The 128,770-nt window shown below is 39.8% G+C and overlaps 1 protein-coding gene and 4 pseudogenes across 5 annotated transcripts; 2 read left to right on the top strand and 3 right to left on the bottom strand.

Moving 5' to 3' along the window:
• Window positions 1-21,683: 21,683 nt before the first annotated feature.
• LOC309867436 (UMP-CMP kinase 2, mitochondrial pseudogene) lies at window positions 21,684-23,910 on the bottom strand (annotated as a pseudogene). The gene has a single exon. The product of its transcript is annotated as a UMP-CMP kinase 2, mitochondrial pseudogene (transcript).
• A 17,004-nt stretch (window positions 23,911-40,914) lies between these two features.
• On the bottom strand, window positions 40,915-41,083 carry LOC309866435 (large ribosomal subunit protein eL39 pseudogene; annotated as a pseudogene). Its single transcript has one exon. The product of its transcript is annotated as a large ribosomal subunit protein eL39 pseudogene (transcript).
• Window positions 41,084-57,813: 16,730 nt separating this feature from the next.
• LOC309867565 (exportin-1 pseudogene) lies at window positions 57,814-61,691 on the bottom strand (annotated as a pseudogene). Its single transcript has one exon. The product of its transcript is annotated as an exportin-1 pseudogene (transcript).
• Window positions 61,692-78,209: 16,518 nt separating this feature from the next.
• Window positions 78,210-95,230, top strand: LOC309867424 (multiple C2 and transmembrane domain-containing protein 2-like). Its single transcript, XM_082736235.1, has 4 exons — window positions 78,210-78,741; window positions 93,383-93,445; window positions 94,598-94,706; window positions 95,049-95,230. Exons 1-4 carry the CDS (start codon window positions 78,706-78,708, stop codon window positions 95,075-95,077), a joined length of 237 nt encoding a protein of 78 aa, XP_082592361.1. The 5' UTR covers window positions 78,210-78,705; the 3' UTR covers window positions 95,078-95,230.
• Window positions 95,231-107,224: 11,994 nt separating this feature from the next.
• On the top strand, window positions 107,225-120,653 carry LOC309866665 (lysM and putative peptidoglycan-binding domain-containing protein 4 pseudogene; annotated as a pseudogene). The gene is made up of 2 exons: window positions 107,225-107,257; window positions 119,773-120,653. The product of its transcript is annotated as a lysM and putative peptidoglycan-binding domain-containing protein 4 pseudogene (transcript).
• The last annotated feature ends 8,117 nt before the right edge of the window (window positions 120,654-128,770 follow it).

Consider the following 128,770-nt stretch of genomic DNA (forward strand, 5'->3'; position numbering starts at 1 on the left):
AAATCTGTTTTGGGGGTTCAACTCTGTCATCAAGACAGTTTCTCTTTTGGAGTGTCAGCTGTAAATCTTCCCTCAGAGCAGCAAAATGGCTTCAGTAATTCCAGACTTCACAAACGCACAATTCTTTAGAAGAAAGGATATGGCTGTGGACTAGTAGTTTTCTCAGAATTGTGAGAAACGTTCTAGAGATAAAACCTCCAGGAAACATTTTTCTCAGAACAAACTGTCACAGATTGGGTTCAGTGTCCATTACCAGACATATACCTGTGACCAATAACTCCAACAGATGACATAGGAAGGTTCTAATTAGTCTAAAACAACCACAGCCCTCTTGTAGAGCAGAGCACTACACATCCCAAAAGCAGGGTAGGAGGTGTTGGGGAAGCATAGTCAACAGCTGCTATGGAAGTTTTGAATAAATATGTGCATGGTGAAAGAAACATGCAACTATTTAAAAAAAAAAAAAAAAAAAAAAGCAGGGGCACCTGGGTGGCTCAGTTGGTTGAGTGTCTGCCTGCTGCTCAGGGCTCAGGTCATGATCTCCATGGTCCTGGGATCAGTCCCATGCTGGGCTCCCCACTCAGTGGGGAGCCTGCTTCTTCTGCTGCTTCCTTTGCCCCACCCCCTCTCCTCCCACCTTGTGCTCTTTCTCTCAAATAAATAAATAAGGTCTTTAAAGAAAAAAGCCTAGAAAAAAGAGAAAATATATAATTATTGCAGGTAAAGGACCATTCCAGAAGAACATGTGTTATAAAAAAGAAGAACATTTTCTACAGGAAATGCTGGGAACTGTCAGATTTAAGGTGATTAAATACACAAAGGAAAAGAATAAAAAGATAGTGTAAATTAAAAGAGGATATTGCTAAGCCAATTTAAAAAAAGACCTTTAGTAAAAATAGCTACATTACGGGATTAATTTATAAATTAGAAATAGAGCAGTAGAGAATCAACATGGGTACCAATCAAATCAGTAACATGGGGAGATTCTTAGGAAAATGAGCAAAATAGAGCAGAGAAGATGAAGAAATGATGTCAAAAGAGGCTGTGATATATATGAAGCCAGAAATTGGAGATAATTGTGTCAATAATTGGTGTTTCCTGAAGTAGAGAATAATATAGGAAGAAAATGGTCTATTTTCAAAGATGTAATAGAAGACTCCCCTGAAATGAAAGAAAATATGACCCTATACATCAAAAATGTGTCCCTCTGAACCAGGAAAAACTGTTATCAAAAAACACATAAACACACATCCTGGGAAAGATAATTGGATATCAAACCCCTTCCCCTACCAAAAAAAAAAAAAAAAAAAAAAAAAAAGCCTTTGTTTTAAATTCAGAAAATGGAAATCTCCCTCAAGGATAAATAATCAACCTGACCCATAGATTTAAGGTTATTCTACCAAAAGTCTGAAGATTGCCTGAATGGGTTTGTGCACACGTATGTGTGTACACGCTGATTTTTACATGGAACTTGACAAGGAATTTAAAATTTATACCAAAGCACAAAGGGTAAATAATAACCAAACCCTCCTGAAGAAGAACAAGATGGAAGAGACTTGACTTCCAGAACCTCAATTATCTAGAATAATTGTGACCATATGACACTGGCACAGGAGGAAGAGATATAGAAGTATAACATAGTAGATGATCCCTAAACATAGCAACTTATATAATGAAACTTGATTTATGACAGAGTTGGCCTGCAGGTCAGTGATGAGGAATGGACTTTTCAGTCTATGCTAGGATGGACTTCTGAACTGTGCTAGGATGATTGGTTAGACATGGGTTCCCTCTCTCGCTGTCTCTCTCTCTTTCTCTGCCCAATAAAATCTTAAAAAGAAAAAAGAAATAAGAAAAATTACAATATCTTAGGTAAAGAAGGAGTTCTTAAGACATAAAAAGAGGGTACAACATACAGGGAAAAACTTGGATAAATTTGACTCATGTAAAACCAGGGACTGCTGTTTTTCAAAAGACGCCTTAAAGATGGTGTTGGCAAAGGTTTACAGTAATCAGAACTCTTTGGCATTGCTGGTGGAAATATAAATTTGTACAGCCATCTTGGAAAACAGTTTGTATTATCTCATAAATAATCCCAGCTACCCTGCTTCCTTGATACGCCCTAGAGAAAATGATGTACCTCAGCCCCAGGACATGATATAAGAATGTTTGCAGCAACACATTTTCTAGAAGTTAAAGCAAATGGACACACAGACACTGGAAATACCAAATACCGCTCAGGTAGATAATGGATGAATTCTTTGTGGATGCACTCCATGAATGCTAGAAACCTGTGTAAAGGAAGAAACTGCCTCTACTATAAGAACATGGAAAAAAAAAATCTCAGGAACATAATTTTGAGGGGAACAAAGCAAATCATGGCAGGATACATAGGATATGATTCTATTTGTATGCAAAGCAAAGGTTGAATCAATTTCTCCGAAATTACTGAGCTGGAAAAAATAGTGGCAGAATCAATGAATAAATATAGGAGTTGCATCTTTGAAAAATCAAAACCAAACCATAAACTAGATAAAGCTGTCTAAAGTAATCAAAAAACAAAACAGAAGAAACACAAATATATATACAATTAAAAATATATCCGTTTTTGGTTGCCGCTTTTCCAAATTACCACAGGTTTTTTTGTTTGTTTTCTCTCTCTCTCTCTCTCTCTTTTTAAAGATTTATTTCTTTATTTAACAGAAGCAGCAGAGGGAGAGGGAAAAGCAGACTCCCCACTGAGCAAGGAGTCTGTTGCAGGACTGGATCCCAGGACCTTGGGATCATCACCTGAGTTGAAGGCAGCTGTTTAATCAGCTGAGCCACCCCGGTGTCCCAAATTACCACAAAGTGGCTTAAAACAACACAAACTTATTATCTCACAATTCTGTAGGTCAGAAGTGTAGGTGGGCTTAGATGATCATCAGGTTCCTCTGGCCCAGAGCTGAAAGGGATGAAATGAAGGTGTCAACCTGAGCTCTCATTCTGAGGTGCTGGGGAAGAGTCTGCTTTCATAGTTCATTTAAGTGCTGGCAAAGTTCACTTCCTTGTGGTTGTAGGGCTGAGGTTACTGCTTCCTTGCTGGCTTCCAGTGAGGAGCCTCTCTCAGCTCCTTCAAACCAGCAGCTGTGTGTCAGATCCTTCTCATACTTCTAATCTTGCCCATGTTCTTCATGCCACATTCATTCTACCATATTTTCTGACTCCAGTCGAAGAAAGTCCTGTGCTTTTAAGGGTTTCCGTGCTCTGATTGCGTCCCCCAGGATAATCCAAGAAATTCTTCCCTTCTCAAGGTCTATAGCCTTATCCTATCTGCAAGTACCATAACATATTAAAAAATTCGGGGGGTTAGGGCATGGGCACTGGGCAAGGGGGCAGAGAGACTGAGCATTCATTTGCGTACTATAAAAAAAATAAGGAAAGAGAAATAACCCCTGATGCAGAAAAACACAACATATATTTAAAGCACGGATCTATGCAAATAAGTGTGAAAACCTACCAAAATGGACAATTTTGTAAGAAAACATAATTTACTAAATTTATCATGAAAAGAGGCAGGCAAAAATCTCTCCATGGGAGGGAACTAAGACTATCAAATTTCCTACAAAAGCACCAGTCCAAATGTTTCACAGTTGATTTTTTCGAAACGTCACGAAATAGATGATATCCAATGTCATCTACATGGTCTGAGAAAATTGAGAAAAGGGTATGCCAGCTATTATTTGTTGGTATCCAGCCTCTTATCTGACCATCTGTATTCTCTTCTGTATTTCGAGGATGTGGTCGCAGGGCTCTTGCTAGCAGGGTTCTGGTTAATTCTGCCAGCTGGAGGCACTAATGTAAGATTAGGAAGGGGGAAGAATGGAGAAGCCAAGTTCTCCTTCTGGCAGTGGTGGCCTGTCCAGGGCTGGTGTGAGCAGGCTCCTGAGTAGCTGTGAAGGGGGTGGTAGTTGTCCAAAGGCAGCAGTGGCCACAACGACTACGTGGTTACTTCTTCCAACCTGCAGCTGCTTCTTGTAGGTCCTGATCTCAGGGTGAGATTTTGCTCTTCCAGCCCTACCAAACATCTTGAGACTGGACTTCTATTTCAACTCCCTCTCTGCTGGAAATATCCTGAATGCTTCCCCTGCTTCTAACTGGAATCTGACGGATACAGAAGGTAAGCATTTGAGTTGTTTTTATAAAGCTGCTCAAATTGATCCCATAATCTGACAAACACAGCATAAAAAGGAAATGTCAAACTGATCTTATTAATGAATGTCAGTGCAAACCTTCTAAATAAAATGTTATATAAAATATTAAAAACAGAGTTTAATGAATACTTCTATAAGTAATAAATCATGAATAACTGGGGCTCATCTCAAAGTCATTTGTCATATCAATATGTCGAAAGAGGACAAGGAAATGAAATAACAGGTGTAAATTTTCCAAAGATGGAGACAAATTTGTTTTTCTTGGTAATGTACTTATATAGCCCCAAAGAATCAGCTGAAAACCTATTAGACACAATATGAATATTTAATAAAGTGCCTGGTTACAAAATTAATCTATAAAATAATTAGCTTTTGGTTTTAAAAACAATAACTGATACGAAAGAAAATATCTTCGTTACAAAAGCAAGGAAAAAAATAAAGCCAGAGAAAAGCTTTTGAAAATGCGCAAACCTGCATGAAGAGAACTTTAGAATGCTGACCAGGGCGTAGACAGAGGACTGAAGGGGCGTCTGGGTGGCTCAGTCATTAAGCATCTGCCTTCCACTCCCTTGGGTCATGATTCCAGGGTTCCTGGGATGGAGCCCTGCCTCGGGGTGGGGGCGGGGGGGGTGGGTACCTGTTCAGTGGGGAGCCTGCTTCTCCCTCTCCCTCTGCTGCCCTCTCTACTTGTGTTCCCTCTCTGACTCTCTCTCTCTCTCAAATAAAGAAAACAAAACAAAACAAAAAAGCAGACTGAAGACATGAAAAGAGGCATCTTATATTTTGGTTAGCAAGCTTCACGTTGCAGAGATAGCAATCCTTTGTAAAATAATCTGCTAAAACCATATATACATTCTCATCAAAATACTGGAATGTTTAATTTTAATTTTTTAACTTTTTGATTTTGACAAAATAATTCTAAAATACAAATTTGGGTGAATATAAATTTGGGTGAATACTGAGAACAAAAAAAGAAATGTGGGGGTCTAATGGTATCTAAGAATAAAATGTACCATGAATGCAACAGTAATTAAAACAGTATGGCATTGATGCAGGAATAAAGCTGATGACCATGAACCAGAGCAGGAAGTTCAAAATAAACTCATGTACCTAGGAGAGTCAGCCTATGATACAGATGACTTTTCAAATCTTTGAAAGTATGCACTTCTTAATATATACTAATAGGATAATTAGCTCACTTGAATGACACAAATTTAAATGAGTCCTGATCCCCTCTTCTCTTATTATATCAAAATAAATTCCAAACTAGTTAAAAAAAAAGTAATGTGTAAGTGAAAATTACAAATATTAGAAGGGCATATGAGTAAGTTTGTTTTTATACTTTGAATGAAGAGAAAGCTCTTTTAAGAATAAACCCAGCAACTATAAAGGAAAATAACTGATATATTTTGAGCATAAGTATTAAAAAATTTTTCTGTTAAGTAAGATTAATGGATGGATGGATGGATGAATAGAGTCAAATGACAAATTTATTTCACAGATTAAAAAATAGTTATAGTTAAAGTAACTATATATAATAACTAAATAATATATATAACTTATATATATTATATTTAATATAATAACTAAATATTATATGTAACGAAAATAACTAAATATAAATAACTATTAAAAATAGTTATAAAATGTATCAAGCAGAAGGATTGAATCTTTCAACAGACAGAAAAGCTCATTAAAATCAATGTGAAAAAGATTAACTGACAATCTAACAGAAGAATGGTCAAAGGATATGAATAGTCAAAGGGAAAAATATAAATGGTTAATAACTTTAGGAATAGTACTAAAGTTAAAATAGTCCTAAAGTTAATTAATTATTCAAAATTAATGAAATGCAGGGGCGCCTGGGTGACTCAGTGGGTTAAAGTCTCTGCCTTCGGCTCAGGGTCCTGGGATCGAGCCCCGCATCGGGCTCTCTGCTCAGCGGGGAGCCTGCTTCCTCCTCTCTCTCTGCCTGCCTCTCTGCCTACTTGTGATCTCTAACTGTCAAATAAATAAATAAATAAATAATCTAAAAAAAAAATAATGAAATGCAATTGGAAACAATGAAACACACTTAATCATTAATCACATTAGGGAAAATGAAACAAGTCTATAATCCCATTGTTTGTAAATAGAACACAGTGACTAATACACTTGGTGTAAGTATAAAATGGTCCAATGTTTTTGGAGGTAAATAGGCAGTTTTGATGCACACCTTAAATTCATATATCCCATAAAGGAACAATGGAGATTTCCCTGTGTATTTCATTTATATATTAAACACATAATCTATTGAACACTTACTATGTGCTGTTCTCTGTGTTCACTACCAGGGATACAGCAGTGATCAAGAAAGTCTTTGTCCATAAGGTATCTGCTAGCCAAAATGTAACATTGCTTGTAGTGATTTCAAACAAACAAACAAACAAACAAACAAACAAACTTGATGTTAGGAGAATTTTTGTGTGTTGGTAATCCATACAACATGATACCATGAAATTATTAAAGAGAATGAGATAAACATGAATGTACTTTTGGGAAAGTTCATGAACAATCGTGAAGCGGAAAAACAAGTCACATTAATTATGCATAATATAGTGTTACCCCAAAGTTTGTCAAGATACACACACACACACACACACACACACTCGTGCCTATAAAATAAAACATCTAGAAGAATACATAATTCACTCAAGAGATCATCACTGGGAAGCTGCATGGGAAAAAAAGGAAATGTCAGACTATTTCTCTTAATTTCATAGAATTCTAAATGGCTTATTTCTTTTCATAATCATATATTAATTTTTAATAATTAAAAACTCCATCTCAGATGTTTTTAGAAAGAAGTCTCTCAAAAGTTCATTTACATTGATTCCCAGAGCATATTGGGATCTGTTGGCGAACTTCACGTTTCCACTTCCTCCCATGGGAATGGGTTCCTGCTTAATTAAGTGACCCAGCCTGCAGGGAAGGTATTGGCAACACCATTTGGAACACCTAGATGTATCCCAGGAGTTCCATTCCTTAACTGGGAGGTCGTCCATCAAAGAGAGAATTGACTTCATTTTTGAAGTGCAACCCCTTTTCCTTCTAGCATTGTTGACTAAGTTTCCCCTCACCATTGTGGAGTCCTCACACTAGAAGTCATCACTGCTGTTGGTTGGTGTTTGAAGATACCAAGGGGAAGAGCTATCGTTTATTTCATAATCCGAAAGTGATCATAAGGTGTTCATTTTAATAGTCTTCCCTTTATATTTATTGCCTAGGCCAAACAGGAAACAATCTGTAGGCCTGACACTTGGTTTTGCAAATACACCTTTCCTGGCAATGATGATGGTCCCAAGGCAGCAGTGGCATGGGCATCTTAAAATAAAACATCTTTCTTACATAGAAGAGGTTTACAATTCTCTAAAGGTTTTGTCAGGGCATTTAAGTAGGCTGATATTCTACAGAGTAGTCATACCTGCACATTTGATGGATTATATTTTAGGAACAGTGATTGTTTTCAGTGTGGGGAAAAGCCTCCACAGACGGATTGATACTGGGCTCCGTGCTGGGTCTTATGCATTAATCATGAAGTATCATGTTTATGCAAATGTGTAGACTCCCAATTAGGCAGAGAGCACAGAGCCCTGGGAATAATGTTATGGGCTATTGGGCCTTTGAAATACACTCCTTGGCCAAATTTTCAAAAGCAAAGCAGATTTGAGATGCCTTTTTACTCTTGAAAACAGGTGTACAATTGTCTTCTTAGTGCTTATTTCATGCCTTCGACCTTAAAATAAAGCTTTCTCCCAGTTGGCATGATTTTCCCTCATTGCTCAACAGAAGCAGTGGAAATTCTGAATCACTGACAAGAAAATAAAATGTTCATTCAAAATCTATACGTGCTAAGAATATTGAGGATACATCAATATTTGGGGTTTTGGGTCACCCATTTTGAATGTTTCATGTGTTCAGTTTTCCTCTGGCAAGCTCTGCCATCTCTTATATTTTCTGTGATTAATCAAAACATTCAGGTTTCTATGTTGTAAATCCTCTGCACATGATGCAAATGTCATGAAGAGAAAACACAAATGCTGGAAGACAGACTTTTGCTTTTATGTATTACTTCTCATTTTCAAAACTTTACTTTGTTAACTTGAAACTGCTGATGTCTTACCCTGGCTCCTATTATCATAAGACACTTGTTGGATCCACTCCAGTATCTGGCGAGGATGTAGTGGTGGGTGGGAATGAGGGAGAATAAGAAGAAAGTTTGGAGAAGTTTTTGCTCTCCTTCATTTAAATCTGTCTTTCTAAGGTGGTCATTTTGAGTTTGGTTATGTCTACTTGCTATTATTCAGATGAGGCATATAGACTGGCAAATCGAATGTTGCTACATAAGGAAATTTCATAGGTTAGGAGAAAGGATGAAAAGATGTTTTTGTAGTTGTATATACAGTAATCCTTGCCTCTAACTATCTAGTTTAACAAAAGCTTCAGACACATGTTTGAACATTTGTTATTCAACTGGGAATCAATTGAATAAGAAATCAGTTGAAGGAAATCCCTGCTGCTTTCATCAACAATATCTAGGACACAGCTGATTGATAAGTCACTTACTATATAAGTCTTGCTTCCCATACAGCACTCACTCATGGCTTGAGTGGGGTGGAGGACTGGCAGGGATGGAGAGAAAGAAGGAGAGGGGAAGAAGAGAGGGAGGGAGGAAGACTATAGGCTTAAGGGAGAAAGAGAGAGCTGGAGACCTTCTTTAGAATACTTGAAAGTTGAAGATAATGTCTGGAAAACCCTCCTTCGAGGGAAGAAAGGACTTCCTGACTTTTAAAAATGGTGTTAATCTACTGCGTTGTTTTTTCAGAATGCTCCTGGCTATGTGAGTAGCACTTCGAATTAGATCTCGTTGAAAAGTTTGTACAGAAGTCTGTAGCCCTCCAAATGCAATTTATTACACTAGGCGATTCAACAAAAGATTGGCTTTTCTTAGCCCAAGCCATAAATGGCATTGGCAAGTTAGTCCAGTCAATCTTTTTCAACATAGCTTCTTAATCCTGGCAACAAAATCATCCTTCTTTCTTCTCTTTCTCATTGTCTCTTTCTTTTTCACACACCACACACATATGCATACAGGATTTTAATGATTAAACATTTTAAGTAACTACTGCTCCTCACTTTATGAGGACTGTAGGGAAAAAATGCCTCTGTGTAATCCTGTCAGTGGAGAAACTCATTTCTAAATACATTATTAAAAAACCAGGCCCACCGAGGGACTTTGTAGGGCATGTCGTATGTTTCCTGTGACTTTTGAGTAGCTGTGGAAAGGGAGGTGTGCCCATTTGACCCAGGCAGGACCTGCTCTACAATTGAGGCCCTCCCTTCATCTCCATATTTGGAAAATTTCACTCTCCCCACTGGTGTTGTCCTCTGTGAAATCAGAAGCCTACAAAGAGAAAGATCAAAGGGTGAGAAAAAGGCTATGGTACATCGTTGCAGGAAAACATCTGATTTCTGTTGCACTTAGGTTTATTTAGGTGTTCTCTGTTTCCATAGTGAAAAAGAAAGCAGCAACTGGAGAAATAAGGCAATAGAAAATTATGATGTCAAGCTGGAATTTGTTGAATGGAAATTAATGAAACTTAATGATGCTCCCGAGTTTTCTCTTCTACAAGAAGGTTATAAAAGGGCTTTTTGTGTCAGTGTATTGCCTTGCTTGCTTCACTTTGTGTTCTTACTTTGGTTTTTGTGTTTACTGTGCAAGAGAAGTATTTTTTCCCACCATGGTCTGGAACAAAGGGCAGAGTAGTGCTTGGTGATGACAAGTATCATCATATCCTTAAGGAAAAAAAAAAAAAAGGAACATCATATCCTTAAGAAAATAATCTAGTACTATAATCTGGTAAAATGGAACTCTTTCAGACAGGATAGCCTCGGTCAGTAGAAGGTGGTGATCTTTCCTCACAGAAATGCAGAGAAACAAGAAAGGACAGACTTCAACTTCCTAGGGCGTCCCACCACCCCATACCAGCCATCCCTTACATTGAATAGGTCTTCCAACCCTGTTTATAACTGAGCCCAAGAAAAATATCTCAGCATGACTCTGCCAGTCAATCGCCACCAAATTTGTTCCATCCTTAATATAATTTTGTCATCTCTCAGCTACAGTAAGCTGTTCTGTAATGATAGTTTGCACTACTCTCCCCCATTCTATTTAGACTTTACTTCTAGTTAGAACAAATAGCAGTTTTCAAAGTGTTATGTGGGGGCTCTTGGAAGAGCCCCAAGACCCTGTCAGGAGGTCCTCATGGTCAGACCTATGATTTTGTAATGTTATTTGTCTTTTCTACTCTTATCCTCTTATATATGTGCAGTAGAGTTTTCCAAAAGCAATATGAAGTGTTCCATAGATTTTTAAAATTGATTTTAATGAGTTCATTGATAATTTTAATTAATTTATTCATTTAAAAGATTAGAAGCAGATATTAGATTCCAGCTATCTTTTATTAACAGACATTAAAGAGACTAAGAAATTTGCAAAAATGTAAAACAGTGCCTATCTTCTTATTAATTTTTAAGTAATATTTTGGAAAATATAGTGATATTTCATAAAATATGTTTGTATTAACATGTGGTAGGTTTATTATTATTTTAGGCTATTTGTAAATACATGCTTTTAGAGTTTTTGAGTTTTAAGAAAAGGTCTTTAGGATCCTCCATAATTTTTAAGAATTTTAGGGAATCCTGAGACCCAAACATTTGGGAATCCTTACCTTACAAAGTGAGCAGAGCAGAGTCAAAGTAGGAAGTGATGCCTTTATCTTTAGCATCTCAAAGTCCTTATAAATTAAGTACAGCTGGGCCTTGCTTTATAATAATCAAATGTATTACTATTAATATTCACAATGAAGATAAATTGTGGTAAAATTCAAATTTAAAGCAGCTTTGATGAGTTTTTTAAGTGCACTGTGACTAGTTTTCAAAACTATAAGTGCATTTTCAACTTTTTAAAAAAGATTTTACTTATTTGAAAGAGACAAAGACAGAGTGCATGTGAGAGAGAAGAGGAGTAGGGGAAGGAGAAACAGACCTCTGGCTGAACAGAGAGCCTGATGCATGACTTGATCCCAGGACCCCAGAATCATGACCTGAGCCAAAGGCAGACATTTAAGTGACTGAGCCACCTGGGCACCCTCAATTTTCAGCTTCTAAGAACATATGTAGTGCAGCCTGATGAACACATTGGCCCTTATTCTAGATGAATTGAAGTAACACTCTTTGGGTATGAGAAAAATAGCAGTGATTTAATTGGGCTTTAAAGACAATGAAGGTGAAAAATCTGTATTTGGTCTTTTTTTACAAAAACTATAAAACCAAAGTAAGATATAGGGAAAATGAAAATGTGACTGGCTCTAGAAGAAAGAGATCAATATCCTTTTCAGAACCAATTTATTTTCACGTGAGTTTTGTTTTGTTTTGTTTTAAGGTAGAAATAAGAAGAGCAAAGAATCATCCAAGGACAAACTAGATTACTCTGCCAGATTTGCCACAGAGTGTTGCTATTTGAGATACTATTTAAAAAAATTAGAGCAGGGAAACTTGATTAAAATTGGTTTGGGGAGAATCAAGGGAATCAAGAATTGAGAGAGAGAAAAGCAGAGTTGACTTTGGGGACCCACAAGAGAGAGCTGTTTCGCTTGAAATTAACAAATGGCTTTGGGGTTTAGCAAGGAAAGTCTGAACTTGAAGTATACAAAAGCTGAAAACACTAACTGTCCTCAGATAAAAATAAGAAAAACAGTCCAGGACAAGTTAACAAATTGCATCTAGTTAGTAACAAGAGCATATGTTGACTGGGGGCGAGTGTGTATGTGTGTGTGTGTGTGTGTGTGTGTGTGTGTTTGGTACTGGTGTCAGGTTTCAGAGCTTGCTGCACACACTTTTGATGACAGGGAGCCTGTCCGCCCTGTTTATGGGCCCTGAAAATGGTCCATTCTAAGGAGGAAACCAAAAAGCCCAGAGGTATGTGGTTTTTGAGCAAGTCTGTCCTTTGCAGAAGGAGAAACATATATCTACTTCTCTGATTTCTGGAGTGTGCTTTCCTGTACCCAGAAGTCCACAGTCACTGCTAAGAGTCCTGTTCCTGACAGCTCGTTAAAGTGCCATGTTTTCAGTAATGGCTACCAATTCTGACATTTGATTTTTAGCAGTTTGGATCAGTTGACATTTGACTGGCTCTTGAGTTTACTATCAGAAGATGGGCTTTTGCTTCTCTTCAGTTGTAAGATTTGCTGAATTAATTTTTATCAAAATTTTCATCAAATTTTTCAGAAACAATACATCAGGCCCCTCTCCCTGGAAGACAAGCTGGAAGAACAAGAGACAACAACCCAAGGGTCATCATAAAACTGTACAGCCCCAACACCAGGGGAAAATAGTATATTAAGTTCCTGGTATTGCCTCATGGCCTGTTTATTTCTTAGATTTGACTTTTCTTTTCTTTTTTTAAAATTCTTTCTCAACATTTTTTTTTCTTTTTACACACTGACCATTTCAACTAGATTCTTAGTACAACATATTCCATAGTAACTTTTTAACTTGAAATTTTTCACACATAAACTTTTTTCTTTTTCCTTTTTCTTTATATCTATATCTGTATAAAGATATATAGAGATGTAAGCTTTAATATAGTCCTTTTCTCCTTATTCATATATATATATATATATAAGTTTTAATTTCCCTGTATCTCTGGGAAGTAGTGTTCTCTAACAAAGAGAACAAAATACACCCAGGAAGAACTCAAAATGTCATCATCCTTAGCCAAGAAAAGGACAAGGAAGATCTTTCTTCAATTTAGAGCTCTTTATAGAGTTTGTCATTAACTGAACACAAAAGGTTAGAATGAAAAACTTTAGGCATCTTCATCATAGATGTGGACAAAGTCTCTACTTAAATTTTCCATTTAAAATATGTCATATCTGTGCATGCCTAAATTGGAGCTACTTAAAATCAAAGTACCTAATAGTACTGAAACTTTTTATATGATTAAACCACATGATGGAAAAGATAAAGCAGCCGTCTTCCTGCTCACACTGTAGGGGGCCAAGAAATGATTTTCCAAGTTGTAGCATCTAAACTATGTATAATTCCTAGGTTACTCAGAGATCTTAGTCCCTTAAAGCTCAAACATATAAATGTACACATGTAAACATACAACCTGCTGAATGCTGCTCAAAAAATATGGGAGGGGCGCCTGGATGGCTCAGTGGGTCAAACCTCTGCCTGTGGCTCAGGTCATGATCTCAGGGTCCTGGAATCGAGCCCTGCATTGGGCTCTCTGCTTGGTGGGGACCCTGCTTCCTCCTCTCTCTCTCTGACTGCCTCTCTGCCTACTCGTGATTTCTCTGTCAAATAAACAAATAAAATCTTTAAAAAAAATTGGGAAAGAGTTAAATGTAGAAAATACACATTACAAGTAGAAGTTAAACTGAAGAGATTGAACTAATAGACCCCTTAAGGAAGCAGGCTGCAAAAAACATACCACCAGAATTAAAAAGGAGGACAGGGATGAGAGAAGTAAGCTGTGGGAAAACAAGCTAGGACTGAAAACGGTTAACACAACACACACACACACACACACACACACACACACAGAAAACAGGCCCTGGTTTTAGTAGCTTTACAAAAATTTCTGAAGGAAATTTAAGGTTTCTTTGAATATTGATGGGCCATAGGAAGTTCATATCTGGTAAGGAATGCTAACAAGTGTTCTCTGTAGCTACAGTGAGTGGTCAGACACCCCTTATAGAAATTTTTCTCTCTTTCTCTCTCTCTCTCTCTCTCTCTCACACACACACACACACACACACACAGTAAATCTGGTGATTGGCCCCCTGCAAAAGATATACAAAATCACCTTAATTTTCTTTCCAACTTTGAAGCTATGAGCATTAGGGACCTTTGGGTAGTTTCCTTGCTTGGGATTGTATGTCTACTTTCCTTTTATTTAAGTAGTTGCATTGGATTCAAGGTTTGTTCTGGGTTCTTTCGTATGTTCTGAGATTAGGGTCTTAACTATATTAAGAATGAATAATACTCTGGAAAACTTTCAGAATGAGAAATTATTTTAAGGATATTTAAGAATGTAGAACAGAGAAAGAATGTCTTAGGGAAGTGGTGAAATAGGTTGAGATTGTTTGAATTAAAATGTAGGACTCATATCCTAATAAAACAAAGGTCTTCCTTCATAGCTGAGGTGGTGAACATTATTGTTTGAACATTAGCTTTCTGTAGGGTCCAATGTAGAAACTGACTCCAGATCTTCTAAATCAGAGGATCTTAAAATGTTTTGTGCTGTCAATCTCTTGGGCCATCTGGTGAAGCCTGTGGACTATTCCTCTGAATAATGTTTTTACAAAGGCAGCCAACTATATTAAAATAGAAATCCAGGTTCAGAATATATCTACATTATATTCATGCATATCCATTCATGGATATAACACATTTATATCCACAATATATCAATATTATATCCACATTATGGGTATATTCTAAAGATGGAGCCAACAGACTCTCTTGATGAACTGGATCTAGCCTGAGAGAAAAAGTTAAAAAATGACTCTATGCTGTTGGCAGAACAAGTGAGAGTGTGGAATGTCCATACTTAAACTGTCTTCAGTCTAGTAAAACTAAAACCTCTCGACACTTAAATGCAGGGGAAGGAACAGAGGCCAACTGCTTCGGATAATTTTTTCTCATTATTCGACATCCACTAAATTGGAATTGGTGATGGTCACTGAGGCGTCTTCTTTTTTTTTTTTTTTTCCCTCCCTCCAGATTAAATTTGTGAAAGAAAACCAATGAGAAATGATTGTTTAAAAGTGCATCTTTCGATGCAATATGATTTATTTGTTCTATGTTTTCCTTAATTGGACATTAACTAGTTATTAAATATTTTTCATGCTAAAATAATGTCAGTTTCTTATATGGTTGCCACTCAGTTCCATGTAAAGGTCTACTCATAGCTAGCACTGCCTGGATGCTTGATAAAGTGTAAATAATGCAAAGAAGACAATGGAGAAAGTATCACACGCACTCACTGTGAGCTCAGCAAGTTCAGGGTATTGTTGACATTAACAGTCCAACATTATTTAGAACTTGGGGGCTCAGGGGTGGCTCAGTGGGTTAAGCCTCTGCCTTTGGCTGGGGTCGTGATCCCAGAGTCCTGGGATTGGGCCCACATTGGGCTCTCTGCTCAGCGGGGAGCCTGCTTCCCCCTCTCTCTCTGCCTGCTGCTCTGCCTACTTGTGATCTCTGTCTGCCAAATAAATAAATAAAATCTTGAAAAAAGAACTCATATTTGGCTTCTATTCTGAGTATATCTGATCATTGTTTCATGTGTTATTCTTTGGAGTAGTTAATGAAATGTATGAGGTGAACTTTCATCAGGGAACAAGGAACTGCGAAGTGTCAGCCTCACAAGCCCTCCCCATAGGGGTCAGCGGAAGGCGAGTTAATTAGTGGCCCTGCTCAGTACACAATAATTGAACCTTGGGTTGAGCATGTGGCTGGGGCTTAGATTCCTGGGTCTAATTGTCTTAAATGACTGAAAAATAGGAAACAGGGAGCTTACTATGTTTGCTTTGAAATGTTCCTTCCTTTACCTTTGAAACTGCTGGTTTTATGGTCCAAATCATTCTAAAAACCCTGCTCTCTGTGACTATTTATGGCTGTCAATAAGGAGAGAAAGGAGTAGGAACATAAAGGATGAAGTTTAAACTAGAGTGATACCAATTTATACTGTTCTGGGTCCTTTTTTTTTTTTTTCTTTTTTTTTTTTTTTAAAGATTTTATTTATTTATTTGACAGAGAGAGATCACAAGTAGACAGAGAGGCAGGCAGAGAGAGAGAGGGAAGCAGGCTCCCCGCTGAGCAGAGAGCCCGATGCGGGACTCGATCCCAGGACCCCGAGATCATGACCTGAGCCGAAGGTAGCGGCTTAACCCACTGAGCCACCCAGGCGCTCTTTTTTTTTCTTTTTAAAGTATGTTTCTTTTTCTTCAGTGTGGGGTCTTGAAGTTCAGGTTTTAGAGTTGGTAAATTCTATTTTTCTGACAATAAATGTGAATCTCCTAGATTAACATGTGTCAGAGAAAACAAAGTTATAAAAAGCATGTGTGTTTGGTAAGGGAATTGTGGACTTGGAAGTGGAGACGACAGGAAATCTTTGGGATGGAGGAAATGGATGAAGAGAGAAATAAATGGGGAAAGCATCAAGCTGCCTTTGTTTTACCTGTACAATTTTCAAAACCTTGGAACTAAAGTGAAGAAAACCACAGAGAACAATTAATTCCATCTTCACTGTGTATAATGTGTAATTTGCTCTTTCAGTTAAGGATATGTAACACCAATGACCAACTGTAGGCAAAAGTATAAAGTAAGTGAGATTATTTTTAAAAACTTATCATTCCTTTTTCATTGGTCTTTAGTCTCCGTTTGGGTCAGTCCTATTAGTGCACCTAGTAGGTACAGGTACACTCATTCAAGACTCCTAGGAATTTTCCATGTGGGCATGTTGTGTCTTCTCTGACCTCCCTTAAAATACACTTGTTCAGTGTCCCAGACTTTCAGAGCCAAAAATGTCATGAGAGTTAATTAAATATTGTAAAAAAAAATCTCTAAATCATAATAAGTCTTTAATTAACAAAATAATAGATAGTTTCTGGGTAATACCTGAGCTTTTAATTCATTCTAGATAGTAATTTCATTTTAACAAGATACTCTTACACCTTACCTAAAATAAATAGAATGGCTATTTTAGACTATAAGAGAATAGTGAGAAGGAGATCTATGTTTATGATGGTTCTTTCAGTTCCTTTTAAACTTGACCTTTAGGTGACCACCTGTTCAGACCAGGAAAACATGTAGGTCAACAGCAGAAAGACTATAGGCTATAATCATACAGATACAGACTACAATGTATCTCCAGAACTTCTATCATCAAAATGATAAAATAATTAGTAAATACCAATCATTGGTAAATATCATTGGTGAAGGAAGTAAAAGGAGTTTGGTATTATTTATGCTGGGAGAAATTTGGTTAATATTTTTAGGAACTGAATCTGAAATTGTAGATTCCCTAGGCATTCCATTTCATAAGATTCAAAGAAATAGGCTGTACCTGTAGTAGAAGAAACTTAATTTAAGACCCAAGGAAAACATTATGCCATCTCTAGAACCTACATTTAAAGGATTTTTAACTTCTCTCTCTGCTGAACTTTATGACCACATTAGATACTTCTCTTGATTGGCTAAGTTTGCTTATCAACCCAATGACATGTTTGTTTCCTAATACTAAGACTTGGAATCTGTGAAGCTTCCCAGCATTGTCCCTCTCCTCACACAACCTGAGGCAGCAAAACAGGGTGGTTCTTTCTTGGTTGTGAGCTCCCTCAAGGAATATCAAGAATTTACTGAAATCTCTGCCTAATTGCAGAGAATAAATTATCATGCTGCTCTTTTGCAAATATTTCAAATTATTTGTCTAACAGTAAATTAGATCTGACATGTTAATTGGTTTAGGGAGCCATGCATGATGTTTGCTCATTTGCGACTAATTTCTAATACATCAGTATTTTTGAAAAAAAGTAGATCAACTTGGAGAGAACTGGGTCTAGAGTTCAATCACCCTGCAACTTCTATTATCAGAGAGATCACACACACTAAAATTAATGTGAAAGGTGTGTAAGTGGCTCATTCCAGGCCTAGCTGATGACTCATATGACTGTAAACACATAATTCCACTTCATCTTTCCTGGGGCTTTTCCTTCAGTAAAATAGATCTAATAATACCACATACCAGCCTCATAAGGAAATTGGCAGAATTAATGAGATAATAAAAATCATGGGAAATCGTTGTTGAAAGGACCTCAGGGCCTTGTCTTTACACTCCCTCCTGCTGAGTGGGAACATCTGACCTATCCAAATCCCCAAATCCATTCTTTCAATGTTCTTGAGCAGACTTAATCACTTAGGCTGGAGAAACTGCTTCGGTTCCCCCCTCAAGTCCTCCTCAGATTTATCAACTTGGTGACTGAATCATTTATCACAAAGTTGAACCTAAATGTCGTTTTTGGTGGCAGATGATGGATAATTCTGTGACTTTTTCAGAGAACATGGCAAATGGCAGCATGATCCAGAAACTCCATGGACTCATTTGGAAATAGTACATCTTGCAGTTGTGTGTTCTTGTTTTTTTGTTTGTTTTTTTTCCTCAGAATCCTTTTCCTTAAGGTTGGTTTCTGGTGAATGATAGAGAAGCTGGATACATCAAAAGACAGTCTTACAATGAATACAACTTATTCTTCATACAAGTCACTATCAGTGATAAACAGAGACATTTGGTAGCTTCATGAGATTTTTTTTAGCCAGTTATGTATTTTTAAAAATATATTTTTAGCATAGAACTATAAATAAACCAGAACGTCATGTAGCTAGGCAAACTTTTGGCATTTGGGAACCACTTTAAGAGGTTCACAAATGGGTGCCTGGGTGGCTCAGTGGGTTAAGCCTCTGCCTTCGGCTCAGGTCATGATCTCAGGGTCCTGGAATCGAGTTCCGCATTGGGCTCTCTGCTTGGCAGGGAGCCTGCTTCCTTCTCTCTCTCTCTGCCTGCCTCTCTAACTACTTGTGGTCGCTCTCTGTCAAATAAATAAAATTAAAAATCTTAAAAAAAAAAAAAGAGGTTCACAAACTCAGGCCATTAAAAAATATGTGGACATTGTATTTATAAAATATACATAAATTATATATATATAATGTATATAAATAAATATAATAAGACATATATAGAACATATATAAAACATTCTATATATCATATATAATGATTATGTAATGCTTTTATATAAAATGATTTTTTAAAAATTTTATTTATCAATTTGATAGAGAATAAGCAGGAGGAGCCGCAGAAGGAGACAGAGAAGCAGACTTTTCACTGATAGAGAGCCCAACCTCAGGACTATGGGATCATGACCCGAGCTGAAGGCAGACATTTAACCAATTGAGCCACCTAGGCACTCCCATATATAATCAGCAAAAGAGCAAAGGCAAATTGTGTATTAACCTTATCTTTATAATTCCATACTGTGGGTTCAATGAGGGAGCTAGGGAGAAAGGATTTCTTAAGATTTCTAAATTATAGCTGGGGAAATTGAAGTATAGACCAGAGCCACAAAAAATGGGCTATAGAACTTGTACAATGAAAGACATTAGTTGCTTTTGCTGGTTGGATATATGTATTGTATACACAATTTTAGGATAACAAGTAAGAGATATTTAAAATTTCATCTTTAGTTGATTTGAATTGTTCTTGGTCATTGGTGTTCTATTTTGTGTTGTCTAATTAATTCTTACTGCTTGAGTCTGCACCCTGGGGTGATTTTAAATAAGCAAATACGCAAAGAGTTTTCATTTGCACGGTGATGTTGACTCATTGAGTGATTTTGTAGTCTAACTTCCTTATTTTCAGCCAGGATTAATTCCTTCTCTTTCTTTACAAACACCACACACACACACACACACACACACACACACACAATTATACACTTATCTTACCAAAATTTTTTAAATGCATTTCTGCCAAAAGTGTTATATTCTATGAAAGATTATGATATTTTTAGGAAACTTCAATTTTAAACTATAAATACTAATTATATTAATTATAAATATTAAATTTTAAATTATATAAATAAATAATCATAGGAATATAGGTTTTTTTTCCCTGCTCTTTAGCATTTAGGAAATATAGCCTTGAAAATTCTAATAGCCATTTGATTTTAGGTTGCAATTTTACAAATTCTGCTTCCCTCCAAAATAGTATTTTTAGAAAATAACTATCAACCCCAACCCCATGTCTAAATAGATAATTTTAAATATCCACATGTGTCAACTACATGGTAAACTTCTGTATCTCTATCTTCATACACTTTCCTTCAAAAAGCTCTCTCTCCTCTTATTGTAGACTGAGAACTCAAGCAGGCAAATCTCTTTTGGGTTTATCCTGACATGGTGATTTGGCCCTAGAAGCAGGGAAACAAGAACTGATACAATCTGTTTTTGCCTCTTTACCTAAACAATAGGTAATAATAGGTTTTATATCCTCAAATTTCCAGGAAAAGAAAAGAAAGAATAGCACTTAAAAAAAAAAAAAAAAGGTAAGACAGGAAAGCATGAGCAATGAGTGACGGAAGTTTGAAGTAATGAAATTGGAGTCTTCCAAGTGTCAAGTATATTTGAATGTTATTCTGTTTTATTCCAACATCTATTTAATATCAAATAATCATAATTTCCAGGGAGAAAATGAAGAGATGGAAGCGATGCCGCCTTCTAACAAGTAAGGCAGGGAGAGTTGAAACTGCAGGAGAGGATAGGGTTGGATTATGAAGTTGGAAGGTTGGATGGGTCATGCTGCAGACGCCCAAGAATCTGCAGCAGTCAAGGATGGAAAAAAGCCAAGTCAGCCTGAGGGAGTTGACCAAAACCCATCGAACTGTTCACTCTCAGGGGTGAGCACAAGGCAAGTATGGAATTTAATGAACAATAGACCTGAGCCATCCTGCCAGAGGCCTGATGATGCTATCCATGTACTTTTGGGACCTGTGTGATACTAGAGTTTCCCTCCACCTTTGTCTCATGTCAGTAAGATACCAGCTGACACCAGATATGTTCTGCTATCATCTTGGGAAAGGAAGTAGGGAATGAGGAGGTCACCTGTGACATTAAGCTTTTTTCTTTTTTTTTTAAATTAGAAAATCACAGCAACTTTATTCCTTTGCAAGGTGCAAAAAGAAAGCATAAAGTGTTTGTTTTCCCAGGCTGCCAACAGAGACTTTTCAAACTGTTAAAAGTAAGTAACACCAAGGACGTAGTTAGATATCCCATCTTTCATGATGCTATTCATTAGCTTTAAGAAACATTTTCAACTGAAACCAATTACATATTTATATATGTAAATATATTATGTAAAAAATTACCTCTAATTCTCTTGAAAAACAGTATGATACAGTTATTAATACTAAACTTGATTACAATCTAAAATTCTATATGATAAACCTGATAAGGCCTTAAATGTAATTATTTGGGGGGAATGTTCAGTTCACAAACTTCACCTGTCTTAGAACTGGAAGGAATTTTAGGTCATCACCTGGTTCAGCAAACTCCTTAGGACAAATAAAGAATTATTATCACTTTTTAGATCAAGTTACATGGACTATTGATGTCAAGTGACTCTCCCAGGCCACAGAGTTATTGAATTTCCTCTTTCCTCAGCTTTTCTTTTTCCCTAGGCAAACAGACCTCAAAGCTGATTTCATGCGTAAGCGTAAGACATTCAAGTGCAAGATAATTTACTAAGAAACCTCATTCCAGGATCCACTGTGCTTATTTAGTGAGATCAATTAAATCTGTGTAATGAAAATACACAACAAACATTGCATTTAGCTTCTTGGCTTCAATTTTAATTAGTAAGCAGAGCCCTTACGCTGAGGAGAAACATGATGTAAATATCAATACAAATATATTGCTCGATTGGCTAAGTTTAAGGCATCCAACTCAGTCCAAAACACTCATTATATCCAAAACCATGTTTTCAGGGGGAAGGAAAGAAATATAAATAAAGAGAACATAATTCAAAGAAGCCTGGTGTGTTTGTACTTAGAGCCATCTTGGGTTGGCCGTCTCTCTATCTATCTTACAGATGCTAACCAAGAGGATGATCTCAGGGCCAGTAGGGCACAAGTCCCAGGTCTTCTTTGTAAGTGTCCCCTACCCAAAGATGGCTCTGTGGGAGTGTCCACAGACAGTCAGGACACATGGACCCTTTCTTCAGGGGCACTTGGCTCAAGGATCAGGCTGGAGTCCCCATTGATGGAGTGTGGCCATATGGGGAAAAAGGCAAGTCTACTACATCAAGATCCCATCAGTGGCCCAGGTGTAGGCATGGGAGAGGCTGAAGGGGCTTCTGTTGATTTGGGAGATCATCCTGGTTGCCTCTGTGTCCCTCATGCTTTCTGGATAAGACAAAACTTGGAAGTATTTGGTAGGAATGTAGTTAAAATATATATATATATATTTAAAAAGTTTGTTATACTTGAAAAAGCAACCACTGATCTCTGGCTGGAACATGACAGTCTCAGCCTTGATGGGTCCATTGGTCAGAAGGAAGGATAATGGTTTAAGTAAAACCAAAATGTCTGGTCTCCATTTTTCTAGGACACGCTCTGTTTATGCAACAGAAATCTGGGAAAAACAAGCAACCAGTCATAGGCCTAGATGCATCAAACAACACCAAATCTAGCAAAATGGGTAATTACATTTTGGAGTCATTACAATTAATTACAATTATTTTGGATTATTCTTAAAACCGTCTGGAGGACTTTTTCTCTTGAGGGGCTGGCATCAACCACATGGCAGCCGGGGTTCTCCATCCGCTATAGGACACTTCTACCTTTTGACGGAATATGCTGTTGGCCTCCAGCTCAGCTTCCTCTCTGGTCCTCTCCATGCCCCGGCCCTCCATCCGATGCATCCTCTCCTCGGGACTCACTGTGAGCAGCAGGACCAGGTCGGGCTTGAGCAGGTCTCTGGGCCACTGGTAGATGGGATGATGGGCCGGGGGCAGGTGCTGGAGCCCCCCGGTCACCTCGGTGGCTATGGCGTAGGTGGCCGTGCTGTGCCAGTACCTGTCTACAATCACAGGAGATCTGGCAGATTCTTTAGCTATCTCAGAAGCCACAATGTAATTGCCCAAAGAGTAAAAAGCTCTTCTAATGATAGTCGGTTCATCATCAAAGATTTTCCTTCACTGGCTGATGCAAGCAGGTGGCGACTTTAAGAGCACAGCCTTGAGTGAGTCTGAAACTGACTGGGTCACAGTGGTTTTGTCTGTAGCATCCAGGCCTTCGATGGCAATGACCGAGAACTTCCCTTTCTGGACCGGCTCCAGGCACTGGTCAACCAGGTCAAGCACGGCTCGGGCTTCAGGAATGAAGGGTATACAGGCCTCCAAAACGGCGCGGGCAGCCTCCCGGTGCGGGAAGACCCCGGAGCTGGGCAGGTCGGGCACCACCGGGTGCAGGGCGGGCTCCGGGGCGGCCACGACGCGCTCGCGAGCTGCTCCCAGCCCGCGCCGTCCCGCAGCTCCCACAGGTGCTGCCACACCTGCTGCTGCGCGTCGCCCACGAACTCGCCCAGACGCGGGCCCTCCGGGGACTCGCCGAGCAGGGAGAAGAGCGCGCGCCGGGTGTCCGGGCTGTCGCCGGGGTCGTGGAGCAGGAAGCCGTGCTCCACGCCGCCCGCCCCGCCGCCGGGGCCGTAGCACAGCAGCCGGCGCAGCTGGCACCACCGGAGGGGGTCGCGGCGCAGCTGGTGCAGCAGGCGCTGGTGCAGCCGCGCCGCCCGTGTGAGGGCGGCGCAGTCCCCGCCGGGCGCCAGCGGCTCGCACAGCGAGTAGCTGCTGCCGGGCGGGCCCAGCAGCGCGGCCACGCGGGGGTCGGGGAGCGCGTCGGGGGCGTCGCCGCCGACGGCCAAGTGAGCCAGCGCGCAGCCCGGCAGCTCCAGCGCCAAGCAGCGCGGCGGCGCCGTGGCCCGAGCGCAGGCCCTGCGACGCGGCCCCGGGAGGCGCCGAGCGAAAGTGGGGAGCGCCGGCGGAGGGCCGAGGCCATGGGCTTGTCCGGTCCCGCCCCCGCCCCCGCCCCCGGGAAAACGAAAGCTAAGTGACCGGCGGGCGGGGCCCGGCGGGGCCGGGCCGGGGTGGGGCGCCCTCCGCGGCCTCCTCCGCCCGCTCCCGGGGCGCGCCCCGAACGGCGGCGCGGGCGGGGAGGGGGACGGGCGCAGGCGGGGCGCGCGGTCCCGGCGGCCACCCCGAGGGTGCGCTCGGCCGGGCGCCCTGTGCGGCCGCGGGGCGCGGGGCGGGTAGCCCCAAGCCCCGCGCGGAGCCCTCCGCTGAGCTTTGCGTCTTTCTTTTGTTTTTGTTCAAGAAAGACAATACTATCTGACAGGACTTCTTTGATTACTGAATCAAACTAAGCCTAAACTTCTACTAAATACATAGTTTTGCCTATTAACCAGAGGATGTTGTCTTGAAGGGAGCTATAAACACAATCAAGGCAATTTATCTTCTGTGCATATCTAACACAGTATAATAAATTTTACAGCACTGCTATATGCAGTGGAGATTAAATGAAAAGGAGAAATTCTCTTATTCTTTACCAGAATATGACTGCAATCATTTTCTTTCCATGCATTTTGGAAAGCTAGTCCTTCATTGAGAGGGATGTTATTCTATGTGGTGGGATGGTGGGAACCTGCATACATTCTATTCTGAATGACGAAAGTTTGAAATTCTTCTCCACTATCTGCAATCTGTTTGGTTCTTCATACATAAGAGTTGTCAAAACACACCCCTCTCCAAGTCTGAACGCTTTGAGTTACAGGGTCCCTAGGCCATAGTAATGTTTAGGCAGTGTTGAAAAACTCTGGTCGGGTCCCCTAGGAAGGATGCTATGAGCCACCTGCGCAGCACTGTTCTGAATCTGGGAGAGTTGCACGACCATTAGCACGCTGAATGGCTGCCAACTTTGTTCTGCACACTTCAGAAAGGTAGACTTTCAAAAGAGTAAACGTTTTTCCATCCTTTAACATCTATTTAAAGTTTTCTTTGCTGTGCTAATGATTTGGAGTCTGATAGAAAGCACTGGAGTTCTTTACCATGTTCTTGCCCGTATCTATTAATTCCTACCTCCTGCTCAAAAGGCAAGTGCAATTTAGGTGAATGAAGATGACTTGGGGAAATGTTTATCTCTGACCCATAGTTCTTCCAAGCAGTACAGACAACATCTTCTTGGGTCCACTAGATAAAGGAAAGCTGATGGTTTCTGGTATTAATTGTATGTGTCTGGTAATTGGTATTTATTTTTATACATGGTGGGCCACTTATAAAATGATGAACCCAGTGTTCAGACAGTAAGAGGAAAAATTAGGATCCTAACCTGGGATTCAGAAGGATTTATCTAGGCTCTGAAGCTACCCTCCACTCAAGGAAACTTTTCTTCAAATTCAGGGGCACTACAATTTATTAATTTGAATTTAACACTATGTTACAAGTGTTAAGTTCCTTTTTTGGATGGTGAACTTTGAACTTCCTCTTAAAGTACTGGTTTTGTAATGGAGATTTTGTCACTGATCTAACTCTGTGACTTTGGATTTGTTTAACTTTGACATAGCAGTAAGAACACTCTAGCAACCCCTTGTGCATTCAAATAGCCTTGCCTAAAAAGCTGAACCAACAAATCTTTAACAGTTACAAGAGTAATGTGTATTGAGAGGCAGTTACTGGATAAAAATTGGGTTCAAGATGATTTTCAATCGAGCTGATTCAAACAAAACCAGAGAAGTGTCATAAAAATATAATTTCGCACACAAGGAGCACATTCAGAGGCTGATGCTGCAATATTAATGGACACTCTCCCCCTCCTATTTCCATCAAAATTCTTAGCCATAGAGACTAAAATGAGAGATTGCTATTGTATTTTGAAGCCTGGATGAGGATTTTAGAAAATCCTTAGAAAAGACAACAGCTTCACGTAGTCAAAATATTAAACCTTGTCTCCTGTCATTGGGCTTCAGAATTATAAATGACTAAACGTCTAGGAAATCTAGTGAAATATATATGAAAACACTCAGAAGAAAAATTTTTTGAAACAATCTTAATATCAGAGAAAGATCTCAGAGTTGTATATATTTAGCAAAAAAATAAAAAGTCAACCCTAGAAACTTTTCCATATATATTGGATTTATTATATTTTTCCAAAGCAATTTGAAAAGCACTGAATTATGTTCCCTTTCAGCTTCCAAAAAAATAAAAACACCATAAGTAATAAAAGCAGAAAAGTTGACTCTGAAATTCATTTTCGTATAGATTTAGAGGAAATCTGCTTTGATGTCTTTTCCATTCCCCTGCCAGTTTAAAAGAAAGAAAGAAAGAAAGAAAGAAAGAAAGAAAGAAAGAAAGAAAGAAAGAAAGAAAGAAAAAGGGGACGTCTATTAAGTTTAACATAAAAAAACCCAGTCTTCAAACCTCATTTATCTTTGATGAGCCCTGGGCAGAGTGCCATAATAACACTATGCACATTATAAGAATTCTATAATCGTTCAGTCTTTTCCCTTTCTTTTATAATCAGCTGAGTGTTGTTATTGGCCCTCCCTCTAACTGAGTTAGCGAGACTGGGCTGACATTTGATGCAGTGCAGGTTGCTGTACACAAAAGTTGAAAGGGGATTTCAGCAGTCTCCAGGAGGAAGTCCTCATTTCACTTTCAACACATACGAATTCAGGATACTTTCTTCGGTATGTTAGGACCTAATGTTTTAATTAAGTGGGACTTCTCAGGGGTCTGGGGGTCCTACCGGTGCTAAGCAGAATCTGCCAATGCCCCTGGCATTGATGGGGAAACAGATCCCCCGGCCTTTTCTGAATGCTTGGTGTACGTGAATTGGTTAGACCCCACAGATGTAAGTCCTGGCTGAATCCTGGCTCTGCTTGCTTCCTCCAGGCATAGGAAAGCACATACAGGGAGGGTTTGAGTTAATAAGTTGGAGTGTATTCATGTTTCAAACCAAGTAGGACACTCAAAGCGAATGGAGCCGGCACATCCAAACTTGTGTTCTCTCTCTCTTTTATCACTCTTTCTAGCCATTAGAATGAGAATATTTTCATTAACTGAAAATTCTGGTTTTCAGGGAGCTAGTCAAAGTATTTCTGGTTCTACATTTAAAAATGTAAAATAAAAATGAAATAATCTATTTTCTGAGGAGCAAAATGTCAGATATGTTTCGTGAAGTTAGAGTTGATCGAGTCTGAAGTCTAATTTTTTATTTAGCAATTGTGTTTACTGGAGGAGGTTCGGGTTAAGATAACATAGTTTTTTAACTTATTTTTAAAAAATGAACATATAATGTATTATTTGCCCCAGGGGTACAGGTCTGTGAATCGTCAGACTTACACTTCACAGCACTCACCATCACACATACCTCCCCAATGTCCATAACTCAACCATCCTCTACCCCCCACCCCGCTACCCCCAGTTTGTTTTCTAAGGTTAAGAGACTCTTATGGTTTGTCTCCCTCCTGATCGATTTTCTTTCATTGTTTCCTTCCCTATCCCTCAGGACCCCACATTGCCTCTCAAATTCCTCATATCAGGGAGATCATAGATAATTGCCTTTCTCTGATTGACTTATTTTGCCCAGCATAAGACCCTCTACTTCCATCCCTGTCATTGCAATGGCAAGATTTCATTTCTTTTGATGGCTGCATAGTATTCCATTGTGTGTGTGTGTGTGTGTGTGTGTGTGTGTGTGTATACCACTTCTTCATCCATTTATTTCTTGATGGCCACTTAGGTTCCATTCATAGTTTGGCTATTGTGGACATTGCTGCTATAAACATTCGGATGCATGTGCCCCTTCAGATCACTACATTTGCATCTTTAGGGTAAATACCCAGTAATGTGATTGCTGGGTCATTGGGTGTCTCTATTTTAAACTTTTTGAGGAACCTCCATGCTGTTTTCCAGAGTGGCTACACCAGCTTGCATCCCCACCAACAGTATAGGAGGGTTCCCCTTTCTCCGCATCCTCATCAGCATCTGTGGTTCCAGACTTGTTAATTTTAGCCATTCTGATTGGTGTGAGGTGGTATCTCATTGTGGTTTTGATTCGTATTTCCCTGATGCTGAGTGATGTGGAGCACTTTTTCAAGTGTCTATTAGCCATCTGGATGTCTTTTTTGCAGAAATGTCTGTTCGTGTCCTTTGCCCATTTCTTGATTGGATTCTTTGTTCTTTGGGTGCTGAGTTTGAGAAGTTTTTTTATAGATTTTGGATATTAGCCCTTTATCTGATGTGTCATTTGCAAATATCTTCTCCCATTCTATCAGTTGTCTTTTGTTTTTGTTGACTGTTTCCTTTGCTGTGCAAAAGCTTTTGATCTTGATGAAGTCCCAATAGTTCATTTTTGCCCTTGCTTCCCTTGTCTTTGGTGATGTTTCTAGAAAGGAGTGGCTGTGGCTGTGGTCGAAGAGGTTGCTGCCTGTTTTCTCCTCAAGGATTTTGATGGATTTCTTTCTCAGGTTGAGGTCCTTCATCCATTTTGAGTCTATTTTTGTGTGTGGTGTAAGGAAATGGTCCAGTTTCATTGCTCTGCATGTGGCTGTCTAATTTTCCCAGCACCATTTGTTGAAGAGACTGTCTTTTTTCCATTGGACATTCTTTCCTGCTTTGTCAAAGATTAGTTGACCATAGAGGTGAGGGTCTATTTCTGGACTCTCTAGTCTGTTCCACTGATCTATATGTCTGTTTCTGTGCAGTACCACATTGTCTTGATGATGACAGCTTTGTAATAGAACTTGAAGTCTGGAATTGTGAGGTCACCAACTTTGGCTTTCTTTTTCAACATTCCTCTGGCTATTTGAGGTCTTTTCTGGTTCCACATAAATTTTAGGATTACTGGTTCCATTTCTTTGAAAAAAAATGGATGGCATTTTGATAGGGATTGCACTAAATGTGTTGATTGCTTTAGGTAGCATAGACATTTTCACAATATTTGTTCTTCCAATCCATGAGCATGGAACATTTTTCCATTTTATTGTGTTTTTCTCAATTTCTTTCATGAGTACTTTATAGTTTTCTGAGTATAGATTCTTTGCCTCTTTGGTTAGGCTTATTCCTAGGTATCTTATGGTTTTGGTGCAGCTGTAAATGGGATCGACTCCTTAATTTCTCTTTCTTCTGTCTTGCTGTTGGTGTAAAGAAATGCAACTGATTTCTGTGCATTGACTTTATATCCTGACACTTTACTGAATTCCTATACAAGTTCTAGCAGATTTGGAGTGGAGTCTTTTGGGTTTTCCACATAAAGTATCATATCATCTGCAAAGCGTAAGAGTTTGACTTCTTCTTTGCCAATTTGGATGCCTTTAATTTCTTTTTGTTTGATTTCTGAGTCTAGGACTTCTAGTACTATGTCGAATAGCAGTGAAGACAATGGACAGCCCTGCCATGTTCCTGACCTTAGTGGAAAAGCTCTCTCAGTTTTTTTCCATTGAGAGTGATATTTGCTGTGGGTTTTTCATAGATGGCTTTGATGATATTGAGGTATGTGCTCTCTATCCCTACATTTTGAAGAGTTTTGATCAAGAAAGGATGCTGAACTTTATGAAATGCTTTTTTAGCATGTATTAAGAGTATCATATGGTTCTTGTTCTTTCTTTTATGAATGCATTGTATCACATTGATTGATTTGCAGATGTTGAACCAAACTTGCAGCCCTGGAATAAATCGCACTTGGTTGTTGTGAATAATCCTTTTAATGTACTGTTGGATCCTATTGGCTAGTATTATGGTGTGAATTTTCACATCTGTGTTCATGAGGGATATTGGTCTGTAATTCTCTTTTTTGATGGGGTCTTTGGCTGGTTTTGGGATCCAGGTAATGCTGGCCTCATAAAATGAGTGTGGAAGTTTTCCTTCCATTTCTATTTTTTGAAGCAGTTTCAGGAGAATAGGTATTAATTCTTCTTTAAATGATTGGTACCATTTCCCTGGAAAACCATCTGGCCCTGGGCTCTTGTTTGTTGGGAGATTTTTGATGACTGTTTCAATCTCCTTACTGGTTATGGGTCTGTTCGGGCTTTCTATTTCTTCCTGGTTCAGTTGTGGTAGTTTATATGTCTCCAGGAATGCATCTATTTCTTTTAGATTGTCAAATTTGCTGGCATTTGGTTGCTCCTAATATGTTCTTGTTATTGTTTGTATTTCTTTGGTGTTGGTTTTGATCTCTTCTCTTTTATTCATTTTTATTTATTTGCGCCTTTTCTCTTTTCTTTTTCATAAGTCTGGCCATGGGTTTATCAATCTTATTAATTCTTTCAAAGAACAAGTTTCCAGTTTTGTGATTTGTTCTACTGTTTTTTGTTTGTTTCTATTTCATTGATTTCTACTCTGACATTTATGATTTCTCTCCTCCTGCTGGATTTAGGCTTTCTTTGTTGTTCTTTCTCCAGCTCCTTTAGGTGTAGGGTTAGGTCATGGTATTTGAGACCTTTCTTATTTTTTGAGAAAGTTTTGTATCGCTATATATTTTCCTTTCAGAACTGCCTTTGCTGTGTTCCACAGATTTTGAACAGTTGTGTTTTCATTATCATTTGTTTCCATGAATTTTTTTCAATTTTTCTTTAATTTCCTGTTTGACTCATTCATTCTTTCGTAGGATGCTCTTTAGCCTCCATGTATTTCGGTTCCTTCCAACTTTCCTCTTGTGATTGAATTCTAGCTTCAGAGCATTGTTGGTCTGAAAATATGCAGGGAATGATCTTAAACTTTTGGTACCAGTTGAGACCTGATTTAAGACTCATGATGTGATCTATTCTGGAGAATGTTCCATGTGTGTTACAGAAGAATGTGCATTCTGTTGCATTGGGATGGAATTTTGTGACTCTATCTATGATGTCCATCTGGTCCATTGTGTCATTTAAGGCCTTTATATCCTTGTTGATCTTTTGTTTGGATGATTTGTCCATTTCAGTGAGGGAGGTGTTAAAGTCTCCTACTATTATTCTATTATTGTTGATGTGTTTCTTTGATTTTGTTTTTAATTGGTTTGTATAGTTAGCTGCTCCCATGTTAGTGGCATAGATACTTAAAATTGTTAGATCTTCTTGTTGGAGAGACCCTTTGAGTATGATATAGTGTCCTTTCTTATGTCTTATTGTAGTCTTTGGCTTAAAATCTAATTTATCTGATATAAGGATTGCCACTTCAGTTTTCTTTTGATGTCCATTAGCATGGTAAATTGTTTTCCACCCCCTCATTCAATCTGGAGGTGTCTTTGGGACTAAAATGAGTTTCTTGTAGACAGCATATTGATTTTTTTTTTTAATCCATTCTGATACCCTGCGTTTTTTTGATTGGGGCATTTAGCCCATTTACATTTAGGGTAACTATTGAAAGATATGAATTTAGTACCATTATATTGCCTGTAAGGTGACTCTTACTGTATATTGTCTCTGTTCCTTTCTCATCTACTACTTTTAGGCTCTTTCTTTGCTTAGAGGACCCCTTTCAATATTTCCTGTAGTCCTGGTTTGTATGTTACAGACTTCTTGTCCTTAGCTGCTTTCAGGATTTTCTCTTTGTCACTAAAGACAAAGTGAAACTTTGTCTTACTATTAGATGACAAGATGTGGACCTATTTTTATTGATTTTGAGGTGCGTTCTCTGTGCTTCCTGGATTTTAATGCTTGTTCCCTTTGCCATATTTGGGGAATTCTTTACCATAATTCACTCCAATATACCTTCTGCTCCCCTCTCTCTTCCTTCTTCTTCTGGAATCCCAATTATTCTAATATTGTTTCATCTTAAGGTATCACTTATCTCTCAAATTCTCCCCCTGTGGTCGAGTAATCATTTGTTTCTCTTCTTTTTAGCTTCTTTATTCTGCATTATTTGGTCTTCTATATCACTAATTCTCTCTTCTGCCTCATTTATTTTAGCAGTAAGAGCCTCCACTTTTAATTGCACCTCTTTAGTAACTTTTTTAAATTTCAGCTTAGTTAGATTTTAGTTTTTTTATATCTCAGAAAGGGCTTTTATTTCTCCAAACAGGGTTTCTCTAATATCTTCCATAGATCAAAATACACCCTAAATGTAGCACGGGGCTTTGTTCTAGTGTCCAGCCAGAGCAAATTCTCTCCATGGTCTTTTTCTTTCATTTTCCAACTAACTTATCTTATCAATTCCTTTTCAAGAAATGTTTTTTTTAATTTTCAAATTTACAGTCATATTCCATCCCTTTACTGTGTTTACCTTATTTTTGTGTATATATAAAAGTTTTTCTTCCTTTCTTTCTTTGTGTATATATAAAAGTTTTTCTGCCTTTAAAGTTTTGGGAGGTAGTTTCTTCTAAGAGACCAAAATATACCCCAAATCAGGTGGGTGGCTCTGTTCTATTCACTAGTCTAATATATATATATATATATATAGAGAGAGAGCAATGTTCCTCAGTGGAACAGACTTCTGAAAGATTGGATTTTGTGCTCCGTTGCCTCCACTGCTTGCCAGGAGCTGGACCCTCCCCCCACGTTCTATCTTCCCCTTGTTTCGGATTCACTTCTCCACATGTTCTACCTTTCAGAAAGTGGTTGATTTTCTATTTCTAGAATTGCTGCTCTTCTCTTCGATCTCCTTTTGGGTTTGTCAGTGTTTGGAATGTTTTCCTAACTAACTGAACTCCTTCGACCTGAGGTCATCTCGGTCTGTTACTCCTCCACTATCTTGACTGTCCTCCCTCTAATAGGTTTTTATCTCTATTTAGCTTTTTTGAGGTTTTTAGAAAAAAATTATGAACTTGTAAATCTGGCTTATAGACTTGCTGATAATACTAGGGAAAAAATTGGAAGATGAGAATTGCAAAATACGAGTTCTACTGGGAAAGGAAGACGGTCTCCCAGGATGGGCTACTTAGCTGGTCAGGTTCTGGTCAGTCTCGCTGAGATTGAATTTTGCAAATGGTCTCCAGTTGTTTGTTCTTTCACCATATACAGTGGCCAGAAGTCACTTCTCAGTACAAATCTCATATTACCCATGACTATTTATGCCATTTCTTGCCCAATTATATCATGCCTATAGTATTGACTATGCAGACTCATTTTCAATTCATGAGGACAGTGTGATGTATTAGCACTACTGGAACTTAGAGCTTAGCTCTATATGGAACTATTCCAGTGTATTTTGGGGTTTTTTTGTTTGTTTGTTTGTTTGTTTGTTTCCTGGACCTTAGGATTCCATTGGTTTTCCATTCTCTCTTTACATCAGTTTTATCTGGTATATTGGCACATTCTTTGAGGTTTTACTTTGAAAAAAGTTCTGCTGAGTTTTTTATATTTTAATTTACAGATGCTAAATAAAGTTCTAGAATAGGGAAATGACTTCACCAAGGGCACACACTAGTTTCTGTTCATTTTTCATCCTAGCTTTTTTTAAATAATTTATTTTATTTTTTTATAAACATATAATATATTTTTATCCCCAGGGGTACAGGTCTGTGAATTGCCAGGTTTACACACTTCACAGCACTCACCATAACACATACCCTCCCCAATGTCCATAACCCCACCCCCCTTCTCCCAACCCCCCTCCCCCCAGCAACCCTTAGTTTGTTTTGTGAGATTAAGAGTCACTTATGGTTTGTCTCATTCTAGCTCTTGATTCTTCTTTTCAATTAGTATATTTAGCTTTCAAGTTAAATTCCTTTAATTTGAAGAACCACCAATCACTTTTAGTTCCATGATGACTGGTAAAGTCGCACAGATCATTGCCATCTTTCATTGTATATCTATGGGAAAGGTGCCACGTCGAGATATATGAAATATCTACTTTGTTACATTTCATGTACACAGACTTGCCCTTTACACATGCTTCAGAGCGCTGCTTCCGTCCCGAATTTCCTTGTAAAACTGCCTCTGAGAAATCTGTTGCATGACTTTTCAGGCTTTCTGCCAGTAAATCTGACCTAGATTGCCCAATCTCAGCCTGCTGTATTTCTTGCAATGGACAGAAACATCAGCATGTGAGTTGCACTACAAGTTAAGAGGGTTGTGAAAACTTTGACAATTTCCTAAATTGAAGCCAAGATGATCTAATTATTTGCCATAACATGTGTGTTGTGTGACTTATGCTATCAAAATGTCTATTGTAATTCTCTCTGCATGGTTCTGGGGATTACTAATATTGTTAGCACTTACTTATGAAAGTGATTGATCTTGGTATTCTTCTCTGGACACATTTTTCCACTCTAGGTCTTTTATAGTTAATGGGTTTCTAAAAGATAAGTTTATTAGTCTAAAACAATCTAGCATAAGAAAGATGGTGTCTTTCATGAAAAGAACCCTAGAAAAGAACCCTAGCCAAAATATATTGGCTCAAGAGTGGGATCTACCATTTAATAAAACTCATTTGGGGCAAATTGTTTCTATGTTTCTGATTTTTAGTTTCTTTAATTTTTGAAAGGAAATAATAGTCCTCGTCCTTTCTCAGGTGACTTTGTGAAAACAAAATAATATGTGTGATTTTTTTATATAATTGGAATGTGGTCACCATATATATTTAGGATTCAATGTCAATTAGTCTCCTAAACAATAACACTAGGACATGACAATCAAAGATGGACAAGACAAGACCAAGCATGGATATAAGAAAGGTTGGTATAAAAAAATATGGTTAATATAAGTTTAATTAATACTATATAATACCAAGAAGGTATTAGTCCCAGTGGATTCTGCAATAGATACAGCTGATACATTGGATTTAGTTCTTGGCATCATGTTTTTAAGACAGGCATTTTCAAATTACCATATGCCCAAAGGAAAACACCCATATGGTAAGGTTCTATAAAAATGGAACTTGCATAAAGACTGGCTAAAGAAACTAGAGCATAGATTTCTCAGAAAAGAAAAGATTTGGAGACATAGTATAGTTGATGAGCTCTCAAGCAGAAAGGCTTTAGACCTAATCTCAGAATTTAATTGAGACCAAACTATGATAGTAGTTTCTCAGGAAATATTAGGGGACTTTAACTATTATCTTTTATCATCCCTTTGACTAATAGGGTATAGTAATTTGATCTGTGTGCAGGGTAGGTGTCCTCTTCCTTCTTTTTTATATAAAATTTATTGCCTGGTTGAAAATGAAAATTTTCCTGGAAATAATTGATTTCAGCAGAAACATGCTCTCCTTGCTTAACATTCTTCATGATATTTTTATATACATTTACATACAAACAAAAGAATATTTGAGATTGGTTATTGCGGGAGGAAGTTAAAGGTAATGAGAAGGGAGAGGCTTTTGGTTTGTGATAATAAAGTGCTATTTCTTAATCTGGGTGGTAGTTACATGGATGCGACCAATTTGTGATAAATGTGATAAATGACCTATATACTTAATGATTTATGCATATTTCTGTGCATATATTATAATTCAAAAATATATTTGATTTTAAGAAGAATATAAGTAATATATATTTAGGATATAAAGCATACAAAAAAACCTTTAGGGATTTCTTTAAATACTTAGAAGTACCAGGAAGCATTATCCAAATAAAGAACTTAAAAATGATCAATACCATTGAATTTATTATCTATATGCTTCCACTTTTATCCATTTCTATCTCCTCATCTTAGAGGTAACTGATATATTGATTTGCATTTTTTATTTATTTTCCTTTTCTTGAAAAAAAAAAAAGTTGCATCCCAAACCTATGTAACCCTAAACAGGATTTGTTTTCTTTTGCTTGTTTTAGAGCTTTACCAAAAATGCTTATACACTGTGTGTAGTCTTCTGTGATTTGTTTTTTCCATGTTGTTACATGGATTTTTCTTTCTATCAATTTAATGGAAAAACACCCTTATTGGCTAAATGCGTTGTAGTATCTTCTCCTGTTTTGTGGCTTATTGTTTTACTCTTTGAATGATGTCATCTGATGAATGGGGGTTTTGAAATTATAATGTGGTTATATTTATTATCTTTTCTTTTCCAGTTAATAGTTTTGGTGTCTTATTTAGGACATCATTCCTTATTCTAAAGTCATATAGATAATCTTCTATATTATCTTTTGAGTTTTGAAAGAGGTGTGCATTCACATGTAAATCTTAATCTCTCTGGAATTGAAGTAGGAGTATAATAGACATGTTTTCCATATGGGCAATTAATTATATGAGCACCATTCATTAAACAGTTCCTCATTTTCTCACAGCTTTGCAATGCAACCTCTGTCATATAACAAATTTACATACATAGGCATGTTTCCAGGCTCTCTGTTGGATATTTGTCTATCCCTATGCCAATATCATACTGTACTGTTACTGTAAATTCCTAATGTCTTGATAATTTGTAGGGCGAGGCTCTTCCACTTTTTCTTCTTCTTTAGAACTCCATATGCATTTTAGTATTAATTTATTGATCTCCTTATAAGATCCAGCCATGCCTATGATTTTAAAATTATTAAATCTTTGGCTCAATGTGGGCAGGTTTGACCTCTTTATATTGAGTAGTCTTAACCATTAAGATTAGATGACTCTCTTTTACTTAGGTCTCTTTACTGTTGTTCTATAGAGTTTTATAATTTTCTCCATATAGGTCTTTGCCTTCTTTACATTTTTAAAGACTTGTTTGTAGGTACCTTACATATTTTGTTGCCATTGTAAATTTTTTGAATTGCATTTTTGTACTGTTTGTTTTTCTGGCACAGACATGAAATTGAATATTTATTTGTATTTTCTCTAGCTCCCTTTAAACTTTTATTAATTTTAATAATTTATAAGCAAATTATCTTGTGTTTTCTATGTAAAAAGTCATACATTTGTGAGTAATGACCATTTATTTTTTCCTTTTCAATCTTTGTGACATTTTTTTCTTATTCCTTACTGTGTATCGGGATCTGCAGTAAAACTTTAAATAGCAGTGGTTATAGATTGTTACTGATTTTAATTTAAATACTTGGAGGGCTTTCTTTTATAAATGTGGTTTCATAAGACACCATCTCTCTTTGGAAATTGCTCAAAATTAACAGCAATTTTTTTAAATGGAAAAAAAAGACCCACATTCTCTATCTTCATTAAAATTAGGGGACACATATAATTCATAAACATGAAAATACACATAAAATCTTCTCAAAATTACTGAGCAAAGAGGACCAAAGACATTCTAGAAGGCAAGAAATAGATATCTAAATGATGCATAGCTGCAGTATCTGAAAAATAAAGTCAAAACAAAGGAACAGAAATTAAGTTCAAGATATTATTCAAAAAAGCTTTCTTGAGATTTAAAAAACAAAATGAAACAACACTGGAATCTGTACATTGCAAAGGCACATTTTATGGGGAAAAAAAACCCTGGCCAGAAAACTCAATATTAGGACATGGCTAAGTAAATTACTTGGACTCTAAAGATAAGGAAGGAATCTTTTGGGTAGTGGTATAAAAAGAACAAGAGACTTGTAAGGGAGGAAAGAATCTAGCCATCCATAGATTTCTCCACAGCAACAGACAGAGGGGAAGAGCTACAAAATACTCAGGGGAAGAAATCGTGAGCCAAGGATTTTTTTTATTCAACCAAGATGTTCTTCAAGTATAAAGACCTCAGATAAACAAGTTTGAATATGTAAAAAACCAAGGAATATTTTCCCATGAGCCTTTCTTGAGAACAACCACTGGAAAATTAATTTAAACCAAGAGATGAGCTGGGGAAATTGTGGCAAAAGAATTCATGACATTATTTTGTTGAGTATTGAACATATGTAACTATAAAACCAGGACTCAAACAAATGTGGGGCTTATGGTGACAGAACAGAATGTGAAAGTTATATGCCTATATATGTAGAAATGAGACAGCTAACTAAAATTGGAAAGGAGGAGGAAACAACATGAAAGATAAGATCACTGATTACAAAGGTGCTCTGTTAGGGGCACCTGGGTGGCTCAGTGGGTTAAAGCCTCTGCCTTCAGCTCAGGTCGTGATCCCAGGGTCCTGGGATTGAGCCCCACATGGGGCTCTCTGCTCCACAGGGAGCCTGCTTCCTCTTCTCTCTCTGCCTGCCTCTCTGCCTACCTGTGACCTCTGTCTGTTAAATAAATAAAATCTTTAAAACAAAACAAAACAAAAAACAAAGGTACTCTGTTAGATAGGAGTTAAATCCTTCAGAGCTGAAAAACCAGTAATGTAATTATAGATGTATTTAAAAATATAAACATAAATATTGTTACAGTTAATATTATCAACTTAAATTAGGAAGTAGAGAAGAAGAAATAAAATGGAACACTATTTTATCATTATTCAAAGTAGGGATAATTATGTCAAAAGACATAGATAAGTAATGACATGATATAAAGTCATAATTATGAAACAATGATTAAAACGAAAGGGCAAACCTCCTTCACTACCAGAAGAACTACACATAAAAAATAAGAAAGGAGACCAGGATATTAAGTGTCTTTAAAAATCTATAAAAGATCAACAACATTAAATTATATAATAGAAATAAGACCAGAACTATCAATAAATATAAATGAACGTAACTCACATAGTTTCAGAAAAATGTTTCAAGAAAGTAGAATACTTTATACAAATATATATAAACACACACTCTCTATACATTAAAGATTCTGGTCACCAATTCCAACATGTGTATTTGTATAGGGGTGTGTGTGTGTGTGTGTGTGGACTTTCCCCACACGTACAAGCAATTTTCCAATGCCAGCTGAGTGTCACACAATTTAAATCATTTTCAACACTATCTACTCAAAGATAGCATTAGATTCCAAAGGTTAAGGGATCATCCTACAAGGCTGCCCCATCCACCCCTGCCAGATGCTAATTGCAAGTCCAGGTTGCCACCTGTGTTTCTGACCAATTAGCTACAGATTGAAGGTTTTAAAGACCCCCACCTTGGGTTTGATTACTTTGCTGGAGCAACTCACAAAACAAAGAGAAACATTTTGCTTACTAGATCACTGGTTTATTATAAAAGGATATAACCCAGGAATAGGCAGATGAAAGAGTTGCAAAGGCAAGATATGGAAAAAGGATTCAGAGTTTCTATGCCCTCTCCAGGTGTGCCACTCTTCCCAGATCTCCATGTGTTTACCAACCTGGAAGCTCTCTGAATGCTCCCCTTCTGGTTTTTTACTGAGGCTTCATTACATAGGCATGATTGATTAAGTCATTGGCCATTGTTGAACTCAATCTCCAGCCCCTCTATCCTCCCCAGAGATGGTGGGGGGGGGCAGTGGTACTGAAAGTTCCAACCCTCTGATCACAAGAATGATTTTCCTGGCAACCAGCTCCCCATCCTTAAATTACCTAAGGGCTTTCCAAGTCACCTCATTAACAAAACAAAAGACACCTTTATTGCTCTTATCACAGGAATTTCTAGGCATTTTAAGAGCTTTGAGTCGGAAACCATGGACAAAGACCAAATATATATTTTTTATAAATCACAGTATCATAGTATACATGATAAATAACTAAAAGAAGTAATTTAGAAGGACTGAAAATAAAAAGAAAGCAAATTATACAAGACAAAAGCAAAGCTGGAGTCATAAGATATTAGTCAAGGCAGAATTTTGGCCAAAAAGCATTAACTGTGACAAAGAACACTCTATAATGTTAAAAAGAGTCATTCACAATAAAAATATAATAGTGTCAAATATCTATGAGCCAAATGTCTCAACTTCATAAAACAAAAACTATAAGATAGAGAAATAAACATGTAATAGATGGCTAAACTTACCTCTTAGCCCATGCTAGTGGTTAAAAAAGAAAAAGGTACAAATGAATGAAATAATAATTTTATAAGAAAGTATAATTTACAAAAAGTAACCAGTAAAGAGATATAAAAAATTAGATTAATTTTCATGGAGGAAATAGTGAATGTTGTCAGTTTATTACCTTGTGTAGCTTTTCTTTCTACCATACCTTTGAAGAATAGATTATGAATGCTATTTCAACAGCTCCAAAGAATACAATATATGTGCAATTGCATTTTAAAAGTTAGTCAGAGGTTCACCTGGGTGGCTCAGTTGTTTAAGCTCCAGATTCAGGTCATGATCTCAGGATCCTGGGATCTAGCCCCACGTCAGGCTCTGAGCTCAGCACAGAGTCTGTCTGTCATTCTCCCTGCCCCTTTGCTTCCCCCAGCCTAGCTCCTGCATGCACACATGCTCTCTCTCAAATAAATAAATAAAATCTTTAAAGAAATTAAAAAATAAAAGTTAGATGTCATTTAGTTCACTAATATATCTGTGGGATGTCAAGATGATCAAGGTCTTTGAAGACTAGCTTACCAAGAGCAAGAGAGTCGATATAACCCCCAAATGAAGATATGTTGCTGACCCTTCCTGGTAAAAGAAAATTGCTCTGGTTCTTTATATTCCAATTCTTTATAATTGGTATAGAGGAAATAGCACAGTTAATTTCTGAATTGATTTGCTTCACATCTAGACCATATCTGAAGATCCTACATATAGATCATCAGATGCACTTAGAACCAGCACATAATCAAATCTATCATAATCTATAGTTATTCTTCAACATCCACCTGTCCCTTGTACATATGTGAATACTGGGAGTTGGTAGATATCATCACTGTAATATTTCTTTTATTTAAAGATTTTATTTATTTATTTATTTGTCAGAGAGAGAGGGAGAGTGCGCACGAGCACTGGCAGGTGGAGGCAGAGGGAGAAGCGGGCTCCCCGCCGAGCAAGGAGTCCAATGTGAGACTCGACCCCAGGATGCTGGGATCATGACCCGAGCTGAAGGCAGCTGCTTAATCAACTGAGCCACCCAGGCATCCTTCACTGTAATATTTTTCAAGGTCTTTTATTTTGTTCGTTTTGTTTGTTTGTTTTTTTAGGACTAAAAGTTCTCAAATTTAATACCAAACCAACCTATTGGTGCAAAGGCATAGTAGCAGAAAAATCATTTCCCTGATAAAACATGTCTGTTGGCCAGGTAGGAAGGATATTTACAGAGTGATAGGATAGAACACATGATCTTCACACAGTTTAATTAAATATGTGATGCCAGTTAGGTATGTCATTTCATGACATGTGATGCCTTATAGGCCCTGCTTTGTTCTTCTCCAGTGCCTCCTCTTGGAGTTGTACCTGATTTTACTACCAGTTTTCATCCAAATCCACTGGGGAATGGGATGATTCTGCTTTTGTTTCTTGGCCAGGAATCACTTGATTCTGAAAGTCTTGTGAGAAGACATGGCCAGAAACAGTCAGCCACACACAGCAGGACGGAGGAAAAAAAGAAAAAAAAGTTTTTAAGGTTTCAATGATAACAATAATTTTGTCAATTTCCATGAAAATAAGGTATTGCTTTTGTTTTAATATTCTGGGGTGTCTCGCTCCAGGGGTCAGGGAGTCAATGTGAAAATTCTACTGACCTATTTCAGTTATATATTCTAGAGCTGAAGAAATAACTATGAGTATCTGAACATATTATAAGGAGGCAAATCTAGGTCCAAATTCTGTATATTATCTAGCTTCATAAATTCCTACTTTGACAAATGGTACCACAGTGGCATTTTGGATTCCTAGAGTTGTTTTTAGATATATAGATTAGTTAATAAATCTACTTATTTCATTCCTAAGAACACCATAGTTCTTTAACTACCACCAAATATTTCTATCCATATAGGGATTTCTGTCTGATTGTCATTGTTTCCTTCTGCCCGTTTCATTAAAGTAAACTCATCTTTTCACTGTTATTTGGCCTCTGTCTCTTTAGTTCTTGTTTCCCATTGAAATCAGGAAACTTGGGTCAGTGGGGTATCTCTCAACATTATCATCTTTAGTCTTCAGAGGACAGACACACAGAGCTTTTACATGATTTGGTTCTCTCCAAAATAAAGCATTTTTTTAATGCTTAAGAAAATGAATGTCTTTTGGGACCCCTTGAGAAATAGGGAGAAAATGTGATGATCATATATAGTAAATCCATGCTAACATTTCCATCTGTCTAGGTTTATGGATTCTTTTCTCTTGACGTGATCTGAAATCAAGAGTCAGCAGCTCAACCACCTGAGCCACCCAGGCACCCCTCACTATTGTTCTCTTACTCTAAGTCCCTTCCACCTAACACTTGCCTTGTTTTAACCTTCCAGATAGAAATACACTGAAAAGGTCCATGAACTTTTATCTTCAAATTCTTACTATTTTTTTTAAACATATAATTACTGAACTCTATGTTAAAGAATTATTGATGCATTGGTCAGGATGAGTAGCTATTAATTTATCCTTTATGGTTTGTTTTATTGTGAAATGGATATAAACATGGAGGTATTTAAGAAAACAAGGACTCTAAATAAAACCAAGAGCTCTGTCATTGTCTAATTTAAAAACATAAAGTTCAGAAGATAGATTTATTACATCACTGAAACCTATTAGGTCAAAGATTATTTAGCTACTTTATGCTCTAATTGCAATTCTTTATTTACTGCCCACTTCCCCATCCCTATTATATATCCCCAGCTGTTGTTCACAATGGGCTATCTTTCTTCAGATGTGACATACTCTCAAATCTCCATAGATCATGCTGACCCAATCTCCCCTTTCCTTCTTTCCTTCTTAGCCGAGTAAGTGCTCTTCACTGACTGAGGCCCTGCTCAGTTGTTCTGACCTTGGTGAAACCTTTCCATGTCATTTGGAACATTTCCAGAGTATCTGGTTCATACTGTTTTGTTTATAACTCATCACATGATGTTTTTAACACTTTAGTACCAAAGTGGCCTAATAAGGAAGATGGGTTTTCCATAGTAGGGTCAAGTGAGCCCAACCGAACAGGAATTTCATCTTTGTATTCAATCTTCAATGAGTTCTATCTCCTCCATTAAATTATGAGCTCCACTTTGAAAGCAAGAAATAAATGTCTCTTGTATTTCTATTTCTAGCATCTAGTTCAATGCTGGGTACATAGTGGGCTTCAATAAATGCCTAATGTAATTTAATTATACATTAGGTGGCAGAATGCCAGAGTCACATAATATAGTGCTTTTGGATGGTGTGCATATTTCTGATTTTCCTACCTGTTCTGGTATGACAAGTACCAATTTTCTAAACTTTGAAAACATCTGACATATATTATTTTTAAAAGTTAATATTCCTTCCCGAGATCATTTAACCATTTCTTGCAGACATTTGAAATCATAAAGAAGCATATTTATTTTTCCAATTTTTATGACCATGTATTAGTTTTACCTGATTAGTATTGGTTAGATTTGACCCAATTTTAATCTTATATTCATTGTGTCACTAATTTATGCAGAAAATATTGCAAAGCCTCTTTTAGAACACTGGCCTTTTGAGACAGGGGACTTAGGTAGTCCTTATCATGTTCTTGGTTGCCTTACACTATCATTCTGGATGGTGGTTAATAATGCTTTATATTTATCTTTGAGGAAAGGCTTTGAGATGACTCTAAGCTTAGGAGGCACAGTCAAGAACTGCACCGGGGTTTTCAAATAGCAGCTATGATCATGAGACCAAAGGCAATCTTTGTCCAAATGCTGTGGAATCACAATGCAGGGCATTTTTCTCCAAGCTCTGCTTACGCATGTGGATCTCTGTTGTCAACTGTGCTCTCATCTTAGGGTATGGACTGCCATATAAGCTCCGTGTTGGTTAGGCTCTTTTGTTGCCCTTGATTTCTGAGTATTTCCATTCTTAAGATCAAAAGCCCACAAAGAAAAAAGTACTAATAACAGAGAATTGCACTCTATACTTAAACATGGATGGGGCTTAGAGCATTAGGGTATCTCGTCTTCAGAAGCTTGTATGTTATCATAGTGAACACACGGACTTTCTGTCTGGGCAAATGCCTGTTTGCCCTTCCAGCTGAATCTACCCTGCACCATAACGGATATGAGGCTAATAGAGACCAGTTTTCTCTTTCTTTCTTTCTTTTAAAGATTTTATTTATTTATTTGACAGACAGAGATCACAAGTAGGCAGAGAGGCAGGCAGAGAGAGAGAGAGAGGAGGAAGCAGGCTCTCTGCTGAGCAGAGAGCCCGATATGGGGCTTGATCCCAGGACCCTGGGATCATGACCTGAGCCGAAGGCAGAGGCTTTAACCCACTGAGCCACCCAGGCGCCCCCAGTTTTCTCTTTCTTAAACTCATTTCTTTTCTCTGCATTTTGACGCCATATCCGTTTGAGGCAAGCTGTGGCAGGCACATTTACTAAAAGGATACCCATGTTGGGAAGCAGCAGCCAAAGGCTCAGTGCCAGGATTAGCCATTAGCAGTAGGGGGGAAAACCTTGTTGTAGTCTTGTTTGCTGGAAGGCTACCCACTGGCATTTGAAATAGTTCTCTCTTGTCAATCAAACAAATTGTCTTGCAGATCTACTGGGTGTTTAGAGGATACAGAGAGAGAATTTTCAGATCTTTAGGTGCTTTTTCAGAAGGTGATCTGTGTTCTGTAGCAATATCTGAATTTTTTTTTTAAGGATGGTTCTTCCTTCAGCAGTGTTGTTGATGTACCCCTCATGCCTAGAGATTATAGGAAATAATAGTTTTTAGACATATCATTAAAATTGCCCCCATTTTGGAGAGTATTAATGAAAATCTGGCTGTGGGAATATCTTTATCTTGATGTCCCAGGATATTAAGGTAGCCTGAGTTATCAGACCAAAGGATAATATTAGGGTTAAGAATAACTATGGGGGCACCTGGCGGACTCATTTGGAAGAGTGTGTGGCTCTTGATCTCAGGGTCATGAGTTTGAGCTTCACATATACAAGTATACAGCCAGTGTACAGGATAGGCTGAGAGGAGTGCTCATAATAACACATAGATGTCCCTTAATGTATTAAAATTCTACTTATATAAAAAAGAAAATCGGTAAGGCCTGTAGTGAATAGCCACCTTTGTAATGCAAATACTCCCCCATCTCTAGCATGGTTTCAACTGGTGGTGTTCAACTTTAATCTCTTTATTTCTTTACAGTTCCCCATAAAAGCCCCCCTTTATGTTTTATTAATTCCCACCTCTGATTAAGATTTCATCTGAAGAAAGTGTTGTGCTACTAAAAAATTATTTTTTAAAAACACTGAACTATACACATTATATGGGACAGAATGAGGTAAAATATCATTCTCCAAAAACCTTTGAATTAAGGATTCCCATTTGAATTGTTTATCCCAATGGGAATTATCCTGTGAAAGGCAGAGTCCTTTGAAGAGTTCATCACTCTTATGACATTCCTTATGAAAAGTTCCGTGATGCTGCCAGGCACATGCTCTCTCCTTTGCATTTACCAAACTCCCCTGGGCCGTAAAGACATGAATAGTGTCTATCTATATACCACAGGTATATTTTTATAGTGTTGATGAGTTATTGGTCCCCCCCCCCAATTATAGGAGTAACTCAGGATAATTGCAGTCAGTTTGAGAACATGGGTTGGTGATTTTGTACTGTCAACATACCTAATGTGGAGCTCCATATCCTAGACATCTTTTCTCTGTATGTTTTAAGTTTAGTGCTGACCACTAGACGAATCTGTGTGGGATTTGGAATATGAATGTAAAATAGTTATGATTATACTCCAAAGCATGGTTGGCATATTGTGGCCCACAGGCCAGATACAGTATGCCAACTGTTTTGGTAAATAAAGTTGTATTAGAACCCAGACACACTTGTTTATATATTGTCTTCTGCTATTTTCATGCTACAATGACAGGGCTAGGTGACTACAAACCACATGACCTGCAAAGTCTAAAACGTTTTTACCTTATGGCCTATCAATTCTGTACCTATTAATAGATATTTCATAAATTAAAAAAAAATTGGCTGATCATGTCTCTCCAGGTTGGTGCAAGGCTCCACGTGCTACTTACTGAAACTCACAAAGGCTGGTTCATCTCTTCGACAAGGATGCGCTGGAGCTCCTCCTTCAGCTTGGGATTAGATATGGTGAGAGATAGTTACAGTATGTAGTTTGTCTTTGTCAGTTTTAATTGTCTTCATGTGTTCCAGGTGTCCTAAATTTTCTAAGCTATGTGTCCAGTTTTCTTTCTATCATCCTTGTTGAACTGAAATGACTTCAGGCCCACCATCAGATGCCCTCCACTTTTTTTTTTTTTTCAACCAGGAAATGGGTCTACTAGCATAGTAAAAATGATCTCAGGGTGGGATATCCCAAAGTAGTTTGGAAAATACTGCTATTTTTATAACAGATATGTAGTTTGTGAATATAGAATGGGTTTATTATGGTTATTATAAGTAAAGTAATAAACACATTTAAAAAAAGAAATTTAAATAAAATTAAAAATTCAGTTACTTATCCAAAAGTCACATTTCAAGTGTTGCCATAGCCACAAATGCCCACTGACTACCATATTGTACAGTGTAAGTAGACCATACAGTAGGCTCTCAAAAGTGTTTTGCATTGATATCGAGGACTCTATCTATGCTGTTGATTACATTTCTCATGACACACAGTCTCACAACCATGTGCACTAACTGCACTAACAGTTCACTAACTCCTCTTATCTAAACGTAATTTTCTTCCTTTCAGTTCTCCCACATCCAACCTGAGAAATAATTATTTATTTTTCAAGTATCATCTATCAATGAAATATTTTGACTCTTTCTTCTGAAAAGAATCAATTATTTCATCCTCTTTGTTCCACTGTACATCTATGGATTTTCCTTCTAGGATAATTTTTCATACTTTATTGAATTTCATACTTTATTGGAGGCCTCTGGATGGCAGGAACTGGGGCTTATTTGTCTTTGTATTTTCCATATCTGGCACAATTCTGGCATACAGAAGTCACTCAGCAGATGATGGTTTAAGTGAAAGAAGCAAAAGGATCTCTCTATTTTTATTTTTCATTTTCTTATGACATCTATTACTTCTACCCCTTGAATTTTGAATCTCAATTTCTCTTCTTTTGCATGTAAACATGCTAAAGTCTTTTCTGTTTGTTAAAAAATCACATTTATGAAGCTTTCTCAGGTCATATTTACAGGTTACATGATTGGATAGGCCAATTTCCAGACATGTAGATATCTTGTTTGACAGTAATCATAAATACAACTCTTTATTTATAATTCCAAAACCTGACATGTTCTAAAAATCAAAAGATTCCTTATAATTCATCTGGTACTACATGGTAATAAACCCTGATTTGGTATGCATAGACATGAGACTATTCGTAGTCTACTGACGTCAGTTAATGTGAATTTTCAAATGGTACTTGAGTATCTGTGCCATACTACTTTTTTTTTAAATTGGAAAACTTCTGAGTTCTGAAACACGTGTAGCCTCAAAGGCTTGGCATTATCTGTGAACTTGTCCATCACTCTGGCTATTTATGTACAGCAAATACATTTTTTTACAGAAACATAAAAACAATTCATCAAAAACAGTTCACTTTTTATATATAAAAGGAATTCTAAGGCTAGTTATTGAAGTTGCAAAACCAGAACAAAATTCTGTTCGATACTTAATAAAATAAACTTTTCTCAAGATTTTGAGGGCATGCCTTATTTTTTAGTCGGATAATGACCAGATGGCTATAAGATTTAGTTTCATCATTTTTAAAAGAGAACACACTTTTATAGAGCCAAAAATAGTTATATAGCCAACAATTACAGAATCGTTCTGGAATTTTCTGTACTTACACCGTCTATATTCAAAGTTGCAGGATACTCTGTCTTTTTGATAGACATAATTCTACCAGGCAGAATAAAATCATCTTGAAATGATATGGCAGATACTTGACTATTCAGTCACACACAGAGGTTCACACTCTGGAAGCAATCATGGAAACTTAAAACATGATTCATGCTCAAAGACTGTGAATCTTCCCCGAATTTTGACTGCATTTCCAGTAAATAACTCTGCATTTCTTCAGTAACCGTGGTTCCATTGACTACAGGGAAGTTTAGCAGTAGAAGTGAATGGAGTCTCCAGTGGACATTGGCCCAATCCACATGAACAATTTGAGTGTGAATGCACTCACTTCCTGGAACAAATCAGCAATGCTCTTACATTTTCCCCTGCAGTTTCAAGTTCAGTGTTGAATTACTCTATCATATCAGTAAAAAATACAAGCTGTGAACCTCTGGCAGGCGAACAAGTTAGAGATCTAAGACATGTCTGTTTTCAAAAAAGTACCTTATTTGGGGAAGCAGTTCAGCGAATCTCTATCAAGTTACAGTGACCAGGTCAGTTACTAAGCTATGGTCTGGCAGCGTTAGGCCCACATGGCCACTGGGAGCTTTGGGAAGCTGCTGTTGGTATTCTGTAAACTGCATTCTTGTAAACTGCATTTGACTCCTGCACTTGGCCTGCAGGAGGCACTAGAGAGAGACCAGGAGCCTGGGTGGAACAGAAGGGACAGGCTCCTTCCCATATATCCCCCCCCCATATATTTTCTATTCCAGATTTTATGTTTTGCACCTGTCATTGTTATCCTAACAATGCTTCCTCACTCTAGAAGCAATGTATTTTTTTTTCTAATAGCAACAGGTATTTCAGTCTGCTATTTTTCTGACACTTCCCCAAACCAGCCTCACTGAACCTTGTCAGAGATACCATCACCAGCTGACAGGTTCCTCCTTCCCAAAGTCTGGGTTCTGGCTGCAGAGTCTCTTCTTTGACCTGATACCAGCTGGCCAGAGACCCAGCATCCCCAGGGACTCAGCAAGCCCACCCTCTCTGGTGCCTCTCAGTCTCCAAGTTTCTTTCTTTCTTTCATTTTAATTTAAATTTTTTAAAATTTTTTTTATAAACATATAATGCATTTTTATCCCCAGGGGCATAGGTCTGTGAATCACCAGGTTTACACACTTCACAGCACTCACCATAGCACATACCCTCCCCAATGTCCATAACCCCATCCCCCTCTCCCAACACCCCTCCCCCGAGCAACCCTCACTTTGTTTTGTGAGATTAAGAGTCACTTATGGTTTGTCTCCCTCCCGAACCCATCTTGTTTCATTTATTCTTCTCCTACCCCCTTAACCCCTCATGTTGCATCACACTTCCTCATATTAGGGAGATCATATGATAGTTGTCTTTCTCCCTCAATCTCCAAGTTTCTAACTTTTAACACAAATGTTAACCCCATTTCTTCCCTCCCTAGCCTAGGGGTAGTAGCTGCTCCTGCTGTTACTATCTCCTTGATGCCTTCATATTCCCTCTTTGACTTTGGAGTTTTCCAATACCTGAACTAAACATTCTTTTTTTTTTTTTTAAGATTTTATTGATTTCTTTGACAGAGATCACAAGTAGGCAGAGAGGCAGGCAGAGAGAGAGAGAGAGAGAGAGGAGGAAGCAGGCTCAGTGCCGAGCAGAGAGCCCAATGTGGGACTCAATCCTAGGACCCTGGAATCATGACCTGAGCTGAAGGCAGAGGCTTTAACCCACTGAGCCACCCAGGCGCCCTGAGCTAAACATTCTTTATGGTAAATCTTGCAGTTCAAATAACAAGTCTGACTTTTGTCTTCTGAGTGGATGTTGGCTCATAAAGCTGATAGCCACAGGATTGCATCAAAAGAAACTCAGACATAAGATTTCAATCCATCTTCTCCTAAATACTCTTTATTTGTTAAGACCTCAAACTGAAGGCACCTCCCTGATTACTTTTCCATCAAAGCGAGTAGTGAGTCTCATGTGCTGGCCCAGAATACTAATTCTTGTGGTGAAGTTCTTCTTGTAATTGTTAATTATCTGTTAAGTCATCTCAACCCTTCATTTGTAAATGCTTGGTGTAGCAAGTAAACTCATTTTTCTCATATTTAGGCTAAACTCAAATTTGTTACTGAAAAAACACTATTCCTTATTAGCTAATGTTATGCTGATATGATTAAGAACAATTTCCCCTAAAATCCCAGGTGATTCTCCTCCCCCACCCTACCATGAGGTCACATGCTGGGAACTCCTTATATAGGAAAATACCCAAAACAAAAGTTTGCATTGTGATGTTTTTGTTTGTTGTTTTGTTTTACTGTTTCAAAATCAGATTGCACCCGGACCTTTGCTCTCAAATAGGTTAACTGGGAGCTTGCTTTAGCGTTTCCAGTTTTCCTGAGGCCTAAGTTCAAATTAATACCAATATCTGTTTCTGTATATCACAATTACACTTTTAAAGATTTTATTTATTTATTTGACAGACAGAGATCACAAGTAGGCAGAGAGGCAGGCAGAGAGAGAGGGAGAGGGGGAGAAGTAGGCTCCTCGCTGAGCAGAGAGCCTGATGCTGGACTCTGGGATCATGACCTGAGCTGAAGGCAGTGGCTTAACCCGCTGAGCCACCTAGGCGCCCCACAATTATACTTTTAAATCAGTTCTTAGAATTGCTTAGTGAAGATTTAAGTGTGTGGAGAAGAACAGAGATAGCAAAGAAAACAACTCCAAAGTCTTTTGGCTTTGTGGAAGTCACGTTCTGTAAAGCTTTTTGTTTTTTATTTTTATCTATTTATTTAATTTATTTTATTTTTCTTATTTTTTATTCATTTTTACTTTAGTTTTACTTTATAGAAGCTATTCCTAAATGCCCTGAATTGAGAAGTAAAACAAATCTCTTGGATAATTCTTACTTGTATCATATTGTATATGTAAACACTGTTTTCCACTTGGTAAGCATAAGTAAGACGGATCCTGCCCACACAGTTTACCGGCTTACAGGGATGCTACATAGGAGGAAAACAGAGAAGAGGCTGTTTTGCTTTTGTTCGAGATTCACAACAGCTGTTATATTCTTCTTGACTGCTTCCAAATTTAATAAGGCCCAATAAATCTCTAAGAAAACAGCCCTGAGACACTGCTATTGTTTTTATTTTGCTGTTGAGCTCATAGTACAAGTCTCTCTCTCTGCAGCACTCTTTCTGGCTCATTTAAGAGTGACTCATGCCAGTTATAACCCCCAAAACACGAGCCTGGAAAAGCACACAGGAAAAGCACATCTCTGGCAATGGATGTCCACTAACAGAAATCTTCACTTAAAACCCAATTCAGACTAGTAACTTGTGCAAGTCAGGTGTCTGAGATTGCTAGTCTGCCTGTCCTCAGAGCCTTAAATGCCCTTTCCAAACCATTGCTTCAAATTCCTGGCTATTGTTCTCTTATAAACCATTTGCAGGAAAAATATCATCAGAAGCTCATGTAATTTCCTGGTTGGCAAAATGCACCCTAGCCTCCTTCTTTGGGATCACTGTCATGGAGATTACACACCCAGTTGTAGGAAGCCGAAAGGAGCATACTACTGATGCGAGTAATATATTTTCAATTTTTAATGAAGTGTTACTTGTCTGCAACATTATCTGTTTTAGGTTCCAGGCTGTGTGCCAGTGATAAACTGCATAGCTCAACATCTTATCTATTTTTAAGAGACCAGTCTTTAAAGGTAAATTCCCTGTTTTCCTCAGTGAACCGATCCAGTGTTTGGCTACCATTATACGCTTTAAAAGTGTACGCGATGTGATTTTCTTGATATGTGTGAGGACGGGGGACTTAAATATATTTCTGTTCCATCTTTCATGCAAAAATTGAAGTGATATGCACAACTGATTGTACACAACTGAGACCAGTCTTCTAATGAGCTAGAGGCTCGTGGGATTTCTGCCTCAGGTGGGCGACAATTAAACACGTTATAAAGGTAAGTCTGGCTGCTGGGTAAGCGGGTTGAAGGAAGGAGAGTCATCTTCTTTGCTGTGAGTTACTTGTGAGTAAGCGCTAGCTACCTTCAGATAAGCCAGAGTAAGTCATCCAACTAAAGCTAGGCCTAAAAGAAACCCACATCCTCTGCAAGGGTGGTAGAGAATGAAGACCAGTGTCTTCACTGGCTTTTGGATGGAAGAATAAGGCTGAGGGGAAGGAGGAAGACTCTGAGCCAGTCTGTTCTTAAGAATCAGACTAATAAGGAACTTTCACAGGCGCCTGCAAATGTAACGAACAGGGACAGACCTCAGCAGATCTCTTTCCTGCGGAGGCACACAAGGTCGCTGCATCCAGTTTTGAAACGACTTGTTGAAAGGTGAGTGGGGTATTTCTTGAGTAGATATCGGAGATTTGCTGGAGAGCCCAGTGAAATTTAAAAAACTCACGGGCTACTGGCCAGTTTGACTGACTAAATGATACTGTGAGAACTTTTCTCATTGATTCCTTTGGCAAGTCAGAAGTCCTGTTACAAAGCTAAAGGTTAGGAGGAGGCAGGCTGTACCATAATTTCTCTTTTTGTTGATTTTTATGCTGTGACTTTGGAAAATAAACAAGAGGGTTTAAGACATGAGAATGTGGTAGATCTGCCCCCTCACGTAGGGTATCAAACAATAGAATTAGAAATAGATTTAGTTCTTTTTTTTTTTTTTTTAAGATTTTATTTATTTATTTGACAGAGAGAGATTACAAGTAGGCAGAGAGGCAGGCAGAGAGAGGAGAGGAGAAAGCAGGCTCCCTGCCGAGCAGAGATCCCGATGCGGGACTCGATCCCAGGACCCTGAGATCATGACCTGAGCCGAAGGCAGCAGCTTAACCCACTGAGCCACCCAGGCACCCGAAATAGATTTAGTTCTAAGTGAAATAATTTTATAAACTGGAATTTGAGGGGATGGCATTAATGAAGAAAGAGAAGTAGGTAAATTTGTGAAACTTGCTGTGTGGTCGACATTGGTTATATCATGAATTAATAAAGGACTGAGTAGTGTTTCACAGAAGAATAAAAAAAAAGAATGAAAAAAGAGCTGCACCAAGAGGTTCAAATAGGTGTTATGTCAATATACAATAGAAGATACAAGATGTGCTTTATTTTTTTAATTTTAAGATTTTAATTATTTATTTGACAGAGACAAAGCTAGAGAGGGAACAGAAGGAGGTAGAGTGGGAGAGAGAGAAGCAGGCTTCCCTCAGAGGAGGGAGCCTGATGCGGGGCTCAATCCCAGGACACTGAGATCATGACCCGAGCTGAAGGCAGATGGTAATGACTGAGCCACCCAGGCGCCCTTCAAAGTTTGCTTTAAGTTTGACAGGTAAATATTCTCATAAAGGGGGTACCACTGATTCTTGAAGTTGGGACAGATAACCTATAAGCATTTAAATAAGACTTTGCCTAAGAAGTAAATGAAATAAACAGGAAAAGGAGATGTAAAAAAAGAAAATACAAAATTTTCTAGAATAAATCTGAAGATAGAGCCCTCCTAGACGTATTTGAATAATAATAAAAATAGAGAAAGCCATAAGGTTGAAAAAAATCCTATACATTTTAGGTGTAATGTGATTCTGTTCTAATGTAAAATCTCAACTGTATTATCAGTGGAAAGATGCCAACATTCAGACCTGTGTTGAAGCCCCATTCTGCCTCAAACAAAATATCTGATAAATTATTGCCTTGCTTAGTTGGTGATTTGTTTTTTACTCAGAGAGATGAAAACAACCAGTACAGCTGATGTTCTAGATCAGTGGTGGGAGAGGATTTGCCTTTGCAAAATCCCCCCCACCACCACCACGTCCCCCACCAAACACTCCTTGTTGAGGGAGGGGAGCGGATTCAGATACATTTTTCACATCTGCCTTAGATCATTAAAGCATTGCTAACAGTTGTTAAAGAACATGTAGTTACAGAATTAAACCTAGTTTTAGGTGAAGTAGTACTAGATATTAGGAAAATAGATTTTGAAAAGTTAAGAAGAAGGGTGGATACTCAATGATTGTTGAGCAATTGTTTTGGTCTTGGCACTGGGCTAGACACATGATTAAACAAAAACTATCTACTATTAAGTCACAAGGATTACATTGCAACATATTACTATCAAGTTACAAAGTGGGGGTAGGGGATGAAAATTCAGAGATTAGATCACTTGCTCCAGCTCCTACAGGCAGCCAAAGCAGCGCTATAATCTGAACTCATCAGTCTAGCTCCAAAGCCCAGGCTTTATGGGTGTGACCTGTTGACCTGAAAACCTTGCAAGTCTAACCACCTTTTGAAAAGCCTCTACAATAAATAAATCCTTGTAGTGGTACAGGACCTCTCAGAGGAGTTCAGATTTAAAAGGTCCACCTGCAAAAGATGCAAGGTGGGCATTCGCAAGGGTGGAATAATCCAAAGATTTTCCAAATTAAGAGAACTTTATTGACCATGTTTTAAACATGAGAGAGAGAATGAAAGAGCAATTCATTACTGTTGAGGAAAGATAATATCAAATCACAAGGCGGCAACAGCCTTCTCCTCCTCTGCCTTCTGTATTCTTCCCCATATTTCCAGGTATAAACAATAGGAATCTAGTATGCAAATATCCAAGAACTGTAAAAAGTTTGCATTCCATTACCCCCTCCTACTGCTCAATCTTTAATAGCATTTGTAATCTCTTCTGTCATCAGAGGTTTTTTCAATCTTAATTTACTTTTTCACGTTTCCATTGTGCTCAGTCAGACACCGTCTCTAATTAACTACCTAAGAAAAGTCACTGTGCACCCACAAAGAGATCCACAATTGGTTAGAACCCCAAAAAGCCCCCACTATTAAAATTAAAGTTTCATCATGTGCCTCTGTGCATATATAAGCCTTTTATGTATGGAAAATGCTTGCATTTCGTCCTTTTACACACTGGCGGTAAATTATAAGTTTTATTCTCAGCACGAGGTCAGTTGAAATGTTCAGTGTATTATTTCTACTAATTACCTTGGCTGTTCCTTATTTCTGTCAGTCTTAGCATCCAGTAACCAGTGGTTGTTGACAAGTAAAAACTAGAAGTTCTCGTTAGCAGTGTTAGAATCGTAGCTGAGATCAGTATTGCTATTATCGAGGGAGAATGTCTCTTCTTGGTATAGCTCTTTCTACTTGTTTATTTGTTTAAATCATTTCCTATTTCCAATGTCTGGAATTAGAAAATGATGGAAAAGCTGTAAGATTACCCCTCAGCTTGAGCCTAAACCCATTCTTCAACTGTTCTTGAGTGTGCCAGAATGCAGTGTCTTTCCCAAGCCAAGCCCTAGTGTGTTTCCCTGGATAACTCTATGGGCTCCCAAGAGTCTTGTTTCACCTGCTACATTACAGAGCTGAATCCCTCCACTGGCCATCTGTACCCTTTCCAGTGGAGCTTTACTTCTCTAGGCATCTTTCTGGACCAAGCCTGCGCTGACTGGTGAGAATCGAGTGTTAAATTTTCAGGAATTTTGTGCACTGTTGATGTCCTGCGGGAGCTTGAAATGGACTATGGTTAGAATATTTACACCACTGAAATCAGTGAATGCTAGAAATCAGCAAACGTTACAAATCAGGGCTCCAAGAGCCCGTTGTTAAAACACTGACCAGCACTCAGGGCTAATTGGAAGGATCATTTGACAACCCAGAGAACAAATTTTCTTGTTCCTTATTTCTGAAAATAGCAAGTAGCTGCACTAATGCAGCTGAAAATCTTTTAAGAAAAAGTTTCCTTTCCCCCACTATTAATCTCTCTCTGTTCCCAACCCTCATTTCCGGTCTTTTTTTGTATTTGCACCAGGTCAGAAATGCTCCAAGTTGGATTTTGTGTGTGTGTGTGATATCTTACTAGATGGTCTTTGTGCTCTCTGTGTGGTTTCTATCACATGCCAAATGTGGAGCTTTGTATATAATAAGTCTTTAAAAACTTCACTGCTACACTAACATAAGAGCCAAACAGTCACCATTCAAATCTAGAGAGACCTCTGAAGTCAGGTTGACTCTTTTTCTCAAATCTGCGGAATCATTTTACGAAGGCAAATATAGTAAGAGAAGTCTTGGTGTTAGAAGAGGAGTCTGAGCGCCGTACATTCCGTGCTGGTTGGTAAGGTGCCGGCTGGGCAACACTTGCTCCTTGCATTTCCTTCCCTGTAGAGGGAGCTCCACTAGGGCAACTCTTCTGATTTTTCTTAACTCCCAGGCATACTACTGTCTAGGAGAATGCAGTGGCTTATTTTGTTCTTGAGTGTCAAAATGCCAGCTATTTCTTCCTCTGTGTACAATCCAGTTGCCAAGGAATAAGTCATTTTGGTTTCTCTTCCATGCTCTATATTTTACATGATGTGCACTCCAATTCCGTTGTCTGAGAATGATAGGAACATCTACTTTTAGAGTTCTATATTAGGAAGCCCTTGGTTCTTACAAACCTACACCATGTTCTTTAACTCAATCTTAATAATAAAGATAACATTCTGGCTTCTATTTTTAGACTCCTTTGTCTTCATTAATGGTTCAGAACTAAGGAAACGAGGAGTGCGATTTGTTGGGTCCCTTCAAAAACAAAATTGATGTGATTTTGGAAAAGTCACTTAAGTTTTGTTTCTCAATTAGTTAAAAAAAAAAAAAAAAGAGGAAAGTTAATGATGTGGTAGGGTTCCCTGATTCGGCAAACATTGAATACCTGTTACATTTAGTAAATGCCTGATGTGTGTCAAGCATTACCTAAGGTACTAGGAATATCCTGTCCCAGGCAATATAAGGGCAGTTATAGACATGCAAAAAATCTACTGGCAGAGTTCATAATCTAGGAATGAGCTATAATATACTCTAAGTGCCATAGGAAGAGCATGAAGAGAGAGGGCCTAACTCAAATTTGAATTCAAGAAGAGGAAAGAGATGTTTTTTCTTAAGTAAACTCCCAGCAACAAATGTTTTACCAAATTGATTTTTCTTTTAATTCCTATTCAGTTTATGGGAAATATGTTAATGAACTAGAAAGGGAGGAAAATTAGCTGGAGAACCTATGTACTGATTATTGAAAAAAAAATCGAGTTGACCATAGTAACATTTTCCAAACTATTAGTTTGGAAGGCCTGCCATTTAGCAGAATATCTCAGTCTTACAAGTAGCTGAAACAACAGAAATGTGTTTCTCATGATTTTGTAGGCTGGAAGTTCAAGATCAAGGTACTGGCAGGTGGGTTTCTTCTGAAGTCTCTCTCCTTGTTTGTAGATGGTCATCATCTCCCTGTATCTTCACATGGTCTCCCCTCTGGATGATTGTGTCCTAATCTTCTCTTATCTTCTTATAAGGATGCCAGTCATACTGAATTAGAACTTTCCCTAATGACCTTATTTACTTGTTTTATTCTTCAGAGACCCTATCTCCAAGAGTCACATTCTGAGTTCTTGGGGGTAAGGACTTCAATGTAAGAATACCAGGGGGAGACAGTTTAGTCTGTAACAGCAACCTTGCATGAAAACTTCTCTAGCAGTAGCAAGAAACTTAGTCATAATCTTGAGAATCAAACATTCTCTAGCACCCTTTTCCAGATGCTAGTGATTTGCCCAATTGTCCTTAGTAAGTACATCTTTTTCCTCACCTAAAATTCTGTCTTTTCTGTATGACCTACTGGTTATACTGGCCTCTTTCAGATGATTATTATGTGTGGAACTGTATAATTAAGAAATGGTTAAAATTTGCTGACTTATTAAAATTCTCCTGTTACTTTTTATTGGAAGAATTATGTCTAAGAGACCTTAGGATAGCACGTATTTCTTTATCTCTTCTTTACTTTTTCTTTTTCTTTTTCTTTTTTTTTTTTTTTTCATTCTAATACTTAGAATTACCTTGGGGACAAAATGAGGGAATTGGAGATCAGTCAAGAAGAGTTGAATTCATGCAGCTGTTTGCATCCAGCTGAGTTCTCTGTTTATGTATTTTTCAGGAATTTATAGAAACTGTTAAAAGAGAGTGCTGCAAAAATGGAAAGGTTTTAGCAGATAATTTGCTTTGGGTATGAGACCTTGTTGGAAAGCTCTCTTGAATCTGAAATTACCCTAAGTTGAGCACAGAGCTTAAAGCATGTTAGAAATCCACTGATGAGAAATCTGCCATATCCTTTGCCATCTGTGCTATGCCCACAGATGAGACTGGAATTTTACCATCAGCCCTTGCAATATGTATTGAGTATAGAACAAATTCCTACCCCTCCCCCACACCTTGTGCTTTGTCATTCTGACTCTTCAACACATTTTATTTTTCTGTCTTTATTTTTTTTTTTTTTGTTAATTCTGCAGGGGGGGGGGGACCCAACAACAACAACAAAAACACCAGCATGACTTCTGATTTTAATCACACATTTCTTCTGGAATCTCATGTGGATTAAGGATGCCAGGGAAGACATTTGAAGTTTATGTTTCTCTTCCTGAGCCTGTCGAAGGGCTGTTTCTCTTTCTTCCAAAAACAGATCAGAAGTATCTTCACCTGCAAACTCCTTTATTTGTACTAGGAAATCCCTAAGATGTTCCTTGAAAGCAGGAATATCCTGATTTAAGCTGAAAAGCCTCTTGTAGATGAGGGAATGCAGATTTAAGGAGATTTGCCACATATTCCTGAAGGAACATCTGGTTGTTAACTGGATTTCCAGGATTTAATGGTGTACTTATTTTTCCTTCTTCAACCAAATTAAACATATATGCAAGTATTGACGCATGCATTGTCAAACCAGCAGTATGTGAGGTGTCTGTCACAACAGAAAAGATATGCTGAAGAATATCACAAAAATAAGTCTGATAGAACCTCTGAGCTGCAGCTTCTTCTTGTGCAACATTTTGTAAGAGTGTAAAAAGTATCTGTAAGCCTGTATCTGCAACGTTCCTCATAGTATGTTTAAAAGCCCAAATAATGGAATCCAAAACAAGTTTAAATTGTGCAGGTGGTATAGCCAGGAATGCTGGGAAACAATGAGAATTGACAGCCTGAAGTAGTAAGAAAAAGTTCGTTCTGTGTTCAGGATATTCTTCAAAGTCCTTATTTATCATATTCAATGTGCATTCAAAAACAGCATCAAATATTTGAGGTATTTCAGCTGTTATATGTCCTCCTAACTTGTTGACAATAATAGCCATAGTACTAAGCACTTCTGGTTCTCTAGCAGCTGGGACATTTCTCTGATAATCAATGAGAACTGCCTCCAATAGAGGAGGAACAAAATTTTCAGCTACCATCTGTGGATCATTGGATCGGCTCACCCAACCAGATATTAACTTTAAAGTTTCCCTTTTTACTGTTCGCATACTTCTAATCAGCGGTTGCTTTGTAACCATCTCACCATTAGCTTGGATAGCTGCTGAAATATTTTCACTGAGGCACTTGTATACATTAAGCATATCTAAATAAATTCTCCCAAGCTGAATTACAAAGGGATGTCCGACAGCTTTGCAGGCTCTAACATTTGTTTTCAATATGCTACCGAGCTGCTTAACTGTTTCAGGATCTTTAAGTATATCCACATTTTTGGTTGCCTGCTGGATTATGCTATCCCAAACCTGATTAGGGAGTAGCATATATTTTTCTATCAAATGTTCTTGTACTGTTTGGTCTGTTTGTGCACCAATCATGTACCCGACAGCTTCATAAAATGTATGGACCTGTTGAGGCTGAAGATCACAAATTATAGTGTTGATATTGTTCAAAATTTCATCAATAAATGGCATTACTTCTCCAACCTGAACCTGAACAAAATGCCTGCGGCATTTCTGAGCTATTTTAATGAAAGTATCACAAGCCATGTCTTGGACTCCGTCATGGGTCTCGTGCATGAATTCAAACAACTTGTTAACTACAGTCTTCAAAAACTTCCAGTGAGCTCTTAAAAACCTTGGATATTGACCTACTATGTACATGATATTTGATGCAATAATAGCTTTATTATCTGTGCCTCTTTTCTGTTCACATAATCCTAATAGATCCTTTATAACAGTAACAAGAGAGCGTTTTTCATCCTCTTCATGCATTGCTCCACTAATGGAGCCTATTGCCCAACACAATGTATTCAAATTTTTCCATGACCACTCTGTACCATTCACTTGATTGTGAAGTTTCTCAGTCATTATTCTTTCTGTATCTACATAATCCAGATGAGTAAGATAAACTAATGTTTCTCTCATATTCTTATACAAATTAATGGAATCTGTATCCTTCATGAATTCTCTTACAACTTCTCCCTGATCATTTTCTACAACCAATACTTCCTCTGGTTTAGCCATACGACTAACCATCAATAAACGGACCTTGGATAACACGGGCAAATACAGCTGTCTCCTGGGAGGAACATCAAAATGTTGACTTCCAGATAGCAATGGAGAAGCAGATGTAGAGAATGGGCTCTCTCTATAGAGTTCAGCTGCCAAATGATTCCAGTACTCAAGACAAATCTTAAAGATTTCAGTTTCCTCCACTTCTGATACCAACAACATGTAATGAAGGGCCTCCATGAGTGTTTCCCTGAGATTTAACCTTTTCTCTATAAGTTGACCATGTTCCTTAAGAAAGGTGCAGAGAAACAAACTGAGATTTTGAATAAAGTTCTGTTCATCATCTTTTCCATTTGAGTATGCAAGTTGAATATTGGTATTTAAAGGAAGCATCTGTTTTAGCTGCATCATTGTCAGTGTAAATAGCGTTACAAATTGTTCCTCATGCTGGCTTACACTTACACCAGCAATCTCAGTGAGGCACTTCAGAGAGACATTTCGAAACATTGGAACATTCAGGAACTTATAAATTAATGTGCTGATTAACTTGGTCTCAAAAATATATCCCAGTGGAATCCAATTAAGAAATTTGAGCAATGTTTCCAAAGTTGCATGTACAAGTGGAGCATTCTGGGAATTTTCCATCATAAACTGACACAGCTGAAAAATTTGTGAGAATTCATTGCACATGCTGTCTTTTAAATGCTTAGCTTTCACTTGAGTTATCCACTAGAGAAATCAAATACTTCTTCACTCAAGAGTTTGAGAATCACCATATTATTCTGACAGAGACTTTCACTGGTTCTACTTGCTCCAACAATGTCACTGATAAAAGTTGGCCAGTGTTTTGGCCATTCTTGTTTTAGTATCTGAACAAGAATCATATTTAATTTCCCAATATACACCTTTTCCTTCTCTACACAAGTTGGGTCAGATGACATCTTGATAATGAGGCCAACAACATATTTTTTAATTCCATCACACTGGTTCCTTGGAAGAATCTTCCACCTTGTTTTTATCACATTTTCCAAAATTTGTAGTCCATAATATTTCGTGTTCATATTCTGTGAAAATTCCAAAATTGTGTCGACTCTTGTCCACGCATCAGGATGCTCCTTTAAATGTGTCAGTACTTCTTAAGCCATTCTTTGCTGGGCTCCTTCTCCATGGTATAAGCAATTCGCCACATTGTCTAGAAGGTTGATATCCAGTTTTTGGCTGAAATCGAGCAGCTGACGAGCTGCATGGTCTGCTAACATTGTCATAATTGCTGGCATAGATTACCAGAGATTGAACCAACTGCTTCTTCTTTCCTTGTCGGGGGATTAGGGCGAGGGAAGGTGGGGAGGGGGGAGAGGGGAGGAAATCAAGGTGGGTTTCACAGTTTTCCCACCTTAAAAAAAAAAGAAATTAAAAAAACGAAGATAAGGGCAAAAAAAGCTCAACAATATTTACTATTTCAGGGATACCCCCCACGACACACACCCACCCGCCCCCCCAAAAAAGGAAGGGGAATTAATCCGTGGAATAAATGCTCCCGCCTGGCTGGGGAGTGAGGGAAGGGGGAGGGGAAAGGGGTCAAGTCCCAAAGATTCAGCCCCAGGGGGACCCTCCAGCCACAGGCGGCAGCAGAAGCGGCAGGAGTAGGGGGTATAGAGTCCACAAGGTCGGGGGACGCTCTGCTGCCAGTTGCAGTCCGACTCCCCCCTACCAAAATACAGCTCCCTCTCTCACGCGGCTCCGGCGCTGGGCCCCCCCACCCAGGCTCGCCTAAACTTTCCCCTCTTCTCCTGCTCCTCAGCGACTGGTGGTTCCCCCCTCCCCCTCTGGGTGGTTGCACGGACTGCAGCAGCAAAGACTGGAACAGGCACCGCCGCCGGGGCTGTAGCTACTGTTGCTCTTGCTGATGCTGTCGCTCCCGCTGCTCCTGCCGCGGCCGCTCTGTCTTTATTCTAAAATGTATTTTATCTTTGTTATTCTTTCTCTCAATTTTATTTTCTTATTTTGTATTTCAATAGATTTCCATTTAAAGTTCTGGAGAGTTTTAAGGAAAATAGTTGTGACAGAAACCTAAGGAAAGAGATTTCCAAATTAAATACCCTCTGTTTCACGGGCAAATGAGACCAAACCAGCAATTCATTTGGAGACCCATATAGTAAGTTGTTCATACTTGACCAGGTGAAAATCTCTAATAGAGAATATCTTAGACTTAATAAAAAAATGAAGATTTTGTTTTTCCTTTAATCTTGATATTATTAAAGGGTCGAGTTCTTTGAATTTGGAGAACAACCAATCATTGTATGTCAGTTTCATGAGGCCCAGTTTTTTAAAAGAATTTAAATGTTACAACCACATCAATTGATTTTATTTTATTTTTATTATGTTCAGTTAGCCAGCATATAGTACATCATTAGTTTTTTGATGTAGTGTTCAACGATTCATTAGCTGTGTTTAACATCCAGTGCTCATCACAACACATGTCCTCCTTAATACCTATAACCCTCAGTTTGTTTCCTGGAATCCAGAGTCTCTCATGGTTTGTCTCCCTTGCTGATTTCTTCATTCAGTATCCCATTCAGTTTTCCCTCCTTCCCCTGTGGTCCTCTGTGCTATTCCTTATAATCCACCTATGAGTGAAACCATGTGATAACTGTCTTTATCTGCTTGAGTTATTTCACTTAGCATAATTCCCTCCAGTTCCATCCATGTCAGTGCAAATGGTGGGTATTCATCCTTTCTTTCTTTTAAAAAAAAAGATTCTACTTACATACTTGTCAGAGAGAGAGAGAGTGAGAGAGAGAGAGCACAAGAGCAGGGGGAGTAAACAGGGGAAACAGGATGATTCTATACTTGTTACTCCCCTTTCTCTAGAAAAACATCTTTTAAATCCTATCCATAATACTGACAATAAAAATAATAGTAATATGTTGATATCTGGCATTTATTGTGAATTTATTGCCTGCACTATAACCTCATTTAAACTTGACATTGGAAATGTACTATTACTATACTAATTTAACAAAAAACTCAAACTAAAACATAAAGGCCTGGGAATTATTGGCAATACCAAATACTCTATGAGCAGTCTCTTACCATTTTTCACCCTTCTAATAGCCAATAGACATATCTAACATGGATTATCTGTTCATTTGAAAAGGAAATTTTTGATTTAATACAAAAACAAATTACTGTCTCAAAACTCTACTTCTCTGAAACTTTTTTTTCCAATAAATATTTAAGGAAAGGTATTTTATACCATTTTATAAAAATGTAAATTGACTTAGAAGAAATTAATATATTTCTCAAATGCAGGTAATAAGGGAAATGGGAATTAGGTATTCTCGAAGAAGAGAGAAATTGTGTTAGAATATTAAAATTTTAATAATGTTCTGCTCCTTGCCACAGATGTAGTACTTATGTTTGAATCTTGGACTAAGCCTGGGGAGTTTTATTTCAAATTGGCAGAGATTTTCTTTTAGCTTGAGCTTTCTTTTCTAGACTTCACCTGTTTTGTTTATCTGATTCTGTTTTTATTCTTTGTCTTTTCTTTGATTCTTGCTTTCTCTTTCATTTTCTTAGCTCTTTTCTCAGAAGATTTCCTTTCAGAATATAGGCATATTTCTAAGAAAATGTCTTAGGGAATGGGCTCCCCAGAGCTCAGGTCTCAAGAAATGAAAGGGTTCAATATAAATAAAACAAGGAATTGGCTCCAGACCTGGTTGAAAATCCTGAAAGAGATACTAGATTGTTGGCTTGCTATTTTCTAATTTCTTCATACCAATTAACACTTCATTTGTGTGAAAGTATCGGCAGTCTATGGGAATGTGAGGGTAATTAAGATTTTAAGACAAATGAGTGTTAACATTTACTGTTGGGTTTGAATAGCCCAACTCCAGAAACTTTCCTTAAAATACCTCAGGCCCCCAAATATAGCAGTCTGTCCACGTTATCGAGATATATCATGGAGAAACCTAGACCAGCACATTCGTCTTATACAGAAGTGACAGTACATGTCAAGATATTATTGAAGTTCTCCCTGAGAGGAAAAGTTTTAAATAAAATAACACCTAAAACTTTCATGTTATTTGGATGTTTTCCAATAACTACATAACTAATAGGTAACTTCTAATGGATTATTTATTGTGATTTCAGACCTGCAACAAACTTGAAAAATAAAGTGATCAGCCTATTTACACTCATAGTGCTGTGACCACAAAGAGATGCTTCTAACTGTAAAGTTTTCTCAAAGTAGCACAGTTTCAATATTAATGGGAAAGGTGAATTAGCTAAGGTAAAGCCTCTGATTTTGGACCGCTGATGTTCATGGCTGAATATGATTTCTTGAGTTATGACAACTGCTGCCACCTAAGGAGAGGCCCACAAGGTGGGGATGGTTTCTTTCTCAGACTTCTGACCAATTTTTCCTCACTAATTCAAAATGGCCTCTAACATAGACAAGCGTTTACATTGGTGCCCCTTTATTATAGGCATTAGGAAAGTTCCAGAACTTGATATATAGGCAAGATTTAACGAAAAATATTTTCTGTTTTTGAAGGTATTGTAGTTGTTGATTACTGAGGACCATCTCCTTGAGAATCTTTGGACTTTGTGATCTAGGGTCAACTTTATTTCTCTTTGTTGTGGCTTACGTTCTTCTTTTTGAAACAGAAATAAAATCTCTGTGTGTCTGATTTAACTGATGTATTATTTTATTATTATTTTTTTAAATATTTTATTGGCTAGAGCACAAACCTGCAGAGGGAGAGGGAGAAGCAGACTCCCTGCTGAGCGGGGAGCCCGATGTGATGCTCCATCCCAGGACCCTGGGATTGTGATCTGAGCCAAAGGCAGATGTTTAACCAACAGAGCCACCCAGGCACCCTGGGTAACTGTATTTATGCTTACCACATGAGTCTTGGCCAGGCAGTGGTCTTCTATCCACAGATGTATTTGTGTTTTTTTGGCGGTTTTCCAGTCTCCTTCAGTGGTTTCTTCAGACCTAAAACATTGTGGCTTTAAAGGCTCTACTACTTACTTCCTTTTTCCACTTCAGAACCTGAGATTTTTACTTGTTTGTCCTCTATGTTCTATTCACAAGCTTATGGTATTTGTGACCTCTTATGGAAAGATGTTTTTACTGCATTCTACTCTTTCAGGAATGGTTGTAGTGTCTCAAATCTGCCTAAACAATCTGGATTTAAATATTTAGTGAAAAATATCTTGTAAGCAATCTTTCAGTAGCTATAACCAAAGCTGCTTGAATTTAAGGAAGTAGATACTATCTCAAAAATGGTAAAATATGTTTATATTTGTATCTGTGTCTATACATACAAATGTCAATAAGTATATGTAATAAATATATGCTTATTCATATTTTCTTTAAGCCTGAAAAATTCCAAGATAAAGTTATAAGTCTTTCTGGGCATTAGTATTACCTGGTTGATCTTCTTTGCTTACTTCCATAAATTTTTAGGACCTCTACTTGTCTGGATGCCTCTACTGAGATTGTTTCTCTACTATGGTGAATGTTCTAAGAAGATGTTACTCCACAGAAATGGTTATAGATACCATTGTTTATCAGTGACAAGATTTATCCAAGTACTTGGCCCTAAATCATTGTTCTGGAGAATATTATGGTCACTCCCTCCCTCTCTGCATCCCTGTTGCCACCTAGAATCTTTCTGATCTAACTATTCCCACATCTTTATCCTTGGATTGTTTATAGCACAAAGACAATTGTGTGGTTTTTAATTTGCCAAATACTTATTCAGCCTAAATAAGTAGTCTGGAATGTTGAATAGCCTATTTAAATGCTTCTGCAAATTTGTCTTATTTTTCCTACCTATAGTCAAACATAGATTATGGGAATAACAAATCAGCTTAGTTTGGGGGAATTCTCTTTACTGGATTATCAAGAGTATTGGATAAAATGATGAAAGCACTGACACATGCGTAAGTGTTTACAGAAAAATATTGTGTGGTTTTTAAAATATTTGATAAAATATGTTGAAATATAATACACTGGCACAACAGAATGGATTGGAATTTTTTTAAATTGTTACTTAAGATCATTTTGGAATGATAGCTCATTGTGTAAAAGTCTTGTGATTCAAAAATATAATATGACAGAGTATAATTTGAGATATATTAATGACTGAGAATCCTTGCCTTTTGCAAAATGTTAGGTAGGAATAGAAATGTTAAATGGGGTTTGACCGAGTAAGTTAGACTATGAAAAGGAAAGTGATATATACAAACTCAGAAGTGCTATAATTTAAAAAGAATTGGAATAGGCATCTCATAAAATACTTTGCCAGTTCACTCCTTAACGAAGCATAAAAACAATCAAATTCATCGTCTTATTCTAAATATTTTGAGTTCCTCAAGCAAAATGGACACTTCAGTGGCTAGTGATGTTATAACATTTTTTTCCTTAAATGGGGGGGGGTGTTACCCATTAATTAAACAAGTCATTTTTGAATATTTTATTGAGCACCTATCATGCTGATGAGAGCTCGTCTAAGGCTGAGGTTTTTACAGACTAGAAACCTAGATAGTAATAGAGCTTGAAGGAATCTTGGGAGATTGCACTTAAGTAAAACATTTTTAATAAATGAGAAAATAAAACTAATGTCCGAACATAGATGTGAAAGAGCTTACAAGCTACATCGGTTAAAAAAAAGAAGAAGAAGAAAAAAAGACTTGTTCTTATGAAGAATTATATAAAAAAGTTAAGCTAGTCTACCACAGTGGTGAAAATAGAAACTTTTTTTTTCTTAAGACCACACACATATATGCAGGGGCTAGGGGTAGAGGGAGAGGAAGAGTCCAAACCAGGCTCCATACCCAGCATGGATATTATGGGGCTCCATCTCACAACTCTGGGATCATGATCTGAGCCAAAATCAAGAGTCCCATGTAAATTGCCACCCAATTGCCCCAAAAGTAGGGACTTGTGAATTGAACTCATCTACTTACTAGCTGTGTGACCTTTGGTGGTATACTTAACTGCCTCAGGGCTTCAGTTTCATTATCTGTAAAGACCATATCTTGCAGAATTGGTTTGAGAATTAGATATGATCATGTTTTTAGAATGATATATCTTGCCTGTGGTGGGTGCTTAACAAATGGTGTTGTCATTACTACTGAGCTAATGCTATCTTGGAATGCCATACTAGTATGATAGATACTAGCCGCCATAGGCAATAGGAGTCCAGGGAGGCAGTGTCCAAGAGAACTCAATCTTTTCCCCTTGTTCTCTCTTCCCTTTTGTTTCTTCCTTCTCACCCCTTTCTTAAATAAAATGACACCATATAATTACTAAAAACACACTTTCGGGGCACCTAAGTGGCTCAGTTGATTGAGTGTCTGCCTTCAGCACAGGTCATGATCCCCGGGTCCTGGCATCGAGCCCTGCACTGGGCTTCCTGCTCAGGGAAGGGCGGGGGACCTGCTTCTCCCTCTCCCTCTGCTGCTCCCCTTGCTTGTGCTCTCGTCAAATAAAATCTTAAAACAGACAAATCCACACTTTCCTTTCATCTTCTATCCCATTAGTGTCCTCTGTATTGCCACCATAAACACATATCCACTAAATGTTTACTAGGATAGAGGCACAAACTCTCAGGGTATGGCAACAATTTCTTTATAGATGATAATGGTTTAGCCACATTGGCTTAGTCTTTTTGAACAATAGCATGATGATTCAGATCTTCAATTACAAGTGGCTGTCACTTCCCTTTCAGATAAGCTTGAGTTTCTCTGACGTTAGTGTTTTTTACAAAAAATCGTTTTGAACTAAGTAGTTGCAAAATTAATTTCACAGCAAGCCTTATTTTCTGAGGACCAGGGAAAGCCATTGCACTATAGAGATGGAAATAAGATCAGTGCTCAGAAACTCTATCCCTGCCGCAGGGCCACAAGGTAATGTTGTGCTCATTTCGGATAGTGACGTGGAAATTCTTTTAACACCATTCTTCTCATTGTATTTCATTTTTCTATCTATAGGACCAATCCCTTGCCACTCGTTTTGCTGGACGTTTTGATTGCCTTGCTATATTATTTTTCAATCTTTTTACATATTTATTGTTCCCTAAACCTAGATGTTGATTTTCTTTCATATTTGATTTAATTTATTCTGTGAGTTTGTGTTCAATTTATGGATTTTGAGATAAATCTCTCTCATTGGTTCTTTACATTATAGACTGCATAAAATTTGATTTATAAAAGTTTACTTTGTTTTTGATATAAAAGCAAATATCACATTTGATTTGGCCTCAGTCTCATGGGGTTATTAAGAAGGGGAAATGTTTTTGATACTAGTAAAATTAGCCCTTTTGATTTTCAGTTGAAGCAAAGAAGAGGGAAATGGACATTTGCCTGAGTTTGATATTTGAGCTCTGATCTTTGATTATTTTAAATGTTTATGTAAATCTGAGTCCTGTCTAAGCAATCTACCATTAGCAGGATTTTAACAAATCAGCAGTCACAGCAGACTGCTGTGACTTGTTTTTAAAATTAAAGCCACTTCTATACTTTCTAAGAATTGTATTTTATAAAGGTAAGAATAGTTGTAATCAAACAATTTCACTTTGGAGTCTGTAAGATTTTCATAAATGAATTAGGACCTATTCTTGCACTGGTTCAGGGCACCCATCTTTTGCCTGTGAGGACCTTCCAAAATAAATGTTGTAAGATATACATAGGTATTAGTTAGCTTCAGACCTAATGCCAGCAATTAGTCTTTAAGATATCTGTGGATATATTTTATTATAATTATTCAGTATCATAATTGTGTTTATTTTTCACCTGGATTTTTGCACTGCTTAGCAAAATTCATTTTATCAGTTTCCAAACTTTTTTTGTTAACAATTTCTGTGTTGTCCAGAGAGGCCCCCACGCCCCAGTGTTTTATCTGGTTTATTTCTTTTTTTTTTTTTAAGATTTTATTTATTTATTTGACAGAGAGAAATCACAAGTAGTCGGAGAGGCAGGCAGAGAGAGAGAGAGGGAAGCAGGCTCCCTGCTGAGCAGAGAGCCCGATGCGGGACTCGATCCCAGGACCCTGAGATCATGACCTGAGCCGAAGGCAGCGGCTTAACCCACTGAGCCACCCAGGCGCCCCTATCTGGTTTATTTCTTGAGGTCTCAATTATGCAGAGACTTGCTGCCTTCTTTCTAGACAATTTTTAAAAATGTGACTTGCATTATTTTCAAAAGATCTCTGTTTAGAGCAATGGAGGAATAAGTGGTAAGTGGTAAGCCTTCTACTGAAACAACTAAAAAAGATGAAACACAAAGAAAAAAAACACCCAATATAAAATAATCTGATTGGAGCTATAATTGTTAAAGAAATTGAGTTCACAGGTGTAAAACTCTAGAGCAACTCCAGTTTATCTGAGTTTGGCAACATTGTTTGCAAACCCAGCCAGAAGCTATGCTTCTGACTTGTCCAGTCTCCTCAGGATTCTCTGGGATGGGGCAGTTGGGGGCAGAGTGCCAGGGCTTACCTTTTTATTTCATGAGTTAGTGGATTAGATCATTAAATCCTGAATTGATCGTTCAGTAAAAATACCCAAAACTGGACAAAACAGTGAAAAACAAACAAAAAACAACCAAAACCTTACAGGTGATGATCTCTAATGAACATAGCTCAAAAATACTCAATAAGATAACAGCAAATCAAAGCCAGCAATTAAAAAATTATATGCCACAACCAAATGCAAAGCTAGTTCAATATTAAAAAAAAAAAAATCAGTCCTTGTGATCCATCACATCAATAGCCTAGAGTCGGGCGCCTGGGTGGCTCAGTGGGGTAGGCCACTGCCTTCGGCTCGGGTCATGGTCTCAGGGTCCTGGGATTGAGTCCTACGTCAGGCTCTCTGCTCGGTGGGGAGCCTGCTTCCCTCTCTCTCTCTCTGCCTGCCTCTCTGCCTACTTGTGATCTCTGTCAAATAAACAAATAAAATCTAAAAAAAAAAAAATAGGCTAGAGTCATATGATTGTATCAATACAAGAAAAACTTTTGATAAAATTCCTCACTTATTGATGATTGAATCTCTTCACAAACCTAGGAATAGAAAAAAAAAAAAACTAAATTTGATGAAATCATCTTTAAAACACCTGCAGCTGACATACCTAATGGTGAAAAACCAAATGATACACCCCTAAAATCTGGAACAAGGCAAGATTTCTCCCCTTACTACTCTGATTCAACATAGTATTGGATATTCTAGCCAGCACAATAAAGTAAGAAAAGGAAATTAGACCCACAAATTGGAAAGTTAGAAACAATGCTATCTCTATGAGCAGATGACATGTCTATGTAGAAAATTGTGAGAAACTTAGTCCTCCAAAACTCCTAGAACTATGTGAGTTCAACAAATGCTAGGATACAAGATCAATTAAAAAAAAAATAAACTGCATTTCTATATATTAGCAATAAGCATGTGAAAATGGAAATTAAAATACCACTTACAATTAAATGGTGAAATATTTGATATAAATATGATAAGCCAGGTACGGGAATTATATGCCCCAAACTATAAAATGTTTATGGAAAAAAAAATTTTAAAGAACTAAATAAATGGAGACACATACAGTGGTTGTAGATTGGAAGAATGAGCATAGTAAATATGTCAGTTCTCCCCAAGTTAGTTGATCTACAAGTTTCATGCAACTTTCATTAAATTTCTAGTGGATTTTTGTAGATACTGGCAAGCTTATTCTAAAATTTCTTTGGAAAGGCAACAGGTGTTATAATAGCTAAACAATTTTGGAAACGTGGTAGAAATTACTATGTCTACTAAAGGAAACAGTAATCAAAACAGGAAGTTCTGAAAGTCTATTTTATATCATGGTAACTCTAGTTAATACTGTGTTGTATACATACTATATTGAAATTTGCTAAGTAGATCTTAAAGGTATGTGTGTGCAGGTATGTGTGTATTGTGAGAACGTACGTGAGGTGACAGATATGTGATAATTTGCTTGTGGCAATCATTTTGCAAAGTATATGAAATGACTGTTATATACTTAAAATATATGCAATTTATCAAAAATAAAAATTAAGAAATGTAAACCTTAAAAGACTATAGAACTTGTTGAGCGGAAGACCAACCAATCAAAGGAATAGAATAGAGAACCCAGAAATAAACCCACAAAAGTATAGGACAATAAATTGAACTTCATCAAAGACCAATTTTTGTCCTCTAAAATGCCTTAAGATAAAAAGACAAAACACAAACTTAGAGGAAATATCTGGCAAAGAAATCATGGCTACAATACATAAAAAGGGGGCACCTGGGTGGCTCAGTTGGTTAATCTGCCTTTGGCTCAGGTCATGATCTCAGGGTCCTGGGATCAAGACCCACATCAGGCTCCTTGCTGAGCAGGGAACCTGCTTCTCCCTCTGCCTGCTCTGCCTGCTGCTGCTCCCCCTGCTTGTGCTCTCCCTCTGACAAATACAATACATAAAATAATGACAAAACCATAAACAACAAAACTGGAAAATGGGAAACACCAGGAAAGTACAGGTTATCAAAGACCAATGGATAACAAGCACATGAAAATATATTCAGGATCATTAGTCTTTAAGAAATGCAAATGAAAACCACAATGAGGTATCACTATGTGGCTATTGGGACAGCTAAAATTAAGACGATCCAAATGCTGGGATGCAAGAAACTGGATCTTTCGTATCTTGCTAGTGGTAATGTAAAATGGGATAGTCTCTCTGGAAAATATCTTAGTAATTTCTTTAAAAACTGAATATACTCTTCTCATAGAACCTAGTAATCATAACCTTGGACATTTATCCCAGAGAGATGAAAAATTACATCCAGATAAAAACCTGTACTTGAATGTTTATAGTAACTGTATTTGTAATGATCGCAAAATGGAAACATCCTTATTGTCCTTCAATGGGTGAAGGGTTAAAAAAACATTACTCAGCACTGAAAATGAACACAATATTGAAACATATACCAAATTGGGTGGATAACAAGGGTATTATGCTTTGGGGAAAGAGCCAGTATCAAAAAGTTACCTACTACAAAGTAATAAACATCAAATTGTAAAGGAATGAAGAAGTGTGGTAGGTTAATATGACTTTGAGAATCTGACCAATAAGAAGAAAAATACCAATTTGAATGATTTCTTGAATTTGCCGTCTTTCTATTTACACCATTGTTATAACTAATAAGAGAATCAATATATTGTACACATGGATACAATTATTTTTAAGATGTGTCTTTTTTTCTTTAAGCCTGAAATATATGACTGAACTAACATCCTTCATAGTTAAAATGGTTTTGTGAGTCACAAATTCTATGCCATAGTGAAGAAACCCATTTCCAATTTTGTTTACAATATTCTCTCTTATTTAGAAGATTCAGTAAAATGGGAGAAATTTTATTTATCATTCTAGGCTCAGGAAGAAAGGGAAAAGAAAAAAATAAAGATTTGTTAAAAACCTGGGAGTAGTTTCTTCTATTATTCTCTATCACAGCACCCATTTATTTTCTTATAATATCATTCCTATTCTGCAATTTTTATTTTACATCTGTTTGCTTACTTATTTGCTTACTTATATTCTGTTTGCCTGCTGGTCCATCAGAATGCAAATTCCATGAACACTCAACTACTATTACTGGGGCCTATGCCCTTACATTATCCTTGTGTAGATGCGGGAAAATAATTTTCCTTTTACCCTCCTAGGTTATTGGCTGGGACCCTCCTATAATAAAAAGACAATTTTTTTTTGTTTTTGTTTTTTCCCTTGTTCGTCTAAGAATGTATGTCCTGTATACATGGGAGAGACCCAGGAAAACTGAGTAACTCCCCAAAATGGCCCAAGCTAGCACCTTAAATACTATCTTCAGCTACAGACAAAGATGTTGGTGGAGGGTGAGAACGCCAGTTATGAAAGGTTACTGGGAAAAGCACACTAAATAAGGGTAATGTTATGTAGATTTAAGTCTTTGATTTCTCCACTGAGGAGTTTCTAGAGACAGAACCCTCCCCATCTTGAAAAAGAGATGCCCTTACAAGGGGAAATTTCCCTTATAAACCCAAAGATCTCTTACAAAAGGGTAACATCTACTTGATTTTCAAAGCTTCTCCTGTGTCTGCTGTTTCTTAAATAAAATAAAATAATCCTTATGCCCAAAAGATCGATTTTTGGGGTGAAAAATTCTGTTCCCCTTCACCTGCTCCACATCAGACTCTATGTATCAGTACATATTTATGTATGCAGAAATGAATGCATAAAATATTTGATACTATGTTTTAAAAATCTAGCTTAAGTGAAAAAAATTTACTGACATTTATAAGGGAAGAAGTTATTTAGGTAATACTGAGTATCTGTATGTACCAGGCATTACTCTAATTGTTTATAATACTTATCATTGGGGGAAAATTGCAATCCACCTGAATTTGTTGGCCCTTATGGAGCTTACATTCCACTCTAGTGAGCTTACATTCCATATCCATGGAATTGGTTAAGGGTTCTGGAAATGGATCATCATATGTAGTAATACTCTGCTGGGACTAGAAGAGGAATAAAACAAATGGTTTGCTCTCTGATTAAAGGAGATATGCCAGTGTCCTTGATCTTTCTTCTCTTATCTACAGGAGGAAAATTTGGAAGGATAACTAAGAGGAAGCGATAGCCTAACCTCTCTTTTCCAAGTTTTTGTTTTGAACTATTAGCTGATGTAAATTTGGCACACTTGGAAACCTTTACAATGGAAATGTGGAAATGAATTTTAGGCGCTAAAATAACAGAACTACTTGATTTTCAGAGTGATAGTAGATGTAGAGAGCTGAACTGCAAAGTGACATAGGCTAGACCAGGAGGAAAAGGCAGTAAATCCAGTATGGTACTGTTTCAAAGCTATTAATTTTTGAAAGGAACCATGCCCCTGCCCCAGCATTATATCTGCTAAGTAAGATTGTCTTTCCTCTTAATACAGTAGGTCAAGTATTAATAACTTTAATAACCTAACATTTAGGGAAAAAACCAGTAAGAATATTTTGTTCTAAGACTTGATATCTGAAAAAAAAAAATGGCTGTAATAGCATCGTCACTCTAACAGCCATAACAATCCTCCAAATTGCAGGCGTCTTGCGGCGTAGTCTGTAGCAAAGGCATAATTCACAAGTAGTATCACTTATTGACCATTTACTCATCAGAAATTAATAGCAAACCTTTGAAGCCACTTAGATCTCCATGATACCATCAAGAAACATCGTCTTCGAAAAACTTTCCTCCGTATGCTTTTTTCAGAGGGGGACACTGGAGTCACTTGAAATCTAAGTTCCCAGAGGTGCTTGGGAAAACAGTAGCCTCGCTCAGAGAGACAAGAAAATCAAATGGAAATTTCTAAACAAAAATGCTTTGCTGTTTTTTAAGATCTCATATAATTATTTCTACAATAAACACAGATTATTAAAAGATACATAGGTGATCTGGTTTGTCTTGAGATGGTGTAAATTGGGGTGCCTGGGTGGCTCAGTGGGTTAAAGCCTCTGCCTTCAGCTCAGGACATGATCCCAGGGTCCTAGGATCGAGCCCTGCATCGGGCTCTCTGCTCAGCAGGAGACTGCTTCCTCCTCTCTCTGTGCCTGCCTCTCTGCTTGCTTGTGATCTCTGTCTGTCAAAAATTAAAAAAAAAAAAAAAAAAAAGATGGTGTAAATCTTTTGCCTTTCAAAGAAAGAAAGATGTATGGAGCCCTTTCCACAACTAGGGTTGTATAGGGAAGTCAATGAGCAAGACATTCTTGAGGGGAACATCAGGAAAAATATTATGCTGAACACTCATTGTTAGGGCAACACATTAGGGTCATTTTTAATATAGAAATAGGTCAAAGGAATATGGTCATGATTTTGTTTCTGAGACGTTCCCTGCTCTGGGATCTGTGGTGAATTGCGAGATTAACCTCGGGAGGTATCCCAGAGCAGCAGCAGCTTCAATTAGGCATTTGCACGTAGGTGTGTGAGGGTGTTTGTTCTTGGGTGTGCGTGTGTGTGTATGCATCTGTGTACCTTCACCAAGGCTGAGGAAAGTTTCTATTTGTCACATTGCCTCTCCCTTCTCGAAACAAACGTCGTTCTCCCAACCTGACTCTCTACTTGATAGATCAGACTTGTAATGCTTACTGTGTGAATTGTCACATCCAAAAGAGGCCTTATAAATCCAAACTCTGTTTATATTTTTACACCCAGATTTCTCAATCGGCACTCCATTGTATTTATGGTGTCTAAATTGCTCCACCAGATGAAATTTTATTCAGGGGTCATTGATGTTGGCTTCACAAGGTCACTTTAAAAAGTTTATTTCCCAGATCCTATTGCCATGAAGGGGGGTTCCTAGGCAATAGCCAATGTGCTTTGGCACGTGGCTTTCTGGCCCTGTAGAACACAGGGCTGTTTGCCTCCCAGCTTGCTGTTCTGAAGTAAACATTCCTTGTTAGAAGATGGGATGCTGCTTCAACCTTGAAGGCGGAGGGAAGGAAGAAATAGCATTTTCTCAATATAAGCCTCTGTGATAACACCAAAATGTGAAACTTTATGAATGCTGTTTGAGAGATTCTATTTATTGATAACTCAGAAATTGCATTTTTGGCAGGGTGGTTTCAAAAAGAGAACACTAGGGCTTTGATTTGGTCCTCTGTTTTTATCTGCAACTTTAATCTATATACGGGGAAGGATTTCTTTGACAAGTGTGTGTGTCTTCTTTATGGCTGAGTAGTTAATTTGTGTGTGTGTGTGTGTGTGTGTGTGTGTGTATCTTTATCCATTCATCTCTTGATGAATATTTAGGCTGCTTCCATAGAGTTTGGCTATTATAAATAATGCTGCAATAAACATGGGGTGCATGTAATACTTTGAGTTAGTATTTTTTTATTCTTGAGGTAAATACGCAGTAGTGCAATTCCTGGATCAAAGGGTAGAACTATTTTGATTTTTTAGAAGTTTCCATTCTATTTTCCAAAGTGGCTGCATCAATTTGCATCCCTACCAATAGTACATGAGGGTTTTTTTTTTTTCTCCACATCTTTGCCAATATTTGTATTTTCTTGTGTTATTGATTTTAGCCATTCTGACAGGTGTGAAGTAATATATCATTGTGGTTTTGATTTGCATTTCTCTGCTGATAAGTGGTATTGAACATCTTTTCATGTGTCTGTTGGCCATCTGGGTATCTTTGGAGAAGTGGCTCTTCATGTCATCTGCCCATTTTTAATTGGATTATATGTTTTCTGGGTGATGATTTATTTAAGTTCTTTATATATTTTGGATACTAACCCTTTATCAGATATGTCATTTTCAAATATCTTCCCCCATTCAGCAGGTTGCCTTTTCATTTTGTTGATTGTTTCCTTCACTGTGCAGAAGATTTTTATTTTGACATAGTACCAATAGGTTATTTTTTGTTTTATTTCCCTTGCCTCAGGTGATATAGCTAGAAAAATGTTGCTATGTCCAATGTCAAAAAGATTACTGCTTGTGTTCTCTTCTAGGATTTTTATGGTTTCAGGTCTCACATTCAGGTCTTTAATCCATTTTGAGCTTATTTTTGTGGATGGTGAAGAAAGTGGTCAATTTCATTCTTTTTTGTCAAGATTTGACTTTGACTTGATCCCTAATGAGTCCAACCTGTAATATGTCAAGTCATCCCTTTTCCTGCATAGTATTTACCACTCTGTATAATTACATGTTATTTGTGAAGCGTTCCTGTAATTCACACCTAACTGTTTGTGGGAAATACTTTCAATCATATATTCTGAAGCTAAAGCTCTGAAGCTTGCATTTCTTGAGATTTCCCTTATAGTTTTGTCAATTTTTCTGACTTGGTACATTGGAACAAGAACAGGCCTCTTACTTCTATAAATGCTTTTCTCTTTAGTCAACCTTATTTTTACTATAAAGTTTTAAGATTATCAGGTGGAATTTTTGTCAACATGAGTATGTGTGTATACTTCAAAATGCACCTATCTTGGTGGAAGGGAAGATGGTAACTTTAAAGCAGGGATTGGCCAACTACACTCTGCTGAATTTACGTCAATAAAGTTTTATTGGAACACAGCCACACTCATTTAGGTGTTGCCCATGTCTCCTTGGGTGCCAAACAGCAGAACTGAGTAATCGTGATACACCATGTGTCCTATAGAGTCTTAAATATTTACTGACTGATTTCATACAGAGAATCTTTGTCTACCCTGGTTCAAACACTTAAAGGTACTGGTTATTTAATAATATTGATTAAAGATGCTGTTATTGTGGTGGCAAATTTTGGCTCTGCTTTCCCCTGGGGCAACATAAGAAAGTAGTCTTTTAGTTATGAAACAAATATTTTATGTGTAGAAATTATGTGTGTGTGTGTGTTTAGGGTAGACAACATGAGTTAACTACATGTATTGTGAGATGAGTACCACAATCAAGTTAATTAACATATTAACTTGTCAATTTGTAAATTTCACCTCACATATTTAGAACTTTTGTGTATGTGTGGTGAGATCACAGAAGATGTATTCTCTTAGCAAACTTCAATTCTACATGGCATTATTAAAAAAAACGATATGAGATCACAAGTTTTGGTGAGGATGTGGAAGACAGAGAGCCCTTGTGCACTGTTGTCGGAAGGTAAACTGATACACATGGAGAACAATATGAAGGTTCCTCAAAAAACTGAAACTAGAAGTATTATATGACTCTGGGTATATATATATCTTCCCAAACTAAAATCAGCATTTCCTCACTCCCTTGTTCACCTTAGCATTATTCACAGTTGCCAAGATGAGGAAAACAATCTAAGTGGTTATTAGGGGTGAATGGATAAAAAAATGTGAGACACATTGAGATATGAGTTAGGCATCTGGAGAGAAGGAAATCCTGCCATTTTCAACAACATGGCTGAACCAGGAGGGAGGACATTAAATGCAGTGAACTAAGTCAGAGAAAGCAGTCTTCTTATGAAACATTCTTTTCACATCAACCTCACAGTTCCATTCATGACTAGAATTTTTCTATGGCTCCTCTGACAAAAATGTTAAAAATTCAGTGTCTTAAAAATGCTTTAAGGGGGGCGCCTGGGTGGCTCAGTGGGTTACAGCCTCTACCTTCAGCTCAGGTCATGATCCCAGGGTCCTGGGATCAAGCCCCACATCAGACTCTCTGCTCAGGAGGGAGCCTGCTTCCTCCTCTCTCTTTCTCTGCCTGCCTCTCTGCCTACTTGTGATCTCTGTCAAATAAATAAATAAAATCTTTTAAAAAAATGCTTTGAAAGTATTTGTAAACATTACCAACCAAATGTTTCCATCTCAGTCCCTTAGTGGAACGTGTGAGATTTTCCAGTCACATCTTACACTTCGATGTGCTTAGATACTACCGAGAAGGCTCATTTGTGTTCTCTCTCCTCACATGGTGTTTTCTAGGAGCCGCTGCGGTTGTTTCCCACACAGAGGAGCTCTCTCATGGAGTGACTTCCGGGGTCTTCAGGCAGCCATGGAGGATAAACCGTCTGTCTGGGGCTCTTTGAAACAGCGGAGCAGGCCTTTGTTAATCAACCTGAGCAAGAGGAGGGTGAAAAAGAACCCGAACAAGCCCATAGACCTACAGGCAAGGTGTTCCCTGGACCGCTGCCTCAGCCTCTCTGTCCCTGACCTCTTGGAGGCTGAGGCCTTGGCCCCAGAGGGCAGGCCTTAACTCTGGGCCCCAGTCATCGTACACCTCGGTGCCCAGCAGCCTGTCAACGGCGGGGATCTTGCCCAAGAGCAGCAGTAGCTCCTTGAAAGAGTGTGAGGAGGAATTGGACTGGAGCCAGGAAGAAGCCGGCTACCTCCCTGTGGTGGAAACGGACTCCGAGGAGGCCTATGCCTCTCCCGCCGAGGACAGGAGGCCTTCTAGCAATGGCATCCTGGATCTGCTGCCGAAGATGCCGGCTGGAGACGAGGCCCTGGAAGAGCCAGAGGTGAGACCCGGGCTGGGCACTTTCCTGCTCCTTCTTCTGTTTTTCTCCTTTCTATGTGTACTCCTTGCCCTTGGAAGATTTGGTTTGGAGTTATTTTTGTGGTTCGCTTGGATGGAGAGAATGTCATTTATAAGAATTTAAATTCAGGTAATATTGATTGCACCCACTGTTTCCATTTGTTTTAGGGATGACCTCTATGTATTTTAAAACTGTTACAAATAACCTCTCTGGGATACTTTAAGGCATTAAAAGCCCTATTGGATGAGTTTTCCTTTTCCCATGTTCCTGGCAAAGAAATTAAGAGCATAACTTTTCCTCGAACTTTTTGCTTTAAGTGTGTGTGTGTGTGTGTGTGTGTGTGTGTGTCTCCACCACTGCTCAGTGTTATCGTAGTCAAAAATGCATGTTAATATTCCTTTAAAAAAAAGATGAACCATGAAAGACTGTGGACTCTGAAAAACAATCTGAGTGTTTTGGAGGGGCGGGAGGTTGGGTGAGCCTGGTGGTGGGTATTACGAAGGGCACGTATTGCATGGAGCACTGAGTGTGGTGCGTAAACAATGAATTCTGGAACACTGAAAAGAAATTTTAAAAATTAAAAATAAAAATTAAAAAAAAAATTAAATAAAATAGGTGAAAAGTGTTCCCCAAATGTGGAAGAGGGAGTTTGAAGACGTGGAGTCAAAGTACAATTTTTGGATGTCCTCTTGCTGGCTTTGAAGGTAAATGAAGGACACATGAACCATTGAGTACAGGTGGCTCTAAGGCTAGGATAGAAAAGAAAACATAGTCTCCTCAGACTTCCAGAATGAACTCTTCTGTGCAGACAGTGATTTTAGCTCATGGAGACCTATTTCAGATTTCTGACTTCAAAAACTATCAGAGAATAAACTGATTTGTTTAAGAAAAAAAGATTTTATTTATTTATTTGAAAGAGAGAGAGAATGAGCAGAGAGAGGGGGAGAAGCAGACTCACCTGCTGGGCAGGGAACCTGACATGGGGCCTGATCCCAGGACCCTGGGATCACAACCCGAGCTGAAGGCAGTCGCTTAACTGACTGAGCCACCCAGGGACCCCTGCATATTCATCTTCCTAAGAAATGTATAAATGTGTGTCTCCGTTTGACTGTCAGAGGGTTTGAACTTGCTCCAGTCTCACTTGTATGTGTGTGCATTTGTGTGTGCTTGTGAACACGTGTGCATGTTTGCCTGTGGACAGCTTCACTTGCATTCTCTAAAACAAAACCTGAAGGATGCAAATTCTTATGGTTTCATTGATTTTTTAATGCTTTAGTATTTTGATGAGATAAATAGCCAAATACAATTATGAGAAAATCTTGTATATCTAGAACACATTTAATATAAATTCAGTCCCAGATTAGTAAATCATGGTGACTGGTTTAATGTATTTTTTTTTTTTTTAATTCCCCATCAATGACACTAAAGTATGTTGCAGCTTTGAGGGAAGAAGTGAATTTTTTTTTTTTGTGGATACTCTATGTTTCTGTTATAATTGCATACAAACCTGGATCTTCAACTGGGATTTTTGTTATTCAACCAAATTTTTTTATTTAACCAAAGACTGTTATATATTGGGGTGTCATATATTTATATTTAATTTTGTCATATATTTGGGTGTCATTATGGAATGGATCTGGGATATCTGGAGTACATTGTGACCAGATTCCTTTGGAAACTTGATGATAAGTCACGATTAACCATTCAATGACTTAACTATTTTTTCCTTACCACTTACTTTTATGAAATTCTTTTCATAACCATGTTACAGTTTTTACCATTGTTTATAAATTTGAAATATGTTTTTCCAGTAATCAAAATATAAATCAGTAGAATTGTTAAACATAATTCATAATTCATAGTTTGGTGTGAAGGGGGTAAATATATCCAATGTAGAATTGGATACTGAAGTTTATCTTCTTGTTACATTATTAACTGATCAGAAGAAAATGTGTGGGTTTTTTGGCTTTGATAGGCTAACACTCTCGGATTAGAATTCTTTTAAGATTACTTTTTTTTTAAGATTTTATTTATTTACTTGACAAAGATCACAAGTAGGCAGAGAGGCAGACAGAGAGAGAGAGTGGGAAGCAGGCTCCCTGCTGAGCAGAGAGCCTGATGTGGGGCTCGATCCCAGGATCCTGAGATCATGACCTGAGCCGAAGGCAGAGGCTTAACCCACTGAGCCACCCAGGCGCCCATGATTACTTTTTTAAAAAAGACTTTATTTTTATTTATGGGCGAGAGAGAGAGAAAGCAGGAGCATGGAGGGAGGAGGGGGGGAGAGGGACAAGCAGACTCCCCTGAGTGGGAAGCCTGACGTGGGGATCAATCCTAGGACCCTGAGATCAGGACCTGAGCAGAAACCAAGAAACAGACACTTAACTGAGTCACCCAGGTGGCCCCAGAATTTCTTTTTTTAGGTTAATGCCGTGAAGTTGTTTGGCTGACTATAAATATTCGAGTACCTACTCTTAACTCAGGCACCATAAAGGTCGTGACTAGAAATAGAGATGGATAGGAAAGTGACCCTGCCTTTAAGTTATGAGGTATTAAGAGACAGCTTTGTGTAGCTCTAAAGGAATCTTAAGAGGCAAGAAGATATTGGAACTGTCTGTGCCAAACATCTAAGCCTTGCCTCTTGGCAGCCTGGTGGTTGGAGGATATCAGTGCATGGGGATGGACACACATTGTGACAGGACGTGAGGGCTTGCCCAAGCTGGCATAGATTTGATCGGTGAGGAAATATGGTGGACACAACCTGAAGTGTGAGTGGGGTAGTTAGGAGGTGGTGAGAATTTTGCTGCTCCTGACATAGGTGTTTGAGGAACTTTCTGGTGTGATGTGTGCTAGGAAGGGTGGTCTGTGTTGAGGGGCTGTTTATGGATGGTAAATGGATGGTTGGTAGTGGTTACTTTCTCTTCTCTGGGCTAAATGCAAAGCTCTTGGAATAATTTATTTTAAATAATTTTCCTTTTTAACTCACCCATGAAAAGAAAGCAAATTCTTTTTTTTTAAAGATTTTATTTATTTATTTGACAGAGAGAAATTACAAGTACACTCAGAGGCAGGCAGAGAGAGAGAAGGAAGCAGACTCCCTGCTGAGCAGAGAGCCCGATGCGGGACTCGATCCCAGGATCCTGAGATCATGACCTGAGCCGAAGGCAGCGGCTTAACCCACTGAGCCACCCAGGCGCCCCAGCAAATTCTTTTTTTAATATTTTATTTTGAAGTCATCTGTGCCCTGAATCTGAGGTTCGAACTCACAACCCTGAGATTAAGAGTTATGTGCTTCATCAGCTGAGCCAGGCAGGTGTCTTTAAACCTCTTTTTTGAATACAAATCTTCTGCTTCTATTTTCCTGTCCTAGGACGTGCAAAGTAGAAACTGAGAAAATCCTCCCATGGTCACTTGAGTGCTACGTATCTGCTTTGTTTGCAGAGGATGGCGGGACTGGGCTATAGCTAATCAGGCCTATGGGATCACATGTGGTCAAGTGCATTGCTCTGTTTATCCCCCTTTTGAGCTCCCTTCCACCATATTGAGTGGGCTTCTCCCACTACCCGAGGATCTAGACTTTATTGCATGGTATAGAAGTTACCACTCCCTTGCTTATCTTCCCCACTAAGCTGTGTAATTTGGTCTGTGGGTAGGTCTAAAGGAGTCATGTCTAATTTGTCTTTGTTTTCTTGGGGCCTTGCTGTGTGCCTGACACAGAGCATGTGCTCAATCACTATTTACATATGAGGAAATCAACGATAGTAATGTATCCATTCAGGTTCATACAGTTTTTATCAGTGTCTTTGTTGTAAGTTCTCTTCAGTTTATAATTTCATTAAAGTCAGAATTTCTCTGTTTATTTGTTTAGGATTTTTTTTAAGAAACATACTGGAAATGAAATTTCTATCTATATGATTTCACTGAAAACAGAGAGATTTAGACAGGTATAGACTTTTCAGCCCAAGTATGATACTAGCCTTAAATCTGAATGTGTTCTTCTGTCTTTTTTTCAATGAAGATGGAAGTTCTGGTGAATCCATGTCATGTGAGTTTGGGGGTTGGTGAATCTGTCTCTAGGATACAGGTCATCTCTTTTCTTCCTCATGAATAGTGGACAGGTTACTATCACTCTCATGGAATGGGAGAAGCAATGAGGAGGGAAGAAAGGATTGGCGTGGACTGGGCTGTAGCTAGTCAGGCCTATGGGATCACATGTGGTCAAGTGCATTGCTCTGCCTATCCCCCTTTTATCTCCTTCCACCATATTGGGGTACCACAAAGACAATAAGATGTTTGCTGAGTATTCGTGGTGTGGCTGATATTATTTGTAGCTTTCCAGAGCGGGGAGGGGTAAAGCAAGGAGCATCTGTGGTTCAAGTACCCATTGATGTTTGTCTCCCATGTTTTATGTCCAAGGGCAACTTCAAGGCTGAACCTGCAGCAGTGGGATAACACCCCAGATAATGATGTTGGCTGAGTGTCTTCCAGTTTTTTCCCCACTCCTGTCAGGGTCAGCAATGGAGTGAGGCATGGGCTTACATTTAGGTGAAATGGAATGAGAAAGCAAAGAAAAAAATTAAGAGGGAAGAGGAAAAATGAATGTGAGAATGTAGACACGTCACATGGAAGTCTGAAATAGACAAGTATGGAACAGTCTCACTGTCGTGCTCAGTCATCCCTAAGATCAAAGTGGAAGAAAGTCATTTTAGAATAAAGGATGCATTTGCTGGAAGAGGAGTCTCCAGACTTTCTCCTGGGTCCCAGATTCATACCACACTGGATAGTCCACAGAAACCTGATCACAACTGGTTCTGGCAGAATTCTGTCTCTCTGAAGTGCTCTCACAGATACAAACATTTGTTTCTTGGCAACATCACCATTATGCACCAGGTGGCACCCGTGAAATGACATGAAATGATGTTAGACTGTTCCCCTTTCCTTGCTTCTCATGGTTTCTGTAATCTTCAGAGACCCATCTCACATCTGTCTTCTCCTCTCCCATAAATTCTCTCAATCCTTCAAAGCCCAGCTGAAAATTTCTTTTCCTTGTCTGGGTTTCCTGACTATAATCTGTATCTTCCCCCTACCTTTGTTTGCACAGCATGTCACTTTTGCTATCATGGAACACTAACATCATTCTGCTTTCTCTAGAAATCTGTAGAGGGAGAAAGGGTTTGGAGCAAATAGAGGGAGTAGGGAAGGGAAGGCAAATGGGTAGTCGGCAAAGGTGTCACTGAGTAAGATCCTGAGAAGATCATTAGCTTCCAAGACCTGTATTAACTGTCCACTGGCCATCTGGCTCAGAGTACCACCTCATGATAACCCAATACCCATGAGACTGAGCTAGAAATTACAAATGGTGACTCATATGCAATGAGAATGAAATACTATGTAGACTCTCCTATTTATTTTGATATAAACAGCTCACTGTGTCATTATTGTCAAGTTATTTGGGAAGTCAAATCATAATGAGCATCAACTTCATTAAAGTGGAGTGAGCAATAATTATATCAGGGCCTAGAAATACTTTGGAGAGCCTGTTGGGTGTATTGGCTCCCTGAAGTCAGCCTGCATTACAAGTCACATAGAATCAGGAGACTGTTTTGTGGACTCAAATCCCTGAGAAGAGAATGGATAGGTTCTGCACTGAATGGTGTAGATAGCCATCCATCTCCCAATAGCGATTGAATTCCGAAAATTCCGAATGAGGACTTGACATACTCACATTTTGTTGGCTTGGGCCAATGACATGATGCCCACATGCCAACCTGCCTAGGCCATGAGGCCAAGGTTCTTAGAGTCCTGTGGGCTGGGCTCTCTCTTCCCTCCATAGGGTTCAGGACTAAGTCCAAACTTTCATCCAGGTCTTCTTGCATGACCTTGTCCTCTTTTGGATTGACACACTATTTGATTAGCTGTGTAATTATCACTTTCAGTCAGGATGAGAACCTCACATGGTTGCCCGGCAACCAGATTGTCTCCTTTACATGACTTTGTATGTCTGGCCTCTGATGGATGAAAGGTGGTCTTACAGTTTATCCTGCTTGATGTCATCACCAAAACTTCGGGATAGGAGGTGGTAAAGGGCACCTTTTTTTATTGCCAAACCCCTCCACCAATTTGTATTTTCATTGGTTGTTTAGAAGTTGGCACCTCTCTCTCTCTCTCTTTTTTTTTTAAGATTTTTTAAAAATTTATTTGACATGCAGAGATCACAAGTAGGCAAAGAGGCAGGCAGAGAGAGAGGAGGAAGTAGGCTTGGCTGAGCAGAGAGCCTGATGCGGGACTCGATCCCAGGACCCTAGGATCATGACCTGAGCCAAAGGCAGAAGCTTTAACCCACAGAGCCACCCAGGCGCCCCTTGAAGTTGGCATCGCTTATTAGACTGGGAGCTCCTGAGGAACAGACACCTTTTTTTCTTTCCATTCCAGCTTTCTGCACATCTCATTTATGTGGAAAAAAAAAATATATATATATATATATATACACACACACACACACATTTAAAAATATTTAATTATTTAAGTGGTGGGAAGAAGGAGAGGGAGAGCAAGAATCTCAAGCCAATTCTGCATGTTGAGCGTGGAGCCCTGCGTGGGGTTCAGTCTCAAGACTCTGAGATCATGACCTGAGCTAAAACCAAGAGCTGGACACTCAACGAACTGAGCCACCCACAGGCCCTTACATGAAATATATTGACTCATGTTTCTCCACAGCTGATTTTCAAGCCACAGGCCATGCTAGGTACTGTGGGGCTGCATGAATTTCCGCTGGGTTGGGGAAGGTGGTGATACATGGAGGCCTGGGGGAAGGAGGGCGGGCTCTAAAGGAATTCCTAAGTGTCAGGTTAAATACAGTTAAGGAGACCCAGGGGTAGAGTAGCTTCTTTTTTCTTCCTTTTTTCCCCCCTTGCCTTTGTTCTTCTCACTTCCTTCCCTGGTACTCATTTTATAAGATACTCTCTTCTGCTTTATAAAGTCAGGTATTTAGAAAATACAGAAAGTTGCCACTGGTTCCCCTCCTTGGTGTTGATGGTGGAGTTGAGCATAGGCCCAGATTTCACAAAGAAAATGACGAAGATCTGAGGTGGTCCGGGCCCCTGATTCGTGCTGGATCACTGGGCAAGGTGAATGGGGAGGAGTCATGTAGCAGGTGGTCAGGAAAGGGCCTGAAGAGGGAGGGCATATCCGCTCCAACTCAGGCAGGGAATAAGCCAAGTTGCTGAGTTTCATGCAAAATTTTAAGGCCAAAAAAAAAAAAAAAGAAAGGCTCTTAGCTCAGAAATAGTTTGAGGGCACAAGCACCTGACATGGTTTGCATATTATGTTTGTATTTATTAGTTATTATAGTGGTTTCTACCATTACATTTCCCAGAATAAAATGAGGGCCCAGAAGGTTTAATGACTTACCTAACATCATCAAGCTGGTGTTAGAGCCAGGAGCTAAATCCAGGACTGTCTGAATCCAAGTGCAAAACTCTATGTACATCAGGAGTTTGGAAATGAGATGACTCAGAGCCGCTGATCTAAAAAAGTTGGTAGTCAAAGGGAGATTTTTCTTTTTTAAGATTTATTTATTTTAGAGAGAGAGCTCACACAAGCAGGGGGAAGGGAAGATGGAGAGAGAGAAAGAGAAGCTCCAGGAGACTCCATGCTGAGTGCGGAACCCCCAATGCAGGGTTTGATCCCAGCACCCTGAGATCATGTCCTGAGCCAAAATCAAGAGCCGGGTGGGTGCTCAGTCGAATGAGCCACCCAGGTGCCCCTCGAATGAAGGTAGTTATTTTTGTGTGTCCACTGTGCCCTCTTAAAGGCGAGGATAATTATAGTGGTTGAATGGCCTTATTGTCGTACTCAGCGACTAATAATCCTGAATGAAAGGATTATTGCCTCCTACCACCACATTGTCCATGTAGTCGCCCACTGGGGACTTCCTGACATTTCATTTGGCAGTTGAGGTTTTAAATAACTAGCTTCGTTGCTAGCTTATACAGATGAGTTGAGTGGTTTAGAGAAGTACCTTACCTTATTGGCGGTTTCCAGAAACACTACCAGGCAACCACAGAGCTTCAGTTTCATGACCACAGAGAAGCACAGTGACAAAGCAATACAGATGGTACAACTGTATTGCAATACAGCAATACAGCTGGTACAACTGAACAGGTACATTAATTTCTCTACCTTTCAGTTATGTGTTAGTGATTTATCTCCAGAATCATTCCTCACCATCACCGTGTCCACGAGACGGGCACGTCAGCCGTGTTCCAGGATCTTCTGTGGGGTTGGCCTCTTTCTTCTTCTTTCTTCCCTCCTTTCTCCTCTGTTGAGTGCCTACTACTTGCAGATGCTGCTGTAGACACCAGGAACACAACCGTCAACCGAACAAACATCCACTATCTCGTGGAGATCTCATCCTGGTCCCAATGGGGGCAGGCTACAGATATGTTCAGAGAGGGCCAGGTGTAATAGAGAAAAACAAAACAGAGAAGGTGATTGGGAGTGCTTGAACAGAGAAGTCCCGAAAGACCTCTTCTGAGCTGGTCGCATTTACCCAAAGACCTAGAGGAGGCAAGGAATTCAGGTGTGTCGGTGCCTGGAGAAAGAGCTTCTCTAGAGGAGAGAAGAGTAAGTGTCCAGGCTCCAGGAAGGCAGAGGAGTGCCTGGTGTGATTCAGGAATAGCAGGGCAGCAGTGTGAGGGGACAGTGGGTGGGGATGTGAGTTACTTTGGAGGCTGTGTGCGTCATGTGGGCTTTCCTTTTCTGTTGGGCAAGCTTGCGAGACCATAGGGCTACCTGGGGGTACCAAAGAATGGGCTAAGAAGGATCCCTTTGGGCTCAATAATGGTGTTGCTCACAGGCAGGGGTAAGTAGTATACAGGTGGTGCTTATAACACCTGCTCTAGACCCTGGGAATAGCAGTAAGTAGAAGCTTTGCCTTGGAGGAGAGCCATGGAGGAAGCATGCACAGGTCAATGAGCTGTGCTTGTGAGGATTGGGGGCACTGTCCTGAGACTTCATTACCAGCCCTCTAGCTCTGTTGTGATGAAAGTATCAGAGGGAAAGGGATGGTTGGAATGAAGGAAGGGTCTTGGTTGGCTGACCACCTTCATTGAGCTTTTTCCTCCAGTCTTCCTAAACACATCCCCCACCTTAATAACAATCATACTAGTAAGACAGCAATAGTAACAGAGAGGCAACACCAGTATCACTTTCTGAGAGGTTACATATAAGGACCTGTGCTTGGTACAATATAAGAGTATTATCTCATGGGACCACATCTGTTTGGTTCCCTCTACATACAAGCAGCCTAGTAAAGTGTCTGGCCCAGAGACAGCCTTTCAATGAATTAATTTTTCTCCAAATAATCTGTAAAGTAAGTATCATTTTTGGCCCTTTTGGAGATGTTCTCATGTCTTGAATTTTAAGTAAATTGTGCAAGAACCCAAAGATAGGAAGTAGAACAAGTAGGATTCGAAATCAGCTCTTTCTGACTCCCAAGTCTCGTCTCCCCCGCACAGAGCTGGGCATTCTAATTTTGGATTCTCCTGGATCTGGGCACCGTGAAAAGAGTGGAGGACCCAGAACACTCCAGTAAAAGCCTAACTCTTTAATCTCCCTTCAGCAACCAATTATCCTGTTCACATCGGCTTCCTTATTCCTACATCGATGATACTGATGACAGCCTGTGGGCCCCTTAACAGGAGCATGTGTGTATTTGTAAATTACAAAGTGCTAAGAAAGTGTAATGGGGACCATTATTTTTTTAAGCTACCTGCTGGTAACAAGCGTGAAAACAGTGCATGCAAGGTGAGTGGACAGATATTACTGAGCGTGAAAATAAAGGTTGATTATACCAGGGGTTGGCAAACTTTTTCCACAAAGGGCCAGATAATAAATATGTCTAGCTTTGTGGCCCACAATCCTTTGTTGCAACATCCCAGCCCCGATACGGTATCGTGAGATTAGCCATAGATAAACATGTCAATGAATAGATAGGACTGTGTTCCAAAGTTTAAACCTAATCTGTAGAAGCAGGTGGTGGGTTGGATGTTGCCGACCAGTGCTTTAAACTGACATGTGATTGAATAGAGCATATTTGTATGAACACATGCGCGCACACACACACACACACACACACACACACACACACACACACATGCATGCATGTGTGACTTCTAGTTTGCATCTCAGTATCCCGGGGTAATCACTTACAGAGAACAATCTTGGGAGTGTGTGGGGGGGAACTAACTAGGTAGCTGATGATTGTACAGTAAATAGCCCCTTGAAAAGTTGTGTACAAATTTAATAGGCACGAACTCAGCCATTTGGTAGACCTGGATTTTTCTCAACTGACGTCTTAATTTTGTCCTCTCATCGCCACGTGTGTTGTTTTGATTCTGTCACTGTATCCAGGCTCTGCGTTGGGGTCTGTCTTTCCTCCTCTGTCTTTCCATCCCATCTCCTTCGTGCATTTTACTACTTCCTTTGTCTGGTAGGTGTTTGTGTGTATGAACGCTGCCATCCAGTGTCCGATTCTCGGGAACCTAGATGCGGGTACGGTGGTTAAGTAAATCTGTATCCATGTACTGTTCGCTATAGTGACGTACTCTTGAGTGTTGTTCAGACACTGTAGAAGTGCTCTTCTCAGCCAGCATTTTACTCACTTAGCTTTTCGGGATGTGGGTTTATGTCTCCTTGTATTGAGGTTTAAATGCCCAGCGATTGTTTACATGATTTATAATTTGGCTTCCTGTGTGTGCTTCATGGTGAGAGCGTTCGATGAGCCCCATGGGAGGGGGTATTTGTACAAGATCACGCTTTGCACACACAAAAGGAAGATGGTTACTCTCATCTGTGTTTTGCTCTTAAGATCCTTGGTGAGTGAGTAGGGGAGATTTTCTTTTTTATATCATTGGCCCATCCATGCTCATTTCTTCCCATATCCTGCTGAATTTTAATAAACCTGCATTCTTGCAGATAGAGGACTCTCAACTAAAGAGAATGCAAAAGATACTACCTTCTCACCAATTTCTATTTAGGTAGAAAGGAAATACCAATGCAAAGTCTGTGTCTTTAAAAACCAAACCAAACCAAAAGCACAAAAACACTCACCCAAAAAGCAGCAATGAGAGTTGTGTGAGAGCTGGCTAACCTTATACTAGTTTTTATGCTAAAATATTGGTGCTATATTTTTTTAGTCATATTAAACTTTTTTCTTTTTTCTTTCTTTTTTTCTTTTTCTTTTTTTCTTTTTTTTTTGAGAGAGAGAGAGAGAGAGAAAATGCATAAGTGGTGAGGTGGGATGGAACAGAGGGAGAAGAAGAGAAAGAATCATAAACAGACTCCATGCCCTGTTCAGAGCCTGATGTGAGGCTCAGTTTCACAACCCTGAGATCATGACCTGAGCTGAAATCAACAGCTGGACACTTAACCTACTGAACCCCCAAAGTGCCCCTGTCATAGTAAACTATTTAGTGTTCATGGTATTCAAAATTATTTATCATTCCCTGAGTCCTTGGAAATCATTTGGTTGAAATGTTTGAAACCCGCACTTGTTGGATAAATTACAACTCATGTATTCAATGGAATACTATTCAGCTACGAAAAAGGTTTAATTTAAACAATTTATGCAGAGGACCACGTGGATGGGTTTCAAAGGCATTGTGTTGAATGAAATATGTCAGATGTCAGGTTTGCATACGGTATGAATCCATGTGCAAGATATTCTGGAAAAGGTGAAACTACATGGGGAAGACAGGCTGGACCCCAGTGGGCTTGAATGAATGAGTGCTATCAGGGAACAGAACTGTTCTGTCCTGATTGTTGTCATGGTCCCACAAGTCTATACGTGGCTTAAAAATTGTAATGCTGTACACAACAATTTTTGTGTGTTAACTTTTCAAAAGTCAAATGAAAAACAGAGTGCTTGATTATGCTTGTTGAGAACATCAACAATATATCCTCGTGATTGTGGGATACCAGGGATTCCTATGAGGAAAGTCATCACTGTGCTCTTTTTAAAGAAGAACTCATTGATGCAGTTACTGGGTTTACAAACAAGTGAAATCATTTAACTTCTACTTAGTGGATAATACCTTCGTCTCTATGCAGAATGAAAGGGAATAGTCAAGGTTATGTGTCCCCCAGTGGCCGTAACTTGGTCCTCAGTGTCTATGTAGCATTTCTGCTCTTCTTTATGTGATTACTTTCCTTCGTTGGTGTGTATATATGGTGTGTGACAGTTACGGTGGCTGTGGGAACCATAACTTTAAGTTCTGTGACTTTTCTGTGAGTAAAACCAGCCATAATATTGAATTAATGTCATTCTTCACATTTAATTTCCATGTTGTTGTAAGTGGAAGACTTGTCACATATTTGAGTAAGAGCTCTGTGCTCATGTTTGATAGTGTGTAAGTGACGGTGGTTGTGTGGACTCATTTTGTCCCTTAATTAATGTTATCATTAAGCACAGAGAGGCCAGTTTGGGGCAGAGCATGTTGGGTGTGACCTCTGAGGGGTGATGCTTTAAAGCCCCTATCCGTCCACCATTCTCCTTGGTGATAGAAGATTCTGGGCCATCACAATCTTTGGATCTTTGGCTAGTAACTGTGCACTCTGAATGGAAACTTTGAGCCCAACAGTGGTAGGTTTGTGATAGGTTTGTGGGACTGCAAAATGGGAGACATTACCAGTGGGTCTTCAGGCTGCAGAGGATCAGACAGGAGATGTTTTTTGTTGGTTCTGCCCGTGAAGATGTGTCTGGTCTCTCTTGGCTTTGTAAATCAGGCAGAAGAGTTGCTAAGCTTCCAGGAAATAATAGTGTGCAATGTAAAAGGCATGAGGGCAAACATTGAAATTGGGGGAGTAGAGTGAGATTCTGATTGTCTTCCTGACGTGGTCTTCAGATAGTCCTGTCCACATACACTAGGATGTGTTTTTACATAGAGCAACAAGGGAAGTATAAAGAGCCAGAGAGGAGGGTGACTAGTGAAGGCCCCGCTGGTGCCTCCCTTTCGGTCTGCTAACAGGTCTCCCACATACAGGGTTGGGGATCCTTTCCTGTCTGGGCAGTGGTGGTCCTTCCAGGGCCAGCGGCCTCTAGTGGCTGTGGTGCTGGGGGCCTAGAGGAAAGGTTGAAGTGTCTGAAATCACCCTTGTGATCGTGATGAATGAATGAGAAGAGGAATTATATACACAGTCAAGCGACTTGAGGGCTGGGATGGGTGGAGAAAGAGGCCTGTGTGAGAACCACAGATGCAGGAGCCATGGGGCCTCCGTTCTAAGTGGGGAGGATGTGTGATGCTTCAGGCCATCCTGGGATCAGGGCCCATTGCTGCCTGGTTGTAGCATTTCATGATGTCACTGCCTGCAGAGGGGGTGAACTAGAGGACCCCAGCTTGTCTGTAACCCCTCACATCCCCCCATCTCCTGGGGGCTGCTGCTTGGGAACCCAGATTCTCTCACTGCCTGAAGCTCTACTTGAGAGAGACACACACATACACAAGCCGTGTGTGTGTGTGTGTGTGTGTGTGTGTGTGTGTGTGTGTGTGTGTTCATGTCTTGGAAGGTAGCCTACCCTCCAGGCAGGATCTCTGACTTGTGTTTGGCTGTCCCTGATGAGCATTGTGGATGGGAAGGCCCAGTGAGTGACCACAGTGCTCCTGGTCCTCAGAGTGTCTACCCTCAGCAGTTCATGGTCATCAAAGCTGTCTTTGCAGGTTGACTGCCTGCCTCAGTTTTCCTGAAACTTTGGAGTTACCCAGCCTTGTTTGGAGGGAGAAATCCCATGTTTCTCACACAAGAAATCAGCCCTGGCTAAGGCACCAGCCCAGCAGAAACATATCCAAAATGCGGGAAGACCGTTAACTCATGTCCCTTACACTCTGCCTTTCTGTGCAGACAGCTGTCCTTATCTCCAGCCCAGAACACCTCAAGGGGTCCGAGAGCTCTCCTGGACCCTGCATCTGTGCATCTAAAACCTGCACAGTGGATATGTTTACTGTATCCCACACTAACTACCGACCGTTTCCTTGCCCTGTGGGATCATTTCATAGGTATCTTCAGTTAGGAAAGCCACACCCATCCCATTCTGAGCTTTCATTCAGAATTCCATTTTTTACTTTTTTGTTTGGGGATTGTACAGACTCTGGAAGATAAGGTGGGAGGAAGGTCTTCTAAATCACATTTTGAAATGTTCCCTCCTGAGCGATGATCCCAGGTCTCCGCCATGTGATCTGCCCACTTCTCTTTGGTGGCGGAGGACCAGGGAGGCCCGTGGTGGGAGGGACCTGGTGGGAGGGCTCAGGTGCTCCCACTTCATGCTGCCTGCCCACTAGAGCCTGGTTGAATGAAAGATGGCAGAGCAGCCTGGTGGTAGAGCAGAGTCAGCCTTGTCCATCCTCCGATCGAGGACTAAGTTGGCAGAGGCTGTAGCCAGAGGGGCTCCACTGAATCCAACTGTTATCGCCAACCCTGGCCACGTCTGTGGGAAGGTAGCCTGCGCACTTGAAATTGACCATGCAGATGGCAGATTCAAAGCGAATGACCTGATAAAGGCTATCTATCCTTGTAGGCTGATACCATTTTGCCTTTTGAAAGTGGGATTTTTTTTCTTTTTTTACAGAAGCTATGCGAAAGTGGCGATCTGAATGCTTCTCTGACATCCCAACAATTTGAAGTACAATCTGTGAGTGACGTTCTTTAAAAACAAACACTGGAGTAAACATGATTTGTTAGCAAATGTGTGGATCTGTATTTCTTTGCCTGTTTTTGAAGCACGCCGAAGCAGATCCACCTACAAAGGCAGGCCTTGTACATTATGGCTGGGAAAGATTAATTCAGGGTTTATTGATCTGTCATATTGGGACTGATTTTTCTAAAAATACAGAGCAGCTAGGCAGTTGAGTGGGATGGTAAAGGAGACAAAGCCGTTCGGAAGTGCTTTGAAACCTGGATGGGGGAAACTTTCAAAAGAAGGCTGTCAAGGGAGACCCAGCCACAAAATTGATTAATTGAATGTTCAATAAGTGAACAATAAATTACTTTATCTGTCCTCTCTCTTTGGAAAGACAAAAATTTGAGCTAGAGTGCAAAGTTCTAGTTCAACACTTTAGTTGTATTCATTGAATAAATATTCAGAAATGGACTTGAGTCGACCTTGTGGCCGGTAGGAGTTGATGAATTCCTGGACAGGGAAGTGAGCCCTATTTAGGGGAAGCAAGACTGAGGGTAAGTGGAGGAGACACCACAGGGGAGGCAGGGAATGGAGGACAATTAGCAAAAGGGAGAGCGCTCAAAATGTGTCACATGTGGACACGGGAGGGGTATGTACCCGATGGATGTGTGGGCTCCGGGTTTACGGTGGAGTGGTCGTGAACAGAAATGTGGAGGAGGTGTGCCAGGGTGGAAAGTTTTGGTGGGAAGGGAGAGAAAATGAGGAAGCTGCTTTGCATCTGAGTCTGGACCCATGTCTGTGGGACACACGTGGAATCTGCATGTGCTACTCCCTCCCTCTGGGCTGCCCTTTGAGTTCCAGAAGAAAGAATCCTACCAGAAATCACTGAGCTTTAAGGGTATGTCAGATACTGGCTTACCACGTGTGTGATTATGTTGGGACAGAGTTAAGATTGCAAAGATATGATCAGGAGTTCTGGTAAAAAATCCCACTGGGGAGAAAAATGAAGGATGTGCTAATAAATCATTGTAGCCAGGCCATCAAGCATGGGGTGTGGGAGATGCAGCTTGAAGATTTGCCTCTGTAGTGAGTTTTGCTTCAGCTCTGAAATTCTCTCTCTCGATCGCCAAACAGCAGACTTAATGTACTTCTCTGTCTGTGTAGATGTTTGGGGAAGCCGGCGATGGCTTGAGTAACCTGCCCAGTCCTTTTGCCTACCTCCTCACCATCCACCTGAAGGAAGGCCGGAACCTGGTCATCCGGGACAGCTGTGGTAAGCCTGGCACACCTGCGTCTGTACTCTTAATCTACGTGATTAGGCAACAGAGTGGAGCTCAAATCTACACCTCTTAGGTGTCAAGGCCTTTGCAGCAAAGTATTTACATCTGCTGAATCTTACTGTCTTTTACTGTTATTAAATTAATAACAATAATGATAATAGTAATAATCACATAAAGTTGTTTTAAATGAGATGAGACGACGGTAATAGCTTTATGCCTGGCATATAGCAACTGCTCAAGAAAATGTTCCTTTGATTCTACTTTAATTATGCATAAGAAAAGATGTGATTGCATCCATAGCATGAAGCCAAAACTGAGATCACTTTTTATTTCAGGGCAAAGTGAGAGGGCAACTGTGTCCTAGAAGCTGGCTGGCCTCCCCATCCCCCAATGCAACTGCTGTGCTCTGGTTGTCAGGCAACTGTTTACCTTAGAGGTAGAGCGCCCCCCAAGGTTCTGAGCCTTCAGTTGAGACCCAGAGAACACTGGCCTTTGGAGGCAGAGCTGGGGAGCTCTCCACAGCCTTGGATGGCCTCCTGCCTACCATAGATCCACTTTCCACTTGGTCCTAGACCACCTGTGCGGTCCTGCGCTGGTGATTTCTGAAAGCTGGAGACACGTTTCAGGTCTCCGTGGATTTCCCTGGGAGATCCTGGTATAAACTGTGAAACTGGTTTTGCCAGTGAAGAAACAACACATTTTGAGAAGGGTGAAGGTGTCAGGCGAAAGGTGTTTCGCCCACGCTGAAGTCTGTGGAAAAGGCAGTGAGAATATGGAACCGCTGACACAAGCTGATGATGCCCGAGGTCTGCCCAGGGCGGAGGCCAGTCTTCGCACCTTAAAATCCTCGTGCTTATCAGCAATAAATACAAACCACTGTAGGCTGTCTCTTCAGAATATTGTTGACTTTCTGAAAAAGTTACTGAAGGGCCAGCCTCCTAAATCGTCTCAAGAGACTGGTGACAGACCCATCTTCAAAGCCTCAGAGAAGAATGGAGAAGAGCTTTGGAAGAAAACCCTAGGTGATTTGAATGGAAACCCTCCTGATCTACAGAGTGCAGAACGGCTCGCCCAGGAAACTGAGATGGAAGCAGAGACTCCAAGAAATGGAGCAGGAGAAAGAAAGGCTAGAACAGTCAAATGCAGGGTTCCAACAGGCCCTGAACGAGAAAGTCAGCCAGTTAGTACCTGTGGGTGAAAACCTGCTGAAGACCTTCCCCGGGCCCACTCACCTTGGAGATCATTGGGTCATATCAACTGTGAGATCGAGGAAAAGAGGGAAACAGAAAATGACGATGGCCCCATCCACGGGTCAGAGGGTGATCTGAAGGGTGTCACTGATGATGCTGATTCCAATGTGTCCCTTCAAAGTGCTGACGCAAAAAAGCAGGAACTAGCCAGACAATTGCAGGAAGGAAAGCAAATGAATGAGGAGCTTATGGGACAAATAACAGCCAAGGAGGCCTCTTTGCAGCGTGAAAATTCACAGCTTGAAGAGGAGATTCAGCAGCTGAAACAGAAGCTTCAAACTCTGCCTCAATTATATCAAGAATGCATCAGCCCCGTTGAGAGAAAATGGTCGGAGGCAGAAGAGCAGTGTGCAGACATTAAGTGGAATATTTCCTGCACACGTAGAAACATCAAGGCCATGTCTCAGACTCGAGACTTCTACAAGGAGATCGCTGAAGACACCAGGAGACAATTGGAGGAAAATGCCATACACTATCAAAAGGGGATCCTCTTCCATGCAAAGAGAGCTCAGGAAAGCTGGATGGCAGCTGTGCTGACCGAGAGAAGCCTCAAGGAGCTAAAGAAAGAAAGTGATTACAACAGGCAAATGTTGGCCAAAGCAGAGTCCAACTTCCAGCTTTTCCCAAGTGGCCCTTTTACTCCTGCTCCTCCACCAGCTGCCCACAGAGGCCCAGAAGAGTCAGAGAACCCCTGGATATTCAGTACCCCCAGGAAGGAGAAGAGCCAGGACTTGAGGGCCCAGGCAGCTGGGCCACACCACCAGGGACCCCTGCGGATTTGACTGAGCTCACCCCAGGCTGGTCCTGAACTCCCACAACCACAACATAACATCTGCATGTGTTTTCTGTCTTTAAGTTATTTGGACTTATCTCTTTTTAGGTTTAGGTATTATTTAGATAGATAGTTAGATAGTTATTTAATTGATAGTACAATTGCTTTTATTCAAGTAGATTTAGCGTTATAGTTTTCAGATAGTATTTTTCCATTAAAGTGTCATTTCCTGTAATTTTTACAGATGTATTATTTTCAACAGACCCTCTAAAACTAGAAAATATTAAGTTAAAGATTTAAGTTAAAGATCTCCAGTTACTTTAATAATTATCAAAATTTAGCATGGATACAAACATTTAAAATAATCAACATTTTTCTTTTTTTAAGAACATTTTTCTATGGCATGAACATTTTTGTGTGCTGTTTTCATACACATAAGCTTGTATTAGACATCTGCACAAGTAAATTAATATGTATTTGAATAAATTTTGATTTGAAAAACTGGGGAAAAGAAAACTCTAAACAATAATTCCCTATTCCAACTTCATAAAATTTTGATTAGACTAACCTTAAATTCATTAATTATCTTAGCAGAGCTTAAAGTACAATTTTTTCTCCTATTGTTAACTTTTTAAAATTTGTTTTCCTTTTGTTTAAGATATTGTTTGCTAAATATTTAGACATTTCTAAGTTTTATGTAGCGAAAATGAAAGTTTTTCAGAGATGGCAAGCAAACAGACCTCCCCCATGCAGTTTACAAGGCACTTTTAGTCAGTTTGGCGGTCACAGAGAGTAATAGAACAGTAAAGAAAGCTGCCAATTTTTAAAACAATTTTAAAGAGAGAAAGAAATGATGTTCACACAATTTGTATAATATGCAAAATATACCTAGCTCGTATATACACAAAAGGAGAATTGCCCAATGTATCAGATAGATGCTCTGTTCCTTGGAGCTGTAGAAGCAGAAAGCAAGGCAAAAAGCAGAGGGAGACTCCCAGATGCTAACAACAGGGGGAGCTGTTCCCACTCTTGGGCCTTCCTGGAGGGAGGAGGGGGAAAGTGCTGCCATCAGGGCCCAGGGCAGGCAGATTTAGTTCCAGGCCACTGCAATAATGCAAATGTCACCATAAAGCCCATAATTCAATAATTAATATTTTTTCTGGAAATCATTTTTTTTTCACGTTTCCCAGTGCATATAAAAGTTGTTTATCCCACGACACTGCAGTCTTGTGAGTGGGCAATATCATTATCTCTAAACAAATAAAAATTAAGCCTTGTTTAAAAAATATGTTTTGTTAAGATTTTATTTATTTATTTGAGAGAGAGAGTGAGAGTGAGAGAGAGCATGAGAGGGGAGAAGAACAGAGGGAGAGGCGGACTGCTCGTGGATCGGGGAGCCCCATGCGGGACTGGATCCCAGGACTCTAGGATCATGACCTGAGCTGAAGGCCATTGCTTTGCCAATGGAGTCCCCCAGGCACCCAAATTAAAAAATATTTTCTTGCTGAAAACTGCTAACTGTCATCTGTGCATTTAGCAAGCTGTAATCTTTTAGCTGGGAGGAGGGTCTTGTTTCAGTATTGATGCAAGTTGATCAGGGTGGTGGTTGATAGAAAACTGTGGCAATTTCTTCAAAGATGACGACTACCAAGGTTGCCGCATCAGCCTACCCTTCCTGTCAGGAAGATGTCTCTGGTAGCGGGCAGGGCTGTGGAGGGATGTGAACAAATTGGAGCGCAGATGGGTGGGAATGTGAAACAGTGCAGCTGCTGTGGAACATGGTGCGAAGTTTCCTCCAAAAATTAAAAAATACACTATGATCCAGTAATCCCACTTCTGTATTGCGGAAAACTGAAATCAGGATCTGAAAGGGGTTTCTGCATTTCTAGGTTCATAGGGCACTATACCCAGGAGCCCATGGATGGATGGATGGGCTGAGAGAATGTGGTGTGAATGAGTAAAGAAAATGTAATATTATTCTTTAAAAAGAAGGAAATTCTGTCACACGTTACAATATGCATGAAACTTAAGGATATTGCCTAACGCAAAATAAGCCAGTCACATACACACACAGACACACACACACCATATTTTCTGAGTCCCCTTATATAAGATCTCTAAAGTGGTTGAAAAAATAATATAAAATAGGGGCACCTGGGTGGCTCAGTAGGTTGAAGCCTCTGCCTTTCGGCTCAGGTCATGATCCCAGGGTCCTGGGATCCAGCCCCACTCTGGGCTTTCTGCTCGGCGGGGAGCCTGCTTCCTCCTCTCTGCCTACTTGTGATCTCTGTCTGTCAAATAAATGAATACAATCTTAAAATAATAATAAAAATAAAATAAAAAATAAAGCAGTCAAATTCCTACAAACAGAAAGTGGAACCATGGCTCCCAGGGCTGAGGGGTGGAAGGAACGGGGTTGTTCTTCCCTGAGCATAGAGTTTCAGATTTGCAAGATTAAAATTACTAGCAATCTCTTGCACAATTATGTGAATTTAGTTAGTAATACAAAACAGCAAACTTAAAAAGAATGAAAATGGTACATTCCATATCATGCGTTTTTTACCTCAATTGGGGAAAAAAAAGGATATGAATATGAGCTTAAGGATTTGAGTTGTGGGGAATTAGGCTAGAGCTAAGTCTCAGACCAATGACTTCACCTCTCTACATGTCAGTTAATAAGTTAATCTAATTAATTTATTACCAAGTTGATTAAATAATTTTTAAAGGTTCTGTTCAGTTCTAAAATCTAACTGTATTGTAATTATAAAGAGAATATCTTAGTCCTCCACTCTAAGACAAAGTCCTTTACGGTACAAAATGCTGACCTTCTTATCTTCCAAAAATTCCCTCCGTTACACCTCATCAGTTAGATCAGAGGGACGATCAGCTCACATTGGATGCTCAGAGATCAGCATCTCCCTAAAGTAATTCATGCTGAGAACATGATAACGTAGAAAAGGGCAAGGTTTACCCCACCCAAGCCAAAGGAGTACCTGATTCTTAAATATTCATATAAGGTTCCTTATATTTTTGATGACTAATCTTTACTGGATGTGTGTGCGAAAGGTGAGAACAAAAGTCATTAGAAGAAAGGTAATTATCTCAGAAATGACCCTGTTGTCAGGGGAAGATGGACTGAATGCAGGGAGCGATAGGGGGATGGAAAGGAAGGGCCAGAGGTAAGACAGGTTGCACACGGGACTTGGTGGGGGTCAGACGTAGCAAAGGATCAGAGGTGCTTCTCAGGCTTCGCTGTGGAGGAATCGGGAGAATGGTGATGCACGCAATGTTTGTAGAAAGGATGGTGTGCCTGTCGAAACACACAGGAGGGAGATTGGGTCCAGGGGTGAAGAGGCATCATGTTGAGACCTGGTACTTTCGCAGAGTGTTTTAATCGAGAGAAGAGCCGTGAGCCTCAGGCCGATCCTTGGGGCACAGCTGCAGTTGGCCAAAATCCTCCCTCTTGGAACGGGTGCCTTATGTGTTCCACTGTATAATGAATAAGAACGCTTATGAGAAAAGGAAGAGGCCCAGACAGGGGTGTAAACAAGGAGGAGGAAGTAGCCAAGACAGAGAAATGAAGCCCAAGGGGCGGAGGGCGAGACAGAGAGCATCCTGGGACTAAGTCAGAGGAAAGGGCTGGGGCGGGGAGGTGCTGGCTAGCGGGATCTTTGCTGCAGAAAGTTATGGGAAGGAGGACATCCAACGTGAGAAGATTCCCGAAAAGGCAGGAAGGGGAAGATTTCTAGGCGCAGGTGAGAGAATTCGGTTTGGAAACCGAGGAGGAAAAGGTGAAAGATGAGTGCCGAAAGAAAGGTGATTTGCTGGAATTTATTGCTACAAGCCACAGCGAAAGAACTTTGCTAACTCAAGTAAAAAGGAATGTTATCTGCAAGGCCTTGGGGCAAACTCCCAAAATTCAGAAGTAGACCAGGTAACCAGACTCATCAGCACGGCTGAACGGGGTGTGAAAAAGACAGGAAATCTCAAAACACGGCATGAGCCCAGGTGAGGCCCCGCCGCTGGTCCGGCTGCCGCTGGATATGCAGTCAGATGTGATCTGGCTTCAGCTATGGTCCCCGCAAAGCCGTGAAGCCCCCACCTGTTCTCCCGAGATTCAAAAGCCTGGTGGCAGTTGTTGTCTTAGCAAACCCTCCAACATCTGTCCACTATCCACCTGCAGGACTTCTCTCTTCTTTCTTTCTTTCTTTTTTTTTTTTTTTTTTTAAGATTTTATTTCTTTATTTGGCGGAGAGAGACAGCAAGAGAAGGATCTCAAGCAGGGGGAGTGGGGGAGTGAGACGTAGGCTTCCTGCTGAGCAGGGAGCCCAGAGCTGGGCTGGATCACAATATCCTGGGATCATGATGGGCTCCTGACCAGAGCCAAAGGCAGATGCTTAAGGACTGAGCCATCCATGCGCCCCCACCACCATGACTTCTAAGAGGACCTGTCGATCGTGCTATGTGAGACATACTTGATGTCCCCACAGGATACTCAGGGCAGACCTTGTTTCCAAAATAAGGCTCTTACAAAAACATACACAAGTCTGACAGTCAAGAGCAGCCACATAGGAGACCCTAATCTACCCCTCCGCAGCTCTCCATTTCCCACACCTGCATTTCAAAACCAAAACCAAACAACGCATATGATGCAAAAGGCTCTGCCTCACATGAAAACAGGCAGCCTTGGCACCACTGAAAACACCCTATTTCCCAAACCAGTCCATTAAAATCTCTCCAGGCTATCCAAGCTCCGCCCCAAGACCCCTGACTGACATCTGTTCCTTTGGTTTTCATTCTCCAGCAAGCTTGTTCTGATATTTTGTAAGCCACAGAGTCAGGACAAAGTCAGAGGACACTGATGCATATGTACACTTGGTGGAAAGAGATTGAAAAGAAGGAAGTTGAAACACTGACATGATACAATACGGAAGGAAGCTCTGGGTCATGGCTCTAGTGCTCTCTGAGGTAGGTCTCTGCTGTGGGTCATGCTGAGGGCTTCCCTAGACCACAGCCCGCTCTGCTTTGCCTTCAATCAGCCCTTCGGGGGCTGGGGGCCCTGCATCACTGGGGTGACACTCATGTCCCACAGGAAGATTTCAGCTCTGGGTCCTCTTGTGGCCTTCCAGAACTGCCTTTCACTAATTTTCTGTTTCTTTTTAAAGCATAACTTTAGTTTGGGGCATCTGGGTGGCTCAGTTGTTAAGAGTCTGCTTTCAGCTCAGGTCATGATCCCAGAGTCCTGGGATGGAGCCTCACATCAGGTTCCCTGCTCAGCAGGAAGCCTGCTTCTCCCTCTCCCACTCCCCCTGCTTGTGTTCCCTCTCTTGCTGTGTCTCTCTCTGTCAAATAAATAAAATCTTTTAAAAAAATGTTTTTTTTAAAAAAACCCATACTTTGGTATTTATTGGGCAAGAACATATATGACTTGATAGTAAATCAATCCTACCCTATAATTATAAAATGATGCTCTTTACCACATTGTAAGATTTCAATTCTCAGCCAGCCTATTTCTGATGTCTTCATGGGAACTCATGTGATATAATAATAAAATGGCTGTATCCCCACCAGGTTATTCAAATCCCCACTTAAATCCTACACAAGGGGTGCCTGGGTGGCTCAGTGGGTTACAGCCTCTGGCTTTGGCTCAGATCATGATCAGAGGGTCCTGGGATCGAGCCCTGCATTGGGCTGTCTACTTGGTGGGAAGCCTGCTTCCCCCTTTCTCTCTCTGCCTACTTTTGAACTCTCTATCAAATAAATAAATATAAAAAAATCTTTAAAAAATATCTTACATAAGTGGCCCCAATTTTTCTCTTTTCAAAATAAAGACTTTAAGACACAAGATGGTTTAGGAAAAAATGGAAACTCCATAGCCTTAAACCAAACAATCTGAGGGTTTTGATGGGGTGGGGGTTGGGGGGTTGGGACAACCAGGTGGTGGGTATTAGAGAGGGCAGGGATTGAATGAAGCACTGGGTGTGGTGCAAAAACAATGAATACTGTTATGCTGAAAAGAAATTAAAAAAAAAAACACTAAGGGATGTCAGGTGTCTAATTAAAGTGAAAGTAAAGAGAGAGATATAAATGGAGTCAAAAGAGGGACAATTCTTTGTGAAACTATGGACATAAGAGAGTCCAGACAAGGAGGGAGAGAGCTAGATGGGGGTGAGGGGTAGAGCGGAAGAAGTGAAAGAAATCCCCCATGACAGGGGAGGAAAGGCCCAAGGGGCAAAGTGGAGAGAGGGTTTGTAGTGGAGGCTAACCTGGCCCAGACCACATAGCCTTTGCCAACCACACTGAGCGGCAGTGCTTTCCTAAGGGCTGGGGGTCTTTGCAGCAGGTGCAATATTTAGGTTTTAAAAACTATTTTTAAAAGATTCTGGCTCTGACTACAGGACAGATAATGTCTGTTGATAGAATGCAGCAGCAGTGAGAGGTAGATGTCAGGGGTAAGGGTGAGGGAACAAAACTGGATTCAGGGAAGCAGACCTGTAAGGAGGCAGTTACGATGGTCCACATGAGAGGCAATGGGGTGTATGTTCCATGGGGTAATGTTCCATTAGATTCCAGTGGAATCTCTGTTCAGGTCACAGCCAGGAATCACTGCGGCAGCAGGAAATGGCAGGAAAAGATAAAATGGGGGGAAAGCAGTGAAATTTAAATTGGGAGGAAACCAAACTGACCCACGGTGGACACAGAAGAGCAACAAAGTGGGAACCAGAAACACCTCTTCGATGTTAAAATATACTTAATGTCATGGATGCTGTTGGCGTTCACCATTTCCTAGCCACCAAATATCCATGCATGCAAAGTCCAAGGACTGTCTCTAATTTCTTTCTGGAGGACCCCTCTGAGATCTGCATTCGATGGCCCTGTGTTTCCCCTGGTACTGATGCCACTCCTAGCCAAAGGGAAGGAGGAGTAGCTGACTCTCTGCTCAACAACCCCTGCAAGTGGGTTCCTGTCTTGGATCCTGCTTCATAGTCATCTGCACAGTGGGGAACATACCCTGGGCCCAGTCGATACACCCCACAGGACCCCGCACCTCCCATTCTGGTCCATGTTTTGGATCTAAGTACCCAGGATCCGAAAATGACCGGCCTAAACATCTCTACCTGCTTCCAAGTCCCATGGTGGCCTCTTCCCCGTCCTGAGGGCAGACTAGGCAGGGGGTATGTCCTCCCCTGGGTGGGTAATAGCTAGCTGTTTGTGGCAGTGTGGACCATATGTGTGCATATGTGGCCCCTTAGGCTGTAGGCCAGAGTCAAGAAAGGAAAGAGAACTCGTCGGGCTTTGGGCTACCCTCTTCCATTTTTTTTTTAAAGATTTTATTTATTTATTTGACAGAGAGAGATCACAGGTAGGCAGAGAGGCAGGCAGAGAGAAGGGGAAGCAGGCTCCCTGCCAAGAAAAGAGCCCGATGTGGGGCTTGATGCAAGGACCCTGGGATCATGACCTGAGCTGAAGGCAGAGGCTTAACCCACTGAGCCACCCAGGTGCCCCCGGGCTTCCCTTTTCAAGGACTTGGAAGCAGGTAGAGATGTTTAGGCCGGTCATTTTCGGATCCAGAGCAGGCCATCTACAGAGTCTGAGAATTCTAAATGCAGACCTTCCTCCCAGGTTATTATGAAGGTATATTTTTAAGAGCGTAGAATGCATTTTATTTAAAATATAATTTGATTTATAGTTTCAAAATAATTTTACGTATTTTATATGGGCCTCTATGTAAAATCTTGCTTTAGACCCCTCCAAAAGTTAGGCCTTAGACCAGCCTGGCCAATCAATGCAGAACATCATATTCATTGTAGTGATAAGCTAGGGTTTAGGGAATGTGTCCCGGGCTGACATAGTGAGGAACAGTGTGGGTTTGCTGAACTCATATGAAAGAGATCCTTCTTCCCCTTGTTACATGGCTTGAAGTTGAGAGGACCAGGACGGAAGAGCAGCAGCAGCCTTCTTGTCACCATGTGGAGTAGAAGACTGAGTTTGAGGAGTAGTCACGGGGATAGAAGTAGACAAAAGCCAAAGTCTGGACTGTTGAACTCTTGACTAATTATCAGTTAAAGTCAGATCTACTCCTGGTCTTTTCAGTAAGGTAATACAGTCAGTTTCACCATAAAATATATCAGTTTGGCCTGGGTGTTCCTTCCCCTCTGTCAATCAATAGGTAGAGGCAAATAAAGAATTTAATAATAGATTATTTTTAATCCATCAATTTCTTTAGCCCATCAATTTCATCTCCTCCACCCACCCATCATCCCTACCTCCACAACAATTTTCTAATTTACCCAAATCTTTTATTTTTTTCTAAAGATTTTATTTATTTATTTGATAGAGGGAGAGCCCAAGTAGGTGGACTGGCAGGCAGAGGGAGAGGGAGAAGCAGGGTTTCCACCAAGCAGGAAGCCCAATGTGAGGCTCCATCCCAGGACACTGGAATCATGACCTGAGCCGAAGACCACTGACTGAGTTACACAGGTACCCTAACTTACCCAGATTTTGAAGGCCATTCCTCGGAGACCAGATAGCTTAATTTTAGGGTGAAGTCAAGTAAATCCAGTTGTGAATCCTGACTTGGTGGCATGCGAGCCAGATGGATGTTCTTCTCTGGAACTTTTATTCCTTAAGTAGTGGCCATGTCCTATCGAGAGAGTTGGAACATTATTCTGGGGCCGGGGGTGGGGGGCGGTGCTATGGCAGCATCGAGAGTCCTGCACTGATGATGTTGAGCTCTAGTGACAGCGTTGCTGGTGAAGATATCCTAGAAGGACAGTTCTGTGTAAGAAATGCCTATACATCCTGTCGTCTGGTCTCTCCTCATCCTAGCTGAGTTTCAAAGCCTGGTTGCCCAGGTTCTCATCAGTTCTGGAAGTTACCAAGTCTCCTTAGGCAGAGCTGGGCTCCACTGTGTGCCACCAAGCATTCTTCTACCCAGTGGTCTACAGTGTGGGATCCAGTAGTGTCTTGAAGGCAGTATAAACTAAGCGAATAGAACAGCAGCGACAGTCTGAGATTGTCTATCTGACTGAGGTGTGGCTGAAGAGAATTAGATTTCTTTTCTTTTAAGAATTAAGATTCTGATTTAAATAATTGATGTAATTATCGCATGTGGTCATGTGGAAGAAAGTGCCTACTGAGGGTCAGTATTGGAACCATGGTGTCTCTACCATTTGAAGATTATTGGGCATGGAATCTTCCAGAAAGATAGGATGAGACAGCTCCCTCTCATACCCCAGACAGCTTTAAAGAAGGAAAGATGGGTTTCCATAATTTCATGCAGGTTAATGTTTGTTTGTTTTTTCCCCTTGAGACATCCTCTTTGATTCATTTATTATTTTTAAGTGTGTTTTTAGTTTCTAAGTATTTGAAGATTTTCCTGTTATATTTCCATTAGTGATTTTGGGTTTAATTCTGTTGTTGTCAGACAACAAGCTCTGTTGAAGTTCTAAACTTGTTGAGGTTTGTTTTATGGCCCAGGATGTGGTCTGTCTTGATATGTGTCTCAAATATGAGTATTCTGCCATTTGTGTTGGGGGGGGCAGTTCTATAAATGTCAGTTAAATCCTATTGGTTGAGGGTACCTTGTATTCCCTATACTAGCTGATTTTCTGTTTAGTAGTATCATTCAGTGTTGACAGGGGTGTTGAGGTCTACAATTGTATTTGTCGACTTTTCTGTTTCTCCTTTAAATAGAAAAGACGCCCATGATTTTTTTTTTAAAGATTTTATTTATTTATTTGACAGAGATCACAAGCAGGCAGAGAGGCAGGCAGAGAGAGGAGGAAGCAGGTTTCATGCTGAGCAGAGAGCCTGATGTGGAGCTTGATCCCAGGACCCTGGGATCATGACCTGAGCCAAAGGCAGAGGCTTTAACCCACTGAGCCACTCAGGTGCCCCTGCCCAGGATTTTTAATTGTATTTGGTAAGAGGAACAGAAAGAAATATTGAGATGAGTCCATATTGAAAAATATTGGGAAGAGTCCATCTTCTCCAAAGTGGAAATCCCCTTCCCATGGCTCTTTTAATTGAAAAATTACTTCTGGTTTGGAGAGAATAGTGGCCTAATTTGGACCATAATGTCATATGTCACTGCCTGATTCTCGAATGGGTACCTTTGGTGTTTTGGAAAAACAAAAAAACAAAAAAAACAAAAAAACAAAGATCAGAAATACACATATTGAATCTTTGATTTAACTTCCCATCAACTATGTAGCAGGGTTATTTTTCTCTAAGGAGAATGAGCTACTCACATCTTCCAAGGGTCACTGGACACTGGCTATAGGTACCATTAATTTTTGGGATCTCAGTGTACCATTGCTTTGCACTAGTCACAATAGTCTTACAAGGGTCAAGGAACAAATGGAGTTTTGATTCACAAATGCTTCTCATAGTTCCAGCAGATCACGAGTCTTTTTTTTTTTTTTTAAATCAATTTTCTGGTTGGGGAGCATGTAGTTGTTGCATATACCGTCTATCCTGTACGAACATGCCTTTCAGATTTGATACAAGAGCTATTAAGGTAAGAGGAGCCAAGTTGAAACGTATGGACCTCCCTCTAGCGATCAAACTAATAATGCAGAGGTATTATAATTTCTATGGAGAAATATTTAAAGTTAATGTTACCCCCCATCAAAAAAAATTCCGGGAAAATATGAGGATGGTGGGTTTTTTTTAAATTGTTTAATTTAAATTCTGTTAGCCAACATATAGCACACCATTAGTTTCAGATGTCGTGTTCAATCATCTATCAGCTGCTTATCACATTGGGAGATGGGCGTTAGGGCGGGCACTTGGTATGACAGGGGCGGTATCTTTTTTATTTTTACTTAACTCTCAGATGTGGCCAGTTCAATTGATCTTGGATTGGTCTTGGAGAATGAAAGTGGATTATTGGGGCACCTGGGTGGCTCAGTGGGTTAAGCCTCTGCCTTTGGCTCAGGTCATGGTCTCAGTGTCCTGGGATCGAGCCCCACATCAGGCTTTCTGTTCCACAGGGAGCCAGCTTCTCCCTCTCTCTCTCTCTCTCTCTCTCTGCCTCTCTGCCTACTTGTGATCCCTCTTTCTGTGTCAAATAAATAAATAAATAATAATCTTGAGAAAAAGAAAAGAAAGTGCATTATTGAGGTTTAGCAGGTGGTAACTCCAATCACATTTATTATTTGGATGTGATCTCTTTGGAGGAGGAAGGCAATGAAAGTTCTCCTGTTGATCCACTGGGATGGCCACAACCATCTCACTGCAGAATTACTCCAGCTGTTTGGCTCCATGTCACAACTTAGTCTACAGAGGCACAACTGTCTTAGTCACTTGTAACATATTACACAGGCCAAACATCCTGGTGACATGAGCTGCTAGAATGAAGACAAGAAAGGTCTTTGGCCTTAGTCAAGCTTATATCTGTTCATGGAAGGAGACATGAGTTCTGTGAAAACCCTGTTACCTCATAGTCTGAGAGATGCTCGGGTATTTGTTTTCCCCAAAATAAAAGAGGACTTTCCTTTGTTAACTCTACCTCATACTGTGTATTGTTAAGAATATATGCTGGGGCGCCTGGGTGGCTCAGTGGGTTAAAGCCTCTGCCTTCAGCTCAGGTCAGATCCCCGGGTCCTGGGATCGAGCCCTGCATCGGGCTCTATGCTCAGTGGGAAGTCTGCTTCCTCCTCTCTCTCTTCCTGCCTCTCTGCCTACTTGGGATTTCTGTCTGTCAAATAAATAAATAAAATCTTAAAAAAAAAAAAAGAACATATGCTGTCTTTGGATGGATATTTGAAGCTAATAACTGAGTATTCAGAAATACTCCTCTAGTGGGTTGAAATATATGTCCATGTCCTAAACCCCAGGACCTGTAACTGTTATCTTATTTGAAAAAAGAGTCTTTACAGATATAATTAAGTCAAGGATCTTGAGATGAAAATCACCCCAGATTTAACTCATCCTTATAAAAACATGTACCCTAAGTCCAGTGAATAAATACCCTTGTAAGAAAAGGGAAAGATGCAAGGAGACACAGGGGGAAGTCAATGCGAAGACAGGGACAGAGTTTGGAGTAATTCGTCTGCAAGGCAAGGAACGCCAAAGATTGCCACAGGCACCAGGATCTAGGAGAGACTCAGGGGGCAGATTCTCGTCAGAGCTTCCAGCAGAAACCAACCCTGCCAACTCTTTGATGTTTAATATTTGGCCTCCAAAACAGAGTAAATTCCTGCTGTTTGAAGTCGCCGAGTTTGTGGTAATTTCTTACAAGAGCCCTAGAAAATTAAAACAATGTCCCCATTGGAAAAGGATCCAGAACAATTTTCCCTAGATGGTCCAGGTTACGGTCCAAGCAGATCCCATCAATGGCCCTTAAAGTTTTGGAGGTAGATCAAGATATTGTAGGAGACAACGACAAACCCCAGAAGGAAAGTCTCAGACCACTGAGGTTTTCATCAAGTTCCTGCTTAGCAGGAATTTATTCTCTTTGACAGAAAGAGCTTTTGGATTGATATGGGGCCTTGATAAGTACTGAACTCTTGGTTATGGAAAGCCAGGGGAGCCGAGGCCCTGAGTCACTCATTAGGACCTGTGGATCTATTCCATTTAGCAAAGCTTCACCACGTGCAAGCAGTGTGTAAAGATGAGGTCTGAGCTGGCCCTACAAGGCACAGGTAAATGGTATCAGCCTAGACTCATGTTTTTCTTCTGCCTACTTCTGCTGTACCCTATTAGGCTTAATTCTCAATTAGTCAGTGTAAAGGCTGAGAAATCAAGGGACTCTTCAGACTGCAAAACCCGAATGTTCTCACTGGAGACTGTGACAGGGACATGCATGTAAGTCTTAATTCAACCCAGCCTGAGGTGGCAGGGGAAAGCACGCATTCTTCCGAGACACTGGGGAAAAGGGGCCCCAGACAAGACACTTCTTGTTTGTCAACCAGATTGTAGTAAGGGTGTCAGTCCAGTGGTGAAAGAAATGCAGCCAAGAGTCTGGAAAAATGTAGAACATCAGAAAGTAGGAAGGAAGGATGTGACGAGAGAGAGAGAGAGACACCTTCAGAAGGAGGATGGGCTGGGTGAAAAAGGTGGCAGGACCCGGAGGGAGAGAGCATCCAGAGACCCTATAGCGGAGGTAGCTCATTCCAGCTGGTTTCCCTGAGGAAGGAATGTCTGGAATTGGGCAGGGGGAGGGGCATGGTAGAAATGAGAGGAATATCCTGGCCCAATAAAAATCTGGGTAACGCTGAAGTTCTTAAAGCTGTTAATACAGACTCCAGAAGTCTATGGTGACCTTCCAGAATATGACCCAGAATCTTACAGGTGAGTTGACGAAACAGAGTAATTCAGTGTTTACTGTGATGGATAATGCTGGTACTCCCACCAGATCTCCTTCGGTCTCTTTTATTATTAGGGTCCCAGGACTTTGAGATTTTGCTCCCAATAACCAGCTCCTGAAGCTTCCCCCATGACCATCGAAGGATTGGTCTGGCAGAGTCTGGGAATTTCCTCTCTTCTAAGCCAGTGACTGATGGATTTGGGAGTTTGAAATCTCCATGCCTGTTGCCTTTGGTCAGGACAGGGCTGAGGTGCAAACTACATTCCAGTGATCCAGAGATCCCCATCGTGGGATAAATCTGAGTCAATTATCTGTAAACTTTACCTGAAGTTTATCTAATATGGCTTCCTTCTTGTTCTTGTCCTGATTTTCTGATTTGCTCAGAAATTTGCTTTTGGGATTCCTTCATTCATAAGTCACGTGTACAGCACTCCCTGTCTTAGAGTCTGAGGTGGAGGCAGTGGACCTGGGACAATTACGAATCTCATCAGTAAATGGTCCCTTGAATTTGGAAGTCAAGCTTCGTGTCTTTTAAACAAATAAAGCCTTTGCTGAAAGAAAAACAACACAGATCCTTTAATGAGGGACACCCTCATGCAAGCAGCTAACATCTGGCCTTTTAATATAGTAAGTCGGGGGACTTGGAAGACAGTCCCTACTACCTGCCCCAACACAGCAGACACAGTACAACTGATCTGCCATTAGGCTTTTCAAGTATGTTTTCCCGCTGGGAATTTCAAAATTCATACACTCATGACATGTGAAAAATATTTAAAATGCCAAGGAAAGCAGATGGTAATCCACACGTTGTTTTCTTTACTAATAATTCAGTTGGTCTCTTTGAATGGGTTGTTGTATGAGTACTAGGATGGCCACGACACAGTTCCACAGGCTGGGGGGCTAAGCAGCAGAGATTTATCTTCTCACACAGTTCTGGAGGCTGGACTCCATGAAGGTACAGGGAGGTTCAGCTTCTTCTAGGGTTTTGCTCTTTGGCTTACAAATGGCCACCTCCCTTCTCTGTGAGTGTATGTCCCTGGTGTCTCTTTGTGTGTCTGAATTTCCTTTTCTTATTGGGACATCGGTCAGATTGGATTAGGCTCACCCTAATTGCCTCAGTGTAGCTTAATCACTCTGTAAAAGGCCCTATCTTCAAATACATTCACCTTCTTAGTTAACCCGGGGTTTGGACGTCAACATAAATTTTGGAGGAACACAGTTTATCCCATAGCAGTTGGATAGGGTGTAAGAACGTCAGGTATGAAATATTTCTTTGAATGAAAGACGATTTAATCAGAGGAAAACACTGCTATTAGTTGTACAGAATAAGCCAGATTTTTAAAAAAATTTTTTATTTCTTTCCAGCTTAACAGTATTCGTTGTTTTTTGCACCACACCCAGTGCTCCATTCAATCCGTGCCCTCTCTAACACCTACCACCCACCACCTGGTTCTCCCCACCCCCCACCCCCCGCCCCTCAGATTGTTTGGTTTAAGGCTCTGGAGTTTCCATTTTTTCTTAAACCATATTGTGTCTTAAAGTCTTTATTTTGATAGAAAAGTTGGGGCCACTTGTGTATGATTTTTTTAAAGATTTTTTATATTTATTTATTTGATAGACAGAGTTCACAAGTAGGCAGAGAGAGAAAGGGGGAAGCAGGCTTCCCACCAAGTAGACAGCCCAATGCAGGGCTCGATCCCAGGACCCTCTGATCATGATCTGAGCCAAAGCCAGAGGCTGTAACCCACCGAGCTACCCAGGCACCCCTTGTGTAGGATTTAAGTGGGGATTTAAATAACCTGGTGGGGATACAGCCATTTTATTATTATATCACACGAGTTCCCATGAAGACATCAGAAATAGGCTGGCTGAGAATTGAAATCTTACAATGTGGTAAAGAGCATCATTTTATAATTATAGGGTAGGATTGATTTACTATCAAGTCATATATGTTCTTGCCCAATAAAAAACCAAAGTATGGGTTTTTTTAAAAAAAAACATTTTTTAAAAAATTTATTTATTTGACAGAGAGAGACACAGCAAGAGAGGGAACACAAGCAGGGGGAGTGGGAGAGGGAGAAGCAGGCTTCCTGCTGAGCAGGGAACCTGATGTGGGGCTCCATCCCAGGACTCTGGGATCATGACCTGAGCTGAAAGCAGACTCTTAACAACTGAGCCACCCAGATGCCCCAAACTAAAGTTATGCTTTAAAAAGAAACAGAAAATTAGTGAAAGGCAGTTCTGGAAGGCCACAAGAGGACCCAGAGCTGAAATCTTCCTGTGGGACATGAGGGGAACCCCAGTGATGCAGGGCCTCCAGCCTCCGAAGGGCTGGCTGAAGGCAAAGCAGAGCAGGCTGTGGTCTAGGGAAGCCCTCAGCATGACCCACAGCAGAGACCTACCTCAGAGAGTACTAGAGCCATGACCCAGAGCTTCCTTCCGTATTGTATCATGTCAGTGTTTCAACTTCCTTCTTTTCAATCTCTTTCCACCAAGTGTACATATGCATCAGTGTCCTCTGACTTTGTCCTGACTCTGTGGCTTACAAAATATCAGAACAAGCTTGCTGGAGAATGAAAACCAAAGGAACAGATGTCAGTCAGGGGTCTTGGGGCGGAGCTTGGATAGCCTGGAGAGATTTTAATGGACTGGTTTGGGAAATAGGGTGTTTTCAGTGGTGCCAAGGCTGCCTGTTTTCATGTGAGGCAGAGCCTTTTGCATCATATGCGTTGTTTGGTTTTGGTTTTGAAATGCAGGTGTGGGAAATGGAGAGCTGCGGAGGGGTAGATTAGGGTCTCCTATTTGGCTCCTCTTGACTGTCAGACTTTTGTTTTGTTTTTGTTAGAGCCTTATTTTTATTTTTATTTTTAGTACGAGCCTTATTATTATTATTTTTAAAGATTTTATTTATTTACTTGAGAGAAAGACAGTGAGAGAGAGCATGAATGAGGAGAAGGGCAGAGAGAGAAGCAGACACCCCATGGAGCTGGGAGCCCGATGCGGGACTCGATCCTGGGACTCCAGGATCATGACCCGAGCCGAAGGCAGTCGTCCAACCACCTGAGCCACCCAGGCATCCCAGAGCCTTATTTTTTGAAACAAGGTCTGCCCTGGGTATCCTGTGGGGACATCAAGTATGTCTCGCATAGCAGGACCTTCAGGTCCTCTTAGAAGTCATGGTTGTAGGGGCGTGTGGGTGGCTCAGTACTTAAGCATCTGCCTTTGGCTCAGGTCAGGAGCCCATCATGATCCCAGGATCCTGTGATCTAGCCCAGCTCTGGGCTCCCTGCTCAGTGAAAAGCCTATGTCTCCCTCCCCCACTCCCCCTGCTTGTGATCTTCTCTAGCTCTCTCTCTCCGCCAAATAAAGAAATAAAATCTTAAAAAAAAAAAAAGAAAGAAAAGAGAGAGAAGTCCTGAGGTGGATAGTGGACAGATGTTGGAGGGTTTGCTCAGACGACACCTCCCACCAGGCTTTTGAATCTCGGGAGCAAGTGGGGTCTGTCTATCTTTCTCACTGCTGATCCCTCATAGAGCCTAGCTTAGAGCCTGTACAACTTTTATAAGAATCATGATTCAAAAAGGAGCCATGTTAATAACAAACCCAAGAATTCAGACCATAGATTTGGAGCAAAGCATATGAGTTTCAGAGAAGCAGATATTTTAGAAGAAAACAGCCCCTCCACTCTTAGAGGCGTTGAAACCATCCCTTTTCCCAAAGTCTTAAAGAAAAAGAAAGCTCTGAGAGTATACCACTGCGAATGAGTAGGAAACAGCATTGAGTACTTAATGCTCTCAAAATGAACACTTCCCTTCAAGAGATAGCCAGGAATTCCTGAGAGCAGCAGATTTTCATTACAAAAACTATGGGATTATGGGCAAAAATAACAAAATGGGGGTCTTGAAAATCCTGAGAATGCCCCAATGGTAGGACAGATCTGGGGTCAGATCTCTGCTGTGCCCCCCGGCATACATCGTTTTTTTCTGCAGCCTTTCTCTTGTCCTTTGGGGGATGGATGTCTTTGATTTATTGTAAGACGATGGCACACTTCACATCAGACATAACATGGGGGACAAATTCCATGTATGTTGGGTTTTGTCCATTTCTTTTCCATGATTCAAAAAATTGCCAGGAGAATACTTCCTTGGTTGTTTTAAAGATTGAAAAAAAAAAACCCCACATAAAGTATCTTCTTAAGCTATTTTACTATAAGTTGATGTTGACTGTAAGACCAAACTAGGTTGGGGGGAAAAAAATCTTCCAAAAAAGGGGCTTGTGCTTGTGGGTACACACAACCTTATGAAGAAATAGGGTCCAGACAGGAATCAGAAGAAGATGGGAGGGCCTTATTTAAAGTAAACTTCTAAGGCAGTGCTTCTCAAACTTGACTTTGTATCATGGAAGGTCTTGTTAAAACACAGATTTTTGTCCAATTCCCCCATCCCCGCAGCCCTGCTGTTTCTGATTCTACAGTTTGGGGTGGGTCCTAAGAATTTTCATTTCAAATAAGATGACAGCGATATTCTAATGCTGGAGGTAGGACCACACTGAGAACTATTGCCATCGAGGCAATTGTCAGATTCTCAACCTTGGTTGTACCTTGAGATCACCTGGGAAGCTTTGCAAAACACCAATGCCTGTACTGAACCCTAGCTTCAGTTGAGAAGTTCTGATATTTCACTGCTTTGGGTGGGGGTTCTGGACATCAGGAGCTTTAAAAGTGCAAAAGTTAAAAACAATTTCACAATTGTTAAAAACAATTTCCCTGTCGGTTCTGGTATATGTTAGAAAAGGGACATTTAATTTTTTGTTCATTCCGTAAATATCAATTGAGTTTCCACTATAACCTGAGCCTTGTGTGGGGTGTTAGGGATATGGATATAAATCAGACAGAGAAAGGCAGATTGTCACTTTGATAACTAATGAGGTGGCTGGCATACCAATGATTTACAGAGAGCTATTAAGAGCTGTGAGTGGGGGCCCCTGGATGGCTTAGTTGGTTAAGCATCTGCTTTTAGCTCATGTTACGATCCTGGGGTCCTGGGATTGAGCCGCACATCCAAATCCCTGTTCAGCAGGAAGCCTGCTTCTCCCTCTGTCTGTGTTTTCTCTCTCTCTCACTCTGTTAAATAAATAAAATCTTGAAAAAAAAAAAAAAAGCTCTGGTGGAGGTCAATGAGTTTTAAGTGAGCAAAGACTTCATTAAGGAACTCAAACTTACTTTTGAAGAATGAGGATTTTTTTATGGGCAGAGACTTAGGGGAAGAACATATGGAGGAGAGGCCTGGAGCTAGGAATGGACACAGGATGTGTTCACAGGTGTTCTCAGTTACCTGGAGCCTGGGGTAGGTGGTATGGGAGGAGGCCGCAGAAGTTGTCTAGAACCAGGGAAAGTGTTTCGAGATTCCAGGAGGGCGGGGCTCCTGGGTGGTTAAGTCAGTTAAGCTTCTATCTTAGGCTCAAGTCATGATCCTAGGGTCCTGGGATGGAGCCCCACATAGACTCCTTGCTCAGTGGGAAGGCTGTTTCTTCCTCTTTCTCTGCCTGTTGTTCCTTTGTTCCTCCTGCTTGTTGCTTTCTCTGTTTAAAAAAAAAAAAAGAGATTCGAGGAAGAGAGTGATATGACTGAGCTTAATCACCAGCTACATTTGAGATAGGAAGACCTACCTGAGAAATGTTCTCTAGGTAGAATCCTCGTTTTCTTTTTAAAAAGATTTTATTTATTTATTTATTTATTTATTTATTTATTTATTTGATAGAGAGAGAGAGAGCCCACCTGCGCGCACATGGGGGAGGAGGAGTGCGAGGGACAAGCTCAGATGCAGGGCTCCATCCCCGACCCTGAGATCATGACCTGAACCCAAAGCAAGAACTGGATTCCTCAGGCACTGAGCCACCCAGGCGCCCTTGAATAATCTCTATCTTGAGGTTATATCTAGGATATTCTCCAGAGGTATATAATCAGGGCACCCAAACATCATAGACTAATAGGAAAATAAGACACCAGCTTCCTCCTCATTGGCTAACTCCCAAACTTCTGATTTGATTCTGGGGGGATAGGAAGGACACATTTGTTCTCACACGAGTCTACCTGGAATTAATCGTCAGTTTAAGCCACAGACGTTTTTCCCCTTTGAGCTACAGAAAGGAGCATCTTACCATCGATACCATCCTAAACTTGGAAAAATATGGCGATATTTATTTCACATGCATCAGAGGTGAGGTCTGATGGACAAGGCATGACTTGGAATGTGGAAGATACACCAGCCCCTTGAATCTCTAATACCCTTTCTTTCTTATATTCTGCTTCGCCGTTACTCACTAGTTCTTTGATTTTTAGCAAATTATCGGAGTCTCAATTTCTTCATCGTATGTATCTTACACGGTTTTGTCAGAGTTTAATGATCTTATATATAAAGTCCTTGAAAGGTCCCTACCTTGCACATTAAAGCACTCAGTAAATAACTATTATCATTTCCAAATTAAAGTCTCAAAAACTGAGAGCTGTTCTACAAATACCCCAAAAGAAAGGCATCGGTACAAAAACGCTCTTCCTTATAGAATGTGCTGTTGAATCGCAAAGGCAATCTGTGCTGTTTAATCCTTGGAATTTAGGAAGACCTGCTGCTGAGCCATTCCCTTTCTGTTGATTACAAAGGCAGGAGAATTCAGATGGAGGCCGTGGGGGCAGTTATTTTAAATATTTGGATGTTTAAAGCCTTATGCAGGAGCCTGCTATATTTGCCTCCTGCAATTCAAAACCTCCAGTCCCCAAACCGTGTTTTCCTTTGTGCCCTTAAAACTAGCCAGCTCGACTTCTGCTTTATTTTGATAAACCTGGAAAGGCAGAGCCCAGTCTTTTAAGTAAAGCTTTTCCAGGGCTTAAGGCAGCCGAACCTAAATGAAACTGAAAATGACAATGAGAAGAGGTAATGCTATCTATCACTGTCCACTGGTTGCCGTCTGTAGCTCTCCCTAGCAATCGCAGGATAAAATAAAGCCCCCTGTTGAAGGGCAGGGCATAAGCAGGCTGGCTCTTCAAGCCTCAGTTAGCTCTGCAGGGAGGTGGCTCTGAGAAGGACCCCGATGGGAATGGAGCTTATAAAGATGTCTTGGAGCAGCCTTTCATGTTTGCCATGTGGCTGCCCCTTCAGCTCCCTAATACCCCTTCTCTCTTAAATGATACGAAATTGTACATTCCAAGTTCTTAGCACAAGTCCCAAGGAGAGGGAAGCAGCCTTAAAAGGGGAAGAAATCAAAGCTTTCCATGGTGGCAGTGCTGTGCTTTTGTTTCCTGGTAACACCATTGCATTTCTGGGGGTGCGTCAGGAGGAGGAGCTGAAGGGGGAAGCATGGAGTTTGTTTGTTTTTTTTTTTAAGACTTATTTATTTATTTTAGAAAGAGAGAATGAGTGGGGGGAGGGGCAGAGGGAGAGAAGCTCAAGCAGATTCCCCGTTAAGTGTGACCTGATCCTAAAAGCCTGACATGACCTGAGCTGAAACCAAGAGCCACTCTACCAACTAAGCCACCCAGGAGCCCCTAGACGGGAATCTTGAAATACTCCTCCTGCTCAGGACCCTCCTTTCTCTGTGCCTCTGGCCTTCTTCTCTGCCACTGTTCAATCTTCCATTCCCAGCTACCCTACATAGGTCATAAGCTCAGTTGATACCTCGAGGTCCCAGATGGATTAAGCAGGGGCACCTGCATGGCTCAGTTGGTTAAGCAGCTGCCTTTGGCTCAGGCCATGGTTCCAGGGTCCTGGGATCGAGCCCCAGTGGGGATCTGCTTCTTCCTCTCCCTCTACCCTTCCCCCTGGCTTGGGCTTTCTGTCTTTCTCTCAAATAAATAAAATCTTAAAAAAAAAAAAGTCAGATGCTCAGGTATCTGAGCCACCCAGATGTCCCCCTCCACCTCCCCTCACCTTTTATGTTTGTTTGTTTGTTTGTTTTTCCCCAAGCACATTTTGTTTAAGACCTACTAGGGCCAAAGATGCCAGCAGAATTTATCCAAGATTTGTTTGGTAGGCTTGCTTTTTTAGCTGCTTCACTTTTTCTGACCCTTTCTTGTTGCTTATAGCTTATTTGGTCAAGTTTTATGTCCTCTCTTAGAACTGCATGATCTAGGCTTTGTACGCTGTGTATCTGTATAACCCTGTTTCTCTCTTTAATTATGTTTTTAGCATTCAGAGTGATTAACATGGCAAAGTAAGTAGGAAAGTATTTATAGAATTGCTGCATTTTCTCCTAGATTGAAACAATTTATTTCATTTCGCTAATGACACTGTTATAACTTTCTGTGGCCTCCCCTAAGGCTATCTAACCAATATATTTTAGAAACCTTTTACTCCTTAGTTTCTTGTCATTTATCTAACAAGGTTCAAATGGTTAAACACATTGTATAGGATGCTGTATTTCCCAGAAGAAATAAAGAGGCTTGTCTCTAGGGACTTACTGTGGTCTCTCAGTTGTACTGAGATTTTTCTGTAGGCATACAGTGTGGTTTATGGAACATGGGCTGATAATGAATCCAACCTCACACTGAGTGGATGCAGTGGGATTCCTGGAATACTGATGTCTAATACATCTGTGAAGATGTTACATATAATGCTTCCAAAAAGCAATCAATTTCCCAATTTAAAGTAAATATAAATTTGGTCTTAATTCACTAAGGGTAAAGACAAACAGGTCTCAAGCTGGTTTAGTTTTCAGGTGTGATCTGTTAAAAATATCTGCTACCTCAATTCAATTAGATAATAAAAACAGTTGCTCAATAAGTGAAATAATAGAAATGATTGGTTTGAATTAGGTGTTATCTAAAGGTCTGTGGCTGTATTTATACTCTAGTTAGTGGGCTTATGAGTCAAATCTTAAGGTCCACCTCTAATGCTTTCAAGTTAAGTTCAAACATTAGCTTGAGGGAGGGTTTCTCTTTGACTTAACGGTCTGCACCACCCCTCCCTTAAGATTCGACTGTGGAAGGAGTTTGTCCCGAACTTTGTAAAACTCATAGTGCTGTTCCTTTCTCTTCCAGTCCTAAAATTGCAACAGATTTCAGTCCATACTTTCCAGCTTGATTCATGATTTTCTATATGTTTCTAATTATCACAAGTGTGTGAAACCTTCCAAAGTATATTACCCCTAGGTCATTTTATTTAGAAAATAAATTTATATGCCATACAGCACTTCTGGGCAAGGAAACATGGTAGAATTCTGAGGACATACCTCTTTAAGTATTATAACAGTTAAAATACGTTCTGAGTGTGGAGCTGGCTGAGGCTTTGTGTTTGGGGATCCCTAATATAATCAGCTACTGAATTGGGTTCTGATGTGGGAGGGAAGTCAGCCAGATGGGGGCACTGTTGCCTCAAAAGTTAGAAGAAGTAGAAAAAAAGAGCTGGCCGAGGTTGGGTTTCACCTAAAAATATTTTGTTGCGGTCACACTTTGAATTAGCAAGAGACTCTTCCAAAACTGATCTTGTGTTTTTCAAACTTGTACATCTGTATGGAAACGTGATGATTAAGCTATACATTCAGGCTGAGTTAAAGTCAAAAAACAGTTTTATTCAGCCTAAACTAATTTTGTGCCTAGGTGCGGTTTTCCAATATTCATCACATTTGTAAGCGGGGTGGGCTTGGATCCTCTTCCAGAAAGAGCTACTTTTTGGATATTCATTCTAAGGAGTTTACATGTTTTGTGCTGTTTGTCTTCATGGCTTTCCTAGGTCGCAGATATCAAGAAAGTCAACAACTTGATCAGAGAAGAAGACTTATTTGCTTTGAAATCTATTAAGATTCCAGTGAAAAATCATGGGATCCTTACAGAGACCCACAGAGAACTCAGATCCCTCCTGAGCCCATCCTCAGAGACCAGAGTGACCTTCGAGGAGCAGCCAGACCCAGATAGAGCAGCTGTAGGCGCTGGTGCCCTCTCCAGCCCACTGACAGATTTCTTTAAGGGCATTGACGAGAATATTGAGCGCGCGGTGCAGTCAGAAATCTTTTTAAATGAAAGTTACTCGGCAGAGACCTCCAATCAGCCGCTGCTCCCGACTTCTCCAAAGACCCCCACGAAGGGTGCCGACTGTGGAATTCAGTGGTGGAATGCCGTTTTTATCATGCTTCTAATTGGGATTGTTTTACCAGTGTTTTACTTGGTCTATTTTAAAATACAAGCTACTGGCGAGATCCCCAGTAGCTTGAACACAACTGCTGTCCCCAATGGCTCCATGAGCGTGAGTGCAGTTCCAGGGCAAGCCCCCAGATTAGCAGTTCCAGTGCCAACTGTCCCCTCTGCAGACAGCCAGTTCAGTCAAACCACCCAGGCAGGGAACTAGCTCTTGTTTCTAAAGAATCAGGCCAGTGTGAGCATTTGGCCTCTTAATGTGGATCACCTGACATCGGTCATATCCTAGGGTGCTGCCTTTCCTTTTCTATGACCTACGGACATGTCTCAGAAGCCGCTGTGTATTCTCCAGGAACATTTGACCCTGGGGAATAGGCTGACCTAATCCAAGGCTGTGGGAGCCAAAACATGCGCCCCCCTGCTATCCCCCTACATCCAGAGGTACAGTAAGGGACATTTGCATGTGACACATGCTATTTCTTGAAGGTATATAGTGGACTGGCACTGCATGGGCCCCCAAGTTGGAAGTGTTTGGAAGTTGAGGCGTAGCATTGGACCTTCACTGTGGGAGCCTCTGACGTCAGCTTTGGTCACTTTGCTGTTTGCAGTGTCCTCTGCTGTGACACGTGGTGCTCTTTGTCTCCCTGACAAAGGTGCTGTCCAGCAGTGGTGAATATCACCCTGTTTTGGAATATGACCGAATTATAATTAGCTCTATTTCATATTTGTCCCACCAGTTAGCCTTTTTGAGGCAACGTCACTTCTAGGATCAAAAAAAGGCCTGAATCTGAATTGCTCTAATACCGAATAAATGGCAGGTGTGTACCTTGTACTTCTAGAACTACTTAGGGGTACACAGGCCTGCTTTAAGCTGCTGCATGGTATGGCCAGCACTTCCTGGCTAGATCATTTGGAGCTTTTGCTCAGTTTCTTCTGAAGAGCATCCCCACTGCAGTGGCTAATCAGATTTCCCAAGTTAGCATTCTTGGGAAGAATTCGTGCTGCCCAGTGCCTGGAGCTGAGTAGGTGCAGAGAGAAAGAGGAGTGCCTATCGCCAGGGTCTCAACATGTGACCCGTCTAAGGCCAGACAGTCAATGCCAGTCGCCAGTCTGGCATTGCTGAGAGCAGCAGCCCCTGGAGGTACTTGGAAGGGAGATACAGGGAGAATGGGCGTGCTTCCTGCTGCCTCCCTGACTCTAATCTTGGGAAGTCTAGAGCCGTTGCCCCGGAATCAGGCTCAGTGTTTTTCTTTGTCTAAATACACTTTATATAGTGTAGCTCATAATGTTAAAAGACCAAACCACAAGCTCCCATCAGCCGGAGGTTTTCCCGTCTACACAGCAGGTGTCTGCTGCAACATGCTAGAGGCTCAAGGGAGGCCTGGGTCAGCCTCAGGCCTTGCAGGTGGAGCAGGGGTACACGAGGTGAGGGTGAAGGCCTGTTTGGCTGGAGCCCATCTTGGTCCCATGGAAGGGTGGAAATGGGCTTACATGGTTCGGAGGAGCCTGCCTTCAGGGAGGAAGACTGCACAAATGCTGAGCTTGGAGGTGGTTTATGTCCCTGGACACATCAGGCCTAGAGATGAACTGGGAAGATTTCTTCAAGTAAGAGGAAGGGAGTGTGGTGGCAAGAGTGCTTGAAATGGGCTTCTCATTTTTCTCCTTTCAGCTGTGTGGGGAACGATTTGCCCTGGGTTCAGTTAGTAAACTTAAAGTATCTTCAGAAGTAAATCCTTTCTTCAAAACCAAAATGGTCTTCAGGATAAAATGAACTTGTGGATCTTTGCTACAGGAACTGCTTTGATCATGTGAATGTTTTCCAGCCAGAAGCGTGCGCTCACTGTGCCCCTGGAGGCCGCAGGTTTCTCTAATGTATCATTAACTTCACCAGGCAGAGCCTAGAGACCTATGGGGAAATGGCTTTTGCCGGGCAAAGAATAAATATATGTATCTCTTACTTTAAAAAAATGGAATAAAATAATTTCTTCTGTGAAGAAAAATTGAGGATTCTTTTTTTTTTTTTTCAACGGGGGTGGTAATTCAGAATTAAAAGATGTGTGACAATGTTGGAGAACATGGAGGTGCCCGTGTCCAGGGGTGTCCCCCCAGGGCTTGTGCTGCTCAAGGTCGAACAGGTGAAGAACAGAAGTGGTAAACCAGCAGGGTCTCACTGATTGGTCTGTACAATGTGCTTTAAAGTGGTTTTGTTTCGTATACACAAGAGACACCATGAAGCTTGTCTTCTACACATTTTACTACATTTATAGTGTCTTGGGAGTTAATGTTTTAAAGAAGTAATTAGAGGGGTGCCTGGGTGGCTCAGTGGGTTAAAGCCTCTGCCTTTGGCTCAGGTCATGATCCCAGGGTCCTGGGATTAAGCCCCGCATCGGGCTCTCTGCTCAGCAGGGAGCCTGCTTCCTCCTCTCTCTCTGCCTGCCTCTCTGCCTACTTGTGATCTCTGTCAAATAAAATCTTTAAAGAAGTAATTAGATTTGATAGGAAATGTTCAGTCTTTTCATTGAACTGTAGTGCCCAATACTGTGGACACCTGGGGAATCTACGTCATCAGGAAAATGATGCTCCCGTTTTACCCTGGAGTGACAAGGCTGCAGAGACCAAGCCGAAGTCCAGGGTCACCCTGAGCAGGACTGCCCAGTCAAGGCCATGCCACAGTCCTTCCTCGGGAAGGTAGTTCTTTAAACTGCCTCTGTTAATAATGAAGTCTTCCTGGGGTTGAAGAAGAATGGTAAAGGTTCTTTTTCCTCTACATCCCTACCAGCATTTGTGATCTCTTGTCTTTTTGATGATAGCTATTCTAACAGACATGAGGGGATATCTCACTGTGGTTTTGATTTGCATTTCCCTAATGATCCGTGATGTGGAGCACCTTCCCATGTACCTGTTGGCCCTTTGTATAACTTCTTTGGGAAAATATCTATTCAGGTGCTTTGCCATTTTTAAAATTTGTTACATTTCTTTCTTTTCACTGCTCAGTTGTGTGAGTTCCTGATGTATTTGGGCTGTTAACTCTTTATTGGATATATGGTTTGCAAATATTTTTTCCCATTCCGTAGGTTGTCTTCATTTCGTTGATTGTTTCTTTTGCTATGAAGAAGGTTTTTAGTTTGATTTAGTCTCGCTTGTTTATTTTTGCTTCTGTTGCTTATGCTTTTGGTGTTCTATCCAGAAAATCATTGCCAAGACAAGTGTCAAGAAGTTTACCATGAAGGAGCTTACATTCAAGTTGTTAATCCATTTTGAGTTAATTTTGGGGAGTGGAAAAAGATAGAGGTCTTTCATTTTTTTACACATAAAAACCCATTTTCTCGGCACCATTTATTGAGGAGACTCTTCTCCATTGAGTTTTCTTGGCTCCCTTCTCAGTATGACTGTATAGGCACCGATCGATGTATTTCTGGGTTCTCACTTCTGTTCTGCTGGTCTGTATCTGTTTTAATGCCATTACCACATGGTTTTGATTACTATAGCTTTATAATATAGCTTGAAATCGGGACGTGTTATGCCCCTGCTTTGTACTTCTTTCTCAGGATTCCTTTGGCTATTCAGTCTTTTGTGCTTCCATATAAATTTTAGGATTTTTTTGTACTTCTGTAAAATTTGCCATTGAAATCTTGATAGGGATAGCATTGAATCTATAGACGGTTTTAAGTAATATGGAACGGTAAACAATATTCAGTTTTCCAGCCCATGAACACAGGATACCTTTCCATTTATTTTTATCTTTTTTCATCAGTGTCTTTTTGTAGTGTCCAGTATTCTTTCACCTCCTTGGTTAAATTTATTCTTAAATATTTGTTTCTGATGTTACTGCAAATGGAATCATTTTATTTCTTTTCAGGTCATTCATTGTTAGTGTATAGACATGCTACTGATTGTTGTATGTTAATTTTGTATCCTGGAACTTTACCAAATTCATTGCTAAGATCTAGTTTTTGTTTTTTGTTTTTTGGTTCTTTTAATGGAGTCTTTAGGATTTTGTATACATAAAATCAAGTCATCTACAAATAGAGACAATTTTACTTACATTTTTTTCCAATTTCCTGCTTTTTATTTTTTTTTTCTTGCCTGATCACTCTGGCTAGGGCTTCCAGGACTATGTTGAATAAGAGCAGTGAGAGTGAGCTTGTTTTTGTTACTGATCTTAGAGAAAAAGATTTCACCCTTTCATCATCAAGCATAATCTTAGCTGTGGCCTTGTCATATATAGCCATTGTAATGTTGAGCACATTCCTTCTACACCTAATTTGTTAAGAGTTTTTATCATGAATAGATTTTGAATTTTGTCAAATGTTTTTTCTCTATCTATTGAGAGGATCATATGATTTTTGTCCTTCATTTTGTTAATAAGGTGCATCACATTGATTGCATATGTTAAACCACCTTCTGACCCTGAAATAAATCCCACTTGGTCATGGTGAATGATCTCTGTAATGTGCTGCTGAATTTGGTTTGCTGGTATTTTATTGAGAATTTGAGAATTGGCTTATAGTATTCTTTCCTAGATTTGGTATCAGGTAGTGCCTGATACTTTTCTACCTTTGGTCAGGACTCATAAAATAAGTTTGGAAATGTTTCCTTTTTTTAAGTTTGGGAAAAGTATTGGCATTAATTCTTCTTTAAATGTTTGGTAAAAGCCACTGTGAAACCATCTGGTCCTGGGTTTTTCTTTTTGGGCAGATTTTTGATTACTGATTCAATCTTTTTACTAGTATGGATCCATTCTGATTTTCTGTTTCTTCCTGATTCAGTCTTGGTAGATTATATATTTTAAAAAATTTTTCTATTTATTCTAGATTGTCCAGTTTGTAGGTGAATAGTTGTTCACAGTAGTCTCTTATGATCCTTTGTGTATTTGTGGTATCAGTTGTGATGTCTCCTTTTTCTTTTATAATTTTGTTGACTTGGGTCTTCTCTCTTTTTTCCTTGCATAGTCAAGCTAAAGGTTTATCAGTTTTGTTTATCTTTTCAAAGAACCAGTTATTAGTTTTATTAATCTTTTCTATTGTGTTCCTATTCTCTATTTGATTTATCTGCTGAAATCTATTCTTTCCTTCTTTCTGCTAATGTTGGGTTTACTTCGTTCTTCTTTTTCTAGTTTCTTAAAATGTTAGATTGCTTATTTAAGATCTTTCTTGTTTCTTAATGTAGGTGCTTATTGCTATAAATTTTCTTCTATTAACTCCTTTCTGCACATATTATGTAAGTTTTGGTATGTTGTGTTTCCATTTTAGTTTGTCACAGGAGAGTTTTTTATTTCCCTCTTTAGTTTCCTCTTTGATCGATCTGTTGTTTAAGAGAGTGGTGTTTAGGGGTGCCTGGGGGCTCAGTTGGTTAAGCCTTTGCCTTTGGCTCAGGTCATGGTCTCAGGGTCCTGAAATGGAGCCCTGCAGGGAGCCTGCTTCCCCCTCTCTCTCTGCCTGCCTCTCTGACTACTTGTGATCTCTCTCTCTCTGTCAAATAAATAAATAAAATTAAAAAAAAAAAGATAGAGTGGTGTTTAATTTCCATTTCTCCATGAATTTTCCTGTTTTCTTCCTGTTACTGATTTCCAGTTTCATATCATTGTGTTCAGAGAAGATACATGATATGATTTTAACCTTGAATTTTCTTTGACTTGTTTTGTGGCCAAATATATGGTCTGTCCTAGAAAATGTTTCATAGGCACTTGATAATAATGTATATTCTGTTGTAGGATAATAATGCTCTCTGTATATCGGTTAGGTCCTTTTGGTCTATACTGTTCAAATCCACTTTTTTTTTTAAAATTAATTCTCTGAATGATATATCCATTGTTGAAAGTGAGGTATTAAAGTCTCCAATAATTATTGTATTGCTGTTTGTTTTTCCTTTATCCTCTGTTTTATTCAGGTGCTCCAATGTTGAATGCATAAATACTTACATTTTATATCTTTTTGATGGATTGACCCCTTTATCTGTGTGTAATGACCTGTGTCTCTTACCATTTTTACTTTAAAATCGGTTCTGCTTGGTCTAAGTACAGCTACCCCTGTTTGATTGTTTTTGTTTGGTTACTGTTTGCTTGAAATATCATTATCCATCTCTTCACTCACAGTCTGTGTATCTTTGAGGCTAAAGTGAGTTTCTGGTAGGCAACATATCATTGGGTCTTGTGGTTTTTCTTTTTTTTTTTTTTCAATCTGTTCATCTATTTTATGTCTTTTGACTGAAAAATTTAATCCATTTATGTTTAAAGTAACTATTGATAGGTAAGGACTTACTGTTGCCATTTCATTGTTTTCTGACTGTTTTGTAGATCCATTGCTCCTTGTTTCTTCTCCTACTGTCTTGTTTTGTATTTTGGTGTCTTATGGTATCAGTATGCTTTGAATTCTTTATCATTTTTTTCTGTTTTATTTTTTGTTGTGATAACTACAGATTTTCTCTTTGTGGTTACCATGAGGCTAACATAAAGTATCAGAATTATGACAGCTTATTTTAAACTGATAACAATTTCTATAGCATTCCTAAACTATGCTTTTACTTCTGCTCTCCCTTATTTTAGTTTATTGATGCTAAAGTTTACATATTTTTTATATTGTGAAACAATAACATTGTAATTATGGTTGTTTTTACTACTATTTTTATTATTGATTTATTTATTTATTTTAAGATTTTATTTATTTAGTCATGAGAGACAGAGGGAGAGAGAGAAGCAGAGGCAGAGGGAGAGGCAGGTTCCCCAAGGAGCAAGTAGCCTGATGCGGGACTCGATCCCAGGATCCTGATGCGGGACTTGATCCCAGGACCCTGGGATCATGACCTAAGCCTAAGGCAGATTCTTCACCATCTGAGTCACCCCAGGTGCCCTATTTTTTATCTTTTAAATTAGAGCTGTAAATGAATTATGCATCACAATTACTGTTTTATAGAATCTAATTTTGACTATGTATTTACTGTTACCAGATAGTTTTATGTTACTTTCTTATGTTTTTATGACCTTAATCAGCATCCTTTGAATTCCACTAAAGAACTCCCTTTAACATTTCTTGGAAGGCAAGTTTAGTGGTGATGAAATCCCTCTGCTTTTGTTTGTTTTGGAAAGTATAGCTCTCCTTCATCTCTGGAGGACAACTTGCTGGGTATAGAACTCTTGGCTGACAGTTTTCTTTCTCTTTGAATATTATGAATATATCATCCCTGGCCTGAAATGTTCCTGTTGAGAAATCTGATGGTAGTCTTATGGGAATTACCTTGTGTGTAACTTCTCTCTTTTTTGTTGCTGCTTTTAAAGTTCTTTGTCTTTGACTTTTGACATTTTAATTACGATGTATCGCAGTGTAGCCTTATTCAGGTTCAACCAATTTACAGTCCTTTTGGCCTCGTGAAAATGGATGCCCATCTCTCTTTCCAGGTTTGGGAAGTTAGCAGCCATTTTTGTTTTAAATATACTTTCTGTCCTTTTCTCTTTCTCTTCTCCCTTTCTCTTCTCCATTTGTGTTCCTTAAGTCTTGTATGCTTTCTTCACTCTTCCTCATTTTTCTTTTCTTTTCTCTGGATAATTTCAAATATCCTCTCTTCTAGATCATTGATTCTTTGGCCTTGTCAAGTCTTTTTTGAATCTCTCTATTAAATTCTTCAGTCATTGTATTTTTTTCAACTTTAGGATCTATCTCTTTTTTTAAATGGTTTCTTTTTCTTTGTTGAACTTGTTCTGTTCATGCATTGTTTTCTTAATTTGGTTTAGTTGTCTGTGTATTCTTATAGTTCACTAAACTTTTTAAAGAGGAATTTAGGGGATCATTCTGAATTCTTTGACAGTTAATAGATTTTCATTCTTTATGGTCAGTTATTGGAGTTTTATTAGTTTCCTTTGGCAGTGTCACCTCTATCTGATACTTTGTAATTCTTGATTACTGACATTGGTGTATACACATTTGAAAAGTTTTCTTTACAGGTTCTAGATTTTACAGGTGGTCAAGCCCTGCAAACTCCCCCATAGTCACCATGGGGCAAGCGTGGATGCTCTCAGGGAGGGGCCCACAATGCTGGGGGAGCTGGATGTCCACCCTAAGCTCTCTTTTCCTTCTAGAGGAACAGTGGGCTATTGTTGTGCTGCTGTGCCAGCCTGAGTGAGGAGCAATGCAGTTGATGTGTAGCTAATTCTCTACCTTTCTAATGAGATCTGTCTTGTTATCTGTGGTGCTTCAACCTCACCTCCATATTCTAGGATTCTTTCAGTGGTCTTGTCCATGAATAATTGTTATTGTTCCTGGGGGTGGGAAGGAGTAAAGTCAGGATTGATATATGTTGTCATCTTGAGGATGGGCAGAGGGAAGCAGGGGGAGAGAGAGAATTTTCAAGCAGACTCCCTGCTGGGCACGGAGCCTGATGCAGGGCTGGATCCCAGTACTCTGAGATCATGACCTGAGCTGAAATCAAGGGATAGATGCTCAATGGACTGAGCCACCCAGTTGCTCCAGGAAGCTTTTCTTAAAAGGGTTTGCTACCCACTTGTAGGTAAAATGCATGGGGCAATGCTGCCTGTTCCCTGTGGGTTTTTCCCCAGCTATGACCATAGCTTTCATGTTGCTTTTTATTTTTATTTTTTTGTTATT

Source organism: Mustela nivalis (assembly GCF_964662115.1).
Source record: "Mustela nivalis genome assembly, chromosome: 6".
Lineage (NCBI taxonomy): Eukaryota > Metazoa > Chordata > Mammalia > Carnivora > Mustelidae > Mustela > Mustela nivalis.

Coding starts and splice junctions, on each gene's coding strand:
- LOC309867424 (XM_082736235.1), top strand. CDS start 78,706: ATGCCGGCTGGAGACGAGGCCCTGGAAGAGCCAGAG. Junction 78,742..93,382: donor AGGCCCTGGAAGAGCCAGAG/GTGAGACCCGGG, acceptor CTTTTTTTACAG/AAGCTATGCGAAAGTGGCGA. Junction 94,707..95,048: donor GGTCATCCGGGACAGCTGTG/GTAAGCCTGGCA, acceptor TTTTTATTTCAG/GGCAAAGTGAGAGGGCAACT.